At 45.3% G+C, this 141,381-nt stretch overlaps 2 protein-coding genes across 3 annotated transcripts; one reads left to right on the plus strand and one right to left on the minus strand.

Annotated features, from left to right (window-relative positions):
* The first annotated feature begins 11,538 nt into the window (after positions 1 to 11,538).
* Positions 11,539 to 22,955, plus strand: NIPAL4 (NIPA like domain containing 4). The gene is made up of 6 exons (XM_032403532.1): positions 11,539 to 11,620; positions 14,860 to 15,099; positions 17,927 to 17,983; positions 19,094 to 19,184; positions 21,336 to 21,496; positions 22,327 to 22,955. The coding sequence occupies exons 1-6, from the start codon at positions 11,584 to 11,586 to the stop codon at positions 22,953 to 22,955; spliced, it is 1,215 nt and encodes a 404-aa protein (XP_032259423.1). The 5' UTR covers positions 11,539 to 11,583.
* A 3,393-nt stretch (positions 22,956 to 26,348) lies between these two features.
* Positions 26,349 to 105,393, minus strand: ADAM19 (ADAM metallopeptidase domain 19). 2 transcript variants are annotated; one of them, XM_032403620.1, is made up of 23 exons: positions 105,195 to 105,393; positions 102,432 to 102,517; positions 98,093 to 98,163; positions 76,072 to 76,150; positions 70,311 to 70,387; positions 62,354 to 62,546; positions 61,628 to 61,693; positions 56,801 to 56,872; positions 53,077 to 53,243; positions 50,857 to 50,941; positions 49,790 to 49,929; positions 47,888 to 48,065; positions 45,194 to 45,283; positions 42,040 to 42,235; positions 40,617 to 40,725; positions 39,103 to 39,307; positions 38,286 to 38,363; positions 38,064 to 38,172; positions 36,862 to 37,006; positions 35,936 to 36,020; positions 35,392 to 35,616; positions 30,785 to 30,937; positions 26,349 to 30,049 (listed from the first exon to the last, which is right to left on the minus strand). In XM_032403620.1, exons 1-23 carry the CDS (start codon positions 105,259 to 105,261, stop codon positions 29,996 to 29,998), a joined length of 2,730 nt encoding a protein of 909 aa, XP_032259511.1. In that variant the 5' UTR covers positions 105,262 to 105,393; the 3' UTR covers positions 26,349 to 29,995. The 2 variants fall into 2 exon arrangements, with proteins under 2 accessions (XP_032259511.1, XP_032259510.1); XM_032403619.1 differs by lacking the exon at positions 26,349 to 30,049 and having other exon boundaries at positions 30,187 to 30,937.
* Positions 105,394 to 141,381: the final 35,988 nt, after the last annotated feature.

Raw genomic sequence — 141,381 nt, forward strand, 5'->3', positions numbered from 1 at the left:
AAAACTATTATGAGTTTTATAATTTAAAAACCATACATTTAAGGGTAGGGACGCCTGGCTGGCTCAGTGGGTAGAGCATGAAACTCTTGATCTCGGGGTTGTAAATTCAAGCCCCATGTTGGGTTTAGAGATAACTTTAAAAAGAAATCAAATCTTTCCCCCAAACCCTATACATTTCAACTGAAATTCAGCCCTTTGAGCAAAAAATGAGGTGGGAGCAGGGTCACAGCTCTGAGGGCATCCTTAGGAAGCTCTGAGCAGGAGGCATGAGGGAGAGCAAGAATCTCCTCTTCCGGGCACTTGGGTGGCTCAGTCAGTTAAGCATCTGCCTTGGGCTCAGGTCATGATCCCAGGGTCCTGGGATCGAATCCCGCATTTTCCCTCTCCCTTTGCATGCCGCTCTGCCTACTTGTGCTCTCTCTGTCAAATAAATAAATAAAATCTAAAAAAAAAAAAGCCTCCTCTTTCTTTAACTTCAGCTCCCAACCTCTTCCTGCCCCACCTCCTCGGGCTACTAGAGCCAAGAAAAGAGGACAGTTAGTATACAGTTGTGGGGACTTGGTGTCCCATAGGTCTGGGGTTGCATTCCAGTGTGACCACTAACCAGCTTTGTGGTCTTGGTCTTAACCTCAGTAAACCTCTGTGTGAAATGGTGATAATACCGCTTACCTTTGATGTGAGAGTTTAAGTTTTGTTAAGTGCAGCACAATGACTTGAAGTTGTGATTATTAGGAAGAGTGACTTAACCAGAGAAGGCAGCTTCAAGGCTTAACATGCTAAGTGTGAAGATAAATGGATTTGTACATGTGTATACATTGAAGCTGTCATCCAGATTCTATATAGAACACTCCCAGCCTTCACTATTTTTTATGAAATGTACATTCAAAAATTGAGGATTTTTTTCCCCTTTGGCCAAAAGCCAAGGGTTATTAACCTGAGTCCCCCTGAAATTCAGTGAGGAGTATGGACAGATAGGCAAGTGCGTCTTTCTGGGGCAAGTATTCACCATTCTTGTCAGAGTCTTAAAGGGATGTGGGGGCCCCTAAAAAAGGAAAAACCACCAGTCAGGCCCTTCCCTAAAATGAGGACCACTCACTCTTGGTTCAGCTGGGGTGTGACGGACTAAAGGTCCGACCACTCTGCACAGACCAGCCTTTCTGGGAAAGCAGGACGTGAGCTGGGGAGGCACAAACATATTTATTGGACTGGTCGCAAAACAAACATCTACGTTTTTCTTTGCAGAGCGAAACGCAGATAATTATCACCAGTTGATCTTTAGCTCAACTGAAAAAAAAAAAAAAAGGCGTGGCTTTTTATTGGCCAGGGGCCTTGGTCTGCAGCCAATCCGGAGGCTCGTGGCTCTGCCCACAGCCCCTCCCCCACAGCCCCATTCCTGTCCCCTTGAGGCAGAGGCCCTCTGGTGGAGGGGCGGCGGCTCAGTCCCCTTTCGCACCTGACAAGTCCTGGAGAAACCTTAACCCACGCTCTGGATTCCTTTGGGGCTCTTCATCCAGGCCCGGCTCACAAACCAGAATTTCCAGTGTGACTGTGTTGGCATTAAGTTAATGAGCAACAGAGGAGGAGGCTTGGGTGCCCACTGCAGTGGATCCACCCACGGGAGGCAGGCCAAGACTCTGGTCATTGGTCTTTCTCTTGGAATGAGACAGATGGGAGAGGTGCAGCTCAGAGAGTGGAGGCCAGCCTTGAGAATGAAGGCCCTGAGGGGCAGGAATCTGGAAACTGAAACCCCAACCCCTAAATACATTCATCACTTGCCTATATTGAGTGCATGTTGGACACCAGGCCTTGGGCTATACACAAGCTTTACGTCAGAGAATAGGGCTTGAATCAGAGGGCTAAAGTGTGAATCGCAGCTTGGCCACTTTGTAGCTGTGTGGTCCTGGGCCGGTTGTGTACTCTTGTGTGTGTGTGTGTGTGTTAGGATCCTCTTCTGTAATAATGGACTTAACAGTAGTATCCACCCTAAACGCCTAAGCATAGCTTCCAAGCTGGCCCCTGCCTAGAATTCCGATTTTTTTCAAACTTGAGATACAATCCACTTACCATAAAGTTCATCCTTTACAAGTATACAAGTTAGCAGTTTCTCATATATTCACAAAGTTGTGCAACAATCACCATCATCTAATTCTAGAACATTTTAATCACTCCCAAAAGAAACCCCATACCCATTAACAATCACTCCATATTTCTGCTCCCCATCTCTTCCCCGACCCTCACCCCAGTCCCTGGACATCATTAATCTACTCTTTGTTTCCATAGATTTACCTATTCTGGACCTTTCATATAATACATGACCTTCTATGTCTGACCTCTTCCACTGAGCATAACGTATTCAAAGTTCATGAATGTTGTAGCATGTATCGGGACCTCAGTCCTCCTTACGGCCAAGTAATACTCCATTGAATGAATGTCCCAAACTTTGTCCATTTATCAGTTGATGAACATTTGCAATGTTTCCACTTTTTGGACATTGTGAATAACCCTGATATGAACAGTTCTGTACAAGTTTTTGTGGGACAAGTTTTTGTGTTTTTATTTCTCTTAGGTCTACACTAGGAGTGGATGATTTTATTTTGTACCATTCTCCTCCACCTTGATCAAACGGGTTTTCCTTCTGCCCCTCAAACAAACCAAGTTTGCTTGCACCTCAGGGCCTTTGTACTAGCTGTTCCCTCTGTCTAGAAGGCTCTTCCCCCAGATTTTTTTAATGGTTCATTCCTTGTCAATCAGATCTCAGTTTAAATAACGCCACCTCAGTGAGGCCTTCCCAGACCGTTTCATCAGTCATTCTCTGCCCCTTACTCTATTTTATTTTCTCTATATTAAATATTATACTCTGATTTATTTTTTATTTATTTGTTGGCTTGTTTGTAGCATGTCTACCCCTTCTAGAATGTAAGCTCCTTGAGAGCAGGATCTTGTCTATTATGACATTAGCCATCCCAGGCTGCTAGAACTGACATGTAGCAAGCACCTATTAAACATTAATTATTATTACTTGGTACCTCACAGCAAAGTTAGAAAGTAGGTACCATTAGTATCTCCATATTACAAACAAACTGAGGCTGAGAGAAGTTAAGTGATTTGGCTAAAATCACAAAAGTAGAAAATGTCAGAGCCTGATGCAAAAGGACCGTCTGGCTCCAAAGCCAGTGTCTCTCGCACGAAGCTTACTGCTTTCCCTAGCTTTCCTTCCTGGACCCGTCTTAGCTTTGCAAAGTGACAATTCCAGCAAGGATTCCTCTGAGCTTAGACAAGAGACAGGGAGAGAAGGCAGACACGTGGACTATTCGGTCTGGCAACACGAAGAGGCCTGGCCCCAGGGGAAGGTGGGAACTTTGGCTGGAGCAGGGGCTCCTGAGAGCTGCCAGCAATCCCTGGCCTCCCCCAGCCTGGCCCTGGTGCGTCCTGGCTGCCAGCAGCCGACTCTCTAAACTAGCAATGGACCCCCCTCTGGGGCAACGGACACGGGTAAACTTCACTTTATGCAAACTCTAGTAGGAACAGTGATCATTAACTACGTTATGCCGGATGCTATTCTGACCACCTTTCTTGTATCTATTCGCTGCATCCCTCAGTTTGCCTGATGAAGTATATGCCATATTGTCCCCCATATAACTGATGAGGAAACTGAGGCCCAGGGAGGTGAAATAACCTGTTCAGGGACACTTGGCTAGGAGATGGTAGAGGCAGGATAGAAACCCAGTCTGTCCAACTCCAGGTTCCTGCTTTTAACCACTACTCTGCCCTGCATATGCCTCAGTAGTGAGTTTGAGGATAGAGCTTCTACCCTCATAGCTGTATGACTTTGGATAATCCACATAATAAGCTCTCTGGCCTCTAGTTACCTTATCTGCATAAATGGGAAAGAATCAGCTTCCCTCCCAAGAGTGTTCTTTAGAATAGGATGTGAATAGGTGCTATGTTAATAGGATATTAATAGGGGTGAGGCATGGGAATTCCATGGTCAAGGGGATATGGAACAGTCTGGGTTAAACGAAACTGAGCAGGATTCTTTACAGGCAGGACCTCTCAGTGCCTTTAATGTGCTAATAGACAATGAGCATCTCCAAGAGGAGGGTTGAGAAGGTAGCATTTCCCAAACTTTATTGAACATGGGACAATGTGGAATGGTGTTTCATGGATCATAGTTTGGGAAACACTCATTAAAGAAGCATTTTTTACAGGAGAAAGGTAATTTTTCTTGAGATCAGGTAGAATTATCTTCCCTTTCCCCACTTTGACTTGCTAGGAAGAGAGGGACTTGTAGATGGACATTCACCAACTCTTTCTGGCTTGCGGGAGACCTTCCGGGCATTTAGCAGGAGATGAGGAACCAGAACCCATTGACTGAGCACCTACTACATGCCTGTGATTATGACGTAGGGTGTCTTTTGTGATTCTCAAAGCAGCCTTCTGAGGCAGGCTTAATTTAAGACGGCAGTATAATGTGGCAGGTGAAAATGTTGGCTTTGGAGTCAGAAAAACAAGGTTTGCCTGCCGTGTGAGAGCTGTAGCTGTGTGCCTTGTGCAAGCCGTCTAACTTCTCGGTGCCTCACTTTCTACATCTGTAAAATGGATCCTGCAACACCCGCCTCATAAGGCTAACGTGAGGATTTGCTGTGTTGTAATAGATGGGACGCACTTACATAGAATCTGCACAGAGCAGGCATTCAGTAAGAGGTGACTGTATTATTATCATTATCATTGTCATTATCCTTGTTTTACAGATAAGACAACTGAAGCCCAGAAAAGGTAAGTGACTTGCCTCAGGCCACACAGCCATTGTGTGTGGTGGAGGTGAGACCCATACACACCCCAACCTTGCTCTTCCTCCCCAGAAGCCCTGAAGGAGGCTGAGCTATTCACAGGCTGGCAAATAAAACCCGTCTCCCACCCCACACCGCCTACAGCCCTCTCACATGGAATGCCACTCCAGAGTGTGTGGGAATCTCCCCCCAGGACTCAGACTATACCACCCACGCAGGGGGGTTCAGACCCACTTGGCAACAACGTGACTGTGTCTCAGGACCCTTACAAATGGGCTTGGAGAACGAAGGTCCTGAGCCCACAGGCATCACTTCAAGAGCCTCCCCATGCAGTAAAGTCTCTGGCCATTCTTCTGAACCCCAAACCAGCTCTGTGGGAGCATCCCATAAGATGCAAACACTGTGTGCTCAGGAGGCCACACAGGCCCCCCCACTATCAACATAGGACCTTCCGAGTCCTAGCATGGGTGGGGGATGTCTCAGTGGCCGCTGCAGGGGAAGGGGCAGTGGGGAGAAAACATGGAGACCTAGGTGACAAGTTTCCAGGCTCCCGCCCCGAGTCAGTGAAAGAAATGCCTCTTAAAGGACATGTGTATGTTGTCCTCCCCTTTAACTTTCTACTTGGGAAAAAGTTTGGTATCTACCCCCATCTCATTAAAAAAAAAAAAAAAAGCTTTAAAAACCGCTATCTAGGCCTTCATTTCCATTGCACATATTGGGGAGACTGAGACCCAGATGGGAAGGACCTGTCTCTGGTCCCAGTATATTAGTGGCGGAATGGGGACTAGAACTCACATCACCTGACCCTTTAATACCCACCTCTCAGATATCAAAGTCTAGGATGGGTTAATTTATTAAAACTCAAAAGGGAAAACAGAGCCTAAGTCTGTCCTTCCTTTTCAAGGTGACTCTTCCCACTTTAAAAGTAGGCCTCCCTCTGGCCACGGAGTGCACGATGCCCTTGCCCTCCCTGTTCCCACACAACAAATGTTCCCACAAACAAACAGGTGCAGGAGAGGAGCATCACTATGGTCCCCCAGACCCCCTGCCTTGAGTCGCCAGCCTGAGCAGTGACTCAGATGAGCAAAAGGCAGGGAAGGAGGAAGAGACTGAAGTAGAGCTTTGAGGACCTGCTCAAATCCCAGCTTAGCTACTTATTATCTGCGTGACCTTGAACAAGTCACCAGCCCTCCCAGACTCTCTTTGTCATCGGCTAGCTGTAAAACTAGGGTAACTCCATTGCCTCGTGGGACTGCCTTGAGGATCAGAGTTAATACATGTAGAGAACCTGCGCAGCAATAGTTCATTTTAGTAGTATGAGAAGGATAGCTCGTTTTTGATAAGATCTGAAGATCTTTTCCATGAATTAAGTGCATTAGGGTCTCTGCACATCCACACCAAGGCCAAGCAATGCTGCCCTTCCACATATATTCCTCCCAGTGAGCTCTGCCCTCCGTAGGAATTTGAAACGTCTTCCACCTGTGGTCAGATCCTCTGATGGGGGATCCCCTAAATGCAGTGTGATCAGCCTGAGGAATGCGGTCAAGAAATGGCTCTAGAATCAGTCTGCTGGGTTTCATCTTGGCTGCACTGTTTAATTGCAGACAAGTTCCTTAGCCTTTCCAAGTCTCAGTTTTCTCATCTCTAAAATGGCAATCATAGCAGCGCCTGACTCAGAGGCTTATTGTGAGGAGTAAATGAGACAATGTGTGTGAAATCCTTAGTGCACTGGCTCATCCTTAAAAAGTGGCCAAAAATAATAACTCTTATTATTTGCCCTAAGGTCAAACTTTTCTGCTCATAAAGAAAGCATGTGGGAGATAAAAGTGCTGGATCAGGGTTGGAGTGATTATCAGTAAAGTTCTGATTCTGCCACAAATTAGCAGTGATATTGGGCATGACCTTTCCCCTCTCCAGGCCTCAGTTTCCCCATCGGCAGACTAAAAGGGTTGATTAGTTCAGCTCTAACTCTGAAGGTTGTATGGCCGCCCGTGTGGCTTCTGGATGGCCCCAGTCTTCCCAGCTACCCATACAGAGCAGGGCCAGGAAGAGGTCTGGGAAGAAGCCTCTGACCTCCCTAAACCAGTGCTTTGGTTAAGAGAGCTGCTCTGGGGACACTCAAGCCCAGCTGGAGGTTTTGTCTTTACCATTGAGTGTGACCTTGGTACAGTCACTTCACCTCTCTCAGCCTTAGTTCCTTCATCTGTAAAATGGGACCTAAAATGGCATCCAGATTTGAGCCAATGCCTGCACAGCTCTTAGCACACGGAGGAAGAAGTCCGTAACGGCGTGTTGTTTTAATCATCGTTATTGATGCCAGCTTCATGTGGACTCATCCCTGGGCATGTGCTCAGAGCCAATCTGAGTGCACCTGTGACCGTTCCAAGTATTCTTTCTAGTGACAACAAAGCTTCTTATGAGAACAGTAGTCATCCTGGGGACCCACCCAAAGAAGAGGAGTTGGTCAACCTCTGCATGCCAACAGGCAGGATTCCCATGATTCCAGGGCAGTCTGAAGGAGGTGATAGCCATCTGTCCTTCCCCACCCTGCCCAGAAAACCAGCTCTGCAGGGCTGGAAAGGACCACAGCCTGCATCTTGTCCAGCCCTTCTACCTGGGCTAAGATGCCAGGAGGGGTATAACCTACCCAAGCCCCGTGGGATGTTACTAGACCTAGGACACTTAGCATGTGTAGTATTGAAAAATTTATCTGTGTTTGATTCTTGGCTTCTCGACTTCCAGGCTCAGTGACCTCCCTGGCCTTCATTCCTCATCTGGAAAATGGGGATAATAATAAAACCTGCTTCCCGGGATTGCTGCAAAGATTAAATGAGCATGCATATACATAGATACAGATAACTTCTATGCATGTAACATATAACAAGTCCTCTATAAATAGCAATGTCCAATAGAAATATAACGTGAGGCACTACATAATTTTATTTTTTTTAAAGATTTTATTTATTTATTTGACAGAGAGGGACACAGCGAGAGAGGGAACACAAGCAGGGGGAGCAGGAAGCCCGATGTGGGGCTCGATCCCAGGACCCCGGGATCATGACCTGAGCCAAAGGCAGATGCTTAATGACTGAGCCACCCAGGCGCCCCATATAATTTTAAATCGTTCCATAGCCACTTTACAAAAAGTAAAAAGAAGGAGAGAAAATTAGTTTGGGTAGTAAATGTCATTTAACCTACCGTATCCAAGATATTATCATTTCAACATGTGATCAATACTAAAAAGTTATTAATAGCTTACATTTTTTTTCTTATTAAGTCTTTGAAATCTGGATGGGTTGCAACCTGGGGAGATTTTGGCAATTGTCTGGGATGCTTTTGGTTGTCACAACCAGGGGAGCCTGGGAATGGGCAGCAGTGTGTGCTCCTGGTGTGAGACCAGGGACACTGCCAAAAATCCTACAGTGCATAGGGCAGCCCCCCACAGCAAACAATTATGTGGCCCCAAATGGTAACAGTGCCTGTTTTACACACCTAGCATAGTTCACATTAGCCACTTTCCACATCCTGAATAGCCACATGGAACTGGTGGCTACCATATTGGACAGTGCAGTTCTAGAACATAAAACATTCGGACATGCACTTAGAAGGGCCACACTTTTAGGAGTTTGGGTCTTGGTAAATTAGTTTTTCTGTTCATCAGGAATAACTGGCCACACGAGATGTGACTGGTTCACCAGAGTCTGGCTGGCTAAGGACAGAACCCATCTATCTCTGGCTGGTCAGACCCTTCCAAAGTCACCGCCCTCCCCTGGCAGATGAGCCTGGGACAGACACTGAACCCTGTTGTTCTTTTCTGGGGAGACAATGCTTCAGGCCCTGCTACCTGCCTGACAGTGCTATTGTGGCTTGGGCAGAAAAGGGCTTTGTCAGGACAGCAGGCCAGGAGCCTGCGGGTCAATGGGGCTCATTATATCTGTACTCCCGGGATGCTGATGCCAGCCCTGGGGAAGCCCCGCCTCCTCCTAGAACAAATGGGGAGCCTGAGGCCCAGAGAGGGTGTGCAAGGCCCTTCAGTAGATCCCAGCTCCTTCCCCCTCAGCCCACTCCCCTAAAACATGAAACTCCCCTAACTCTGAAAGGCCTTGTCCGAAGCACAGGGGGAAGGCAGTAGTGCCCTTAACCCAGGGCAAGGGAGCCCCTGCCCGGGACCCTGAAATGTAGCGGCCCCACCAATCACAAGCCCAGCCACAAACATATATATTAAAGAACACAGGTGTGTATCTGTCTCTCAAGATCTGGGCTCAGCTCTGGTACAATGTGACCATGATCTGAACATCCTCTCTTGTGATTAAAAAAACCCAGGCCAGAGAGAAAGACCACAGATCTCTTGTTCTGTGTCCTTGGAACAAACGCAATCCGAGTTTGAAGGCAGTGAGTGTTTGAGGGCGGCCCTTCTGCCAGCCTCAGAGATGGACGCTGTTTTGTAGCACGTGTTAGATCTGAGCAGCAGAAATTGCTCAGGTAAGAGAAAAGGCCAATTAAATTCTCGCGTCCGATCTTCCGTCTCAGGTAGCACAGCTGCTTCCATAATGAACTATCATTTCTGATCACCCAGTTTCCGGCTTCTCTGTGCTCCAATTCATACTGGACTTGGAGGTACTCACTTCCATGTGGACTCTGGTGCCACATCCCCCCAAAGTGAGGGGAAGGTCTGGGTGCATTAGGGCCCCTTGAACTTGGATGTGTAATGTTAGTAATACCTATGATTTTCCTTTTCCTTCTAAGCTCTATTGTACCCACCTTGCCCCCAAACCCATGGTCTCTCTCACACACACACACACACACACACACACACACAGAAAGAGAGAGAGAAAGAGAGAAAGGAGCTCTCTTATTTGACAGATGAGGAAACTGTTTCTCCTGGAGAGTATGTGACTTGTTTAAAGTCACCCAGAAAGTTAGGGGAAGCCACATGCTGGGAGAACCCATCCCTTGTATCCCAGCTAGAAGTGTATTATACTCTACGTGTAGAGGGTGGAGAGTGATGGGGGGAGGACAGGCTTGGGGGGGCAGAGTCTGACACTAGCTGTGGGACCTCCGGAGCAAGTTTCTCAGAGTATTTCAAATATGGGCTTTTTCTATTCCTATACGAGATGTCAACATTAAGGGAACCTGGTGACAGGTATATGGGAACTTTCTGTACTATGTCTGTGACTCTTCTGTAAATCTAAAGTTATTTTAAAACCAAAAGGTTTTTTTTAAGTACAGTTTTCTCTCATCTGTACCATGGAGATGGTAATGGTATCTACCAATGAGATAATGTCTGTACAGGGTTTAGAGATTTTATTTATTTGAGAGAGACAGAGAGCACAAGCAGGGGGAAGGGCAGAGGGGGAGGGAGAGGGAGAGAGAGAATCTCTCAAGTGGACTCTGAGCCAAGCACGAAGCCTGAAGAAGGGCTCAATCTCACAGCCCTGAGATCATGACCTGAGACAAAACCAAGAGTGGAAAGCTCAACCAACTGAGCCACCCAGGCGCCCCTCTGTAGGGTTTAGTACGGGGTCTGTCTCATAGTGAAGACGCCATAAGTAACTATTTTTAAAAGCTACCTCCTCCAGCAGGTCAGTGACCACCATTGCTGGAACAGGCCACTGCTTTCTTGGTGGTCCCATGTCTTCACTACCCAGGAGCAGGAGTGTATTTCAGTCTAAATGCCAGGCATTTAGTGTGGCCAGTGGGAGCATGCTCGTGATCTTCACTCTTCCACTTCCTAGCTGGGCAACCTGGCAAGTTACTTGATTGCTCTGTGCCTCAGTTTCCTTTCTGTAAATAATAAAAGTGTGTACTGCATGTGGTTGTCATGAGGGTTAAATGAACAGGGATTTTTCAGCACTAATAACAGTGCCTGGCCCATAGCAAGCACTGCACAAGTGTTTTTATGGTCCAAGATAGGGTTTCTCTAATTTATTTTTACTATTACCCGTAGTAGCCAATATACTTTCCATAACCACAGGTTTTTTTCATGGTGATTTGGAAGACACCAGTTTCTAGATAGTAAATCCCATTCTGTTTCTCTCATTAATATAGAAGGTTCTCCAGGGACAGAGAATAGTCTAACTCATTTTGGTCTCCGATCGCTTGGAAGAAGAAATACACTTCTCTCATTCATTACCAAGCGTCTCTCATCCGTTCATTCCACATAGACATAGTGGCCATTTGGGGGGCACCTAGTTACCGTGTGCCTGTGGTATACCAGTGCCCAGATCAGACCTATGTTGGCAGGGAGGCAGGGAGGCAGGCCAGAAGGGGAAAACCCAGGGTCTCAGACACCCCCCCCCCCCCCCCCAGAGGGCCCCGCCTGGCAGCAGTGCCTTTTCCAACCCCCACGATCCCACTTCCACCTCGGCCAAAAAATCTCCCCCCTCTCCCACCTCTCGGGACCCGTCAACTCTGTCCCTGCGGACGCAACTGGCTGCAGTCCGGTCGTTTCGCGGAGCGGCGGCGCGGGGGGGACCCGCCTCCTTGCCTCCGGCCGGGGGCGCGACGCGGCGACTCCCTCTCGGGGAGCCCGGCAGCCTCCGCACCCCGGGAGGGCGTGCGCCCTTCCGCGGGCAGCTCGGGCGCTGGGCCCCCGACCCAGGGAGTTGTCCGAGACGCCGGGTGACTCCTCCCCGGGGACCGTCCCCCTCTGGGGCGCGTCATTCTCTCCACCCCTGGGGCCGACCCCGGCAGCTTCTCGCCGGGACGAGTCTCGGCCACCTGCTCCGGAGCCGGGGAGCCCCGGGCGCCAGCCGCCCGCGCGTCGGTCCGTCGGTCGGTGCGCGCAGGGCCCATGGAGCTGCCCGCCAGCAACACCAGCTGCCAGAACGGTGCGTGCGGGCCCGAGGGGCCCCGGGTGCGCCGCGCGCTTCGCGCCTTCCCTTCCCCGCCGCTCCTTTCCCTCGCGTCCGCTCCTGCGGGGGCCCAAACCCGGGAGGGCAGGGTCAGCGCGGCTTGTGGTCAGGCCCGTCTTGGCGGGGGGGGGGGGGGTGGGGGGGAGCAGGCTTCTGGCTGACTTCCCCACCTTTGGGGCTGGGGAGCTGAGAGGGCGATTGGGAGGGAAGGGGAGCTAAGCGGGCGATTGGGAGGGAAGGGGACGCGTGGGGAGGGAGGGGGCAGAGGCGGGCATAATTAACTGGAGCTGGTCAGCCCGAGGTGGGGGTTTTCACGGTAGTTTCTTATGTATCGTTGCTTCAGATTCTCGCACCTGCCCAGGTCTGGTTGTCTCCCTGGGGCCCACCAAAGACAAGGGAGAGGGGCGCAGACACTCACCACCTCCAAACCCACCCGCACCTTGTAGGTGGGAAAGAACAACCCAGGGAGGGATAAGGAAAGACCCTGAGCTTAAGTTGAGTTCTTACCAGGAACCGGGTGGTAGACTAGGCCCTTTACCTGCGTTATCTCATTTAACCCTTAACCCTAGAGGGCAGATAGGTATTATTACCTTGCTGTCTCCTTTCTGAAGAGAAAGAAACGGAGGCTCTGAAAAGCCTGATAATTTGCTCAAGCTACTGCAGTGGGGGGAGTGGAATATAAAATTAGAGCTCTTGGATTCTCAAACCTGTACTCATACTACTATACTCCTTTCTTGGTATGTCTGCATGTTCCTACCTCCTCTTGCAATGGCAGCCTGTCGGATAGCCCTGTTTCTCTAACTTCTTTTTCCCAGTGAAGTGTTCAAAGCCAGCTCTGTGGGTGTTGGCTGGCTTTGGTCTCCTGGCCAACAATGCAGTCCATTTTCAGCCTCACCTTCCCCTGGGGAAGAATACGTTCCCCGGTCCTAGCATATTCTGGAAAAGAAGAGGGAATCACCGGGCCCAACACGCATTTGTCTAATGAGCATCCTCCTCAGAACTGGACTTTCTTTGGCCATCAGCCCTCTCTCTTTTTCTTTCTGTCCTCATGGGAAAACTTAATTCAGTGGAGGCTACTGCGCCCCTGGGTGCTTCAGGCCTCCCCAAAACAGGCAAGCTCACCCTTTGGCCCCACCTCCTGGAGATGTACCTTCGGGAGGGCAGGGGAAGGGGGTAGGAATAGGATTGGCCTTCTTCTTGGGAGTCACCTTCCTTGGCCCATGTCCTGGCTCTGGCTCATTTCCTGTGTTCAGGGAACTCCCCAGACTTGACGGTCTGAGCTGAGGAACAGGAGTGAGAGGTCAGACCAAATCTGAGTAGGGATGGAGATGGCTTCTTGTCTCACCTTCTCTTGATTGTGAGACAGGTGTCAGGAAGAGAGATCTCCCATGGCCAAAGACACATGGATGTCCCCTGGTGGGTTCCAGGCCCAGCTCTGCCACTAGGTTTTTGTGAGACTTAAGCAAGTCCTTCCCCTTCTCAGGGCGTCAGTTTTCCTGGCTGCGGGTAAGAGGGTTAGGCAGGCTGTCTTCCCGGGGCTCTCCCAGCACCATTCTGTGCTTCTGTGCCATGGAAGAAAGGTCAACGTTGCCCTTACTTTATCCCACCCAGATGCCACTCTCTGATCCAGATACACTGATGCCAGAGCTGCCCGACCGTTAGGGCCCACCCAGCACTGCCTGCAGTTCTCATTGCTCTGAGGAGAAGCGCCGCCGAGGCTTACAGCCTTGGCACAGTTTTGAAATTCCAGTTTGAAAAAGACCTTCTACCACCAGAGGTCACGAACTCAGATGCCTACAGGGGCAGAGCACATAACCAAAATGACTGAAGGGAAGCAGATAGGGACACTGGGGCATTGCAAAGGACATGTCCCTTTGTGGGGGCAGCCACTCTCATCTGCAGTCAGTGGTCAGCTCTGGGAAGGTGTGCTCGATGAGGTAAACAGAGGCAGCTCAAAAGCTGAATTTTCATGGGAAATCGGATTTTAAAATGTTGGTAATGAATTCATAGTTTAAAACAACCCTCAAGAGGCCAAATGGAACCCCAGCCTGCCCTTGCTGCCTGCCCTGTGGGGTGTAGGTGGCAGTTAAGTGCATGGCTTTGGCATCACACGGGCTTCGGGAACAATTTGGCTTCACTGTGTACCACCAGTGTCGTCTTCCTCAGCTTACCAAACTTATCAGGGCCCCAGTTTCTTCTGCTAAAACCGGGACATGATCACTGTGCCATTTCCATGATAGGAATGCTCATGGAAAGCCCCAGAGGGGAGGAGCATGCAGTCCTGGCGTTGGGGGATCACTGGCTGTGCTTTACGTGGTTTTACTGAACTTGGGCAGCTTAGCTCTTCTGACGGAGGGTCTGCCCCTCGGGCCCAAGTTTGTCCTTGGCGTTTGTGCCAGAGGGCAAGCAAGGGTTGGCGGGTTCTGGGGCATGAGGGCTGACTTGGGCTCTCAGGATCTCTAGGACTTGGAAGGCAAACTAAAGAGATGCTCCATGGGATGGCAGGGACAGCAATCTCTCTGAGGCCTGAAGGAGGCCCCAGCCACTGACCACGGGCATCAGAGGTCTTAGAATAAGGCCCGGGAATGGTCAGTTCTAACCAGTAGGCTGCTTATATTTAATTATCTTCAGGCCTAGAAGGGGCTGTGGGCTCTCTAGCCTCACTCCCTCATGTTAACTGTCAGGAGTCTCCATTGTGGCTAGAGGTGGGGATATGGAAGTAAAGAGGCCTCTTGGAGGGGAGAATCCCTGTGTGATCCTGAGCTGTTGGAGGTCCAGAAGCTGGGAGGGGATGCCTAGGAAGGGTGGGAGGTTGGATTCCGTGATGCTTGAGAGCCTGGAAGACCCTGCTTGGTGTGTGGGGCATTAGTACACCTTAGTGGTCATGTGCTGGGGTTCTGAAGTCAGATAGTCTGTGTTCTTAGGCAAGGTGCCTGACCTCTCATGGCCTCTCTTTCCCATCTATGAAATGGGAACTCAAGGCAGCGCTTATCTGACAGATGGTTATAAAAATTGGATGAGTTCATGCAAATAAAACCCCTAGCTGGGGGTAAGGACTCAGTGAATGTTATTTATTATTGTTAGGTTGAGGCCCATAGTGTGGATGGAGGCCCGCTGCAGCTGAACTATGGGGTCTGAACCAGTAGCCAATTCCAGTATTTGAAAGCATGAAGACGTCCCCAGCGTGACTCTCTTATGGTGGTCTTCCCGTCCAGGTTCCCTGATCAGCCTGTACTGCTCCTCCCACCAAGTGGTGTGCCAGATCGTCGGTGACCTCAGCCCCCAGGTGCCCAGCAATGTCACCTCTCACGACTGGAAGGAAAGGTTCAGGCAGAACTACAGCTTCTACATTGGTCTGGGCCTGGCCTTCTTGTCTAGTTTCCTCATCGGCAGCAGCGTCATCCTCAAGAAGAAAGGCCTTCAGCGACTGGTGGCCTCTGGGGCCACACGGGCTGGTAGGGTCCTGGCGGGGAGGGCGGGTGTGGGGTGCTAAGCAGCAGAGCCCCCAGCCAACCCCATGAACCTCCCTTCACAAGGGGGCCCCTGCAGTTGGCGAGCCTGGCCTACATGGTCACAAAAGGCTCATTGTCAACCCTGCTGGGAATCCAATCCACCCGCAGGAGACCTCCCTTTAAAATCCAACATTTCTGGAGAACTTCAAGATATGTTAATTGGGGTACAGCTAAGGAAAAGTCTCAGGGCCAAGAATGAGAAACCCCAGATCTAGTCCAGCTTTATTTCTTACCCGCTCTGTCATCCTGGGCAAGCTGAATGGGAATACAAATACCTCTGTCCAGAGCAGCGTCACACAGTACTGTGCCCTCCTGCACTCCCAGATAAGGCCCACTCAAGGCCACAAAAGAATTCCTGAGTCTCTGTCCACAAGGATTTGTTTGCTTGGAAAGAAGGTGTATTTCTATGAACCCACCCTGGAGAAAAGGAATCACGTGTAAAAAAATTCATTCCTTTAATTATCATTCACTGCATACCAGCTGTACCAGGTCCCACGCTGGGTGTGGGGACCCAGTGCCCCGTGGGGCATTGAGCAGCGTGGGGGACACAGGCAACTGTTCCACAGTGGTTGGCATGCTCTTCATCATGGAGAAAATCCAGGACACTTTGGGGATATTTTGGAGGGCCCAGGCTTGGAAGGTTAGGGGAGGTTTTCTGTAAGAGGCGATCTGGAAGCTGGGACTTGATGAGATGGCCAGGTGAAGGGGAAAAGAGGAGGATGTGGTGTTCCAGGCAGAAAGAACAGCATGTGCAGAGGCTCCGAGGTGAGAGAGCATGAGTGATGTTAGAAGCTGAAAGTAGCTCAGGATGGCTGGAGCATGGGGCTGGGGGTGGGGGTGGGGGGTAAGAGATGAGGGAAGGGCCAGATCGTGAAGGGCCTTATAAACTGGGCCACAGAGTTTGGGTGCAGTTGTAAGTGACAAAGGTTTTAGGCAGGAGAGAGACATAGTTCAATTGACGATTTGAAAAGATTCCTGGTTGCTGGGTGGACAATGGATTAGGGGACAAGCCTGGCACCTAGGAGACCAGTTAGGGGAGAGAGACAGCACAACTTGGACTGGGAGAATTGCGGTGGTAACGGAGACCGTGGTGGAGTCCAGAGATAGCTTTCAAAGTTAGAACTTACTGGGTTTGGTGTTGACTGGCTCCAAGGGGAGGGTAAAACAGAGTCGAGACTGACTCAGCTTTCTGACTTGAGCAACTGGGGAGATGAGGGTGTTGTCTTCTGAGATGAAGAATGCAGGATGAGCAGGTTTATGGGACTATGATGGTTCAAGTTTGGACATGTTCAATGTAGTGTTCTGTGGGACACTGCTTTGGAAGCAAACTCCTAGGGTTCCAATTCTAGCTCTTCCATTCCTGGTGATGTGATCCTGCGCAAGGGAAGTGTTTTTTCTGTGCCTCAGTCTCTTCATCTGTAAAATGGGATTCAGAACAGTTCCAACCACTAGGATTCTTGTGAAGATAAGTAGTGTGTTTACAAAGAGGCTTGGCCCAGCATCAACATGAGGATTGGCCTTACTGGGAGGGCCCGGCAGGCAGTTGGATGCCCAGGTCTAGAGCCAGGTGCCCTCTGAAATGGAGAGCTGTGAGGTGTGGGGAGGAAGTCAGGAGCAATGGTCTTGGCTGCTCTGTCCTGTACTTCTGGACAAGTGTCCGAAAGTCCACCATGTGAACCGAACAAACACAATTCTGGGCATCATAGCGTCTCCATTTTAGTGGGAGAAATGCCAGAAAAGAAATACATTAACTCAAATTATAAATAAGTACCACGAAGGAGAAGAGCTGGTGATGAAAGAGAATCCCAACAGGGCAAAAAACAGAGATAAAGGGGTCAGGGAGGGCATCTTAGGGGAAGCAACATTCAAGCAAAATCCTGAAGAGTGAGTGTAGATATAAGCAAATATCATCAAGAAGACTATCCCTGACACGGAAAAGCAAAGGTCTTAAGGCCAAAGGGAGCTCATCCATTTGGAGGAACTAGAAGAAAGCCTGAGTGGCAAGATAATGGTAAGAAGAGTGGCAAGAGATGCTTTTGGAGATGTGAACATGGTCAAAACTATGAACTGGCTTGTTTAGGATTTTGGTCTTTTATAGAGTATTTGGAAGCCATTGGCCTGTTACAAGCTGAGGAGTGACAGTCTGCTTTACAGTCTTAAAGACCATCAGCTACTGTGAAGGAATGGGTTATAAAGGGATGGTGAGAGTGGCACCAGATGAACCTGGGGAGGCTGTTGCCTCACCCCAGGCCAGAGGGGGTAGTCAGGTGGTGGCAGTGGGGCGGACACATGTGAGATGCTCTTTGGAGAGGGAAACAGCAGGATGGATGGAACACAGAAGGTGAAGGAGTGGGAGAGTCAAGGGTGATTTCCTGGGTTCTGGCTTAAGCAACTAGGTACATGGAGGTACCACTTACTGAATTTCCTTTGGTGGGTGGGTGGCATTTAAAATCAAGAGTTCTATTTAGGACAGTGTTTGGGATGCCTGTGAGAGATCCAAGAGATGTCAAGTAAGCAATTGGACATTCATCTAGGCTCAGAAGGAAGGCTCAGTGCACATATATGAAATAAGGACACCAGTGTAAAGATGGTATGTGAAACTTTGGGAATGGATAAAGTCGCCCAGGAGGGGACCCAGAGGCATGCCCAGAGGACCAACCACAGGGAACATATATTGAACCCTTCAAGACTGGGGAGTGAAGGTAGAGATGGGAAAGGTGCCTGAGAAAGCATGGCCAAGCTCTAACTTTTTGTCCATTCCTTTCTGCAGTGGATGGAGGGTATGGCTACCTGAAGGATGCCATGTGGTGGGCTGGATTTCTCACCAGTAAGTGGGCTCTTTCCTAACAACACTGACCCATTGATGGCAGAAGCAGAGATGAAAGGAGGGGTGAATGGGGCAATTTCTGTCTTCATTGTGCAAAGTGTGAATCTCAATGGGAAAACCTCGGCAATCTTTGCAGGAAGAACATCTTCCCTGTATTTCAGATCACATTCTCCACCCAAAGTCAGTCCTTCATCCATGAAACATGTATCCCCAGAGAGGCTTGTAGAGAGCTGCTAATGATAGAGGGGTCGTTTCTCAACTTCCCTTGAAACAGAGAGAGTTATCACTGCCGGTTGGAGTCTCTTGGGGCTCCTCAACCAGGTTTCCATTCCACAGGCAGTGTGTTGGCTCACTTAGAGCATGGCTGGTCTGCCACTTAAAGTTTGCCCAGATTTGCACATTCACACATTTCCCCTGCTTTCCATCACCCTCGCTGGCTTTCAAACCCTAATTCTTTCTAATGGAAAATTACCCAGCTTTCCATTTATAAATCAGCCAGGGCTACCACATTCATCCTCTCCTTTCAAAGGGCAGACCCAGGTCATTCTTTACCAGCAGAGACAGAAAATGCACTTGCAGGAGTCTGCAAACTAGAAACTCAAATGTGGAGAATTAGGCCCTGTGGGGACGTCAGACTTTCTAACCACCTGCCCACAGTTCCTCTGGGAGAGATGGCTCCATGACCAAGTGGTACCTGGAGAATCAGTAACTAAATGTTTCTTTTTTTGGAAATTAACACTTTCTAGAATGCATCTTAAGATACAGACCAAACAGGAGCAGTCCCTGAGGTACACTTACCGGTGGCCTGGACTAGAAGCCAAGACGCCGAAGGAACAGAAAGGCGTCCTTCCACAAACATGTCATGTGACCTTGGACTCTGGGCCTAGCTTGCCCATCTTTAAAATGGAAGGATTTGATCCGGAGAGTCTGGGCCTGACCGTCCAATCAGATTCGCTAGGGGGAAAGCGTAAGGACCAAGACTTTAGGGAATGTGGGCCCGAGATTCTGTGAATGGCTGATCACTAAATGAAGCTGTCTCTACCCAGGTTAGTGTGGCTGGAGATGGTGCGTCGGAGCCACACTAGCCTGTTTTCTCCCTTCGTTTCTTAGTGGCTGCTGGAGAAGTTGCCAACTTCGGGGCCTACGCATTTGCCCCTGCGACAGTCGTCACGCCTCTGGGAGCGCTGAGTGTCCTCATAAGGTTATTGTCACCTCTCTTGCTGTCTCTGCCTCCTTCCTATTTTCAGTTTGTTGATGTCTGGAACTGTGAGTGGGGTCACCTGCCACTTGCAGTCAGGGACCTGGTCTGTCCCAGCTCCCAGAAAGAGGCACTATACCGGCCGGAGCTCCCGAGCCGTGGATTGTTTGCTGCCTCTTGTCCTAGCATCCCCTCCAACGACTGGCCAGTAGAGGGGCAGGCCAAGCCCAGGCCAGTTGGAAGGGCTTCCAGGGCCACCAAGCTGAATGTCTCACGTCAACGTTTTGGCGTGTCAGTAGGCGCGGCGTACAAGTTGAAAAGCATGAGCTCTAACCTTAAGCTCTGCCGCTTAGTGACTACATTACCATGGACCAGGCACTTAACTACCCTAAGCCGCAGTTTCCCCATCTGCTCAATGGGATGCTAATAATCCCTACCTGAAGGCATTTCTTCAAGGACTATGTGGGCTTCCCATTGCCACATTCTTCTTGAACTATAAGCATAGTTCCTCCGTGGGGGTCTTGGAGCCCCATTTGAAGCTGGCTGTGATTATTGGCTTAACCTGGGAGTCTTGGTAAATCCCAGCGAACCACACCCAGCACCCACAGTTTCCTCTGTTTTGTTTTACCCTCTTGATGACAATTTTGTAACATTTACCCAATCGAAAATAAACAGAGGCATGCCTCACATTACACAGCGGGCTGATGTAGCTGAGATAGCACTATGGCATATCTGACGATGTGCAAATGCCCACTCCCAGGAAGTTAGGAGGGGTGGGGAATCCTCCACTGTGTGACCTCTGCCTATGCCAACGCCCCCAGACTCTCTTGAATGCAGATGTTTTTGGTGGTTTTAGAGGAGAGATGGAAGACATTCAAAGAAGCTCAGACATCAATCCCCTCTCTCTTGATACCTTAAACCAGAATTTTGGGGAGTAATTCAGTCCTAGATCAGCCAACTGCTTTTTACCCTAAGCTCAGGTTACCTTCATAAAGAAACGGAAACCTGCCCTGTGATCACACCTGTCTTGCCCAATTTCCTTCCTTTCTTCCCTCACCTCTGCCACCTCATCTGAGGAGGTGAGGGGAATGAAAATCATATCACCAAGGAATAGCAGGAAACTGGAGGTGTTTTGCCCAGGAAAGAGAAAACTCAGGGAAGTCACTGGGATTCTCTTTAATGAGGTGTAGAGGAAAACGCATAGGTTTTATAATTAGACAGAAATTCAGCTAAAATCCTGGCCCTGCTACTTACCAGTTGTATGACCTTGCCAAGTTATTTTAACTTCTATGAGATTGTTTTCTCATCTATAAAATGGAGATAGTATATTTTACTTCTCAAAGAGTTGTGACATGTTAATGAGGTAAAGTAAGTAGAAAGTTCCTAGCATAATACCTAGTCCATAATATAAGCCCAAAACATAGTGCCTGTAATTGTCATTGTGGTTGTTTATATTGGCATATACAAATGGAACAAGGAATAGCTCTGTATGACTCAAGGAATAGAAATAGGACAATGAGTAGAAATTACCATATTTTTGGTAATTAGAATGAACCTACGATAGGGGCGCCTGGGTGGCTCAGTTGGTTAAGCAACTGCCTTCGGCTCAGGTCATGATCCTGGAGTTCCGGGATCGAGTCCTGCATCGGGCTCCCTGCTGGGCAGGGAGTCTGCTTGTCCCTCTGACCCTCCTCCCTCTCATGCTCTCTGTCTCTCATTCTCTATCAAATAAATAAATAAAATCTTAAAAAAAAAAAAAAAAAAAGAATGAACCTACGATAGATTCATTTCCTTTGTGAAGCGGTCAGTTGCTTGCCAACAGAGGTAGACAAGCCAAGCCTGAAAGCAGTCTGTTGGTAATGTTAAGGGAAGATGGGCTTTTTGGGGAGGAAGTTAGACAAGAATGCCCTGAAGGGCTTTTCGGACTCTTCTGTTTGGGGATCCCTTTAGTCTTTGAAGTGAAAGAAATCCACAAGCATGTCGGTTCCTCCAGCACACACTGGAACCCTCCCATAAATTTCTATTTCAAACGTTTTGGGGGAAGAGTAGTGAGTCCTGATCTGTTCTCCACGAATGCTTGCTCAGCCCCCATTTTCCTTCAGAACGCTGGGACAGGCCTGGCTGCTAAACCGTCTCTCCCATGTCCTCGTGCAGTGCCATCCTGTCCTCATACTTCCTGGGAGAGAATCTGAATCTGCTGGGGAAGCTGGGCTGTGTGATCTGTGTGGCCGGCAGCACAGTGATGGTGATACACGCCCCCGAGGAAGAGAAGGTCTCCACCGTCGTTGAGATGGCTGCCAAAATGAAAGACACAGGTAGGCTCCCCCCACCCCATGAGCAGGAAGACACTGGGGAATGAACCCCAGGAAGGTCTAACTGGGGGCTGACCATGCCAGGTGCTGCCACCTGGAGGAGAAGGAAGCTAAAGAAGGAAAGTTGGGGAGCTGGTCCTAGGGTTAGCTCACGGGCTTCCCAGGCTGATGCGTGTTGATGTTATTTATCATGTGTTTATTATGTGCCAGGCACAGTTCTAAATATGTTCTATGCATTATCCTGGTCTGTTCAGGCTGCTATAACAGAATACCACAGACTGGGTGGCTTATAAACTGCAGAAATGTATTTCTTACAGTTCTGGAGACTGGGAAGTCCAAGATCAAGGCCCTGGTAGATTTGGTTCATAAACGGCCAACTTCTCTCTGTGTCCTCACATGGAGGAAGGGGTGAGGGAGCTCTCTGGGGTCTCTTCTACAGGAACGCTAATCCCATTCATGAGGGTGCCACCCTCATGACCTAATCACCTTCCAAAGGCCTCATGTCCAAATACCATCACATGGGGATTAACGGGGGTTGGGGGGACGACACAGCCTTGTAGCATGCATTATCTCATTTAATCCCACAAAAAAAAAGATCTATGAGGAAGGTCCTATTATTAGGCCTGTTTTACAAATAAGGAAATGGAGGTCTTGTGGTTAATTAATAACCTGCCCAAATTATTAAAAAGTTGTGACGTGAGCCTGGAACCCATGTCTGCCTGACTTTAGAGCCCAAGTCCTTACTGCTATATCCCATGACCATGGTTAGAGGGCTCTAAAAACTAACTGCATCCTCTGCAGCTCAGATTATCCATCTCCCACCCCTTCTGAAGGGTACATCGTGTTTGCTGTGCTTCTGCTGGTGTTCTGCCTCATCCTCATCTTCGTCATCGCCCCACGCTACGGACAAAGGAATATCCTCGTTTACATCGTCATCTGCTCTGTGATCGGGGCCTTCTCTGTGTCCGCCGTCAAGGGCCTGGGCATCACCATCAAGAACTTCTTCCAGGGGATGCCAGTTGTGCGGCACCCCCTCCCCTACATCCTGTCCCTCATCCTGGCACTTTCTCTCAGCACTCAGGTCAACTTCCTTAACAGGGCACTAGACATTTTTAATACCTCCCTGGTGTTCCCCATCTATTATGTGTTCTTCACCACGGTGGTGGTTACCTCCTCCATTATCCTCTTCAAGGAATGGTACAGCATGTCTGCAGTGGACATTGTGGGCACCCTCTCTGGCTTTGTCACCATCATTCTGGGTGTGTTCATGCTTCATGCTTTCAAAGACCTGGACATCAGCCAGACCAGCTTGCCCCACATGCACAAAAACCCAACCCCCTCTCCCACCCCTGAGCCCACTGTCATTAGACTAGAAGACAAGAATGTCCTTGTGGATAACATAGAACTCTCCAGCACCCCATCACCAGAAGAGAAGCCCAAAGTATTTATAATCCACTCTTAAAGCTTGGAATCCATGAGTGAGAAGATGAGCTCTATGGTACGGCCTGACCTCTCCATTTCAGAGGCACCTGGGTATTTTCACCAGCCCTGTTACCAATGGGCTCTCTTTTCTTGAGATGTTCATTTATACCTCATCACTGTTTCTAGAAGAAAAGTCCCTACCCAGTGAGTGGTGGTGGCAGAACTTCGTGGAAACAGCCTCAGTGACCAAATACATTGGTGCCAGCAGGTCCCCTGGACCTCCCTTCCCACTTGTTTCCTCAGTGCTATTGCTGTGTTGTTGGGAAGAAGAGAGAATTTGACCCGTTGAATGTAGCACAGGCCAAGACCTTCCCTGAGATGCTGGTTGTCGGGAAATCCTTAGCACTGGTTCTCCTGAGACTGAATCCCATTCCTCGGCCCAAGGATGAAGTGCAGCGGGTTCCTAGAGGCCCAGACAGCAATTCATCATGCCCCGCCCCGCCCCCCCCATCCAGAGCTGACAACTAATGTGACACGTCCTGCTGCTTTTGCCACTTGGTCTTTGGAGACAAAAGCATGACCTCAGCTGACCTTCTTACTGTGAAAACCATCTGATGTCTCAAGGAACATTTCCACCAACCCCATTCCCGGAGCACTCCAGCCTGGAGGTCAGCATCTTATTTTCCGTCCACTCTGCCCCAATCCCTGCCCCTTCCATCTCTCTTTCTGGCCAAAGGAGTTGTCACTGAGACATTCAGGCAATTACCTTAGAACTCAAAACAAAATGACAAGAACAACAACAAAAGATCCTCCACAGCCAAGCTCTGCTGGTGCAACCCAGTGTTTCATTTTGCCTCGCTCTGGAAAGAGAACAGCATTTGCACTGCTCTTAAAAGTAGTCTGGCTGTCAAGATAGAATTTGGCAGAACACACTTTCCTTTTCCTCAAGGAGTCAACCAAAATATGATTTGGGGAGATGGGGAGAAGGAGGAGCAATGTTGGGATTTGGCAGAAAGCAGCCATAGGCCCTCTAGAAACCTGGCGCTAACTTTTGTGTTTACTCTGGTGCCCAACCAAGAACCCAGGTGGAAGGGGCTCCAGGTAATTTCTGGGATGTAGCCTTAGAGGCCTGAGCAATGGGATCAGCTTTGAACTTTAGTGACCAATGGGGCGCAGGCTTGGCATGGGGTGCATTCTGGCTGTTGATCAGATCGCCCCCAAGCACCCAATCCCACTGATGAGCTCCCCGCCCTGGGAAGCAGCAGGTCATGACTGTCCCACCACCATCTGCTCTGGGGACTGCCTTTAGTCCCCTCACGTTTGACCAGAAGCTTTCAAAACACAAGAGCAGCTAGAGAGAGAGAATTTCCTTCTTGTCTTCTTTCTAGCTCCAAGAGCATGGGAGTTGGTTGAAGGACCATTGAAAGGGAAGTAAGAGAGCCAGTATATCTGTAAAGAGGGAAGGCTTGGTCCTCAGCCCCCAGGTGGGCACAGAGCCTCCCCTGTATAACCCTATACCTGTGTCCTGTGTTGACGTCCCATGCCCTAAGCACAGCCAAACCCGGGCCGGACTCTTGCTGGCCTTGAAGCTCCAAAGGCTTGGCTGACCCACAGACTGGCTTCCTGCACCTCCAGCCTCGAAACCCCGGTTTTTAATGAATGTGGATTTCTGTCTGTAACTAAAACCAATGCAACATGTTGGATCTTGAGAATGGCAGTCATCTAAGGGCCCTGAGAGTGTGGTCTACAGGGTCAAGAATAAAGACCTCTGAGTATGTTTACTTGATATTTGTGTCTTGGCCTTCTTTGAACACGGAACAATTAAACTGGTTTGTCTGGTGCTGAGGGGCTGGTGCCCAATCTCTGGAGGGTTGTGGCTGCCAAGTAAGTCCCTCCGGTAGCTTTCATAGCCGCACACCCTCACTGCAGTGGGAAAGGCCGTTTTGGGAATAGTCCGTTGAAGATATTCATCCCTTGTTAATGCCTGAGCCCTTACTGGGAACCAGGCACAGTACTAAGAGCTTCATGTGAATTCTTTAAGTCCTCACAAATCCCCAAGGTAGATATATTTTTTTATCCCCATTTTATATATGAGGAAAGGGTCTCAGGGAGGTTAAGTAATCGCCCAAGGTCAAACAGCCAGAAGAATCTAAGCCTAGAGTCTTAACCACCAGGCAGTGTGTCTCTCCAAAGGTTGCCAAACGAAGGTTGGCATTACTTTGTTCTTTTCTTTTCTTGTCATCTGCACTGTTTCCCCTGTCTGGACAGAAGGCCCATCGGAGTTGGTCTTAATTTGCTGCTTATTCTCAATGCATAACACATAGTCGGTACTCATAAAAACATTTACTGAATGAAGAAACAATACTGTTCCAATAGTCCTTCTTTGCCCAGACTCTCTTGGGGGCCAGCTCTGGATTCAGAGCAGATCTTAATGAACCCCTGGCATATCCAGCAGAGCAACTCTAAAACTGTCGCAGTCAGCCGTTTCTGAGCCCTTGGCCTGTGCCGGGCACAGGTGGGTGCTATCACGTGGAGCACTTCCCTGATGATCACAGCACTTTTAAGGGAGGTGTTATTCCCAAGGTATAGCGAAAAGAGCCTCAGGGTTCTGGAAGTCATCCACTCTCACGCATCTAGTAAGCAGCAGAGCTGGGACGTGGACCCAGGTCTGTCCATCCAGGCTTTATGCATTATGTTGCTGACTAATCTAGGACTAGCGGCTGGTTTAGATGATGGTGCTAAGCAGGGAGGGGTGTTGGGTAAGGGGCTAATTTCATGAGCAGGCATTGTAGTAAAGCATTTGTGTTTGATGCCTTTGAAATCCTTAGGCAATCTCAAAACCCTGAGAAGTTAGAAAAATAGAATCAGATACCAAAGACCTCCCAGGGCTTTTGTGAAGATTCAATGAGATCATTCACATAAAGAAAGTAGGCTACAAAGCCAGCATATGTTAAATAGTAAATGTTACCTCCTCTCATGGTTATTATGATTCTCTCTTAGAGAACCTTAGAATTGAGGTGGGAGTCAAATGAGACAATAAGGGTGAGGTCCTTTTGCAACTCAGAGGCACCAATGGATGTGAGCTGTTATCACGCAGGGCTCTGGAGTCCGAAAGCCTACCCAACCCCAGCCTTGGCTCGGCACCTGCCCACCCAGCCCAACAGACCTTGAGCAAGTCTCTCCCCACTTTGAAGTGCATCTTACCTAGCAATAGGATGAGGAGGCGAACACAGGATCGCGGTTGTCTCCTAAACACATTAGTGTAGCAGGAAAGAAACATAGCAGAGAATCCCAGGATCATTCCTGCCTTTAGTGACCCAAGACCTAACCAAACTAGACCAGCCTATGTCCAGGCACAAATTCAAACAGCCCCCGTGACTGGTCATGGGAAAACCCAGGCTTTTCTGTGGTTTCAGGTCTTCCATTATGGCCTGACAGGTGGACTGATGGTCTTTGTGGGAACTCTTATGAGGAGTCCTCACGGGTGGCTCCTATCCAGGCTGAGCAGTGGGAGATTAAAGCCAACAAATAAAGAATTGCCAAACCAGACAACATTTCAAATGACAATTTATTTTAATTAAATACAAACAAGGAAAAAAGGCACCATGGCCCATTCAAGTATTTTGCATAGATGTACAAATATTGTAAACAATTAATAGGTGGACAAGAGAGAAGAGGAACTGTTTTCCGTGAACGATCTCCAAATAAAAAGAAAATTCACATTGCCCTAGATCCCAGACACATACATACACACACAGTGGATGGTGTGAGAGGGTGCACAGAAGGGTGACTTTGGGGACACTGGCTTGGATTCTGCAGAACCCCTCTTAGCAAGCTTCCCTAGGGATGGGGCACCTTTCCAGTTGGCATTCCCTTGGGTGTCCAGCAGAGCTGTTATATGCATATTTAACACAATCATGACTTTTGAACTGGTCCCCAATGTAAAATATGCAAGTCTTCCATACCCTTTGCCAAATAAGAATAAATTTGGACATAGGCAAGGGGAGGTTTTATTCAAAAGGATTATTGCAAGAGACAGCAAGGGGCTACTGCAGTATGGAAAAGGGGCTTCCCCAATCCTGTAAGATCTGCAAGCATCTCAGAGCTGAGGCAGAAAAGGGCCTTTATAGGGAGAAGTCAACAAGGCTAAAAAGAACAGATGGCAAGCAGGTAGTTACAACTTGGAGCCAGGCACCTGGGATAAAACTCCCACTGAGACAGGGAGACAGAAATGTTAGCTCCCTTGAGGTTTACATTTCAGAGATGGCTCCCCGGTTCTTAAGAAAAACATTTCCAGGGTTGTCAAACTGGCAGATTTATATCCAGCTCCATCTGAACAAAGGGCTGGTTAACTCCTCCAAGCTTTAGTTGGGCTCCTCTCCTCCATCCGACTCTGAACTTGGACCCACACTCAGCCTGAGCCAGCATACAGCCCCCCTGCCCCCCACAGCAGCCCCCTCCCTGGGAGGCTGAGCACAAGGACGCCCCAACTGTGGTTCTCTCTAGCCAAGTCCCCTCCGTCGATGCTTCTTTCTGAGCTTTGAGATGCTCGCGGACCTTGCAGGAGTTCACCTGAGCATCCTCCCTACTGCTAGAGCCCCTGCCCGGACTACAAATTCCCTTTCCCCACCTTGCAGTAATCCTTTCCAATAAAGTCCCTCTTAAGGCCATATTTGCTTTTATTTGTCACCTCAAAGCAGCACTTGGGCACAGGAGGGAAAAGGGAGCACTCGGGCCACTCTTGCTCCCGGGCAGGCTTCCCAGCCTGCGAGAATGGCAACTCCTGGTCCCTGAACACAGCCAGAAGTGAAAGCGTAAATAGAACGGGCTGCCAAAAGTCTCCATCAAATTTTAAAAATTCGACCTTCTTCCAGTTCACAGTACAATTTTATGGGATGGAGGTGGTATTAAAATAACAGAAGACAAAAACAGAAAGACAAGAAAATACAGCCCTGGGCTCTTTCCGGTATGTGTGCACGGAGGGCAGATTTCAGGTTCGAAAGGCTCATGCAGCCCCAATGGCTGTGGCATTTTCACTTCAGAGCCTTCGATCTCCTCATGTCTGGGAGAAACACTGGACATACCACAGGACCGTCTGTGAGGCATGCAGGTGGGTATAAGAGTGATTTTTTTTTTTTTTTTGCCAGGGTGTTTTCACCTTTAGTTTTCTGGGACCCAACCTTGAGGCCTGGGGCAGTTTGGAGCAACACAACTACATGGAAGGCTGCCCCCTGACCTAATCAGGCAACAAGGAAGGTGGAAACTGGCTATGGGGATCAACCAGGGCCCATGTCTGGGAGACAGAGGCATGAATATCAGACTACCTGAGGGAAAAGGGCCTCATTTTCCTGAGATCTTTCTAAATCCACCCCATGTGTGCCCCCAGGTGCATATGCCAAATCTCCCACTTGTCTAAAACCCGAGAACATCTATTGAGCACCTGTTGTATGTAGAGAACTGTAAGGGGGCCCTGGGTTGGTGGTTGGGAGGGAAAGCTCAAGCTTCTTCCTTGCATTGAGGTTTTCAAGAGTGAACAACGGCTCACTGCAGGAGGTGGGGACAGCACAGCACCCTTCTGGGGGCGGGAGACCATCACCAGAGAACATCTCCAGTGACAAGTCGTCCACTTTAGCAGAGCACCACATAGCCTTCCTTCCCTGCTCCAGGGTGGGGGGGGGTAGTACCCATTGGAGTGGCATTTCCCCAGCTGCTCCAAGTTCTTCCTGTAAAGGTCAGATAAGGGCAGTGACCAGAAGAAAGAACACAAGGAAGTGGATGATAAAAAGCCTGGTGTTCCCAGCTCAGACTCTGTTCCATCAAGACCGTTGACCGTTGCTTCTCTACAGATCTCTAGAGACAGGTCAGCTCTCCGCTCAGAGGGCAATGATCGTGCCTCAAATCAGTGACCAGACCTAGGGACACGCTGGGGTGCTGCCCCCTTTGCTGCCATCCCTGAGGACCTACCTTAGATTTCCATCAGGGAGTAGAGGGTAAGACCCTCGCCCTGCCGAGGTCACAAAACACAATGGCAAATAAAGCTTCGATGCTCTTGGAAGCACTCTTGGGAACCACCTAGGAAATCCAGTGGCTGACCCTTGAAGCAGGATCCTCACTTGTAGGTCATAAGCACCAGGTTTCCAAGAGGCTGGAACTGCTGAAGACCCACTCACGCAGCACCACACATTAGGTAGGTCTGAGCGGGGAAGAAGAAATTTCTGAAGGAGAAATCAAAAGTGCCGAGCACTTGGAAAGAGAAGAAAATAAAAGGCAACCAAGAATGATTCCGAGTTGAGAGCCGCAACCTTTGGCATTGGCTCAGAGGAGGCCCAAGCCTGGTGCTCCCTCTGCTGTCTACACTGCCCACAAATAGTACCTGTCAGAGTCAGTGGGACCCGTGTGAATAAGGGGGGGGGGGGGCCTTGGGGGGGGGGGGGGGGACTTCTCTTGGTCACGTGTGGTCACAGGCCCAGGAGTGGCGACCTCAACCAAGCCCTGGGCAGGACCACAGTGGAGGCTGGTTTGACCCCTCTTAATCTCAGAGCTAAAAGGGATGAGTAAGCATCCGGCCTCTGTCTAGCTTAGGACCATCAAGGAAGACAGAAGCAATGGAAAGCTCTGATGCATACCCTCTACCATAGGACGTGGATGGATGGCTTCTCCAAGCTAAGTCCTGGGCTGAAGGGCTGAACAGGACCTTTCCCAGCTGGGCTTATCAGCTCAGACAGCCCAGATCATCCCCACTGGCACCTCTGAGGTGACGGGCCAGCTGAAGGGAGGTTGGAGAAGAAGCCGCCATTCATCCTCTTCCGTGCTCTCTCCTCCCTTCCCTGGGGCAGTATATTGCACAAAACAACACTTTGATGCCATTGGATAGTAGTCTCTCTGGGCCTCCCAGGAAGCCAAGGAGGCAATGAGTCAAGAAGGAGATTTTCAGAGATGCAGTGGTTCTAGGAGGAGGGAAAGAGGGGAGGAAGGAAGGACTTGGAGGTGGCCAGACATGCTTGTTCCAGACTCCATGGCCACAGATCCTCTGGGGGGGTTCAGAGTCTTCAAGGAAAGGCAGAAGCCCCTTTAGAGGGTCTAGGTCTTCGAGCCAATCATCCCCCCAGCCCTCTGTGATCTGTATTCAGGAAACTGTGGAAAGAAAGAGAAGAGAGCAAGAGAGAGATCAGCTAAATGCTGACCGGTGGAGTCAACGGGAGCTGTCTTCTTGCTTTTGACAGGTCAGAAGGATAAATAGACCGTTGGCTAAGAACGGTTTCCCACAGAAGTCTGTCACCACGTCAGTGCATCCAGACTATCAACCCTCCAGTGAGAGGCCAGGTGGGGCCCTCAACCCAAGCTGCAGTTCAGCCCACAGATTTCCCAGGCCTGGTGGGAACCGAGCCAGCTTCCTCACCTCCTCCCTTCTGCCTCGACTCCCGGACTGGCAGCTTGAGAACGTCAGCCCCAGGGAAGAGGTAAGAAGAGGGGCCATTTGTAAATAGCCTCCCGAAGGCCGGCAGTTTATAGAAACTAACTGCCTTGACCTTCACGGCAGCCTGATGGGGCAATCCAGAGGAAAGAAAGCGAGACTCGAGAGTGATCTGCTCAGAGTCACTGAGTGGGTGAGTTGTAGATCCAGGTTGGAAGCCACCATCGTTCAGGCTCCTAGCATCACCTTTCATAGGAAATGAAAAAACTCCAACTTTAACTTAAGGGATTCTCATGCAGGCACCAAGAAACACTAAGTTTTTGTCCTTGGCTTTTGTTCTGGAAATTCATACCCCTGCCAAAAGAAGCATGAATTGGTCTGTTTTCTCAACCACATTCTTGCCTCCTGGAGCCCTGTGGCCCCGGCTTATTTCTTGAGGGCTCCCAAGGACTCACCTTTGGGACAGGTGCTGCCAGAGGCCGGGGCTGAAGACGGGTAGCGGCAGTGGGCTGCAGGATGGAAGCGCCACCTGGCCTGGGGAGGCTCTTGCGGCCTGGCACTGGGTTAGCTGGGAGTGCCTTCTGTGGCGGCCGCGGCCTGGAGAAATCCTGGGGAGAAAGCCACAAGCTTCACTCAAAGGCCGGAGGGGCCTGTTTGAAAGAAAATGCTCCCAACATATTACCGATCCAAATCAGAGGACAAAGGGGATGTACTGTATGGTCCTATCTAAAAACAAATTGTGTGCATATGTGTCTACATGCTCAGGAAAGAGCCTTTTTGGAGAGCAAGTTGGCAGTATCTGTTAAAATGAGAAATGGTCATTCTCCAATCTGATCATTCCGCTTCCTACCATTTGCATAGGTGCACAAAAACAAAATTGCAAGCACGTTGCTTGCAACACTATTTGTGATAGCAAAGGCAATTACAAACAGCCAAAATGTCCATCAATAGACAAGTTAGTAAAGTTATATAGTGACAAATGAAGTGGTAGTTAAAAAGAATCAAGTAGGGCATACAAGCTGAAGTGGAATGATGATCAAGAGTCATTGCAAGCTGACATACAGGTTTATGTAAAATAAGTCACCACCTTCCTCCCCTATTGTCCCCACCAATGTAAATGTAAATATACAGAAGAAAGTCAGAAAGGATACAGACCAAACTGATAACAGAGGTTAGGGATGGGGTGCGAGTGGGGAGGGGGCTATCCAGGGGAACATTCAATTATTTTTAACATGAGCATATATGTGTATTACTTGAGTAAATAAAAAAAATTTTTTTTAAAAGAAGAAACCACATTTGCCATGTTGGTTTTCTGTGGGTGGTGCAATTAATGGGATTCTTCACTTTGTGCTTTTATATTTGTCTTGTTACCTTCTCAATAAGATCTTCCCTGACCACCTTACTTAAAATTACAACACCCCCCACTCTGGCATTCAGCATTCCCAGACCCTTTTATCCCAATCTACTTTTTTTTTGAGGGGGGTTTTATATCACGTTCCCTCCTCCAAAATACCATACAACTTACTTATTTCTTCTTTTCTGCCTCTCCACCCCCAATGAGACCAGAAGCAGGGGCAGAGGTCCTTGTCTGTTTGGTTCACTGATAGAGCTCAAGCTTCCAAGACAGTACCTAGTACACAGTAAGCACTCAACACATTTAGTTGAGTAAGTAAATCTCTGAGGGGTACCTGGGTGGCACGGTTAGTTAAACATCTGCCTTCGGCTCAGGTCATGATCCCCGGGGTCCTGGGATGGAGCCCTGCATCGGGCTCCCTCTCTCTCTGCCCCTCCCCCCAGCTTGTGCACGCTCTCTCTTCTCTCTCTCTCATGAATAAATAAAAAATCTTAAAAAAATAAATTTCTGAGCTAGGATTCAAAATCCTTCAAATATGTATTTCTTTTGTGATCAAAAAAAAAATTTTTTTTTTCTTTACAGGGCAAAGAATGGGCCATGGCACCACCACTCACAGATCCCCAAGACTGTGAGGCATGAGCCAGAAGCCAATTCCAGGCACTGGGAGTCCCAGTGCCCGAAGACCTTGATATTCCCCTTCCTGAGGTCACTAGCAGGCCTAACAATGGCCAAAAGGCAAAGCACAGGGAGAGGGCAGGAGCTAATCAGAGAAGCGGGATTTGGGGAAAGAAGCTTCTCACCCATCAGAAAACTGAGAGCAGAAACTAAAGCTCAAAGAACAGAAGAATAGCAGATTCTTGTGCCCAAAAAGCCATGCTTTCCACTTCCATGCCTTCCCCCAAGGACAGTGCAATCGCCCACCCTCGCAGCCCAGACAGCGGCCACATGGCGGTGGCTGCTGGAGGCCAGGACAGAGACCTTCTGGGGGGAGGCAACAGCTGGGAGCAGACGTCAGGGAGCTGTGGGGAAGTGCTGTGCTCCCGAGCTGCTTGCTGTGCAAAACGAGCAACCGGGGGGCAGGGCGGGTATCTGGGCAGGAGCCTTATGGGCATGGCAACACCAGGCCTCCCACAGGAGCATCCTGCCACGGGCCACGTTGCAGGGGCCTCAGCCAGCACAGTTTTCCAGAGGCAGCAACAGTCCCGAGGCGCTCCGGCCCACTCGGGGGGCGGCACCGCCATCAGCCGAGCTGCACGGACCAGACACAAGGGGCATTGGCAATTACTCCCCAAGTCCCATCCGTTTTCTCTCCTACGCATCTCCCATCAGCTTCAATCCAGCACTCCTGCTACCCCTGCTCCAGGCTCCCATCGTCTGTCCTCTGGGAAGCACGTCAGCCTTCTGACTAGGACGTCCACGCACCCAGTCTCAGCCCCTGGGAGGCTGGAGTGGAGGCTGGAGTGACCCTTCCATTTTTTTAAACCAGTGTTTTAAAGTTGAGGTATCATATGCATATAGAAGTGTGAATCATGAATATACAACTAGATGAATAATCACGAAGTGAACACACCTATGTAATCCCTACCCAGGGCACGAAAGAAGATGAACGGCCCCAGAAGCATCTGGGGGTCCCTCCCAGCCACTACACCCCGCTCCCGCCTAAAAGGTAGCCCAAAGAGCAATCCTCATAAATGGCAAAGTGGATCATGTCACCATGCCCCACCACTACCCCCTTCCCAAGGAATTCTCCAGCCTCATCTCATAGCTCCTCGGGCCCCAGGGAGCTCCCTATCAGCAGGTCCTTGGACCAGTTAAATTCTCTCCTCTCCCGCCCCTCACAGCCAGCTAACTCCTACTCATCCCTCAGCTCTCAGCTTAAATGCTACCTCCTCAGGGAAGCCTTCCTAGATTTCCCAGAGTAGCTCAAGTCCCCCTGTAACTCTCTTTCTGAGAACCCTGAACGTCTCCTTCACAGCACTGATCCCTGGGGTAACTACACATATTGGGGTCTCTTGCCCAGCGGAATGTGAGCCTGTGATGCAGAGCCAGGGTCTGCTTTGCTCACCACTGCCCAGTAGGGAGTAGAAGCTCCTACATGTCTGTAGAGAATAGAATAGGGAGGTTACAAAACTGCGCCACCACCTCCCCAGGGTGGTCCCATCACCAAGCTAGCAAGCGGTGGAGCTGAGATCTGGACCGTGAATGCCCCCAAGACGGGGTGGTGTCTCATTCAGCTCGGGAGACCCCAGGAGTTGGCACACAGGGTGGTAAAGAGTTTGGAGTCAGACCTGGGTTGAAATCCTAGCTCTTCCAACTCCTATGTTGCAGCCCTAAGTCCCCAGACCTCAGAATGTGACTGTATTTGGAGACAGGGACTTTAATGAGGCAATTATGTTAAAATGAAGCCATGAAGGCGGGCCTTCATCCAGCCCGACTGGTGTCATGAGAAGAGGAAATCTGGACACAGGGACATCGAGGCACAAAGGAAGGACTGACAGAAGACACGGGAGAAAGTGGCCACCTGTGAGCCAGAAGAAACCAACCCTACCGACAGCCCGATCTTGGCTTTCTAGCCTCCAGAACTGTGGGAAGATAGCTTTCTGCTGTTTAAGCTTCTGGTCAGGGGGTCGGTGGGACTCAATTAGGGCCTCCTGAACTGACTGGTGCACTCTCTGCCTCCTCTCCTCAGTTCTGCCCTCTTGCTCTTCTCCCTTCCCCCTCTCCTCTCTCGCTACCAGCCCTTCCCTCCCTTTTCTGCATGGCCAGTTTCCATCCCACCCCTGCCTCAGATGAGAAAAATGGGAGCGCGGCAGCTTCACATCACTGGAGAACCAAACCTGATGCTCTCGGCTCTGCCCAACCATGACACTGCCCCATGTCCCAGGGACCCTCCCAGACCTGGGGCCAACCTTATGGGGTCAGCCAGGACCCCAGAGGAGCCCCTGACCATGCCTAAGGAAAGCAATCCTAGGAGGAAAATAAGCAAGTCGTCTGCCCCACTTGAGGGGTCACCCCCAGAACACATAGGAGGGCTCTGGAAGGCATCAGGCCTGACCCCTGCGAAGGAAACGTGTGTGTCTCTGCTGTGGGAAATTCTGCAAGAAGAGTGGGAGCCATCCGAGCACAGACAGGCCAGATGAAGAGGCTGCAGGGAGGTGACACACTTCCCACACCTCCCTTGACCTGCCTTCGAATTAGCATCCCCCATTTGACTTCCCGATTAGTGGAAGGTACAATTCGGTGGGACAAGTACTATGATGAGAGAAGTACAGGGGCACCGGACTCAGGCTTGGGGGGTCAGAGAGGTCTTCTTGGGGGAAGTGGCCTCTAGGAGGAGATCTGAGGATGAATAGGAGCCGGCCATGCAAAAGGAGAAAAGAGGGTACCAGGCAGAAGACAAAGCATTTGCCAAGACTAAGAGAAGCACAGGGACCTGACAGAGGTTCACTGGGGCCAGAAGGGAGGTAGTGGTCTGGCATAAAATAGGCCAACCCTGAAGGAAATCCTCTGTAGTTTCGGGGCCACCTGGGGAGTCAATTTCTCCATGCTCACCGGTCTCACGCTCTGTGTGCTCCCTGCATTTACCAGAATGCAGGCAAGGCGGTCCGCTCCGGCCTCAGAGTCCCATCTTCACAGCCTCTGTCACTCCCTATTGCCGGTGGCCTTGAAAGCACGGCCCTAGTCTAGGGTTGCCGAGAACCCACTTACCTGGGAGAGGATGCAGTTTGGGGCTGGGGGAACTGGCCGGCTTGGAGGAGGCCTCCTGGATGACTCCTTCCTCTCTACTTGGGACCCGGGCCCTGGGGAGCTCCTAGCAGCCCTGCTGAGGTGCATCGGCAATGGCGCAGGTGGGGAGCCGCCGTGCAGATAGTCTGGAGGGGGCCGAGGAGGAGGCTGGGAGGGCTTCCGCAGGGTTTCAGGGGTGTTGGTCACCTGTATGCATAAGACCAGGAATACCTGAGAAACAGGAATCCCCAATATGCTGCAAAACTCAGGGGTGCCCTTGCGTGTCCCACTGAGATGGCCAGAGGCCAAAGGGAGGACGTGCTGACCTGCCAAAGCCCCAGGTGCCCAGAGGTCAGGTATAATCTTTAGAGTCATGAGGGGATGTCAGACCAACAGAATCTCTCTCAAGCCAAGAAAGTGCCTTTTATTACTAATCCCACAGGCCCACAGAAGCTCTTAGGAAAACCCAGCAGGGTCCTGGGGGATAAAGGAAAAGCAGCAAAGTTCAATGGTGCAAAGCCCTTACCTTTCGCTTGCCCTGGGGCGTCTGCAACTTAAACGTTGGGTTGGCGTGGCCAGTTCCACTGTTCTGAGACACCCTGAAGGGACAACTAGTAACAAGAATGGGGGAGAAGGATGAGGGGGTATGTTCATCAAGGGTCAGAGCCTGAGTTCCCTCTGGCCCAGCATGGCCAGCAAGCAGCTAAATCCCCCCCACCCAAGTCTCTGGACAAAGTGGGATTAGTTGCCCTGAACCCCGGCTCCCTACGTGTGGAGACACTGTACGGCCAGTGGAGAGCTCTCAAGGAAAGAGAGCGGCCCTTACAAAACAGAGTTTTCCCTAGCACCTTCCCTTTACCCCTTTGAGAACCTTCTCCCTCAAGGAGACACAAAGATGGCACCAGCTATCCACCAAGTCCCTGGTAGATCCAGGTAGGCTTGGGATTTAAAATGCTCTTCAGAACAAGCACAATTTAATAGGGGACTCAGAAATCACACACCCCCAGGATCCAAAGGAATGAATCGCTGCGGAGGGGGGGGGGGGAGAATTTGTCTTGAGGGGATGTCCAGGCAACCCTATGACTGACTTAAGCTGGTTAGTCCATCTGGGTTGCCTCAGTTTCCTGCTCTTTGAAATGGAAATCCAGACAACTACAAAGAGGACAGCAAATAGATTTCATTTTGTATTCCAACTTGAATTGGTTAGAGGCATTCTGCTGAGGATTCTGAAGTGACCACCAGTAGAGAGTACTTACAGTAAGACCAGCTAGTAACGTGGGCCATGGTGGTGAAGCAAGGCAGAAGGGAAGATGGTGGCATGCATGGCTCACTTGCCTTCTCTGATTAGACCACCACCACCAGGTTTTTGTTTTTGTTTTTTACCATGCTCTGCTTGCAGAAAGCTTTATGACCCATAAATGGACCCAAGCCCTTCATGGCACCCCATCATACCTGAACTGTTGCCTCAGTTTGGAAGGGAGGACTAAGGGCTTGAGTTGGCCTAGTTTGTTGTTCTGTTTGCAGCAGTAGCAGATCAGCATAAGGACCACCAACACAAACACGGCCGTAAACACTCCGGCTATCATAGGACCAACACCTTCCAGAAGCAGAACCCAGGTGAGAAAGTCAGAGCTGTTGGGGCTGCAGCAGTGGAGTTCAAACACTCTATTCCTGATTCTTCTTCAGATATTTGATTTACGTTTAATTTGTGTTATTTATTTTAACTTAAGAAGTATAATGAAACCCACACATTAGGAAACCACTGGGAAACCACTAATATTAGCTTAAACAGTCAGGTCAATTTGCTTTGTGCAGACCTCACAATGAAGCTTCTCCAGCCACTTCTGTTTAATTGAAGAGTCCCTTTTGAGACAAGGAGCTCAAGTTTTATTATTACTTACCACTAGTTTTCAGCCCAATTATGATTTTTCTGGACACAAAGCAACCAACCTAAAATGCTGGGAGGCTGAGACTGATCTAAGACTAGAAGTCTCACAAATAATCCACAGTTTCGTATTTGGTTTCATCAAAGCTGCCTCAGTGTTCTCACAAATTACAAATTTAAATGTACAAAATATATATATACCAGTGACACACTACTTTTATCTGTTTTATATATTGGGGTTTCTTCTCTAAAAGATTTCATTCAAATAAAAGTACTTTGCTCTTAAAAAAAGAAAAGAAAAAAAGCTTGGAAACCAAAGGGCTAGAATCTCCATGATTTACACTAAAAACTGTAAATTTTTCCACATGTCTGTTTCTCCATCTTAAGCTTTAGCTCATCTAAGGGATCTGAACCACTATAATGTGCCCCAGGTTCATGATTCTTTTTATGTGGCTGAGAAGGACTGGTCACCACCCCACTGCCCAAAACTAGATGAGATTATTCAATAACCCATGATTTCTCTTAATCTCTCCCTCACCCAAGGAGTGTCACCCTCCTCAGTAGAAATGATAAGAGAAAGAGCAACTGAGATAAGCCCCACACCAGCCAGGCAGCCTCAGCGGCTCTCCCGCTTAGATCCCCCTCCTCCCCTTTTTTCCCCTCATCTACAAAATCAGGATAATGGAGCGGACTCACTCTTTGTCTACACCATGTCATCCAGCCCTCCTCACAAAAGTGGGCAGAGCCCCTGCGCAGGCCAGACACTCACCGTCAGGGGGCATGGGCCCACTGTCGATGCTGCCCCCCTGGCCGGGTGTGTTGCAAAAGGGCGGGGCCCAGCCCCGGAAGCAGTGACAGTTCTGGTTGTTGTTGCAGACCTGGAGCAAGGGAAGGGCATGAGGGTCAGCAGCCCAGAGGGCTGCGGTCCCCCACGGGGCCTGTCCCCGCGGATATCAGTGCAGAGGAGCCCCAGAACCCCAGGCACACGCACCCCGTGGCCATTGCACTTCTTCCCGCAGCCTTCCGTTTCAAAGAAGGAGGTGTTCCTGCACTGCCCCTCGAAGCAAATCTGTAGTGAGGAAACCAAACTGTCAGTCCAACGGAAGGGACACTGGGTAGCCATCAGGAGGCTGGGTTTTACACTTAGAACATACAGGACTCAGAAATGCAACTCCGTTTAGGTATTTATTACAGTGAAAAACTAAAAATGGCCTAAAAAGCCAGGACAGGATGATAGTTAACTAAATTCTGCTATTCCTTTTGTCCCCGGGGAGAAAATAACAAACACTATATTATTAAAACATTATATTAATATAATAAATATGTTATTACATTCTATATTAATGTGTTGGTTATATGTTTGTTACTTCGCTATATATTAACATGCACTAATTTTAATATTATCCTTAAAAATAATGATGGTGACAGCAGTCAACTCTGCACCAGGTCCTATACCAAGCGCTTCACATGTTTTTTATAATTTTGTTTTCAGTTAACTCTGAGATAGGTGCCCTTAGTTTCCCCAGGCTTCTGGACTAGAGTCTAGTCCATTTCATAAATCATATAATAATTTATGATGAGGACAAAAGTGATAACAGCTAGTCCCTCTAAGTGGTTTACAGGGATCCTCTCATGCAATCCTTATGACAATTCTATGGGGTGGGTCATGCTATTGCTAACATGCTTTATAAAGGAAGCCACTGAGGCTTGGGGAGGCTGCAAAGGTGGGATTGGAGCCCGGACACCTTGCCTCCAGAGCTCACATTTGTCAGTCACTCCCCTCTCCCCTGAGTGAGGCAGGGACTCACATGGTTGTAGCCACACTTGGTCCCGGTCATCACCAGGCCTGGGTCCAGCATGTCCCCCTCCTCCTCAGGACCACGGTAGACATGGGTGCCCCGGCACCGGATCTGCCGCCCATTCAAGATGATGGTGGTGTCGATGGGTACTGCGTTGGACTCCAGCGGCCGGGCCTCAGAACTCTGACACTGGATCTTCCCACACTTGGCATCTCTGAGCCAGAGAGAGAGAGAGAAAAGGAGGTGGAATCAGAGGCAGGGGAAGAGTTGGGGCACAGAAGAGCCTCAGTCTTTCTCGACCAGGAGAGCAGGTTCAGAAGGGAGAGGGGCCAGGGAGCCGTGAGTGTGCTCTAGGGATCCAGCAGGAGAGATCTCATGTGAAACTGGACTTGGGACAGGAAATACGATCCTTGTCCCCAGGTAGATCTAGGCCAGAGAACAAGCTTGAGGAAGTCCTCTTTACTGCAAGGACAACTGCCTGACCTGAGCAACTGCCCCCTTATGCTCCAGCCGCCCCCCCCATGCACCCAGGGGCTGCAGCCAGAAGCCTGGGGTCAGCCCCAACGCCCCATTCGCCCTCGCTCCTGGGTTCAAGTGATTTTTGAGCTCTGTCAATCTTCCCTCGTATACATTAACCCTAAACCATATCACCACCCTTCTTTACTTGGACACCAAGAGTCGGATCTCCCTGCTTCCTGTCTTGCCCCCACTGGAGTCTGATTTCCAAACTCCTCTCAGCCAAAGTCCAACTGGCCTAGTCGTGCCTTCATGGCTTTTCATGATCTGGTCCCTGCTCAGCTGTCCAGGCTCATTTCTCAGCAGCTCCCCCTCGACTGTACCCCAACATCATACTTTAACTAAATCAAACTGTTTTCAACTCCTCCTGCCACCAGTTTTTCTCTACTCATCTATCTACTCTCCCGTGTACCCACAACATTCCCCGTTCTGCTCAACTAGATAATTTCTCCAGATCTCAGTCTAGACTTAACTTCCCTTGGGACATCACCTTGACCCACTAAGACCAGGTTGGGTGGCTCTCGCCTCAGTTCTGGTATCACATGGTATTGTTAACTAAAAGTCCTGTGTACTCACCATCATATCTGGCATATGGCAAACGCTCAACAGATAGTAGATAGGTGGGTGGGTGGATGGGTGGATGAATAGATGGATGGATGGGTGGATGGCTGGTTGAAATGAATGAATGAATGAATGAGTGAATGACAGGCTATTCAGGTGAGGGTATAATTAGCATCCCACAGAAATGACCCAAGAGAACTGATTCTCTGCCCAACTGTAAGGTCCCAAAAGGAAGTGTGGCAGCTTTCTGGGAAGCATTGCCATCCACACCCACCCTCTGACTTCCCGAGACTGAATGGTACATTGTCTAACAATGGGCCTGGAATAGGTGACTGACTCTGACAATTTATTTAAAGGCCCAGGCTGCTGAGCTGGGCGGGAGTAAGGACAGAGCAGAAACTGCCCTGTCACACTTCATCTTATGGGGTTAGCCCTATGGTCATCACCTCATGTTGCACTTCTTGTGTTCCCCATTCATGTCCTTCCCACAGTTTCCAAAGGTGTCCCCTGCCACATTCACCTTCTCGAAGCAGAGATCAGGAGCAGGCCGGGCTCCTGGGTGGGCAAGAAACATTTATCAGCACACTAGCCAACTTTAGGAAAGGTCAGAAGCTCCCGAAGTGCAAAGCTAGCCCTTGGTAAAGTCATGAGGTTAAGAACGTTTTTGGGGGAGGGAATGGTCAGCTTTTTCTTTCTGTACCCCCATCAGGTTATTCCACCCCCAACTTCTCATCAAGACCTACTCACAGAAAAAGCTTTTATATCAGTTCTTTATACCTTATTGAGGTATTATATCTATGGGTGGTTTGTTTGCTCAGCCTTCACTGTAATGAAAAAGTCGTGTCCCATTTCAGATTTTAAAATAGGTAATACATGCACAAAATTTTAAGGAAATAAAGTATGTCTTTATTTTTCTAAGTAGCCATTCCAGTTCCTACTTCCTCACAACCTGGAGAAGCAGTCACAACTAACAATGTATCTTCAAAAGGTAACTGTATCTCTCTATCTTCTAGATACAATTCTTGTGTATCTTCTAGAGATAATCTAATAAAGAATGGCAGCAATCCTATTCACTGTTCTGCATCTTGCATTATTCACTTAATTTATTGTAGGAGATAGTTTTATTCAGTACATACAGAGTTTCCTCCTTTTTTTACTCGGCTGCAGAGGGGTCCACGACATGGGTGTACCAGGATTAATTTAATCAGTCCCTACTGAAGGCTATCTAGGTTGCTATTGCTATCACTAACACTGCTACAGTATCCTTATAAATCTGTCTTCACATACATGTGTAAATAGAAGAGTAGGGTACACTCCTAACTAGTGGAATGGATGGGTCCAGTGAGAAGCTCCCATGAATTTTGATATCTTCAAATCGCTTTCCATAGGGGTTGTACCTATATGGTTCCCCACATTCTCCACACTACATTATTACCACTCTTACTGTTACAGTTATGGTATTATAATTGTTATTACATTAACTTTGCAGTCTTTGCCAGTCTGATACATGAGAAATCCCATCTCATAGTAGTTCTAATTTGCTTCCACTTAATGAGTGAGGTTAAAGATCTTTTCACAGCTAAGGGTCATCTGTATTTCCTTTTCCGTCTCCATGCTCTACCCATTTTTCTGTTGGATTACTCTTATCCGTTTACCCACTGTGAGGATTTAAAGCATCAAGGAACTGGTAAGAATACTGCTCACTGTGTCTCTCTGAAGGTCTACCCTGAGTCAAGGGGAAGTAGAAAGGTAGTATCTAGAGATGCCATTTGGAAGCCAAGGATCTAAGCTATGCCAAGGGCCTGCAGGGGGAGGTTGGCTTGGAAATGGTGGGGCAGGAGGAGGGCCATTCTGTAGGAGAGTACTTACCAGGCCCCCACAGCTGCTGGCACTGCTCCTGGTAGGTGAGGCACATGCCATTGTAGCAGTAGGCCTGGCCACCCTCACAGGGGGTGCCGTCCATCTGGTAGAAGTTGGTGGGGCAATGGGGAGACTTGCCCGTGCAGAATTCTGGGAGGTCGCACTGCCGTGCCTGCTCACGGCACAGGGTCCCAGGGGCCAGCAGCTGAACCGAGAGAACAAGAGGGAAAAAACAGTCAATCTCCCGCATGCCCTCGACCCTACCAGCAAAGGTCTCGTGGGCATCCCTCTTGTGGAACAGAGTTTCCCATTTCCAGTATTCCGGGGACCGCTATTTTGCATGGCCTCATTAGCTTAAACCATCATTAGCCTTCTAATATGAATAATGACTTAGAGGTTTTCAAGGTGTTTTCACAAATGCTAACTCATTTCCTCTTCTTAGCCGTTTTAAGAAGTAGGTAAGAATAATATTTATGCAACAATTTATAGTTTACTAAGTGCTTTAGTAATAATGGCTACTTTTACGGAGCTCCCACTTAATGCCTGGTACAAATATTACCTCATTTACTTTTCAAGAGAGTTCTAAGTAATATATAATTATCCCTATTTTACAGATGATGAAACCTGAGGCAGAAGAGGTTAAGCAAGGTATCGGAAGTCTGCTGGCCAGTAAGTGGCTAAAGAGCCAGGCCCACTAATATATATACACACAAATGTGCGTGCACATACACACATACACACTATTCACACAACACCCCTGAATTTACAAAGCACTTGAGCAATAATATATCCCCATTACTGAGCCAAGCACTGGGCTAAGCTACACATACTGATCCCATGTGAGCCTCACAATATCCACGAGGCAGATGCTGTTATTTGCCTCTTTCTGGAGATAAAAATAACCTGATCAATAGCACAACAGTGGGGAATGGTAAAGACTAAGTTTCCCGTTTGAGTCTTCCAGTCTCTCTGGGTGGTCAGTGTTATTAACACTCTTCCCATTTTACAGATAAGGAACCTAGACTCAGATGGTTAGTAGGCTGCCCCAAATCACACTACCAGGGCTTGAACTGAAGGTTTCAGACTCCAAGCCTCATGTCTCTGCACACACTTCTCTCCAGAGGATCCTTTCTGAGACCCAAACTGAATGGACATTGTCCATGCTTATTCTCAGGCCACGGTCGAAGCCTAAAAGGACCCCACCGGGCACAACCTCCACGGGGAGATGCCAAGTCTACCCTAGAGTGAAACCAGATGGTGAGTTTCCCCAGGCCTGTAAGGAAAGCTACATCTGAGAATAGTGCTGTCCCTACTCCCAGGTGACCCCATACCACCTACAAGGCCTTCCCAGGAGAGAAGGCAGAGAATGGGCCCATCTGAGCAGCTTGCTAAAAGCATGGAGCCTCAGTTGCAAGGGTGGGCACTGGCCATGTGTGGAGGAGGAAGACGCAGGATGCATCTCTACCACCAAAGGACACACCTGGAGCCAGTCTGCCTGGGTTCAAATCCCAGCTCCTTAACCAGCAGTGGGGCCTGGAGCAGCTACTTAACCTCTCTGGGTTAGCACAGAGTAATAACCTTCTCATGGGATTGTTACAAGGACTGCGTTCAAACAGAGCACTTGAACAGTATCTAGCACATAATGAGCACTTAGCAAGTGGCAGATGGAAGCATAGGTCCACAATTCCTACCAAAACTTTGCGGCCAGATGGGCTTCAGACTTTTCAGATTTCAGAAAGTAGACATTACATATATGTACATACATGTGTATGTATATACATTCATACATTACATATGTATATTATATGACCCCCCCAGCGAGGCCTGGGGTTATACTTTATAATCAAACACATTAATTTTTCTGCAACAAAACAGAAATATTCACTTTAAGTGTGTATTTTATTTTATTTATTTATTATTATTATTTTTTAATCTTAGAGTTTGTTTAGATTAATTCATGAGACAAAGAAATAGAGGCATAGAGATCAAATTGATCAGCCAAGGTCATGTAGCAAAGATCAATCTCAGGTTTGTTCATTGATTTATTTGTGCAACAAATATTTATCTCACCAGTATGGAACAAAAGTTCCATTAATTTGGCCAAGTCTACATAGAATGGTTAGAGCCAGAGTGAGAACTAGGCAAACAAACGGCAATAACAACAAACACAACCACAAAACAAAGCCCTGGCTCCCACCTGTTAAGTGTATCTTTTTAAAAAAAGAATATCATTATGTCAATTCCGGTAAGATTTGCCACCAAATAAGAATTTTTTTTCCAGTTTTTAGAATTTTCTGAATTTCAGAATTATAGATAAGAGGTTGTGAAGCTATAGTAAGATTAGTAGCAATATCTTCCACCTCAATACTAGGACTGTAGGCTCCAGAGGCAGGCAAACGTGGTTCAGCCCCCTCCCGGCTGTGTGGTCCTATCCCCGCCGAGCCCCAGTTTACTCCTCTTAAAGTGAGGATGTTAATATACATCTCATGGGACTGTTGCGAGGATTGAATGAGCTAATATATATAAAATTCTCTGCATAGTGCCTGGCATCTAATAAGAAGAAGTCCATTAATATTAGTCAAAATTATGACGATTATTATTATGAACTCCAAATAAAATCAAGCCTACTCTCTCTGGACACTTCTTAAAAAAAAAAAAAAAAAATCAGAGAGGGAGACAAACCATAAGGGACTCTGTGAAACAAACCGAGGGTTGCTGGAGGGAAGGTGGGTGGGGAGGTGGGGTAAATGGATGATGGGCATTAAGGAGGGCAAGTGATGTAATAAGCACTGGGTGTTTTTTTTTTTTATGCAACTGATGAATCACTGAACTCTACCTCTGAAACTAATAACACACTGTATGTTAATTAATTGAATTTAAATGAAATAAAATAAAATTTTAATAAATAAATAAATAAAGTCAGTCTTCCATCTTCCAGGTGGCACAGCCCTCTAGGATGATTTGAAGCCAGTGAGGCATAATATAGGAAATAGTAAACTCTGTCTGAGGGGCCGGCCCAGCTGCATGTTTCTGAAACTTTGCCGCCATCACTTCCCAGAGGGATGGAGGCTGAATCTCAGCCATCAGCCCCCAGCAGAGCACTGGGCTGTCAGGTCAGAACCCTGGGGTTCTGGGGGGGTGGGGTGGGAAAAGGGCCTCTTACCTTACACCGGTGACAGCAGGCGCCATGGGCACACTCAGCCCCTTCCTTCAGGGTGCAATTCGAGGCATTACAGCATGGGTTCTCACATTCCTGCAGAGGCAGAGGGTATGGTCATAGGCTCCTGGGGCAGCAGAGCAGGGAGACAGGACTCGGGGCGGGGGGAAGCCCTTCACCCGCCTCCCACACTTCCCCACCCCTGCCCCACAGGCCCCTGGGGCCCAAGCTCCCCAGAAAATCTTTACCAAAAAATTCGCTTTGTAGGTTTATCATGAAGGTCATGTATATTTATCACAGAAAACATATAAAAGCACAATCACCAGTCACATCACAACATAAACACAACTACATGTTGAGTGTGACTATTTACCCAGGCGTTTTCCCTTTCACATATATAGACACATACTTATTTTACAAAATCATAGTATCCACACTGCTTTTTAATTTAATCTAATATGTATGTTTCTCCCTGCAATCCCATATTCTTCAAAAACATGATGTTTAGCATAATATTACACTATAGAAGAGTTCTGGGATTTGTTTTTCTCAGCCCTATCAATAGAACGTCCAGAGACCATGTCTTCTACACTCTGGGCCTTTTATCCCATAAGAAAAGGCCATCAAAAGCAAAGTCCAGGCTGGAATAACTTCTGAGTTCAGAAGTTCTGCTCTCACCATCTGCTGCTCTTCCTCACCCTTCACTGGCCTGGACCTTTTTGGAACAGAAGGTCTTTAGGGGTTCCATGCTCCCCTCTCTTCTTCTTGCCTTATGGGTCCTGACTTGCTGATGTACAGCATGAGATTTCAAAAGATGATGAGAGACGCCCCCCCCCCATGACTCTGAGTGTCCTTATCACACTCCTACTATATTCATAGGCCTATCCTAAACCATGTCTTGACAATGTGCCAGGCCCCATGCATAGGTCCATCACAGCCTTGTGAGGCACAATTATTCCCATTTCACAGATAGGGAAATGGAGCTCAGACAAGTCCTATGCTGGTCAAGGCACACACGCAGCAAGTGCTGAAGCTGAATTCAAGCCATGTCTGCCTGCGGCCTGCCCAAGCTTATGAACCATATCCTAACCTTAACTGCCCAGATCTGGTCTGTTGGAGAGACACATTGCATGCCCGACTACGATGCCCATCCACTTGTTTCCCCTAAGAGAAGGAAAAGGACACTTTCCTTCCATTAATCTCCCACTGTCCTAGGCTCCAGGCAGACCATGTTTCCTCCCACTTCAGGGTGTGGCTTCTCCTCTAGCTGAAATGTGCTTTCTCTCCTTGTGCTCCTCAGTAACTCACAATTTCGCCTGCAGATATGGGGTCGGAAGTCACACTCCCACCTCACACTGCAAATGTTCATAGCACGTATCATTGGCCCTCCTAAGCCTTTACCACAGATTGTGCTCATACACTTCTGCAATTATTTGGCTACTGTGTGTTTCCCCCAGGAGATAATATGCTCCACAAGGACAGGAACCATGTCTATTTTTGCTATCCATCCTATCCCTAGCACCCAACATAGTGCCCCACACTCACTAAATATTTGCTGAACATAAGCCAACTGGCTGAGCCCACTCATGGACTGCTCCTCAACTCCACTAGACCCTCCATGGTAAGAGGGGACAACTCTCTCCTTTCTCTTGAGTCTGGACTGATCTCTCTGAATTCATGGTGGTGGGGGAGGCAGAACCTTTCACTAGTTTTTGTTTTATTATGAAAGTTAGGTGCTGACATTAAAGACAAAGATCAGGGGTGCCTGGGTGGCTCAGTCAGTTGAGCAGCCCACTCTTGATTTTGGCTCAGGTCACGACCTCAGGGTCGTGAGATCAAGCTCTGCGTCGGGCTCTGCACTGAGCATGGAGCCTGCTTAAGACTCTCTCTCTCCCTTTCCCCCTGCTCCTCCCCTGCTCTCTCTCTCTCTCAAAAACAAAACAAAACAAAAACAAAAAACAAAAATCAAACCATATAGAAGGTTTTAAAATCAAATAGTCTTATACATACCCTCAGTCTCCCCTTCACACAGTTGACTGTTTTGCATATGTTAACGTACATATTTCATCCTTCAGAAAATAGACATGAAACTATCCAGTTCTGCTTTTTGCAGAACAACACACATCTGCCAAAGATGACAGCGCTATGTTGCATGCCCACCACTCATTTTGAAGATCAGAAGGAAGGAAAGCAGCTTGAACACAAACAGTTCTGTTCATTCTTCCTGTAGGTGCCCTTTCCAGACCTAACAGTACTTCCTACATCCTCTTTCAATCATCTCTTCTCCAGCCTAAATAGCCCAAGCTTGTTATTTTAAGCCTCCTCAAGGCCCAGGTTCAAGTTCATATATCCAGCTGTGTGGCCTCCGGAATAAACTCCGTGCAGCTGGAGGACCAAGGAAGCCATCTGTAACTCCACTGGGGAAGAGATGATGGGTTTTGGTTAGACGAGAAACTCCCAAAGAGAACTCCACCCTGACCTGGACACCAACAGTGCCAACCTCAAACTGAAAGAGTCTGCAAAAATGGTCCATATTGAAGGCTTACTCTCCACATCTGATTTGTGATGGGGTCTTTGATAGCCATGTGTATGTGGGAAATGCCTAAGACTAAGAAGTATTCAGTTGCATTCTCTTTGACTCTAAGATTTGAAACCAGTGCCCATTCTTCCCTTCCCACTAGCACTACCATGACACCTTACCTCTTCCTCCCCACAGTCACATTCTTCCCCATCTTCCAGGTACCCATTCCCACATCTCCGGCCTCCATAGAGCGTCCTGGTGTCTGGCATATTGGAGAGACACATCCCACCGCCTGACTGCAGATACCTGTCCAGCTCCTTCCTGTTGCATCCATTGAACACTCTTGGAAAGGGATGCCTGGCAGGGAGTAAGGTTAGAGTTAGTTGGTAATCTGAGCATCAAGCAGCCAGAACAGTCTCAATCCTGCCGAGGCTGATTCCACCTGGACTCAGACCCCCACAGTCCCATGCACACACTTTCTGTCCCACTAGAACATCATTGATACATTATCTTACAATTCTTTCTAAGCACCCCATTATGTTCTTTTCTCCCTCACTGTGCATGGAGGAGGTATTTGAGAATCAGAAGCAGCAATTCTTGCCCTTTGTAGGAAAGGGTGCAATAAATAAAGGGTAATTGAATATGTTAAAATAGGTTTCCTGAGTTTTAGAGCTGAATAAAATACTAGCCAACCCAAACTTTTCCTGAAGCTGATATTAGATGGAGATTTTCTTGGAACAGAAGAACAGGCCAAAAAAAAAAAGGAAGCCAAGATCATGGGTTTAATTTCTTCATTGGGCCAGGAATCTTATGACCTCTATTCTAAGGATACAGGCAGCACTCCAAACTCAACCAGCAATTCACAGATGCATAGTTTTATCATAAGATTATGAAAGGTCCTGAGTTTTACTATTGGAAAAAAAGAATCAGAAGTCATACATTCTCTAACAGCAGGTCAGTACCACAATTTGGGTCTATAAAGGAAGAGTTATCCTCTTCCCAATGCTCTAAACCAACTAAAGTTAAACACTGGAGGGTCCCTTACAGTTGTTAGGTCTGTCACAAGGAATTTGTGGCCAACAATTTTTAAGCTACTTTAGTAGTTTATATTTGCTTATAGTTTAAAAACAAAATGGAGTATTACTTAATATAACTCTCAACCATATGACTATAAATATGCTTTTCAGATTGAGAGAGAAAAGGATGGACTTAACTGTGAGCTCTTAGGGATTTGAGCATGACCCATGGAGTTGTATCCTGCATGTCAACATCATCCTATCTATGCCACAGCCAAGAAGCGATGAACAAACACTGGACACTGGAACCCCAAGAAAGTTGCATTTCCTCTTAGAGACACTGAAACAGCATTCCCTGAGAAGCATAAGCAGGCTCTAATGGTTTGGAGTAGAGGGAACACAAATTCCTACCATGATTCCTTCCAAAGAGTGACTCAAGTCTTGGAAGAACCCAATGCTCTCTGCTATATGAGTTCAGATACTAAATATTAAGAGTTGTGACTAAGAGTTGTGGCTGTTACCAGAATTTCTTTCAAAGGCTCTGGTTAAAAAACCCGTCACAGATACAGTAAGACGTAGCTGGCTTTTCTTGTTCCTCACGGTAAATGCAACCTGTAAATTCCCTGAGGAGTCACTATGTGGGCATCGTTGCTCCCTGTCCTTTTCCTTGTTGTGTAGGCTACATCAGAACTTTGAATCAGCACTGACCAAGTTCCCTTGGGACAAAAGGGAACTTAAGGATTGGGGCTGTTCAAAATGGGTCCTCTTCAAAAATTCGTGAAGTGAAAAAGACACATGTGGTCAGGCCAATTTTACAGCTGAAGACCTTAAGACAGAATTAAGTATACCTAGGGTTCCACCAGCACCAAATTGCCTGCTACAAACCTAGAGCTCCTTGCACACATTTGCTTTCTTGGTTCTCTTCCAATTTCTTTGTTGTCAACCGCATTTCTCTCCAAGGCCCCCAAGAGAGGGTAACAGAGGCTCCTAGGGCCAACAGGGAGGAACACTTGGGTTGTACTGTCCTCACACACTCTGCTCTCCTCACCTTGCTGCTTGACTCACCCGGTGGCAGCTGCCATGATGCACCCGCCGTCAGCCGCGCTGGCCGAGCAGCAATCCGCAGAATCATGGCTCATGCCGAAGTTGTGGCCCATCTCGTGGGCCATGGTGGCAGCCACGCCAATGGCATTCTCAGAGTGGTCCTGCCCAAGGAGAGAGCTCAGGTCAAGAACACAGCTCTCCCTACTCCCTGTTCCTGTCTTTTCTTAGCCAGGCCTCACAGCTGCCCACTGGTTCCACCATCAGTGCGCCCACAGACTCAGTGACGAAAGCCTGTGCTTTTAACTGTCATGCTACGTCTGTGGATAAATACGGGATAAAGAGGTGGACAGACAAATGGAGAGCAGGCCTCCTTGACATCTACTTCACAGGTTAGAGATGAATAATCAAAACAGTCCCACAAAGCTAGAGAGAATTTCAAAAGAAGACAATAATTTCCTAACCATGACTTTGAGACAAGCTCTTGTTTCATAATGATATGCATAATAACATAAAACCGAGGATAAAAAATATTTTTTTATTTCTATTATCTTACTATTCTCCAGCCCTTGGTTTGAGAGATGAGAGATGAGAGAGATCTAGTGACATCACTAGATGTAATGTAATCACTTCCAGGGTTCTCCTGAGCTTGAAAATTGGGGATAAACTATAATAAATGAAAATTTATCCCTAGGTACCTCCATCTCTTAGAACTTAATGACTACATTTTATTTATTTATTTATTTTTAAAGATTTTATTTATTTATTTGACACAGAGAGATACAGCGAGAGAAGGAACACAAGCAGGGGGAGCGGGAGAGGGAAAAGCAGGCTTCCTGCTGAGCAGAGCCCAATGCGGGGCTTGATCCCAGGACCGTGGGATCATGACCTGAGCTGAAGGCAGATGCTTAACGACTGAGCCATCCAGGCGCCCCTTAATGACTTCATTTTAAACAACTGCCTGACTTGATGTCAAGGTTTTTTTCCCTGCAATAATAAGTATAATTTTTTTTTTTCCCCACAAAATGACCTCCTGTCCCATGAGGCAGTTTTCTGCCTTCTACAGCATCAACATACTGGTTGAGACGCACCATATTGACTCCTCCAGACTGGTACACAGAGCACATGGCCATGAGGGGGGCCAGCCCGATGGTGGTGCCGTGGAAAGACATGCCCCTGCAGGAAGGAACAAGAGAAGGTCATTCAGATGGCAGTTGGGAGGGCTGTTCCACTGTGCCTGGGAACAGGTGGCCATCATGGAGTTCCTTGGCCCCGCTGACATTCCTAGATCCTTCCCAAGGAGAGAGACCCTGGTGTTCTAGGCCAACTGGACAACTTCCAGGTCACCACACCTCTCACTTCCTCTCACCTACTCTTTCACTGCTCCAGAGAAATAGAAAGGGCAAAAGGTTACTTTTTCCCACAGTATGCCCAGAGCCCCATTCCCTGGAAGGAAATGGGCAGGGCTCATAAAGCAGCATCCCATTCCTGCTGCAGAGGAAAAGGTCAGAGAGGGAGGGGCCGAGGGGAGAGTGGCCCAGGTTCTGATGCTGAAGTGATTCATGACCACTTCCGTCAGCTGCCAGGGGCCTGTGCCATATCCCCGGCTGTGTGGTATGCGTATCGGGGCGGGGTGGGGGCATCGGGCAGCAGCTGTGGGGGCTGATGCTTCATTTCCACATCACTCTGGGGCCAAGGAAACAGATGTGTCCCATCAGGAGCCTCACAAAGTGCAGCTGGGTGCAAAGATGAGCTGTTTCTGCTTTTGTTTTGCAATTGTGATGCAAACCTGCCAACAGCCAGCTACATTCCCCCAGTTCAATCCACCCCTCTCTCAGCTGTATCCATCCAGGGCAGAGGAGAGGGGATGACTAAAACATCAGTATTCTCCTGCATGCCACAAACATGGGATTTATTGAAAGGATCTACATGGAAATGCATTTTGCGGTGCTTTCAGAGCTCCCTGTTTGTCTTCTCACCTAGACCACAAGACCTTTGAGAGCCAAGATGGCCTTATTTCTCTGGGGGTCACCAGAACTTAGCATAGTATCTGACACATAGAGGGCACTTAATAAGTGTTTGCTGAATTGAAGGCAGATTCTTCTTCAGAGAAACAATGTGCAAGAAAACACATAAAATATATGCAAATCTCTAGGAAGCCACACAGGTCATTTTATAAACTTAGACATGGCCCTAGGGAAGTCTTACTGGACACCTGGATTCCAAGCAGGACAGCAGGCTTCCAAAGTTCAGGCAAAACCCAAAAATTTCCTAGGTGAACGTACCATTGTGAAATAACCATAGCCCAGATTTTTGGTACAGTTATTTCCCCACTTCTATTAAAGATTTTTTTTTTTTTTTTTTGACAGAGACAGAGAGAGAGAGTGCACAAGCAGGGGGAGCGGCAGGCAGAGGGACAGGGAGAAGCAGACTCCCCACTGAGCAGGAAGCCCGATGTGGGGCTCGATCCCAGCACCCTGGGATCAGGGCCTGAGCCGAAGGCAGATGCTTAACCAGCTGAGCCACCCAGGCGCCCCTCCCCATTTCTTTTAAAGAGTGAACAAATGTTTAACTGATCGTTGATTCAGAGAGATTTTTTAGGGAACAAAAGCAAAATGGTTTTACTATGTATGGGCCTTTGGTTATAACTGTCTCAGAATACTTTTGGAAGTCAACACTAAAAACACCAGATATTCACCCTCCACCTCCGGGGGACTTCAGGTACCACCCTGACCCCCAACACTATCTATTCTTTTCTCTCCGGGATTGAAGAAATTCCGGCACAACTCCCCCGACCCCCAATGTCTCCCTCCCAGCCAACCCACGGTTCCTGCACTATCTGCCACTCAAACCAGTTCAGGCACTCAGCGCTGAGTCCCTGGGGACAAAGTGAAGGGCAAGCTAAGTAAGCTACTGCTTTGGGAGATGAGCATGCGTACTACAACGTAGCACCATGAAGACCAGAATGAGCCCCTTAGAAAGTCTGAAGTGACGATCAGTCACTTCCCACATACACACCCAACTGTTTCAGATGTACAACGGAATATGTATAAGTCTAAGTTTCTCATCTAGATTGTCAGCACTGCTTGGGGTTGACTGAGAGTCTATGATCTCAGGGTTTTAATACTTTCCTGGGTGTCTTGGGGGCAGAGCACATGCCTGAGAAATAAGGGATTATCTGGACCAGAGAGGCAGGATGGCTGGTACCACCAACACTGAGCCCCGGGGGAAAAAGGCAGGGAGTGCACACACTGCAGGCGGGGGCTGTGCAGCCAGGCCCGGGGAAACACACATGCACACAGGCCACGTACGTGATTAACTGTGCGTTGTCATGGTTCTTCTGGGTGAGCAGCTTGCGCCTCCAACTGAGAAATGACCAGAGAGTAGAGTAGGGGTTCTCCGAGACTTCACACATATTCCCGTGCGTCCAGACTTCCAAGCCCACGAGGGCAATCCGGATGTTCAAGGATCGGTAAAACTGAAAGCGCACACAGGAGAGCCACTGCATCGTCTGTCAACACCGCCCGACGTTTACGTGCCCCTTCCTAACCTCAGCACTCGGAGCAGATACCAGATTGCTCTGCGGCACATGCCTCCCAGGGCAGGGAGGCAACAGGGGCTGCAGGTCACATTTTTCAGGAGGGAGCAGTGAGATCCTAAGATGCGCAACGTTCTGGAGGCAGAGCTGGGGTCACTCAGTTTAGAGGAAAGAAGACTGAGACAGGACAGGACACAGACTTGCTTCCGCACGTGGACAGGGCTCTCATGTGCAGACAGCATCAGTGCTGCTTCTAAACTGCTCCCAAAGTGGGGCGTGACCACTAGGTACGACAGACAGGAAGACCCGTTTCATTTTAAAATAGGAAAAAAAAAAAACACCCTTGTAACTAAAGTTAGTTAGAAGTAAGCTCAGAGCTAAGCTTTGCTGCTGCCTGTGATAAGTACCCTGGGCCCAGCTGTCCAGCACAGTCCTCTCTCCCAATTCCTTACACGGTACTTACCTTTTTTATACATGTCTAAAAAGTTCTCTTATACAAAATTCCTCTTGTATGTTGAGGTATAATTTACATACCATAAAATCCACCCATTTGGGGTGTACAGCTCAATATCTTTAGTAAATTTACCAAGATGTAAAACGATCACCCCAATCCAATTAGAGAGTATTTTCATCATACCAAGAAGGTCCCTCATGTCCATTTACAGTCTTTTCCCATTTTCACCCCCAGACCCAGGCGATCACTAATCTACTTTCTGCCTCTACAGATTTACCTTTTCTAGACGTTTCCTCTAACCAGAATTACATAATATGTGGTCTTTGTGTCTGGCTTCTTCCACTTAGCATGTTTTTGAGATTCATCCATCTCATGGCCTATACATCAGTTTGTCGTTCTTTTTATTGCTAAATAGTATTCTGCAGTATGGATATGCCAAATTATAAATGGATGCGTTATTGTGTGCGGTCTCCCACTCATTTTGGAAGTACATGGGTATACATGATATACAAGTAGACAGACATGCTTATTCTCCAAAGTTGCCTTTCCCACCACTGGAGGTGTTCAGGCTTTGTCACGAATGTCCCAGACAGGTGGCCAGCATGAGGCTGCAAAGGTCCCAGATCCCCTCTAGAGTTTTGTCCAGAGATCCTGAAATTCTATAAATAAGACCTGACTCTCGGGTTCCTTCGGACTAGAGCTACACCTGACCTTTGTGACGTGGTATCTTTCATCTCATACACACATAAACAGGAAGAGGGTTTTCTTTAGAGCTAAGTACCACTGGAAGGCATAGGTTGAAGGGATTCTTTGACTGGCCTACCCTAGAGATTACTGAGGCAGTGACTCTGAAAACAAAATTGCACGTAAACCCAGGCCACATGAGCGGAAGATACCATCTTAATCCAAAATTGGCAGGTACTGCAGCAGCTAAAAACAACAATCGTAACATCAATGTTTATCGAGCACATTCTATGTCCCAAGCACGGAAGCTTAGAAAAGTTCAGTAACTTGCCTAAAGTCTCAGCAGGAAGACGGTGGAGCCAGGATGAAGGCCCAGGTGATCAGATCAGATCTCAGAGCCACTCAAGACTCTCACTGCTTCAGTGCTGGTGTATTTACACATCCAGAGAATCATCTTGCCCCCAAGAAGCTGCGGTCTCAGATGGGCTCCAGATTCCGTGAAATAACAGTTGATTGCAAAGGAAATTTTGATTTTCCCATTTTGTGCCAGGTCAATCATTACAGAAAATAAAGGGTTTGGATTCCAATTTAACTTGCTTCATGAGGGAGCTTTTAAGGACTTAAACTTGGCTTTTTCACAGTTAAGGAAAAACATTTTTGGATTGGATTCATGATTCAGCAAATTAGTGCAGTTCATTCCAGTTTTAGTTCAACAGTTCAGTTCAAGTAGCTGGGTCAGCAAGCCTCAGAAAAGTGCCTTCCTTCACCCCAGCCACAGCGACTAAAATCAGCTGCTCAGAAGAAAACCAAGACCACTCGCCAGAAGGGACCAGCTAAGCAAGGCCAGGGGCTTCACATAAGGGCTGAGGCATAATGTCGCCTCTCTTCCACTTTTCGTCAGCACCCTTGGTTCCACCACACAGACCAGCTGGAGAGTTCACAAAGGGGAGACCCAGCCAAGCTTCCCACCTGCTGGGTCTCCAGAACAATAGACGTCATGTGGGTGAGAACAAGGTCTGCCTCCTGTGTACCCCCCAGGAAATGAGCTTGTCTTGTTTTCCCAGATGTTGAGTGTTTGGGATGTAGGATCATTTAAATGTTATTGTTGAGTGAACTGAGAGCTAGAGAGAGGACTGAGCTGTGTCCCTGGAGGCCTTCCTTCCAGGAAATGCTCATGACTTTCACCTGTTACCGGTGTTTCCAGAGCCATCTAGGGCAAAACAAAAACATAGACTACAGACTCTCCCGCCTGATGACTTCAGAACACTACCAAATTTGCTTGTAAATCCATAAAAAAAATATTTGATGTCTCTTCTTTATCTTCTAATGTTTAGAAAAAAATAATTTCCCCTTTAGACCTGGGATCCATGAATCCCTAACAGGCCCAGAGGTAAGCTGCGGAAGTGCTGTGAGTGCCCTGAAATTGTACGATACATATTTTCAGATTCTCAAAGAGACCTGTGACCTTAAACATATTAAAATCTGTTTTTAAAAACTATTTACTACTAGGCTATCAAGAGAGTACTGTAACTTAAGGTTATCCATTCTACTGCATTTTGCAGTGTAACAAATACTCTGTTTCATATAAACAGAGTTATTTCCGAGTCCCAGACCAGCCTGTTCTAGTAAAATTCAAGAATTTGGGTATTTCCTAAGGGCGTGTTTTAAAAGGGCCTGATCTAGGAGAGTTAACCATTCACATGGTCTTTGTAAGAGATAAATAATTTTAGAACCATTTTATAGACGAAGGCTATACAGATCGGCCCAAAACAAACCACTCAACTTCTAAGGTTCTCTACCTTTCCCATGCTGACCTACCTCAATTCTCCCCCAAGGCAGGAAACTTCTGGGCTTTATACCTGGAGAGAACCTTAGAGAACCTTAAAGCATTCTTAAACTGGGCTCTTTTCACGTCCTAGGTTCCCTGGCGGCCATTTGCAGGGGTGAGGGGAAGGAGCAAGAGGACAGCCCTCTGGATCCTCACCCCTGCTTTGGTTTAAAGAGTCTGTTTTTATCTGACTTAATATTAGACATTGGCATAAGATTTCATTTAAAACAAGGGTTCCACCAGAAAAATGAAAATATTGAAAGCCATTGATTTAAGCCAGCCCCTCTACTTTGTAAATTAAAAACATAACAAAACAAAACTGCAACCCAAACAAGGTAAGTTCCCTGGCTAAGGTCACATAGTTGAGGGCTTTGTCATGACCACCCTGAGCCTCTATGGCATTGCTATTGCCTCTCCGAAACTGGCTGGGGTGACCAATCCCTGAGGAAGCTCAGGTGCCATGCCATGTCCTGTCCTGTGGCCCCTCTAAGGTGCTGGCACCTTTCCCACAAAGTACACACCTGGTCTCACCTTATCAACGTAATTGGCGATCTCCATGAGCTTGTGTTTGGTGGCGTCCTGGTCGTGCCGATTCTTCCGAAACTAAGTGGAGCAAGCAGAGCAAGGTGAGGCCCCAGAACCCCTTCCTGGACCCCTCCTGTGCCCCATTTCTTGTCTTTCAATTAGCTTTTATTTTCTCCAGACTCCTACGAGCAATTATTTTTATACAATTTCCTCTTCCCCGACCCCCTCCCCATGGTGCCAGCTCAGGGAGGGCAGAACCTGGGTCACATTTATCTTGGTATCCCCAGCTGCCAGTTCAATGCCAGCACACAGTAGACGTGTCATAGATGTACAGTAAATTGAATTCTCTTCCTCCAGCCCTTGAAGTCAAACCTGCTCTCCTGTCCTCCAAATTACCAGGTCTCCTGCAAACTCTCACCGTGGCTTAGAAGTGGGACCAATCTGATCCTTGCATTGGTCATCACTCCAACATGAAGCCATCATCACAGGGATCTCACGAGGCCTCCCTACATGTGATCAATCAACATTGATCAAATTGCTGCTAAAAGTCTACCATGTGCAAAGCATTATGCTTGGCACTAGGTAGGACACAGTGTGTGAGATCCTGGTACTGGCCCAGAGGACCTTGCATTAAAACAGAAAGAGAGGGGCTCCTGGGTGGCTCAGTCGGTTGAGCATCTGCCTCTTGGTTTCCACTCAGGTCATGATCTCAGGGTCATGAGATCAAGCCCTGCATCAGGCTCTGCACTCAGCAGGGAGTCTGCTGGGAATTCTCTCCCTCTCCCTCCCCCCTCCCCCTGCTCGCTTGCACTCTCTCTCTCTAAAATAATCTTAAAAAGAAAACAAACAAAACAGAAAGAGAGCCAGAAATAATAACAATGGCAGATTCTGTATTTAAGGAATACACAATTAAAATGGCCACATAAATAACTGCAATGGGAGGCCACATGAATGACACACTTGGGTGCTGGCAACCAGGACCGTAAGACCTTGGCAAACAGGCTTTGTCTGGCATGCCACTCGGATCGATTGGCAGTGCCTTCTACAGTGAGAAGAATTCTGAGACTGCATGGGGTTCAGCAGGAAAGAGTGCTGTGCTCGATTATAAATGTCTGCCATGGGTGCTGGTAGGGAGACATTTCAGTATGTAGCCTCGTATTGATCATTCCTGCCTGAAAGGGAATACATCTCTTTCAGCTGCAACGATGAAGGGAAGCTTCACAGTGTAAAGATAAAATCTGCTACAACTGCAACCTAAATTTGCAAATGATGGGCATGTCCTGGATGCTGCCATCGTTACAGAGAATCTGGGTACCCATCTGATTTACCTTGTACACACTCTATACGGTTCTTCAATTCCAACCCTTCACATCCTTCCTCCATCCCAACCCACAAAAATATTCAAGCAAGAATCACAAAGAACAGCCAGATAAAACACCCTGGGATATCTGTTGGGATGAGAGTGTGGCTGGCCATGATACAGGGAAGAAAACCGCTGTGTCTATTCTCCCACTGCTTTTGGACTTCTTGGGCTTCTTCGGAACCATCAATCATCTCACTTTCCCATTGCTTTCTAGAGCCCAATTTGATGCAAAGCCTTATGACTTGGACCTATGACTTGTGAATCCTGAAGTTTCTCTTTATAGAGTCGTCCCATTTCTAAATTGGTCTCACTGCAGAGAAAGGGCTGCAACATTTACTGAATATTTATTAGAACATCAGAGTCAGAGGTCACTGTTTTTCAAATATATTAATCCTGTCTTTAAACAATTGCTTGACAATACCACCATACTTGAAGTAATGTACCATGTTGTCCAGAGCAGCCTCAAGCAGGAGTAGCAAACTTTCTATAAATGGTCAGACTGTAAATACTTGAGGCTTTGCAGACATACTGTGTCCTCTCTATTCCACTCGGACCACTGCAGCTCAAAAGCAGCCATGGACAACACATACAGCGGGAAGAATTTGTGCCAATAGAACTCTATTTACAAAAACATGTGGTGGGCTGGCTTTGGCCATAGGCTAGAGTTTGCAGATCCCTGATCGAAAGAAAGAAATATTTCAACCTTATACTTTCTAGGGTGACACAGGAAGTAAAATGTGGTATATCATCTGGCCTTTGCCAACTACCCCACTTTCTGTCTGGAGCATGACAGCACTCTGCAGGCCTGTTTTTACAACTATCCCATATCCTCCTACAACATCCTGTCTTGCTCTTTCCTTGCCTATATTTCCCATTTCACCTGTGGAATGAATAAACGGAGAGCTGCCCCAGGCCCTCCCACCTAGGCCCAGGGAGTGAGCAGCTGCTTGGTCATTTTTACCACAATAACTCACTCTCCGGGCGGCTCTGCTCCCTGCAGGACGGAGTTCAGAGCCCAGAGAAGGAGCCTGGCCTGTCTCAGCACCAGGTTGTAAATCACAGATAAGGCAGCCCTCCCCTTCCCTATCTTCCCAGCCTCCCAGATTAATTAATTGTCAGGAATACATTTCTGCCTGCAGAGGATGAGAGGCCACTTGAAGAGGGAGTCAGGGAGAGATGGTGTGGGGAGGAGGGGATTTGTCAGCCTGTGCACCCAGCCTGGCTGATTACATCACCCTCCAGTGACTCATTCAAAGCCCAGGACCCTGAGAAATGAGCACATTCCTGATGCACAGGCTGCACGAATCACAGCCTGTTGGCAGTGCCTATGGGACTGGTGCTGGAGGCTCTCTCTGCAGGAACAGGAAGATGGTCCCAGACCACACCACCATCTTTGAGGCACCTGGGGGGCCACTTTTCCTCTTGGGGGTCTGGTGTGACCCTGAAGGTCACGAGACTGAAGATGCCCAATCCCTAACCCACCCCCACTACTTCAGCTTCCAGAGTTTCACACCCAGTAGGTTTTAGAACCCTCCAGCAAGATGCCACTGGGGAGAGTGCAGGGCCAAAGGGGAGGATCACCCACCTTTACACTAGAGCAGGAGCTTTGGGGGTCCTAGGAACTTTATCTGAACAAATGATTCTGTGGCTTATATATATATATATATATATATATACACACACACACATATATATATATATATATATATAAAAGAAAGTCCAAGACCAATGTATGAGATGATCTTAGATCATCTAACAAAAGCTTAAATGGAAAAATGTCCTAGAGTCAGAAGAACTCAGCTTTTTTCCAGTGGCCCTCTCACCACAAGGCAGTCCTGCCAGGCAGAGGCCAGCGTCGTTACCTCCCCCCATGACCATGGAGCCTCGGCTTTTAAATCAGCTTTAGATTTTGCTCCCCACACCGCTCCCCCATCCTACACACACACCAGTCTTTCGAAAGGAAAACAAAAGAGAAAGAGAGAGAGAGAAAAAGAAAAGCTGCTGGAAAAACCAATACCTACATCAATTACAAAGCTAAATTCTTCTCAAAGCAGAACATGATGTTCCCTCTGCCTGAAATGCCCTTCACCTCCACTTTTCTGCCCAGTTAGCAACTCCTTGTCTCTGAAGGCAGCTCAAGGCCGCCTGCCCCTGCCACTAACACTCTCGAAGGCAGCTCTTCCGGCCCGAAGCCTAGTGTTCTTTCCACGACCCGCACTGCTCCAGGATGCGTGCTTTGGGACTGTGGGCTAGGTAAAGCCGCCTTGGGATGAGGTCTTTTCGGGGAGCTGGTAACTGCAGCATCTGGATGGGGCATGAGACAGATGGAGCCCTGACGAGTTCTGTCCTAGGGGAGCCCCAGGCGCGGCGGCGGCATTAGAACGCGGTGAGTGCTCAGCCCATCGTGACTGCCCCTGCCCAGACGCGTTCTGTTGTGGTTGAGTCACTACATGAAGTGAGAACTAGAGGTGAAATATGGCTAGTTTAAGCTCTGGGACCTGAACCCACTCTTCAGGTGTCAGCTTCAACATCATCCCCTTGGAGCTTTCCCCAATTCCCAAAACCATGCCAGACCTTTCAGGATCTTTGCTCTAATCCTCTAGGAAGATCAATCTTGGCAGTCACCACACTTGACTTTGTGTGCTGCTACTGTAAACTTTGATGTCAGGGATAGGTCTGTCTTAATCTCCTGGGGCCAAGCACTGTGCTTGACACATACAAGAAAATCAAGATATTGTTGATGAACAAATGAAAGAGTGAGAGAGATGAGTGTTCATCAGATCTTAAAAACCAAGGCCCATGAGAATCTGGCTGATTTGAGAAATATAGAATTAAAGGGCAAACAGCTATTCCTTAGTCAGTAGTTCTCAAACTTGCCTGTGTCCAGAATCACCCAGAGGGCTTGTTAAAACAGGGATTCCTGGACCCCAGCCCCACAGATTGGGACTCAGCAGGTCTGGGGTGGGGCCTAAGAATTTGTACTTCGGAAGTTCCCAGGTGCTGCTGATGCTTTGGGAACCATGGTTCTCATTTGGCACCAAGGGGATTATAAAAATGGACCCATACATGGGCAGGAAATTTGTATTCAATCAGATGACTGAGAATATACTTATTATCTTTGCAAAAAAATTTTTTTTGAAATTTCTATGGAGAATTTATGGGCTCCCTAAGAATAAGCGCCAAAACCGAAAGGTCTTCAGACTCAGTTTAAGAAATGTTAATCCAAATAACGCTAGTTGCCGATTTTCTATCTGATTAATGTATTGAGCCAGAAGTGACTTTTTCCTTGTTTTTTTTCCCAACTATGTTTAAAATAGCAAAAAGAGCCATTGGTCAGATTTAAGGCCAAAATCACATGACAAACTGGAGAAAGATGAATGTTTCAGCATTTCCCTAAAGTGGTTAGAAGCCTGGAGCGGAAGCTATTGAGAATGTCACTTTTCCACTAAAACCCATTGCCTCCCCCTTACCTCTGCATAATCAGCCACGAGGTAAAGCTCCACATACTTCATGGAATGTAAATCTTCCCTTTTCATCTAAGAAAGAGATATAAGCAGATCAGAGCTGTAGAAATGGTAGGTGTGGCCTCATTAAAAAAAAAAAAACTGCTAAGAAATGGTGCTAGTTAATAAGCAGCCGACCTCCTTACTGATTTTACACTTGATGCTGGTTACAGTCCCCATTATCCACACTACACCTTCTTCCCGCCATCTTGGTTATCGCTGGGGCTGCTCTGGGACTATGAGTCCAGTCCTTTATACTCAAAAAATAATGAGCTGAGTGGGCAAGTACAGGGGCCACCATACTGTGAGGGAACATGCTGACAATCAAGTTCCCAAAAAGCAATGAAACCACATACCTCTATTTTCAGTATACATAAATATAAGCATTTTGTGCATATGGTTAAGTGGTTATCCCAAAAGGGGAAGCATATTTTTTTTTCTCGCATTTTAAAGTTTCTGAAATCAGCATCTCAGGGTATTTTAAATGTCATAGTGTTTTTCCCAAAAGCAGTTATTCCGTCCAATACAAGGGTATCTCACACAGCAGTGAACAAGATAGTAACTTAGAACAAAAGAGAAACATTATTTCCTCCTTCCTGGCCATCTCCTTTAATTTGGAAATACTCCTGGATCCAAAGCAAGGATCCTCAGAGCATCCTCAAGATCCTCAAGGACTCCTGCACTGAGACTCACCCTGCGAGGTCGTTTCTTGGTCTGGTTCGTAAAATGAAGGACCCAGTCCCTGGTGGTGGACTTGGAGTACTCGACCCCACAGTTCCCCAGGGGCAGCTTGAGATGTTCAGATCTGTAAATAAGGTGGTGGCCCTCGCTGTCAGGCAGGGGCTCGATGATGTAGCTGAGGTTACTGCTCACCATAATCAGTCCTCTGTCAATGGGAGAAACAGAATCTCTGGTCAAAGATTATAGTCTTGGAAAAGTCTCTTGCTCAGGCCTCAGTTTCTCCATATGCAAAATGACATGGTTGGTTTTGATCATTGGTTCTTAACTTTATTATGCGGTCATGCACCTTTTGGTTAAGAATCTGATGCAAACTCAGACTTCCTCTCCAGAGAAATCTGCACATGTATATGAAAGGTGGTACACAATTTCAGGTACTAAAAGCTTATTAAAAGAAGCTCAAAGGTTCTAAAAAGGCCCACCAGGGACAGTTAATAATATAAAGGATGGTAAGACCAGGATTCCAAAAAGCTTCCCAAACTCAAACATGGCATATGACAAATCGAAAGTTGAAACTTAGAGACTCAGAAAATGATGGTCTGGTGACTGGAAAGGAAACAGTGGCCTGGGGGTGAGGAGACCCAAGTTCTGGTCTTCGCTCCAACGTTAAGCTGTCAAATGATCTTCAATGAATCTCTAAAAAAAAAAAAAAAAATCACTCCAAGCCTCAGTTTCCCCATGTGTAAATTCAAATGATAATTTACTAATTTAACAGGACTCCAGATGATTAAATAGAAAGATTTTTGTATACAGAAGAAACCAAAGCTAGAGGCATCACCGATGGCATTCCTCCTAGCCCCAGTGAGGCCACTCTTTAGTGAAGTGATGTCCACAACCAAGGATGCGTGACTAGTCTTGGCTCTTGGTTATAGATACAAGCACTGAACTCAGAATAAGGACATGTGTTCATTATTATATTCTTTCACACACTGAACTCTTAATTTGTACTAGATGTGATCTAGACATCATCCCTGTCCTCGAGTAATTCACAGCTTCATTGGGGGACAGTCATTCATTCCACAAGTATTTCCTGAGCTCCTGGTATGTGCCAGGCATCGAACTAGTTGATGAGGATGGAGAAGTGAACAAGACAGACAAAGAGCCTCTCCCCATGGAGCTTAGACTCTGAACCTGGGAATAAATCACTAAAGTATATAACAGAGCAAAAAGATTTCATCGCCCCTAACTGATGGATAGGACACAGTTGCCTGGGGGCACCCCATCAATGAGGCTTCCGAAAGAAAGAGTGCCAGGACCTATTATTGATCACTGTCACAAATAATCCATGGAAGGGTGAGTACAGGCCCATGGAGCAGGCATCTGTCATCCTTGATGTGGTGAGATGAATATTGTAGCAAAGGAATGCACTCAGGGCTCTGGGGGAGGAAGAAGCCCAGGAGTAAACCCCAGGGCACCAGCAGCATCTCATGGGCTCCAAAACCGCAGGCCTTCATCTGTCCAGAAAGTTCAAAAGCTAAAGTATCTCCAAGTCAGTCTTTGTCACTCTAAACTGGCAGGACCCCTCCCTGGCTGCCCCAGCTTCCACCTCCTCCCCTACCCCCTGAAATCCCCACCCAGGTTTTGCCCTTTGGGAAGAGCCTGTGATGCCTGTGGGAGGGATAGCGCCAAGCTCTGATCAGCAGCAGCCTTCCTGGCATCCATCCCTGGCTGACCTCATTCCGGTGCCAGGGAGCCGGACGACTTCCTGGCTGCCTCACCCAGGCTGACACAGCAATCCCGGACCAGCCCCTCAGCAGGACACCAAAGGTGCTCCCTGAACAGCTGGGGGTGGGAATGGGGTGAAGAGCAAAGGTCACATCCGCTCTCGAGTCCAGACAGGAAAGGGCAGAGGGCAGAGCCACCATGGGCATCCTGTTCCCAAGCTTTCTTCTCATCTCGGCAGACCAAGGCCCCTCCCAGGACCTCAGTTTCCCCCAGTGGCTCCAAACATTGGAAACAGAGGGCTTGACAGCGAGTCAGATGACGGTTTTGTGCCCATCAGGTTGTGGCTGCAAAGATAACACCCAGTGAGTGGAAAGTTCCACACAGGAACCAGTGAAGGTTCCAGTGTAGTTGACCAGGCATCCCTTGAACAAGCCTCTGGGTCAAATAGAGCAGAGATCAGGCCAAAGTTTGGTCCATGGTGAATAAGAGTGATCATGGTGGCTATTGAGAGGCTTTGCTGTGGCCCAGGCACTGTGCTGAGTATTTCCTTCTTCACGCTAACATTTCCGATCCCCATGGTACAAATAAGAACACTAAGGCTAGGTGAGGTTAATAAACTGACCCAAAGTCACACAGGTAGTAAGAACTCAAGCAGTCTGGTTCCAGGCCCCACAACCTTAACCATGTTCTCACACCGCCTGTCACAGCAGCTCTGCAGAGTGGGCCAGAAAGATGTCCCCGGTTTACAGATGGCTGCAACTGACAGGCACTAGTAACTCTCCACGGAGGTGTGATCAGCCTGTCGGAAGTAAGATACCAGTCTGCTGGGGGATAAGAAGACGAAGGAGGCATTTAGCCTACTTTTCATTGTTAGAGGCCATTTTCTGAGAGTTAACCATATGCCAAGCACTGTGCTTAAAATCGTCATTCTTTTTTTTCTTTTTTCAGTGTTATAAGGCACCATCATGAGTCCCATTTCATAGATGAGGAAACTGAGCTCCAGAGAGGTTACATAACAAGGTCTGATGGGTATCTGGAGCCAAAGATTTAAGATCTGGCAGCCTCTGGGCCATCTGCCTCCATCAGTGAGCTCCAAACTTAGGGGTCAGAGATCTCCAGGATCAGAGCTCCCAGAGCTACCTATTAGACTATTCTGCAGTGTATGTTAACACTACAGATGTAGGAGACTCAGATTCTGTGGGCTGGAGCATCTGCATTGTAAACAAGTCCCATGGTAATTCCCTGCATGGGCACACTCAGGAAGTCTGGCTTGGAGCCCAGGCTCGGTGTCAGGAGCCTGTCTTTTCACAAAGGCCCAGACGATTCTGTTTCAGAGAATGGGCAGATATTAGGGCTCAGCAGGACACAGAACTCGTGGCCTCTCCCCTCCCCTCCCCCTACTGTGGTCCCTGGTAACTCGCCCATGGCACGGCTGCAATCCTCCCCAACTGCCTGGTTTAGAGAAGCTACCATAAGCCCCAGCACTTTACAGTGAGGACCAGCTTTGACAATGGTCCAGGGTGGGAGAGGATTTCTTAGACTCTAGTTCCCGCGGCCCTGCCCTATCACCACCCCCGAATCCTGCTAGCTGCTCTCCCCTGAGCACCCACGGGTCATTCATCTTTCCAGGAGCCTCAATTGATCTAATTTGCTAAATGTAAGCACTGGTGGAGCTCAGCCATGGGGCAGGGGAGGGGGGCCCAGGAGGCTGGGTGGCTGGGACCTCACACGCTATTCTCCATTCCACTCTCCACCCTATTGCTCATTGTTGAGAGCTTGATATAAATGAAATTATACAGAGGAGCCCTGGGAGGGCAGGACAGGCAGGCAGCAGCAAGTGATTCGTGCTTAACCCCTGAATGACCACAGGACTCACCCAAACGCACCCTTGAAGGACCTAGGCAAGAAGCGCTTCCTAGGAATGTGTCCATTCAGCGCTAAACCTCAGGAGACACATCCCACGTCCCTACACCCAGAGCTGCGCTAAGAGGTAACCACCCTGTTCCCCTTCTTTCCAGCCCCTCCCTCCCACCCCAATCTGCATCCAATGAGAAAGAGGTACTGGGAGCATCCAAGGCAGCACAGAAGGAAGAAGGCACATAGGTGAAGTGCTCCCTCAGGGATGGGGCGGCAAGGCACAAGTGGAGAGCGTAAGCTCAGAAGGGAGACATACCTGGGTTCGAATCCTGGCTCTGCTGTCTACCAGCATTGTGCTAAGTCAATAATGCTGGCCAGCTCACACCGTGGCTGTGATAATTGAAGTAACAGGGAACCATTCAGTAGCCATTCAGCACACATAGATGGAACCTACCATGTGCCAGGAACTGTTTTAGGCACTGGGGAGGCAATATGACCTAAAAGAGTCCCTACTCTCAACAGACTGCACTCATGCCCTAATGTAAATCCACCAATGATGTCATGACTGTTCCCATTTTACAGGTGAGAAAACCGATGCTAGGGAGCTAGGTTTTAGACCAAGACTGGTTTGACTTCAGAATCTACACCCGTCATGACTTAGCGGTATGGCCCTGCATGGGCTCACTCTGTGCCGGAACACAGAGGCAGAGCCTTTATTATGTGTTCTTCAGAAGGAAGACCAGGTATTCAAAGGCAGAAGGCCATGGCCCTCCCTGGCAGAGGGGCAGATGGTGATGGCCTGCTGTGGGTGGATGAGCCACCTCCTTCTGCCCCAGGCGCCCACCTCCCTGGGACCATACACTCTCCGCAGCGCAGAACTTCCAACACTCAATAGTCCTTCCCGTGATGTGATCTATTTTCTTTTTCAGATGAGAGGAACCAAAGCCCAGAGAAAAGGAACCTGCAAGGTCATCCAGTGAGTTAATGTTAGAGCTGGCGGCAGATCCCAGTCCTCTGGTGAACAGGTTCCTCATTCCCCAGTGAGGCCCTGACCCCAGCCCCACCCCCACAGCCCACTCACAGCCCCTGCACCATGAGCACCGTCTGCAAAACAGACGAAGGCCCACGGGAGATGCCAGTCCAGCCAAGGCAAAGACAAGGAGAAAATGATTCGGGGAAGGCAAAGCTCAGAGATCACATTGCCAGGAGGTGTGGAGTCTCAAACGCAGGTCCTTTGACTCTAAATTCTGAGCTCCTTCCAGGCCATCATGCACACATTCTTAAACATTCTCTAGCATTCATTTTCAATCTCATGTTCTCTCTCCTGCCCTCTCTCATAGAGTCCCAGGGCGAGGAATCAGGTATAACCACAGTGAGCGTGGGCCCCAGAGTCTGGAGGACAGAGCTGCTATCAGATGATTTATTGTATATCCTTGAAAGACCTTCTATGTAATTAAATTTGTTGGACATTTGTAGATAAGACACTATGCAGCCATTTGAAGAATGAAATAGATCTATGTGTGCCTAAGACATAATGTTAAGTGAGAAAAAAATTACAGAATGTTATGTATCGGGTAATCATATTTGGATTAAGAAACACCATGCATACACACAGTTATGTCTTTCAGTTTTGTATATCCCCAACAGTGATTAGAGATGGGGAATGCAATTGGTTGGAACGGTGGGAGGGGATAAGGAACTTTCACTTCTTTTAACTTGACACTTGAAGATTATTTGGATGTTTAACACATTAGTTATGCAATAATAATTTTTAATAAGCATTTTTAAAAAAAATAAATGACTTACCGGTGAGGTAAAAAAAAAAATGTTTTACTGCAATCAATACCTCTCTTGCTGACAGAGAGGGAGCTAGGGACATATACACACATATACACACACACCATGTCTCCTGGAACCCACAGGTTCCCTCACGTTCACTTCATCCCAGTACTGTCTAGATTTCCTCACAAATAACCATCCCTCCTTACACTGATACCTGCAAAGCATTTGTGCATGCAAGAAGTCAGGTAGACATTTAGATGGTGAGTTGTTGATCAGAGACAGGCTTGGGGGGGGGGCTGGACCCCCACCATCTCTAGTGAAATGGTATGCCACATCTTTTTACTGGCGTATTTTATAAGTATCCATAGCTGCCACGCCATTCTCAAAGGTGTCAGTGGCCCAAATAGGATTATAAAACACGATATTACCTACCGATGTTCTTTTTTCACAAGAAATATTTCTTTTTTTCTTTTTTTTTTTAAAGATTTTATTTATTTATTTGACAGAGAGACACAGCGAGAGAGAGAGCACAAGCAGGGGGAGTGGGAGAGGGAGAAGCAGGCTTCCCGCGGAGCAGGGAGCCCGATGCGGGGCTTGATCCCAGGACCCTGGGATCATGACCTGAGCTGAAGGCAGACGCTTAACGACTGAGCCACCCAGGCGCCCCTCACAAGAAATATTTCTAAGAGGATAAACAAGAAACCAGTAACAATGGCTGCCTCTGGTGGGTGGGGGGAGACCTGGAAATCCTGGGTGAGAAAAAGAACCCTATCTCTCATTGTACCCTCTCTTTTGTACTATTTGAATTTGTTTTTACTATGATCATGTATTACTGCTTCAATTAAAGTCACCCAAACACTGCTTTGGAGAGAAGAGGGGGCCCCTCAGCAATCTGGAAACTCTGGAAACTCAGGGGAACTCCTCTGTATTTGTATTATCAGCCTGAAGATTCCATTCGGTATAAATCCTACGTATTTTCCCTAATCAAAGGAGCACGTTCCCAGGAGAGAAGCACCATTGCTACAGAGATTCTTCCACTGAGGCATGGCTTTATGAGCCTTGGGGAGGGACTTGAGGGTTACATGGGTTTCAAGTCTGTTGCAGCTGCTTCTTCTCTAGGGTCTGAATGAGACATCTGGTATACGTCTCCGGCTCTTACGCCAGCCAGGCCCACAGATGCCCTTTAGTTCTTAAGGTGTGTAGTGAGAAGGCTGGGAAAGTAAGACAGGCGGACCTGCACCAGAAGGAAGCATGCAAAACACAAACACATGGCGGCTCACCCAGTTTCCCCCTGTCAGCACGGCTGCGGGAATAGTTTGCAAGAGGCCAAGCCAAGTTCCCACTGCTCCAGGCCATGGACACAGAGGAAGAGGCAGAGAGAAACAAGTCACACCTGCATGTCCCCTTTCTTCCTTCTTGGGACAGACATTGTTTACTTGCAGACTGCAGGTGGTGGTGGCTGGGCCTGTAAACACCACTGGGAGACCAGTTGGCTTGGCTCAACCAGGTCATCCGAGCAGGGGATTTGGAGCCACGGTTATGGTCTCCCGGCCAAAGCTTGTTTCCTGCCTAATTCTCTCCGGCAGACGCACCACGAAGCCTTACAGAGGAGACGCAGCCCAATTTGTAAACAAACATATGGGATCTGCAGCACAAGGAGCGTTGTCCTTGCACATGAGCCTGGGTGAAGTCTTAGCATGGCTTCACTGTTACAAGATGATAATAATCCTGTACGTCTGTAGAGTGCTGTAGCTAACATAGTACTTAACATTCTCTACCATGCCTATCATCCTGAGAACTACCTTGCTTCTCCCTTCTCTTCCTCCCTCCTCTTCTCACTAAATGCCCATTTCCTTTTTTACCGCCTACTAGTTCTTCTACCAGAGGAGAGCAAAGAAGTGGGAATAAGGGCTCACGCTCATTTCAAGTGTCTGAACCATGACTTTTATTTTCTATATTCCGATGCTTTGACAGCTGGGGCCTTGCCCTTCTCAGGATTAGCCAATTCCTAGGGATGGTAAACAACTTTCAAATGCAAGCTCTCACCCTCTCGGCCAGTCCCCCTGCCCTGATCACTCCAGGGTCAGGTGCCAGACAACTAGGAACGGCCCCTGTGCCCCAGATCCCACTTCAAACTGGCCAATCCGAAGCCAGCTTACCCTGCCTTGCCTGTTTCTTCCTGTAGAAACCACAGCAAAGACTCTTGCCCACATCCCCTCACCCCCCACAACCTGGCCCCTGACTGACCCCTATGCTTCCCTATGTGGTGTGCCCCCTCTTCTTGGGATCTTGAGTACAACAAACTATTTTTTCAATGGCAGTCATCTCCTGATCTGCTGGCTTCCCCATACCTAAATAATAATGAAACCTCAAGTTCCTCAAGAAAGAGAAAGCTCAATGCCAGTGAATTTACAGATTATCTGGTATTTCCCTTGCCTCTCCCAAGCTCAGGCCTTCTTAGAACTGGTTTGCATACACTCTCAATGGATAGCTTCTCAAGGTCCCTGCCCAAGGCCAGCCCCCTTGTCCTAAAAGCTCCATGCCTGGGGAGAGTGCCAGGTGCCCCCCCCCCCCCCGCCCTGCCCCCTGTGCTGACAGGGCCTCTTACCTCATTCCCCGGCAGGTGCTGAGTGTCACACTGGACTGCTCTGCCTTCCTCACCGTCCCGTGGTAAAAGCAGTGGTCCTAGCAAGGAGAAAAGGGGGGTGGTCAGGCGAAAGGACACTGATAAGCATGGCACAGCTCATGTCTCGTGAAGGCCAGGGATGATTATATACGTCCTAACTTACAGTCTGCAAAGAGCTTCCTAAGCCACCCTTCTATTTGATCCTCATAATAGTGCTGGGAGGTGGGACAGAGCAGATGTCACCATCCCCAGTGAACAGATGAAGCAGCCGAGATTCCGCAAAGCAGAAAGATTTGTTGAAGGTCTCCCTGCTAGTCAGGGAAGCCAGGACTTCAGGTCTAGTTCAGGGCTCTTGCCGTGACATGTGGCCACAGGCAATGCTGGCTTCTGAAGAGCCTGCCTCCCACTAGAGTCACCCCCGTGTCCCGCTGCAGAGTTGAGATGCATGTCCTCCCAGAACCTCAGAATGTGATCTTATTTGGCATAGGGTCTTTACAGATGGCATTAAGTTAAGAGGAAGTCATACTGGACCAGTGTCCTTAGAAAAAGAGGGGAGGACACAGAGAGCCCGAGAGCGAGAAAGGGGCCATTTGAAGATGGAGGCAGAGATTAGGGTGGTACAACTACAAGCCAAGGAGTACCACAGACTGCCAGGAGCCACCAGAAGCTGGAAGAGGCAAGGAAACAACCTTCCCTAGAGACCACAGAGGAAGCTTGGCCCTGCTGACACCTTGATTTTGGACTCCAGCCTCCGGAACTGTGTTTTACACCCTCAAGTTCATGAAACAGCGGCCCTGGGAAATGGAGAACTCCCCCACTTCCCCACTTCCCCTGAATCCCCGTGTGTCTGGATCAGACCCGATTTGGCACCTGCATCCACAGACGCATGGAGTTCTGATGCTGTTCTCACATCGGCGCGTCTCACAGCCATCTGGTCTCCCCAACCTGGCTGGACTCCTCGTGACTACAAGCAGATGCTGAGCGCCGCTCCGGGCCAGGGCCCCGGCTGGGCCCGGGAGACACGACAAGGAGCGAACAGGCACAGTTCCAGCCTTCCTGGGACTTAGCGTCTTTCAAGAGCCAATCTTAATTAAAAAGCCATACAGAGCTTTAATTACAAACTCTGAGGAGAGGCTTGAAATAAAAGTTGGAGGGGCCAGCAGGGTGTATTACAAGTAGGGGAACCAGAGCATCTAAGAGGCCACCCGGGACACAGCTGGGAGCACTGAAGCACCAACCAGACAGATGGGCACAGCCCAGGACTGTCCCCAACACACACAAGGGCACACTCCTACAAACTTCTCCCCAAATGGTTCAAGGGAGCTCAGCTGCTTTTAGAACAGAGAGAAGGAAAAATCCCCAGGGCAGAGCCAGGTTCTGCAGAGGTGTTAGGAAGGGTCTGAGCTCTGCAGCTACAGACGCGGGAGCTTTTTCTCTCCCTCCCAAAGCCCGGGCAGGACCACTCAGAAATCTCGGGCATCTGCCTACAGAACAGTCCCAGTGATCCATTACTAGGACCACGCTTGCTTGCGGTTATTCCTCAATCCCCAGCCAGCAGGGACGTGACCCAGGAGACAGCAAACCTATTTGTCCATATTCTCGGGCCCTGTCTCCCGCCCAGCTCTAGGCAGGGGTATGGCCTGATAATTAAATTCAGGGATTTTGGCGTGGCCAGCCCAGATTTACATGCAAGCTCCCACACCTGCCAGCAATAGAAACAGTTCCACAGCCTCTCTCAGACCTCCATCGTCTTCGGTCTCTACCTCACGAGGCATTGTGAGAATACTCTACATCAAGGACCTGGCACAGGGTACTTGGCCCAGAGTGGCCGGCAATAAACCTTAGTGATCATGATACAGGCATTAAAGTCTCCTTGTCAAAGGCAGAATGTGGCCTCAAGGGAGCTGGAAGCCCCCCAAGGGCCTGAATCCTCAGTCGTCCCACACCAGGTCTGCGTCCTATGTAGCTGAGCCCGCAGCCAGATCACAGGCTACGGGCCAGGCCGGCTCTCAGCTCAGGGTCAGTGTCCAGACCACTGGTGCCCTTTCTCTGGCGACAACCCGCTGGCCAGCCGTGTGGCTCGCCTCCTCCACCCATTCAAGCTCAGACAGTCAGGAGGAGCGCAGGCAGCGGCCGCCCTCTTTGCATCAAACTCTCCTGGACTTCAAACAAGCCAGATCCCAACCTTCAGAGGAGCACAGAGGAAAGCCGCTGAGCCGGCACCTATGAAGGAACGTGAGGCAGGCACAACCCTCCTTCCAGCCAGGATTCCATCTGCTTACTGATGCTAGCCTGTCACATGGTTTGCCCCCTCCCTCCAGATTCCAAACCTGGAGACGCATCATCAAACGCCCAGCTCAGAACCCAGCCACGGCGCCATCAGCTCCACAACCCGGGATCATTCACAGGTGGAAGAGGGGGCCAGGCCCGTATGGGATAAATGCGACTCGCAGATGTTGGAATGACGGAGAGTCAAAAAGCTCAGAAAGGAGCGTCAGCTGCCGTTTCAAAAATCTGGGTACCTCTACAAATCAAGAGAATTCAAATCCAGGGATGGGCGTGAAGAATCCCTGGACCTCTTCCCATCTTTGGGCTGATGCTAACAGTGTTCACTGAGTGCTCTCTGAAATAGCATAACAACGGACTTTTGTAACATGCTTTAAATTGACCAAGGGCTTTCACAACATCATCGCCTGTGCTAATGATACCCGCCATTTACTGTTGTAAACAATGAGGGCTAACATCCATCCAGCCCTGACTACTGGATAAAAAACTAATGGAGATTTTTTTTCCTTTAATTCTGACAGCCTTATGAGGTAGGTATTTTAACTCCAATTTTTTTTTTTTTTTTTTAAAGGAAATTAAAGGTGGGAGAGGTTTCCAGTCACAGGGTCACACAGCCAGATGGAGACTGGAACCAGGGCAGCCTGACCTGAGACTTGACAACCTCTCTGAGCAAAAGCAGCCCCAGGAAAGTGTGCAGGACTGAACTGACCATAGCCCTAGTCTCTTCTGGCACCACCAGGGACTTAATTCTAGTCTAAGCCTTGCCACTCACTGGTTATCTGAACGTAAACATGTTACTTTGTCTCTTCTCCTCTCAATTTCCCCATGAGTAAAATGTGGCGCTGGGAGAGATGTTTATAAATTCCCACAAAATCGGTGATTCATCTTACCCTTCTATAGCTCAGAGAAATCTCTGAGCTCTCAGATTTTAATATATCCAATTTTCTGATGAAGAAACTCAACACCAGTGGGGTCAAAAGGGTTGGTTAAGGTCACATAGCTAGTTAAAGCCAAGTCTACAAGCCTGGCCTCAGACCCCAAATCTATGACTCCTACATGCCTGGCGGACGAGTTTGATGGTTCCCCGAGTTCCCAGGACCCCCAGCCAAGGCTGATAGTAGGGTGTGGCCCTCCACGTTTGGGTCAGGCACAGCTAAATGGTGTATTCTATTCTGGGTTCTCTTTGAAGTCCTCAGCTCCCAGATAAGAAAGCTGAGTAGGAGCTCCATGAGGCTGGGTGGGGGCTTTGCAAGAGTCCAATAGGAGGGGATGTATGACAAGAATGGGTTGTCCCATGCTGCAGCTAGGATGTGCTTTGGTCAGTAAGACCTTCAGGAAGGAGGGGTGTTCTGGGGGTGAGGGGAAGTTCTCTTCCACTCCTTTGTTTCTGAAAGGCCCTCACAGCATCTCTGCCTAATGCTGAGAGCACAAAGAACAAGTAAATGAACAGTCATGAAGTCATCGCATTCCTTCTCAGCTTCTCGGCCTGAGGGGGCCACCCAAGGGGGCTTTCACAGCAGGAAGTATGAGCTCATGGCAAACTTGTGCACTGAGACCCTTTCTTGAGCTTCGGGTGGAGAAGTGCAAGAGCCAAACTCAGAAGACTGTGCTTTGTGAGGTCCTGGGGCTTTCAAGGCATGCCTGCCCCTCTCCCTGGAGGTCTCGATGATGGAGGAAGTTTCGACCAAGAGGCACTGATGAAGGTACGGAGCCACGGCTGGATAGCCTCCCCAGTGATAAGAAGACACGGCCACCTTGCCTGCTGTGGGTACTGGCCACACTGCCTGCTCCTCCCCCCTCCAGAAAGGCCTTGGTGAAGAAGCCAGCATTGATGGAACACAGCTCCTCAGCTACCGGATTACTATGCTCCAGACCTCTCAGATCTATCAAAACTTAGCGGTCCTGGGTCCCTTTCCTCATTCAAGGTGAATCTGATGAATGAACCTGAGCTTTTACTGCCAGAGAGTGGCTGTCATTGTCTTTTGGCCATCTGCACTCTAGCAGGGATATTTTAAAGATGGGCCATGGAGGAATCTCCAATCCCACGCAAAGCTGCCAGAGGAGCACTGAGGCAGAGGGACCTATCCTGTGGCCCCGTACACCACACTGCCCCATCTGCATGCCACCAACATCCATGATGTCCTGCCCCAACGGCAGAAGACCACTGCTGCTTCTGCTGGAGTCCATCTTCCCCCCCTCACCCCATCCATCCGCGCAGTCTGAGAAGGATCACTCTCATCCAGATTTTCTCGTCTTGGGCACTGCTGACATTTGGGGCCAGATAATTCCCCATTGTGGAGGGGCTGCCTTATGCACTGTAGGACAATTAGCAGCGTCCCTCTCTTCTACCCACTAGATGCCAGTAGCATCCACCTCCCAGTTGTGACAGTCAAAACTGTCTCCAGACACTGTCAAGTGTCCCCTCCTTTGCTGGCTGAAATGGTCAAACAAATAGAATATTTTAGGGTAACTGCAGCTGATTAAAATTGATGTATCATGAAACATATTTTCTTTGCATTATAGTAGTTACCCACACGTGAACAAAAGTTTAAGTAGAAGAAATGACTTAAGCAAAATCACTCCTAGCTGAGGACCAATGTTCTGGTCCCACCAAAGCTAACAGGTCCCCCAGTAGGAAAAGTCCGCAAACCATGAAATGGGTACAATTCACTACCTTAAATGCCCACCAGTGGGGGGGTGTGGTGAAGCATACTAAAATGCATCCATCTGACAAACCATCTGAAAGACCGTTTTTGGTTTTTTTTTAAGATTTTATTTATTTGAGAGAGAGAGTGTGTTCGCAAGCAGGAGGAGGGGCAGGGACAAGCAGACTCCAAGCTGAGTACAGAGCCAGATGCAGGGCTTGATCTCACGACCCTGAGATCACGACCTGAGCTGAAATCAAGAGTTGGAGGCTTAACCAGCTGAGCCACCCAGGGGCCCCTGAAAGACCATTTTTTAAATGACAAGTCTTTGTGCCAATATCCAAAATCAAAAACACCTTTGAGGGAAAAAATATCCAATATGAAGACGGCTGCAAAACAAGAAAATCTGTATAACCATTAAAAAGGCAGACTACAAAACCTTATACATCTATATGGAAAAGGATCAATTAAACATCTTAATTAAGCGAAATGGCAGGATTACCAGTAATTCATTTCTTTCACTTAAACTTTTAATAATACGTGGGTGATTAATATTCAACAAAGAAAATGTATGCTTCGTAATGACTTATGCCAATTTTAATCAGCTGCAATCACCTAAAATATTGTTTGTCTGACCATTTTAGCCAGCAGAGGAGAGGGTACCCTTATGAAACAACAAATTCATGCCCTTGGTCTTGGGTCAGGGCAAACAATCCCTTCAGAGGGGGGACTATCTCCACCATATATCTCCTCACTCCCCAGAGGTGGGACCAGGATAGGCCAACTGTAGATCTCTGTTGACCTGAACTTACCTCAGATTTCAGCGTGGTGGTTTGAGGGTTGCCACTTGGAGTATAATGGGTTTCCGTGTAGGCTGGAGCAAAAAGCTGCCTGCAAAGAATAAACAGGCATTTGTCTCTTTAGGTGATGGCCTCCACCCTCCTGGAAACAGTAGCCAGTCATTCTAAATGACCCAGGAAGAACCACCCAAGCATCTCCACACAGAAGAAAATAAGCCGCCATAAGGGCCTAAGGAACAAAAAGAAAACTGGGAGGAAGTTGATTAATTCTGTATTCAGTGGGTTCATCACTTTGTTTGGACACAACCAGGTGAAGTAGACAAAACTAAAGCAGTGGTTGCAACTTTTTCTGGGTCCTAGGAATATACACATGCAAACACATACTCAGAATTTCCCAAGGTCTATGGACTCTATTTCATACCTACATTGATAATGTTAGCACTGCATCCACCAACTTTCAGTATCAGCATGCCAGTTTTTCTTTAAGGGAAACCCTCTTTCCTGTTGCACGTTTTGGTGAGATTGTCAATCAAGGTGTCCCACCTGGCCCTGGCCAAGGGTGGCCCATGATCCAAGCTAAGCCAATGGAGTGATGTTGCAAAAACGGAACAGATGGGAGCAATTCATCTCTTCCTTTGTTCTTGCTGCGTGGATTCCTGGCATGGCCTTTGCCTTCCTTTTCTGAGACCTAGTAGGTTCAGATTTCCTGAGACCTGGTAGTTCTATGTGTTACCCTTATAATAAATTCTTTTTTTCTTTTCTTTTCTAAAATTGGACATTGGTTTCTCTCTTGCCACAGACCCCTTGAGGCTGAGGCTAAGAATCCCTCACCAAAGGCAAGGCAACACCAAACAAGGTTCCTAGAATTTCTCTAAAAGTTAAAAGAAAAATAAAAGAGCCAAATGGATGTTTCAACTAGCTCAACCACATTAAAAGCAAAATGCATCTATAGAAAGTTGAAGTCCTGGGGCAAAAAGATGTCTAAGGTCCCTAAGAGAAGAGAAATTGGGAATCTAACAAAAAAAAGAATTAAGTGGAAATGCATGAAAAGGGCTTAACACCAGGCCTGGCATCACAGAGTGAACTCAGTAAAGGTCAGCAATCATCATCATTGCTTTCCTCAGGGATTATGATGGAAGAATCCAGAAAAACAGATGGAATCTACCTATTTTCCCCTAACTCTCCCCAGCCATTAATGCTCCAGTTGATCACTTGAGAGAGGTGAAAAAGCAATTAGCTCATCCCTGCAGCCCCATTTCCTGGGTCTGCTTTCACAGACAACATTATGGACAGCTAGTCATGGGTTCAGAGTTCAATGGTCTATCCCAGTGCCAGTGGGAGATCTGAATTTTCCCACAGGAAATGCACTCCTGGCAAATACATTCTTAACCTCTTTTTGAGTCTTGGGGTGGGGGGAATCATTCATTCAGTGACATTAAGATGCTCCAAAGAGAACATTCCAGATTGAACCTCAGAGGTGTCCACATTCTTGTCAGTCCCTGGCCATGTCTTCAAAAGGGTAAGCATCTTCCTGTAGCTTCTTATTCTAAGGATCTCATCATAGGACTCTCAGAGCCTCAGGGTTAAAAGGGACTTTTGTAATCAATTAGCCAAACTCACTAGACTGTGGGCTCCCTAAGAACAAGGGCACAGGTGCTCTGTTCAAGACTTCTCCTTTCCTCCCAGCACCTCCCAGGCAGGCAATACATGTTTATTCTGTGAATAAGTGGATGGGTGAATGGGTGAACCTTCTACCTTGTGTAGGAATCTGCCAGATGGCCATTCAGTATAGGACATCTCCAGTGACACAGAGCTCATGAGACCACCCACTCCATTTCGGAACACATTTAGTGGTTAGAAAAAGTTCTTACATTGAACCTCTCTGTAACTGGCACCCACTGGCCTCATTCTGTCTTTTGAATCCACATGGAACAATCTGCTTCCTTTTCTACCTAACTGCCATTTCAGGAGCAGCAGCAGCACCTAGGAATTAGTTAAAGATGAGATCGTTGGGCCCCACCCAGAAGTACTGGGGCAGACAGAAACTCCACCATCCATTGTAATGACTCTCTAAGTGATTTTAATGCAGCACCACCACCCTAAACCACAAGTTAGTGAGTTACTTAAGATAGGGAGCACACCTCAGAGATATCAAGGTGTCTCACTCCCCATCACCTTCCTGCCTCTACCACATCCTGGATCATTCTCAACTTGAAAAACCCAGAAAAGTTACATCAAAACAGTGCACACATATTTATGTGTTAACCCATTTAACACACCTATGTACAACACACCTCTGAGGTAGGTCCTAATCCTTTCCCCATTGTGTAACTGAGGACAATGGGAACTCAGACATTTAACTTGTCCAAGTTCTCCTGGCACAATGTCAGGGCCAGGTTTCAGACCCCAGTCTGTTGGCCCTGACCATATTTCTTAAGCACTCTGCTGTTCTGTTTTCTTAAAAAATGGAAGCTTCACTTCCAGGAACCAGTAGTCCAAACCACAATTTGTTGGTAATGATAGTAGCCTTGAGGACATACAGGATGTCTCAAAAATGTCATGAGCTATTAGATGTGCATATATGCAGAGAAAAATATGGGTAAGCAAAGCACGTGGCAGGAGAAAGAGGATGAATACATAAGAACTTCAGGGCGAGTTTTTTGAAACAACAACCCTTTCCCCAAATGGGGTTGCAGATGTTGGCCAGGAAGGTCCTTCTTTCCAGAAGCAAAAGGAAGGGTCGTGTTTCATCACCACCACCTGTGCAATTTTACCGAGAGACAAAACACCACTTTCAAATCCTCCCCACTGCCCAAGCCAGGCCCACCCATGCCTATGTGTCCATGTGGTACCCTGGCAGTGCTGTCGGGACTTAGAGAGGGGGCCACTGAGCAGCCCAGCTTGGCCCATCCACCCCTTCTTCAGCCACATCTTGTTCTCATCTTCTCCCTGACAAGGGGCTGGCTCAGCAGATCAGCAGGAAGCCATCTCTCACCACTGGAGTGTATTAGGATTTTCAGGAAACAAGTTGTGAGTGATGTGCCTCCAGGAAGGGAGAAGGACTGTCCAAGATTTCCCACCCCACCCCCTCCTTTTTCTGGCTTTGATGGAAAAGCAGTTTCTATGAAATGCTCCCCCGCCTCCATGCACACACCCTCCAGGCTCACAAGCCCATAAGGCAGACAGAGACGGTATCCCAATGTTAATAGCAGCCAGCATGGAAATGCTCACTTTGGGCAAAACCGAGGTTGCTCAGACCCCAACGTCCTCCAGCAAAACCTGCATCTTCCGAATCCCACCTGGGAAAAGAAGCTGCCCCCCAAATACTAGACATAAGGTTGCCCTCCAGGGAAAGACAACACAGTTGCCTCGTGGCGGCCCGGGCCCTGGGTGTAGGTGCAGCCGGACCCCAAAAGCACACTGCAGTCTGAAACAGCCCTGACCCCTCTCCCCTAACGTTCAGCACCTTCGAAACCAGAACAATCCCTTTAAGGACTATTTGCTATAGGACACATTTCAAACGCCTCTCTAAACTTCAATCTCGAAAACTCCCTCTGTGGGGAGAAGCAGCAGGGCTCAAACAAACATCTTCTCTGAGCTCAACCCTCCTTCCTCTGCTAGAGATAAGCACCCGGTGAAGACAAAGTGATAACAATTTCTAAACCACCTTGAAAAACAACCCAAGCAGCCATGCTCAGCACAGGTCAACATTACTTAGCTCATCCCCCAGTGGCTATTTTTACGGACACCTCCTTCCTCCAGAGCTTGCTCCATCTAGGTCTTTCAAGAGTATCCTGGCACTTAAACACTGGTGATGCTGGGGGAGGTACAGCCTTGCTGGCCCCTCTCATTTTTCCTGGAGGATCTTCACCCTGCCCACCCGTGCTGATGATAATGCAAAGCCTCTGTCATTTCTTGCTCATACTCTTAATGCCGTCGTCATGGGACTTAGCCCAGTAACCGCACAACACCCGGAAACACTGTGAAAAAATATAAAATCCCAGGCCCCATCCCAGCCCCACTGAGAATTATATTCTCTAGAGAAGGACTAAGAAATCTGTATTTTTAATAGTTTTTCCAGGTGATACATTTTCAGGCCCTGAGAATTCTCCTACTCCACTGGATCAATGTTAACATTTTAAATTCTTTTTCTCACTTCCAGGCTCTTAATCACCCTTCCAAACCTGAAGATGATACCAGCACAGCACAGAGGGAAAGTCTAGGCTCAGAAAGCTTTGGTTTGAGTACCAGCTGCACTACTCTCTAGATGACTGTCCTTTGAAACCCTAGAAATGAGGCAAAAGATGACCATGGTTGCTTTCAATTTCATGGAGCTGGTAGGCTTGAGAGATCAGGCTAAGGGTCTTTGGACTCTGGGGGGGCGGGGGGAGGTGTAGCTTTGAGAGACTACAATGAATTAAGGCAGCTCTCCGTACAGCCCTGTAAAAGAGATGTTAACCTGTAAAACGCTAATGAGGTACGAGAGATGCAAATGATTTCTACCCAGTAGAAAAGATAACTCCAAAGGTTATGGTTTCATTTCCCCTAAAATGATATTAACCAGTTTTATATCGAACTTAGTGATCTTATCTCAACATTCATTTTTTCATTATTTAAAAAATACATGCATATGTTTTCCTTAGCCAACTTTTAAACCAGTTTTATCATCTTTCTGGCTCCATGAAATGAGATAAATCAAATTTTGACAAGTGCTCACTAGTATTTTAACTGCCAGTAACTATTTCTTTTCACTTGGGCCACCTAAACCACCTCCATGTCCTTGACCAAAAATAGCAGAGTAATGATTACTATCTCACAGCATCATTTAAAAAAGGATCAAATGAGAAAATGACATTCGAACACTAGCTCTGACACTTTCAGTTCTGGGGAGCTTGGGCAAGTCAGTTAACGTCTCTGTGCCTGTTTTCTCATCTATAAAATGGGAAGAATTTTAGAATCTACTACACAGGGTTGCTGTCAAAAGCCCATGAAATTTTGTCAAGTAAAATCAACAAATATGAAAGAACTCTTTGTAAAGTATAAAGTATTTGTGCTCTACAAATCATTGTTATCATTTTCTGCCGGAATAGCTAGGTGCACATGTGGTAAAATCTTGATAATTGGTAAATCCAGAAAATGGGTATCTGAGGGTTCATAATACTAGTCTCTCTCTTTATGGGTCTTAATTTTTTTTTTTTTTTTAAGTAGGCTCCACATCAACACAGGGCTTGAACTCATGATCCTGAGATCAAGTCCTGAACTGAGATCAAGAGTCAGATGCTCAACCAACTGAGCCACCAAGGTGCCCCTGGGTATTAATATTTTTTAACTAGCTAGGGGACATTATGCCAATCACAAGCTATTTGACTTTAGTCCCCCTTTCTATCAAGTGAAAATAGTCCAGGACAGGGAGGCACTGGAAGGGTTTTTGAAAAGCCGGGAGTGCTGTTCTAATGTAGTGGCCGATGTTTGCCCATATTTGGGACAAAATAACAAATTCAGTAAGTATTGTTTTGTTTTCTTTTGTTTTCGAAGAAGGAGAAAGTAAAGGGGAGAAGGGACAGCTGTTTCAGAACCAAGATTTCCAAACCACTGCTCATTCCACCTTTGACTCCAGAGGAATGGAAAGAAACCAACATGCCAAAGGCATGGCCCTAAAGCCAAATAAGGATTGACGAGTTCAGGGGCCCACAGACAGAGGCATTCCCTTTTGAGGGAACAGAAAGGCCAAGGAAAGAGGAACTTTAAGTGTCGGTCCTAATCTAAAGAGTGGGGATCTCCTCCTATCCCAAGGACTTCCTTGAACAAGTCTCATTCCTACCTGAGGACCAGCCCCAGAAGCAACACTTTGAGGCAAGATGGTATCACCCATAATCCTGGCAAAAGGCCGAAGCTACATGGCATGTCTTCTTTAACCTTTTATTAAGGAAGTTTCCAAATAATGCCTTAAATCAACACTCCTTTTCACCAACTGCTTCCCATTACATCTTCTCCCAGTCCGCACAAGACCTGGCATCCTTCCGACCAGCTCCTGGTCCTATGTTTTGCTTTTATATACCAGAGGATGTTTAGACGAGTACTGTTTACTCCTTTGGCCAGCAGGGTCTTTATTTAATCCTCTTCATGCCTCCCTCCTGGCTAACTCCACAAAAATGAGTAACCTCTCTGTGCAAACAGGGCTGATTTCTTGGGATCAGGGAGCTTAACTGTCAGGAACCTGAGGTAAGGGACCTCAAAATGGCTCACCCAAGAGTTTACAGATTTGTTCTGCAGTGTCCTGAAAAGCCCATTATGAGTATTTATTGGACAGTTAAAAGAAGAAAAAGAAGGAGGAGGAGGAGGAGAAGAAGAAGAACAACAACAACCACCGCCATTAAAGGAAATGGGGTACTATCTCTATTTCTTAGAAAAATTTAAAAAATGAAAACATTGATAGCAGCCTCTCTGACAACCAAATTTTTTCAAAGATTTTATTTATTTATTTGCCAGAGAGAGAGAGAGAGCAAGCACAAGTAGGGGAAGCAGCAGACAGAGGGAGAAGCAGGCTCCCAGGAAGCCTGATGTGGAACTCGATCCCAGGACCCAGGGATCATGACCTGAGCTTAACCCACTGAGCCACCCAGGCATCCCTAACAACCAAATTTTGATAAATAACCATCGTGCCTGTTTAACAGATCAACCTGAAGGAAGGGCCAAATCAAGAGGTAACAGGCATGTTGTAGGGATATACCCTGTGAAGAAGACAAAGAGGGAAGTGAAGAAGAGGAACCTCCAAGATCACCAGGCCTCTGAGAATACGCTAGGAGAGAGGGCAATAGGTGGACCAACCTATGAAAAAAAGCAAACAAACAAAAGCCGGTGGGCGAAGACCACAAACCAACCTGCCCTAAATGTGAGTGCTTGGTCCCTTTTAGAGCCTGATTAAATATCTCAGTAACTTTGATAAATCTTACCCCATGTTTCCTAGCCTCCTAATGCCCAAATCACAGCTCTGGCCCCGTCTAGAAGGTCAGATGTGGGAAAGCCCTCCTCGATCGTAGTGGAGAACTATCATCCCAGCCTCCAGCATCCCTGCCACCTTCTTGGCAGAAGATTGCCCCAATTTGCCTTGAGACCAGTGTTCTCCTCACACTGAGTACTGCTGCAGGCGCCTGGAGTCAGTAGTGACAAGCCAAGACAATCTTATTTCACTGCATTCCACGTAGGTGACATCTGGTAAAAATGGCTGGAGCAGAGTCACCCCAGCGGTGGCACCTGAAGAGGCTGCCTATGAATTCCTAGACCCTGTCCTTTTTGAGCCCTAGTTCTTCAGCTTTTTTTCCAACATTCTATTTGTTGTCCCATATCGTTTCCATAAAGTATTTTTTTTGGGGGGGGGGCAAAATCAGTATATAAATTGCAGAGTTGACTGCAACAGAAGCATCTTTACATGCCACCCTCTCTTTCCAATACTTCCCCTCAATCCACTTTTATAGAAGAATTTGAAAAAGAGCAAAAGCAACTTACCCAACATCACACAGTTATATTTTGCTTCTAAACCCATCAGTCTAAATAAACAAAAGTAAGCTAAATGTCAGTGGTAGATAATCCAAGAGTTAGGCCGTCCAGACACCCCCAGAAGGCAGAGAGGAAGGATGTTTGTGTAATCTAGGCAATAATTGCTTATTAAGCAGCAGCCTCAGTACAAACTGTGGGGCATATGGCCTCAGGAAGACCAAATTCCTCCTGGCTTGAATTCATCGCGTATTTGCTCTGGGTCATCGGCCAAGCTGCGGTACCTCTTCTGAGCCTCAGGCTCTGCATCTGTAAACCCATTTACTCATTCCACGAATATTGCCTGAGGCCAGTGGTGTGCCAGGCCCTGTGCTAAGATGCTAGGGGATGTGAGTGAAGCAAGCGTGGTTTTTCTGCCCTCCACCCGGCACCTGCATCTCTCTCCCGTCATGAAGATCAGAGGAGGCTGAAGGATGGCAGAATATGCCACCCCCAAATACGCGCCACTTTAGCCTAAGGATTATTTTGCACCGAAAGCAACTGAGAAGAAGCAGATACAGAACAAAACAAAACAAAAACAAAAAACAAACAAAACAAACAAAAACAAAACCTCTCTGCCCTCCCCCTATTTGCCTAAAAGTAGGACAAAACTTTCAAAGGCTTCCCTCCTCCCCTCTCTACCAGGAAGGACAAAAGTTAACCACTGGAGACAACTTCAGGCCCTATCCGCCCGGAGAAGGCACCAGAAGAATCTACGCAACTTTTACTGACTAGCGTTTGTCTCGCATTAGTTTCCCATATGTTTACCTCTCCACAGTTTACCATCTTTGGAAGCCTAACTGCTTTCCTCTGTCCTGTCATTTCTCTACAGATGTATTGTTCTTTGGGAAAGACACTACATAAGCCTGAATTCTAACTCTTTGAGTTACTACTAACTTTTCCCTGGGTATCTCTTATGTACACATGCTAATAAACTTCTGTTTGTTTTTCTCTTGTGAATCTGTCTTTTGTTACAGGGTTCCCAGCCAAGAACTTAGAAAGGTAGAGGGAAAATGATGTTTCCTTTCCTACAAGGTCAGCTGTGCAAGCACTTGGCAAACACAAACAGGCCACACAGAAGGTGTGTATGACCATCTGGTCCCTGGAGGCCAAGTCACTGTTAAACAGCCCATCTTCCTTCCTTCCTGGAATTGCTGCAAACCAGTTAGGTAACCAACTTCCAAGTACCCCTAACATGCTGCCGACACAGCTATAGAGGAAGGGTGCTTGTGCATCAGTGTTTATGTGTGTGTGTGTCCATGTGCTTGAGTGTATGTGTGTGCTGAGGACAGAGAGGAAGAGTGGAGTAAAGGAATAGGAACTAAGGGTCCTTACTCAACATTTCTGATTTCCTTTCCCAGCCGTATTCCCACCACCACATAACTGAAAGGCTAGTTCAATCTTTGCACTCTTACCCAAGCCCCAAATTTAGCATCAAGAGGTCAAGAGATAAAGTGCTTCTAGAATACAAGGAGCCTGCTATCTTTCCCAACACTTAGATCACCTCTTTCCCTAGCGTTCCAGTCTCCCTACCAAAGGAATCCCTTTCCATGACTTGCCTTTCCTTTCAGGGGAGGAGGGGGGCTTGGAAAAAGGAACCATGCCTGATATAATGCAGCCATTATACCCCTTGGCCCATCTGGACCTCTCTCCAGGGAGACTGATGCAAGAGGACAAAATGTGGAGGCTGCCAGTTTTCCTCAAATCTGTAACCTCGGGGGAGAAAGAAGGAAAGGGGGCAGTGGGGTACATGGGAGCTATGGAAGGGACTGGAAAAGAGCCATAAGTACAGAAGTCATAAAGACCCCATTTCTCCTTAAAGTGGCTGAGGAAAGCCTGGCCCAGCTCCACCCACTCAATGATATCATTGTTTTCAACAAAAGCGGGTTTGAGAACGCCCAGAGAGGCCCCCAGTGAGGCCTCAGCTGCTAGAACAGGCAGAGGTCTCACCAATTCCTGGGAGATTAAGTGCTTAGAATTGCAGATAAGGAGGGAAAACTATGTAAAAGCCCAAATTACAGAGATAACCAGGGTAAGGACAGATATTGCTTCTGCCCGGCCTTCTAGGGTCACGGAAAGAGAACAGGACACTACTTTACACATAGTTTTTATGCGTGGATCCCCACCATGATCCTGCAAAGTTGGTGACTGGGGATTATATCTTCATCTAATGAGAAAACTAAAGATCTGAAAAAAGAAGTGGCTTGTCTGAGGTCCCAGCACAAGCTAAGGACAAACCCAGGGACTGGCAGCCCTGTTCTGCTGCCTACTCACGCAGGAAACTCAGATTGGCCCTTGAATCCATCCCCCCCACAGCCCAGAGTCAACCCATCTCCCAGTCTCCATGATTCTACCCTGTAAACACCTCTGTAAGGCATCTCCTTCTCTCCATATCAGCTACCTCTTCCCTAAATTCGATCACCATAATTTCTCTCTCAGATTATAATAAAACTTTTGAATGGGTCTTCATTAGGTTAGCCCCCTCCAATCTATCCTATGCTTCAGTTGAAGTAATCCTTCTCAAATGCATTTTGGATGCTATTCTATCTGACCTTCAAAATATTCTTCAGTTCCCCACTGCCCTCAAGATAAACAGCTAAACCATTTAAGGAGCCTTTGAGGCCCTTCAAGGATTCACCCATGTCTACCTGGCCAACCTCTTCTCTCACCATTTCCTCCAGCACCCCCTCCCTCTCTGCTCTAACCACAAAGAACCTCTTTACATCTCCACATGTTACTCTTGCCCTTGGGGCTTTGTTTCTGCTACTTGTGCAGCTTGAATATCTTAACTCTTATCACCCTCCTCCCCCCACCCACCTACTTCTTCCTTACTTCACTTCCTCCCAGAAGCTGTCCCTTCTCCCCAGTCCAGGGTAGGTTCCCCTTCCCCAGGGCCCACAGTGCCCTCTACTTCCTTCACTACAGCCCTACCTCATTCTGTAATAGTTTAATTCCCTATCTCCTCCACTAAACTCTAAGCCCCGTGACAGCAGAGACTGTGTTTTGCTTGCCACTGCTTTCCTGGGAACACCCACGACCTAGCTTAACACCTGCCACATGGTTGGCACTCACAGTATTTGTTAAATGAAGGAAGAGAAGGAAGGAAAGACAAGAAGTTAAGAGTTCCCAATGAGTAGTCCAGAGCTCAAGCCCAGTACAATAGAGACTCTCATCAGAAAAGCCAATGATTTGGGGTGCCTGGTTGGCTCAGTCGGTAGAGCATGTGATTCTTGATCTCAGGATCATGAGTTCAAGCTCCATGTTGAGTATAGAGCCTACTTTAAAAAATAAATAAATAAAGAGCCAGGGATTCTCTGACCCAATGTCTGCCCCCAGCTGAGCTTGAGCAAGACCTACAACTTGCCCCAGGGTGCCTGCCCAAGGGCCTATTTATTTAGTATTCAAGGTATCAGCTAAAGGTCTGTGTATGGCACTAAGTTCTACACAGAGAAAGAGTAAGCTCATTCTCTTAAAATCAAAATATTTCCTGGGTGAAGTGTAAATGTAGTTTCATTCTCAGGACAGAACCAGTACAGAAGCTCCAGTATTGACCTCCTCCTCCCTTAGATTTTTCTTGGGATCATCATGTTCCATTGCCCAAACACAAAGTTTGGGGAGTGGAAATATCCTCCAACTTCTAGGGAGTCTAGGTGAAGAGCCTAGATGCATCCTGGAAGCTAGGGAGAAAACAGAGGTCTTGAAGGTGGGATTTCCACACTTCTCCCAAGTCCAAAAGTATATCCATATATCCATCTGCATCCCACCTACCAAGCTACCAAAACTTCTCAAGAGGCTTTCCCCCAACCCTAAGTTGTGAAAAAGCCGCTTCTGTCTTATGCTCAGCCCCCTGCAGTCCATGGCTCCATGGCTCCATCCACTAGGTATACCTGTATCTACCGGACTCAACCTGAATTTCCTTCAGTGGGGAGGCCTGGGGGAAGAGCTTCTTCCCATCCCATGTGTAAAAAAATACACCTTGGCTTGTGGCAGCATGACCTCAGTCTTCACACAGCGTTCTCCCTGTGCACATCTGTGGCCAAATTTCCCCTTTTTATAAGGACACCAGTCATGCTGGATTAGGTGCCCACCTTACTCCATTATGATTTCTCTTAACTGATTAAATCTACAAGGATTCTATTTTCAAATAAGGTCATTCTGAGGTCCTCAGGGTTAGGGCTTCAACATATGAGTTTGGAGGACACATTCAACCCATAAAACTGTTAATAGCTTCTTTTTTAGAGTCATGAAATGTTCAAAAACTAGAGCATGTGGGGTTACACAACTCTATAAAACATTCAATTGTATACTTTAAGTGGATAATCTATATGGTATATGCGTTATAGATCAATAAAGCTGTTTTTAAAAATGGCAGGAGAGTTGTGCTTAAAGAGTGTGCCCAAGCTCAAAAATCAACCCATTGGTGAGACTGTGTGAAAACAAGTTCTCTCCACAAGGACTATAGGATGTAACTTAGAGAGAAGCCAAAGTAAATGTGCCTTTATCCATGTGTTCCATGTAAAGTCCCCTGATCCAGTGATTGAAACCTAGAAGGTGATCCTCTAGAAGTACCTTCCAAAGAATACAAGGGTGTTCACTTCAACACTGTTTGTTAAAAATGAAAAAAAAAAAAAAAGAAGAAGAAGAAATGAAGCAGCTTTGAATGCCCATCAATATGGGGTAATTACATTAATCGTGACATCTTTATTATTACTGAATCTGGATGATGGGTATATGGAGATTCATTATTTTATTCTACTTCTGTGTGCATTTGATGATTTTTCATTATAAGAAATTTTCAAAGTTAATTACGGCATACACATACAAGGTAATATCATACAGCCATTAAAAATTGTCACATAAAAAATCATCTGATAAATTTACATGGAAATGTGTCTATATATGCTCTCACATTCTGCTGTCTAACTGCAAAATGGTACAGCTTTCAGGGGTAGAAGCTGTGGAGTGAGAGGTACAACTGATGAAAATTTAAACCATTTTAAACATATATGCTAAATGATCTTGCAACTCAATCTGTAGGTAACAATCCTACAGAGATGTTTGCAAATGTTCTTAAAGACAATATGTCAGCTGATTACTGCAGCATTATTTGTCATAGCAAGAAATTGGAAACCTAACTGTCCATTAATAGGGAAATTAATAAATTCTGATCCATCCATTTAGTGGAATCCTATGGCACCATTAAAAAGAATGAGACAGACCTATAGGTATGCTAATATGGAAAGATAGTGAAGATAAATAATAAAAAAGCCAATTACAGAATAGCATATAAAGCATAATCTTGTTTATTTTGAAACTCTATTACTTGTGTAATTTTTTTTCTAGAATTTTATTATCAAACTTTTCACACACTCCAAGAATTTCTTGTCTAAAATTTTTTACATGATTTGATGATTGTCCGTGCTCTATTTCCAAGTGAAAAAAATGCACATAAAACTGAGGATATAGTATAACCCCCTTTGAGTAAGCTTACACGGAAATTTACAAAGGGTTAAAAAAAAAACTTACATCAAATAGTAAGTTCGGGGTAAATGCTCCCACACTGGATGCCGACGATCGATCCGCGATCGTTGTTATCTTAAGGTAAACAACCTGATGGCAAAGGGATCCTCAAACTCAAGAAATCAACTCCTGACTTCCTGACTTCCTCCAAGGGCACGGCTTCCCTTTGCTTGGACAAGGGTCCATCTAAGGCCAGCTGACAGCTTCCTCCCATTCATTCTACCCCGTGCTCCCGCTGAAGGGCCGCCAGGAGAAATAAGCTTGAGACAAAAGAAAACCAGGGACATCCTTCCTGGCTACACAGGCAGCCCCGGCTGCAGGTCCCTGGAAGGAGAGAGAGCCGGAACCGGCAAACACATCCTGACCTCCTTATCGGACAGTTCAGGGCTTTGCCAAGGGAGCGGTTGGGCACTGACTCCCAGGCACAGAGAAGACGTACAGTTTGGCTGGCTGGAGAGCCCTGCGAAGCTGTATTCATGAGATACAGTGAGGTCAAACTGGCCGTAGCTGGAGAGCAGGAGTGACTTTCCTCTCACGGGCCGTGGGCTTTAAGGTCAACCCTCCCAAATTATATTTGGAAACCAACTCAGGGAAATTCTCTATTACTTCATTCCTTTTTTTTTTTTTTTTTAAGATTTTTTTTTTTAAATTTATTTATTTGACAGATAGAGACACAGCAAGAGAGGGAACACAAGCAGGGGGAGCCGGAAAGGGAGAAGCAGGCTTCCCGCCAAGCAGGGAGCCCGATGCGGGGCTCGATCCCAGGACCCCAGGATCATGACCTGAGCCGAAGGCAGACGCTTAACGACTGAGCCCCCCAGGTGCCCCTCTCTTACTTCATTCTTAACTGTTTTTCCAACCCTGCAAAATACAAATAATAGCGACTCTTTATTGCAATTTCGTAGTGCACCAGGCACTGTGTACGTCCTTTGGGAGCATGACGTTATTGAATCCACACAGCATCCAGCGAGGTGGCCACTATTATTAGCCCCACCGAGTGGATGAGGAAACAGATTCACAAAGATGAAGTGACTTGCCAAAGCTTACATCGCCAGTGGGGGCAAGGAGCCAGGCTCTGAAGCCATACGCACCTGGACGACACTACTACCATACACTTTAGTCCAGATCCTAATCAGGGCCTAGGACGGTTAGAAGGAAAGGGACGAGGGAGGGTAGGACGGGGAAGTAATACCAGTTCTAACAAGACAGAGCATACTAAGCAAGGACAAGGCTCTGAGAAGCACATCTAGCCACAGCTAAGAGCCTGGGCTTCAGAGTCAAACAGATCTAGCTTCACATCCTGGCTCTGCCCTTCCCTCCCAGAGGCCCTGGAGCAAATCACCCTGCTCCATTCCTCAGGGTCCCCATCTGCCAAATAAGGCCAATACAAGTCCCTCCACCTCAGAGCTGTTGTGAGAATTCACTTAGATGAACCACCTAGAGACCTCAGAACAGTGCCTGCTCTGTAGGCATCTTCTACATGGTAACAGCTACAATTACCATGATTATTGACATCATTATTAATATGTGACCATCATTCCTCAGCCAGAAGTTACCTGAAGGCAGACTGAGCATCTGAGAATATGACCGGAACTTAGGAAATGCTGATAAGTGATAACCACACACACACTATTTCTCAATATGTTTTTCTCTGTCACTTCATACTTGAAGACAGTCACAGGGGCCACATGCAATGCTATGCATTACCAAGACATTTCAGAAAACATTTGTTCTTGCTTTTGCATTAGTAGAAGTTAGTGTGTATTGAAACCCGCTTGTTATGTGCTGGGCATTGTACTGAGCACATCCTAATACATTACCGCTAAACCTCAGGAGATGTATTTGTTTCCTGTGGTTGCTGTCTATTAACATAAGCTTAGTGGCTTTAAACAACAGGAAATTAGTCCCTCCTGGTTCTGGAGGCCAGAAGAATGACAATAGTCCTACCAAGCCAAAATCACTGCGTCAGCAGGACTGCACTCCCTTTGGGAGATGCCATCCCTTGCCTCGTCGGGCTCCCAGTGGCTACCTGAACTCCGTGGCTTGTGGCCACATCATTCCAGTCTCTGCCTCTATGGTCACACTGCCTCCTCCTGTCTATGATCAAGTCTCCCCCTGCCTCCCTTTTATAAATATAATTGTGATTTCACTGAAGACCCACCTAGATAATTCAGGATAATCTCCCCTTCTCAAGATCCTTAACTTAATCACACTTACAAAGACTCTTTTTTGCCATATAAAGTAACATATTCTCCTGTCCCAGTCATTAGAACGTGAATATCTTGGGGAGGGGCCCCTTTTTCAACCTAGCCTACCCTGAAATGAAGGTATTAATATCTACTCTCTATGCATGTGGTAGAAGATAGTAAGAGACAGGTAGATCTGAGTTTGAGTCCGGGCTCTGGCTGACATTGGGTAAATTATTAAACTCCTTACACTTGAGTTTCCTCATTTATAAAATGTGAATAACAGTAATACCTCCCTGGAAGGGTTGCCATGAGGATTATATAGAGCAGTATTGAAGTGCCTCTGCACAGTGACTGGCTCTCAGTACATGCTCACTAAGGAGTGAATATTATTATGAATATAGATGAAGAAATATTCAGAAGGCAGGTGACTTGCCAAAGGCCACCTAACCAGGAAGTGTCAGTGCCTAGAACTAAATCTGGGTCTCTCTGGCACCAAAGCCTGAGCCTGTTCTACTCTATGGGTTATAGTGTTTCAGGTTTAGGTGCTCACGGCCTTCAGAATCAACACATCTAGGTTATTTCAATTCCAGACACTCCCTGATACTCTCTTCTGGCAAATGTACAGCTGCATCCCTTCAGATCAGCACTCTTAATTACTGAAACTGAATTTATGCAATGGACCCTAAGATAGCAATATCATGTCTCCTCCAGTGATTTGGAAATAAATAAAGACCCTGCTTATGTGATAATTTGGCTTGCAAAAAGATCACATTAGATAGGCTGGCAGTCCATTTGGTCTGCAACTCCAGGGGTTCTGGACAACATGGGAAGTGTAGATGAAATCAATCTCAGTCTGCAAAGCTACAATTGGAAACTACAGGACCACGAGGTGTCTTTGGGGCAAGGTGCCTAGTACAGTGCTTGGAATTTGTATCCGCTTATGCATTCACTGCCTCAGAGTCAACATGGCAGGGTTAACTTCAGTTCCTGATGCTTGAGAAAACATTTGAAGTAAATTTCAGACACTCACAGGCAGCTCTCATCAAATTCTGGTGTCCCCACCCATCCACTCAACCATTTCCTCGGCACCAGGTTCCCTGGGATACACGATCTCCACTGCAGGGAATGGGGAGCCCAGCTGCGTGCCGAGTTTGGAAAAACATTTTGAACGCTTTAGATCTGCCAAATACTTGGTTAAGGAATGATATCCTCTAATTTCTTAAGCCATGTGTATTTTAAGTGAAATGTAATCCATATGTCTGTTGACTCATTTCAATGCGACTCAGTGAAGCATGGTTTACCAAGAGCACTGGGATAGCGTCTAAGCCTTTCTTAAGCTTCTCTTTGATCCAGGAAATTGAATTTTGCCAACAACAAATGAAGCTCCTGACAAGAGAGGGTCAAACAGAGCTGTCCTTTATCCTAGATAAGATGTTAAAGTCTACTCCCAACTCAAGAGGAAACTAGGAAGGTGGAGGCAGCAGAGAGTGCCATGGCCTGGGTGTATTCAGGATTTTGCTCTGGATCAGTTACACATTTCTACCAGGCTTCCTTGGAAGAGAAGTAGAGCACTAGGAGGTGGTAACTAATCCAGCCTGTCTCTTGCTAAAAAACTCCTTTACTGCCTGCTCACTCTCCCCTTCTCCAGTCCTCCTGTATTATACAATTCAAATAGAGTTGAGGGAAAAAGGAGAAAATTAGGGTACTAGATCACTCCATTAGCAGTGAATGACTGTTGATTTTCCAGGTTTTCTCTTGATTTCCAGGACAACAAAAGCAGTCTCCTTCCCAGTGGCATCTCTGAAGGACTAATAAGAAATTAGAGAGATGAGGAGAGATTAACGTCAGAAGTAATGGTGGACGCTACAAACACTGAGCCTCTAAAAGTCCAAATTCTGCCTTGACAGTTACTGTTCTCCATGAAGTCTGGAGGTAGACATACACACAAAAGAAAACAAATGTCCACTCTTATTAGCTAGACTCGTGCAAACAGGATCTCCCTTTAGCTAGCTGGCTGGAGCACAACGAATGGAGTGAGACCAAAAGATATTTCTCTCTTTCCCAAGCCAAAATCTGAATCTTAATCATCCTTTGTACTCAAGGGAAGGACAGTATACCAAGGAAATTAAGAGTTCCAGAATGTGCTCAAGAGACCAGCAGAGAGAAGTGCATGGCCAAAGGTCCTCTGGGCAGAGTGCCCACTAGTTGAGCTGCTCGTGTGCTTTTGAAGGTGACCTTGTAACCTAGTGATCCTGCCCTCGAGTAATGCAGCCCAATGAGCATCCTGCAAGCTGATTTAACAGTTCATTGGGCCCTCCCTGGGAAAAAGTACAGAAGGGAGAAGGGAGTGAGCCAGAGCCTACACTTCCTGGAGGTGTTCATCTCCCTAGATGCTTACAGCTAAGGAAGATTCCATTTGATTTCAGCAAACAAATTTTTGTCTAGTAGAGCTTCTGGGTTGATGAGGCAGTCCTCAGGGCATGGGGGAAATTATATGCAGAAAGAATATTATGGATTTATGCCTCAAATCTGTGGCTTGTGGAAATAGCAGCCTATAATTTCTTCCCTGTCATTTCCCTTCTCGTGTTTGTGTTGCCTAAGTGGTGAGTCCTGAGCTAGCAGTTTGTCCTCAACTTCAAGGTCCGTGGTTTTGGGGCATTTGCCTTTATCCCAGTGCCCTATTTTCAAGGATGTCTCTATAACTGGAGAGCAAACTCCCTAAGGTCGGAAGTTCTTTTCCATTTTTCTACTTAACACCATGTCCTTTAAATAGGTAGTGCAAAAAAAAGCTCTTAGAGCCCAACGGGGACTAAATCCCCATTTTACAGATGAGAACGTTAAGACCCAGGAGAGCCAGCTGGCTTGTCGATCACTTCTACATCATCTGTCTCTGAGCTCAGTACTCTCTCACGTACCACACTGCCTCAATCACAAGTAAGGCTCTCCTAATAACAGCTGTGCACCAACCTTGGCAGATTATATGTATGCATGTGAGTAAATGTAAAGCAACATTATACATACCTTTATTAGAGTAGAATATTACCTTCAGATATACAGTTGAGTCTAAAAAAACAAGTATGGAACAAGATATATAGTATAATCTCATTCTTGTGCCTCCCTCTCCAACAAAAATAGCAGCCGGTACGTGAGTTTCTGTGCAGTTGTGTTTATGAGTATCTGTGCACGCGTTCTCACACACACGGAAAAGGTCCAGGGTATGCCCACCAAACTGCTAACAATGGATTCTCCTTGAGGGTGGGAGACTTTCACTCTTTTACTTACATATTTTGGTATTGCTACATGTTTTACAATGAGCGTGTATTACTTTTGCAGTTAAAAAATCGTGAGCAAGAAATAATAGTAGCTGCCATTTACAGAGTATGGACTAGAAGCCAGGCAGCATGCTGGCTTTCCCCACACCATCTCATTTCATCCTCCCCATGGCTCATGGCATGGGCTATCTTTATATCCCAGATAGGGAAACTGAGACTTAAAGAGAACATACAGCTCCATAAGGGGCAGTCAGGATCTGAACCTAGGACTGTCCGACATGAAAGCCATATTGAGATTAGCCCTACAAGGCCAGTCCTTTTCGCCTGCACTCAATAAAGGGTGTGCGTCTCCCATGGGAATGCCAACCATTTATCCTGAGCTGCTTCACAGCAGGAAAAGGCTGCCGCTTGTCATGTTATTGAATTAAGACAACTTGGGGTGTCTGCTTCCTGAGCTGAAGGCCCGTTTGCTACGTGCCCGCTCTCCCGGCCCATCCCCCTGCTCCTCCATCCTCACCATTCTTGGCAATCTCTCCATGTGTGAATTCCATTAAAGGTCTGCTCACTGCTATTTTGGGCCATGCATTAGCACTCGGGCTTTGACTTGATGGGAGAAGGCCAGACACCTCAGGATGATGAAAAATAAATTAGAAATGTCCTCTCCCTTCCCTTACAAATCCCAGAAGCCCTTGCCCACAGCCCTTGCCCTGAGAGGCCTGAGAATCCAATATATGGGGAAATGTATGGGGGGTGGGGAGCTACGGAGAAAGGGAAACTTCATAACCTATCAGGGGCTTTGAACTTGGCTGTTGCTTCTCCTTGGAATTGTCATCTCTTAGCTGTCCACAAGGCTCACTTCCTCACCTCCTTCAGGTCTTGACTCCAATATCAATTCACCACCAAGGCCTTTCCTGGCCACCGTTCTGGAAAGCCCCTCCCTCCTGACCCCTCCCTCGACCCCCACTTTGGTTCCACCATAGCGCGCATCTTTGGGTATACCACAGTTCACTTGTTCATTTGTTTACTGTTCCTGCCACTGGAATATAAGCTCCATAAGGGCAGAACTGTTCTACTCACAGCCAGGTTCCCAGTACTGACACTGGGGCTAGCAATGCTACGGATGCATAACAGATGAATAACAATGAATAAATCCATTGAGGAAATTAAGAACCAGAGCTTGAGAAGTCACCTGGCACAGAGCCTAGCTTCCCCTCAAGTACCATGGGATTACAAAAACTTTAACGCAGCAATTTGAAAAAATCAGAAAAGCCTCACTCTCCCACCCCCCACCCCCGAGCTGTTCTGAATCCGGACTCACAAGCACCATGAATGAGAAGGCTTGGGGAAATAAACACACTAGAAAGTCGTGTGCAGTTAGAGTTCCGCTTGCTAACACATGTTCAAAAACAAAAAGCCCAATTTAGACGAAAATAGCAGGAAGCCGTCCCCCAGGGATACCTGGTGAGGTCATACAGCTTGGCTCTGCTGCTTCCATTTTTGTCAAGTCTCCTGCCTTCTGCCAGCTCAAGGAGGCCAGGAAGCACATCCAGCCCTCCGCTGCTCACTGGGAAACCAAAGGGCTGCCTGGAGCAGCCGACAATAGAACTACATGAGGGCCCTGCTCTGAAGCTCTCATGTGGGACCATAAAACTCACCACCGTGCTTGATCACTCACCGTGTGCTCTATAAGCACCTTGTGCGCACTGCCTATTCACAACCACCCTATGGAGTTAGCATTACTATCCTCATTTTATAGATGAGGACATTGAACTTACACAAGTTGCAGCAATTTGCCCCAGATTACATAGCTAGGAACTAAACCTCGGTTTCTCCAGACCCAAGCCAAAAACTCAAATGATCCTAGTCTCACGTCTCTCAATTACTTGTTGGGCAACCTTTGGCAAGTGCCTGCCTATCGCTCTCTGATTCAAAGTTTCTACAACCATGCATAAGACCATCGTGCCCAGGGTTTTCTAAGACATCTTCCTCCTCGAACTTCCTATGGCTTCTTGCACAGGTTCCAAAACACAAGGGAAGGATGAGTCCCGGGATCCCATTTACCCATGACATCCCCCCCATCACTTGGACTGCCCAGAGGAAGCTGGAGGGTCAAATGGTCCACTTGAGGCCGAATAGGATGGATTAGGCTCAGGTGGCCTGGAGCTGGAGGGCTGGAGCCACGAGAAACGGAAGCAGGTTCCTGAGAGACCGACAAGAAGAGACCCTCCAAAGGCATTTCCTGCAGGACCAGAGGAAGACAACACAAGGAGAAATCCCAAACAGGCAGAGTCGACACCTTCTGGGGCCATAGTCAGCCAATTCTGTTCCAGGCAAATGGGACAAAAGGAAGCCATTCTTGGGGTGGTTTCACTGTTAGGAGGAAAGTAGCAAAAATGATTGAGATGCCCAACTTCCCAGCTTCCTGGAGGCCACCATAGACTGGAGGCCGAGGAAAGATGTGGATGAAGCCCATTGCTGTACACGCTGCTTAAGGCATGCTTTTGCCACACTTCCAACACTACTCACCCTCCTTTGCAAGTATCCAAAAGCCCAAATTTGGAATAATTTATGTTCTTGCTTTCTACCCGAGCTTAGCAGCCATTCCCATCCTTCTGGATATGGGAAGGTCTCTATCCATCCCTTTCTTGGCAGTGATGCATCTGATTACTCATCTGCTTCCAGGGGACTCCAGAGGCTGCCAAGAGGAGGCAGGCAGTTCTCTGAGCCATGCAGCCTTATCTGCGAGGTCTGTGAGGCAGAACTAGTTAGTGGGAAAATACCAGAGGCCTCAGCATCCCCCAGCCAAGTAAGGAGAACGCTCGGGCAGCCAAGCAGATTGGGAATGGCCGACGAGCAGCCATGCTTATGTCTATTCACCTGCTCAATAAAATGAATCAAGATACAAATGCGCTTAATGGCAAATCAATGTGGAAATATTCCTGAGCCAGGCAGCCACCCGAGATGAATGAGATTAGGAAGATGGAGGAATCAGCCTGATGAAGCCAGGAGACTGCTGACCATGCCCTTACTGGCAGAATCTCAGACTTAGCTAACCCAGAACACATGGAGCAGCCTGCGTTTGAGGCACCAAATCCCACAACACTCCGCCCTGCCTCTCTCTCTGCTTTCTGCTGTTTTCCTCTAATCTCCTTCACTTCCTGCCATGCGCTGTGCTGGAGCTAGTAAGTCAGCTGCCGAAGTCCTCCATTCCATCCCGCCCTTCGTCACATACACACACACACACACACACACACACACACCCCTGTGTGCCTGCAGTGAACTCTAGGAGGCCCCGGAAATACAGCCAGAGGAAATTCAAGGAAGACATTAAACGGTCCAGTAATTTCACAGCAAGTCAAGAGATTGGGGATATGCTGTCTTTGCAAGACACTCCCCACAAAGGAACCAGATTGAGCGCTTGGTGATTTCACAAACTGCCTTCCAAAACAGTGGCACCTGCATCCGGCGTTGACATGGAAGTGAATTGTTTCATTATGGATAAATGAGGAGTCCACTTACTCATTCTTCTCCAGGTCCAAGATGAATTCTTGCCCCTCGGCCGTTACCCTGAGCTCAGCTTTGAGTGGATGCTAGAAGCAACAACAAAAGAATGTCAGTTCCTAAAAGCAGGGGACAAGGCTCCCAGGAACAGGCACAGTGCTCTGACATTGATCCACAGGAAGTGAACGAGAAAGGGTCAATTGCATTTCCAGCCCAAACATGAAATGACTTCAGCCCCCAAAGGACCCTGTTCCCCTCCCCCACCTGCCTCCTCCTCACACACAAAGGAAAGAAACTCCAAGCTGAAATGTGATGTAAGTGCTTCCATGCAGCTCTGGTCAAGGCAAACACTCGACAACACGATCTTCGACAGTAAATTTTCTGTGCAGTCAGATCTGGATTCAAGGGCTAGCTCTCACACTGCAGTTGTGTGAACCTGGGCACGTTACTGAAGCTCCCTACAACTCAGTTTCCTTATTTGTAAAACAGATAGTAACAGTCAGCCTTATGGGAATCTTGTAGCAATTAAGCGACATAGTATATGTAAATAATGTCACAGAGCCTGGCACAGAGAAAACCGCTGATACTTGCTGTCTATTATCGGAAATACCAGGAGAACCCTCTTCCGAGTGAGTTCGTATTTTATTTCATTTTGTCTCTCAGTTTGGATACCCCCCCAACCATTTCAGAGGAGACAACTAGGAGAAACTCCAACTGAAGTTTTGTAGGTCCAAAAGAAGGTACATTTTAAAAACACGAGAGAAAAACTTACAGATGGCCAAATGAGCAGCATACCCAGAAGAGATCATTTAAGTTATCATACAAATGGCCAATAAGCATGAAAAACATGTTCAGCATCACTGGTAACTGCTCTCCACCAAAAAGCAAAATTTTTTAGATACCTTTAAAAAAAAATCACAGTGACAGAGATTTTTTAAAACCCATAAATCACAATGAGCATACTGAAAAATAGGCACTCTCAGACCCTACCAGTAAGAATTTAAATAGATACCAACTCAGTGGAAAATAATTTGACAGATGGACCAAGAGTTTTTAAATGTTTAGACCGTCTGACTCTAACACAAAACTCTACCTGAAGAGAACAAAGAGAAACACAGGCAAAGGTTTATACACAGGGATGCTCATTACTTATAATAATGACTAATGAAATATAACTTGAATGTCTAAAAATAGAAGAATAAATAAATGATGATCAATCATATGACAAAACACTCAATAGTCATTAAAAATGATGACTTTAAATAATTTTTAAACTATCAAGAAAGTATACATGATAATTATTAAGCACACGAAGGCTCAAAACAACACTGTATATTTTATTTAAATATACTTTTGTAGAAAGAAAGAAATCAAAAAGTCACCATAGTGACCTCTCAGCAGTAGGACCATGGTTGATTTTATTTTCTTTGTGCATCTTTCCATGTTTTTAGAATTGCTTTTATATTTTAAAATAGAAAGGGATTTCCATCTCTTTTTACCTTATTATTGTGGAAAATTATGCAACTAATGAATCGTTGAACACTACAACAAAAACCTGATCAAGGTCAGAGCACTGTGCTAGAAGAGTGAGTAAGTGGACTCCTCATGTACCATATGCTGGCTAACTGAATATAATAAAAAAAATAAAAATTAAAAAAAATTTTTTTAATTTTAAAAAAAGAAGGAAAAAAAAATTCAAGTCATAATAAACTTCCATGCTTCAACAATTCAACTTAAGGTGGTTGAACTTATTTCGAAGGGAAAAGTTATTTATTTGAAATGAGATATTTACATATTTAAGCATATTAAAAACAGGATCTCTAAATACATGTTCTCTAACTTGGGACCAAGGAACTGATAAACTCCTGAAGTTGACCCCAAAGCTTAGTTTCAGCATCAGAGAAAGTGGGCCCACTGCTTTGCCACGTCTGGTTGTAGGGGCCTTCCTCTTCTAAGCACACTCCGCTTTTTATCTGCCCCAAACTGCACTTCCCTTTAGGGTCCTAGGCACTGGGCATCCCTGAGCTATTCAGGCCACCAAGGGCTCCGATGAGCTCAGTATTGCATTCTGATCCAGGAAGCTTGGGCAACCCTGTCCTTTGCTATTTTTGTACTAATTCATCCTATTGACTTCTCTTAAAAAGGGACATTTCAAAACCATGGGGAGAGGAAGTTAGGTGGTTGTTTGCCCAATAACTTTCACTAAGGGATCCACATCTCTGTTTCTGATGCCCTGATTCAGCTCTGATAACACCTATTCTGGTTGCTGATCCTTTGCCACTTTACCCTGGGATATTCCAGAACAAGGACCCTGTCCAGTGACATTAAGCATCAGGGACATAGTCCCAAGTGGGCATCTGAGGAAAAGTACACAGCAACAGAGCTGTAGCAATTCCCTTATTCAAGGAGTAGATGTCCACGTGACAGTCCACACAAAAAGGGAAAGTTGACACAAATCAAAGCACTGTCACCTCTCCTCCAAAGAGACACAAGCTGCAACCTGAGTACAAATATTTACAAGTGGGTAATCCAAAAATATTTCTTTCTGGTGTGGAAGACGCTCAGACACTGATATTTAAAATATGTTGTCACTTGTTTCCAAGGGACACTTCAAGCAAAACAATGAAATGGCTCTATCAGGATCTATGCATCTTCCCTGTTGACTTCTCCCTTGCAACCCCACTCTGTGCTAGGAAGGGGCAACATCACCTCTCCTAGGAGGTGGAGGGAGTCGACCTACTGGTTATCCTTCCCACAGGGAAAGGTTAAAATTCCTTTCCCTTTAAGGGTAGATTAAATAGATCTTCAGCTTCACAGGGTATCAGAAATCTGTCCTATATATGTGCACTGCCCCCCTTAAGATCTAGTACAATACTTATTATTCAGTGACTGTTCAATTAATCTTTGATGAATGAATTAATTACATAAATGAGAATAAGAGGCCTGACTGAAACCTACCTTCTACTCTGTCTCTGACATTCATTCATTCGTTCATTCAACAAATACTTATGGCACCAGGCACTGTGCTGACTCTTCCTACAAAATACAATGACCCAGATTCTGGGCAGACAATGGCTAGGAATAGAGACAGGATCTGGAGCTCCACTTTGCTTCTCAGGGCCTTCCTGAGGATGCCGGGCATCCCACATCTGTAAGGAACAAAGAACCTCTACAGAAAGTATCGGAGCCATTCCTCGAGCAATAATAGATATGTTGGACTATCCAAGATCCTAATTTTTAAAAATAACCTTCTCTAGGAAGGCATCCATCAATCTGTCTAGATTTTTCCTGAAGCTATTTTCAGCCTTTCCTACTTTTTGATGAAATGAGGTTCATGCATTTATTGTCTTTAGGATAAAATGTTACTTACTTTCATTTCTCCCAAATTTGTTACTGGAAGTTCCCTTAATAAATTCAAATTGAAGCATTTTGGACATGTGTGTATTACCCTAGCCATAACTTCAAGGATTCCAGGCATTTCTCCTCTCCATTTACCTTTCCACAAAGTCTGAAATCTTCCCTGACAAAGCTCTCTCTCCATTCTCTTCTACTATAATCTTGCTTTTTTATATGCTGCCCAATAAATCATAGACCCTTTGAGCCCCAAAGGACCTTATTAACTATCGCTTCTCCCCAGCCCTCTCTATTCCTATCCCTTCGAAGCCCTATTTTATAAATGAGGAATCTGAAGTTCAGAAAGTAGAAGGTCCCATAGCTGGTTACTGGCACACAGCAACTGTCTTCCTTTCTAGCTCTTTCATGTCTCACTTGAACTGTAAAGACCAGAACCACAAAGAATACCCTGGATGTCCAGGTCCTCTTTGCAGAACAGGATAATGTTTTCTGTCTTGTTCCCAATCCCCTTGATAAAGCCTGTGCATTTTGCTGGTGTCATGGCCCAAAGAGCCTATTGCATTTTAAGATATATCCCCGAGTAGTAGATTCCTCCCTTGTCTCTTAAAAATAGCTTGAATTATTATTTTTCTCTCCAAGTACATTATCTCGTCAATAAAGTAAAGCATGTATTATATAGAGCAAAAATAACAGTGACAATATTTAATCAATTCCATTTGAGAGCTGGTGATTTTTGTGACACATATTTGCACTTAGCTTGTGTCAGCATTAATAATTTTCATTTCCTCAACTAATAGCATTTGGAAGTGTTCTAAAAGTTTGTCACACAATGAAGGAAAGTCCCGTCTGGGATTTTCAAAACCAATGCACAGAGAGGATAGAGTAGGCCAGAAACAGAACTAATAGCAATGACGCTTCCAGGAAAGTTGAGAAGGTGGCCCCACATCTCACAGAATGGACTTGTCAGCTCCTGGCTCTGAAAATGAACTATTTTGTGTCTTACCTTTTCTTTCGTGGGGCTTTCTGCAGTCTTCCACTGAGGTATTATTCGTTCATGCTGTAGCTGGGCGCTGCCTTCCCCATTTCCTCCTGCCAATACAGGATACACAACCATTGGAATTCCAGAACTCTGCACCCTAGCTAAGCTAGGCATGCACCGCCAATGGGAAAAAACCCCTTATTGGGTCATTAGAAGAACACCTGCTGGGAGGCCAGGCTCTTGGCACTTACTATAGGTCAGGCACTCTGCTAGTTTTTGGCCATATAGTGGTAAACAGGGATAACAAGGTCTCTGTAGTCCTCACAGTTTACCTTCTAGAGGTGGGAGATGCACAATACACAAATATTCTCAAATGGTCTAATAGGGTCATAGAATAAAGAGACACTGAAGAGGAGGTGTCTATTTTAGACAGGATGTTTAGCAAAGATGGCATTTGAGACCTGAGAGACCGGAAGAAGGCAGCCATTAAAGGATCTGGGGGGAAGAGTGCCCCAGGGAGAAAGACCAGCAAATGCAGTGATCCTGCCTGAGCAGAAGGTGACTTGGCCCATTTAAGGAATAAGCAGAAGGTAGACGTAGCTAGAATCTAGTAAATGAGCAGGGAAGGTGGTAGGAGACATGGGTCTGAGATCACAGAGGCCATGGCAAGTGTCTGGATTTTATTATAAATAGACTTGGAAGGCACTGGAGGGTTTAGACACAGAGCAATATGGTCTGTAGTTGGTTTTTAAAAGATTATTCTGCCTGCTGGGTGGAGATGGGGGGTATAACGGGGGAGGGGGTGGGCATAAGAATAGAAGCAAGAAGGCAAGGCTGGAGACCTGGTGAGAGATGATGGTGGCTCAGACTAAAATGAGCTCAGTAGAGAGGAATGAAGTGGTCAGATTCTGGGTATGTTCTGGAAGTCAGGCCCATGGGTTTTTCCCCCTGAGCTTCAGTTTGCTCATCTGTAATATGAAGACAATGATACCGGCCTGCCTATCTCACAGCAGTACTGGGGAGAGTCACCATGAAACTGCTCCTACATCCACAAAGCATCATCACATTACCCTGAGCTTCCTAATGGCAAGTTTACGTTTGTAGATCACTTCCTACTTTCCAAATCACTATCACCCCTCGGTTCCCCTTCATCCTCAAGACAAGATACGCAGCAGGATTTCTATTTTCCAAGAAAGGTGAGCTGCAACAAGTCTTTTCTTGTTCTAGGCACCACCGACCTCAAACACTTTTTGCAGATAACCTTAATAAAGTGGTATTTCCCCAAGACCTAGATAAATTGGTCTCCACAGGAAGGGGCCAAATCCACAGGACTCCTGGGGTGGGGGTGAGGACTCCAGAATCTATTCTTTGTAAACCAACCACATCGATCACATAGAATACAATGAGTGGTATGAAAGCTGGCTAGAGTTGTGCTGGTAGAGTGGCAGGATTATGAGTGATTGATGTTCCTTTCAGATTACTGATATAATGTATTCTCAATCAAAATATATCTGAAAAATAATCTCACCAGACAAGCATTAGTTTCATAGTACTGGTAAAAATCAGAAGCAATGCATTCATTTATTCATAATGTGTTTTCTGAATGCTTAACTATCTACCAAGTACTATGCTAGGTACTTGATATTCCTGGGGGGACCAGAGAGGCATATCCCTGCTCTGGTGGCTCTGATAAGTCTAGATTCTTTGCAACAAACAGGAATTATATGATATTTAATGGAATGTTTAAAGGAATGAAATTATCTTTATGATTGCAAAAAAAAAAAAAAATACTGAAAGCAAGGCTAAATAAGAGAGAAACAGAGTACATCTTAAGAAAAATTGTTCAAAACTTGCAAATGAGGCAAAAAGCAAGCAGGATGCCCCTTCAATGTCACACTGGAGCGTTGTTTAACAGGCCCTCCCATAGATCACCACATTTTTCTAGGGGAATGCACCTTGGTTTGACTTTTTTAATTTACAACAAATTAAAAAAAACATACTGTGTGAAGTTACATGTTAACTGTAGATTTTTGTCTGGTAGAGATGCAAACGACTTCGCTTTGGTAGAGAGAGAACTAAGAATTAAGGTTGGTTGACCCTATGGGGGCATTGACCACTTTTGTATCTGTCCCAGTGCACGACTTCAACATTTTCTCTGATGCTTGTACCATCCGTTCCTCTCATGCTTTGAACCAGCTTTACCATTCTACTCACCGCCTCATTAATGAATTGAAGGAATCTCTGCTACCCATTCATCCTATATTTGTATGAGTCATGTTTTTAACTTTTTGCAAATTACACTTCTGCGATTTCTTGATGTAATCTACAGCCATTAAAAGCATGTTTTTGGAGAATGTAACGATGTGGGCTCATAATGTGAAGTGGAGAATGCAAGGCACAAAACTGTACATATGGTATGGTTCCAATTTTATCAATATATATTTATAGGAACACACACACAAAGACTGGAGAGAAGAGGAGAGACTAGGAAAGCAGCGGGAAGAGAAGCCAAAAGCAGAAAAACAGTGGAAAAAGAGAACGAGGGCGAGGGAGGCAAGCCAGGGAGGGGACCGGCTGTTTTCCGCCTGCTCTGGGTCTCCCGGACCCCCACCACCTCCCGGGGCGCACAACGTGGGAACAAAGCCCGGGCTCCCAGGCTGGGGGACCTCGGGGAAGCAGCCCCGCGGAGTTGCAGGGGGCGACTCCCAGGTCCTCGGGCCACCCAGCCCACCCGCCTCCATCCTCCCCCAGCCTCCCCCCACCCCCCCCACGCGCCCAGCCACTTACTTCTGGTCCACCCCGGCAGGGCGAGCGCCAGCAGGCAGAGCCGGACGGCGCCCACGCCCCCGGGCATGGTGGCAGCCGCCCCTCGCGCGCTCCGCGTTCACAAGCACGCGGCCATGCCAGCCCCCCGGCCAGGCGGCGGCGCGTCTGGAACCCACTGCTCGCCCAGCGCCTCCCAACCCCGCTCCCAGCCATCGGCAGCGACGCTCCGCCCTCAGCTCCGCAGGGCTCCGCCGCGGGGTGGAGGAGGGGCCGCGCCCGCCCGGAGGGGAGGCGGGGCGGGAGGGACCGCCGGGAAGGAGCCCGGGGGGACCCCTGGGAGCCGGGTCGGCTCAGGTGATGGGGAGCAGCGGAGGGAGAGTCCGAGCCCACGGAGGGGCCGGCTTCACGGTGGGCGCGGCCTGGGGAGGGTCGGGGGCTCGGGCTTCTAGGAGTTAAACTGGACCCCTCTCTGCACAGGGGCCCGTTTCCTCTGTCCCGCACTATGCTAGACGTCTTGGGTGACACCCAGAGGCTACTCACCCAGCACCGTGCCCCCGAGGCCGCTACGTGTGGAAGCAGGCTCTGAAAGAGTTAACCGAACCACCAGGCACAAAAAACTAAGTGCTATATGGAGTTGTTTTCTTAGCAGGACACAAATCAAGGAGCCATTCCTCTGACTGGGAGGAGGAGGGTAGTGGAGAGAGGGTTCCCAGGGGAGAAGACATCTGAGCTCTGAGAGAGGAAGAGAAATGGAGCACCAGACAGAGAAAACGGAGTAGACAAATACACTAGGGCAGGAAAGCCCACGGGCTGTATTGGGGGAAAAACAGAATTAGGTATAGTTAGGATTTAGGGCTTTGGAGGGAAATGAAGGGATATGAGGCCTGAAAATAATCATAAGGACCTTACTTACTGAGGACTTACTATCTGCTAGAATAAAAAAAAAAAAAAAAGGTAACTAAGACAGATACAGCCCTTTCTAAGTGCCAGAAACTGTGCTCGGCGCTTTGCATAAATTAAGTTAATTAATTAATTAATTAATCTAGGAAAAGAACCACCTTTATTGTCCTTTAAAATGTGCCGGGGACTCTGGATACATCATCTATTAATTAGCCCAGTAATCCCTGGGGTTATCCTGTTTTGGAGATGAGAAAACCAAACCTGAGGGGCTAAGTAATTTGTGCAAGGTCACGCAACTAATGTCAGAGTCTGGACTCAAGCCCACATCTGTCTAACTCCAGAGTCTGATGCAGCACACTTTTATTTTACAGGCGGATAATGATAATCATCAGAGAGAAGTGGCTTGCCTAAGATCCCTTAGCAAGTTTTGGCAAAGCCTGGTTCTAGAAACCAAGCCTCAGACCTCTTGTTATCTGTTCCTTTCGCTGAGCCTCTTTCTTCAAACCCAGGTTTGCACAACTCAACAAAATACTGTGTATTGGGAAGGACAAGACACTCCTGAAAATGATGAGTAGGTAGGTGGGTCTGTCAAAACCACTGGGCACCCATGGGATAAATAAAAGATATGGTCTTGCCATTGGTGTATTTAGAGGCTGTATTAGTCTGCTTGAGCTGCCATAACAAAATACTGCAGACTGGGTGGCTTAAACAATGAAACTTGTTTTTTCACAGTTCTGGAGGCCAGAAGTGCAAGATCAAGGTGTTAGCCTGGTGGTTTTCTGGTAAGCCCTCTCTTCCTGGCATGCAGTCATCCACCTTCCCACTGAGTCCTCATGTGGCATCTTCTGTGCTTGTATGGAGATAGCAAGCTCTTCTCTCTTCCCCTTCTTATAAGGACACTAATTCCATCAGGTCAGAGCCCCACGCTTATGATGTCATTTAATCTTTATTACCTTTGTATAGGCCCCATCTCCAAAGACAGCCACCCTGGGGGTTAGGGCTCCAACATGTGAATTTGAGGGAGACACAGTCCATAACATTTTCCTTTGACCCCCACCCCCCCAAAATTCATGTGCTCATTGTACAGAAAATACATTCACACTATCCCAACACCCCCAAAAGTCTTAACCCATTTTAGCATCAATTCCAAGTCCAAAGTCCCATCTAAATATCACCTAAATCAGATATGGATGAAACTCCAAGTATGATTTATCCTGAGACAGAATTCCTCTCCACCTGGACACCAGACAACTTATGTGCTTTCAAAATACCGTATAGGATAGACATTCCCATTCCAAGAGGGAGAAATCAGAAAGAGGAAAGGGGTGACAGGTCCCAGACAAATCCAAAACCTAGCAAGGCAAACTCCACCAAATCTTAAAGCTCTAGAATAATCCTGTAGCTGAATGTTATGCTGTCCGGGCCCACTTGTGCAGTGGAGTCATCCCCACTGTCCTAGGCAGTGGCCCTACCTCCTCGACTCTGGGTAGCAGTCCCACACCTGTGGCTTTTTGCTGCAGCCCTGCATCTGAAGCACAAGGCAGGGATGGCCCAACTCTCTACCCTCTGAACCTGAGAAGGAAATAGCCTTGCCCTCTGGGCTGAGTGCCCTAGGCATATAGTGGGAATGGCAGTTCTGATGATCTCTGAATCACCTTCAGGGTCATCCTTCCCTTCTCTTGAAAGATAAAGCATATTCACAGCCAAATAGCTCAGCTGTCCTGTCCTGTAGAATCCCAGAACTCCAATAGCCTTCCTTATTTTGTCCCTTCTCTGTTCCCTTTGGTCCAAACTGGTTGTGTCTCTTGCTGGTATAAATCCCATCTCTATTCCTGGTTTCTGCTGAGATGTCTGATGAACTGCATGGGTGACCTCCTTATAGAGTGCTTGGCCAGGCACACCCTTGGTGTTCTCCCTAAAACATGCATTCTTGGTTTTTTTGCCACATGGGTGAGCTGAGAATTTTCCAAATCTTCAAACTCTGGTTCCTTTTTGCTTAGCAGTCCCTTCCATTTATCTCTCTCCTCTCATGTTTTATTATAAACCACAAGGAAAAACCAGGCCACACCTTCAAAACTTTGCTTAGAAATCTCTTTAGCTAAATATCAAAGTTCATCACTTGCAACTAGAAGGGGCCGGCTTCACGTGACTACAACAAAACACTACAACACGATTCAGCCAAGTTCTTTGCCACTTCACGATTAGGATCACCTTTCTGCCAATTTCCATTTCCATCTTCTGCATTTCCATGTTCTGAGGCCTCACCAGAATCACCTTTAACGTTCACAGTTCTACCAACATTCTGTCCATGATGATATGAGTCTTCTCTAAAATAATAGGTGCTTTCTTTAACAGTTCTTCTCTTTTCTTCCTCAGCCCTCACTAGAACTATCTTTAACATTCAATTTCTACCAACAGTCCCTTTAAGGCAACCTAGGTGTTTTTTCTAGCATGCACCCCAAAGCTTATCCAGCCTCTGCCTATTACCCAGTTCCAAAGACACCTCCACATTTTTAGGCATTTGTTACAGCAACAACACCCCCCGCCCCACAACCACCCCACCAACTTCTTGGTGCCAAAATCTGTATTAGTCTTCTAGGGCTGCCATTAACGGAATACCACAGACTGGGTGCTTAAACAACAGAAATTTATTTTCTCACAGTTCTGGAGGCTGGAAGTCCAAGATCAAGGTGTTGGCAGGGTTGATTTCTGGTGAGACCTCTCTTCCTGGCTTGTAGACAGCCACCTTCTGCTGTGTCCTCCTGTGGCCTTTTCTCTGTGTGTGTGCAGAGAGAGAGAAAGAGCTCCGGTCTTCCTCTTCTTATAAGGACACTAATCCTGCCAGATCAGGGCCCCATCCTATGACTTCATTTAATCTTTTTTACCTCCTTATAGGCCCTGTCTCTCAATATAGTCACATTGCAGGTTAGGGCTTCAACATATGGATGGGGGGTACAGGTTGGGGGAAGACATAATTCACTCCATAACAGGGGCTTTTGCCTTAGAACCACGAGACTAGAATTCTAGTCCCAGCTCTCTCCAACTAGCTCTGTGACTTTGGGTAATTCACTTCTTTCTGGGCCTGAGTTTCTAACCAATGACCTACCAATGGTAATGGCTATCCCAACCCATTTCACCCAGGAGCTATGAGAAGCTGTTGAGATAATGGCAGTGAAAATGCTCTGCCTGGTGAAAAACACAGGTGCCAAGCCTCACCGATTCTATGGACAATATACTTGCAAAAGGCATACAAACTCCATACATGAAATTTGCTTCCATTTGGTGGCACTCAGTGATCAATATTTAATCAGCATGTGCTCCTAAAAATTGGGAAGTAGCTCACAAGAGAAAAAGTCACGTGGTTACTGCACTGACCAAGTACTGAGAAAGTTCCCAGATCTGTCTCTCATCCACCCCCCTCCATACTTATACACAGAAACAAACATACAACTTTTGACCCCATAGAAGCCTTTCCATTTGTTTGTAAAGAATGTGTTTGTTGTTTTTAAAGAATACTACATCTCACTGTAATCTTTAAAATATTCTTGACATTTAACCTAGTAATTACATTTCTGGGAAACTATCCTAAAAAAATAACCTACAAGATTTATGGACCAGAATGTTAAGAGTGGTGTTATTTATAATATTGGAAACAACCTAAATATCCAACTGTGAAGGAACAGTTAATAAATTGTAGAATATCTATATGATGGATTATTATATATCCATTTAAAATAATGTTTATGAAGAGTTCATGCTCTGATGTTAAGTGAAAAAAAGCAGGGTCCAAAATTACATTTAAGTATGATCTCAGCTATATAAATAAAAGATATTTTTTTTAAATACTAGAAGGAAATGTGCCAAAATGCTAGCAATATTTACTTCTGGGTTGTGAGACTATGGATGGATGAAGATTTTTTTGTTTAATTTGGTTTCTTGGGTTTTGTTTGTTTGTTTGTTTTGCTTCTTCCATATTTTATAATAATTACCTATTACTTTTGTAATAGGGGTGGGTGGGTAAATAGCAAGCACAGGAAAGGATCACAAGAGGAATAATGGTTTGCCCTGGTGTCTTACACAGAGAGTTTTGCATGCTTGAGTCTCTCCTCTGATATTAAGGAAACTGAGGTAGAGTTAGAACAACCAGTTCCAAATTTGGGGAGTTTAGGTAACCCAGGTCAGTGTTCCTCTCTAGCTACAGTATACTGTCATGGTTAGGAGGTGACCATCATAACAGGGTTTAAATCTCTTTGTGATCCTTTACAGTTGAGTGACCATGGGTAAATAAACTTTTCTATGATGGCTCCTAGCTCATAGGGTTTTTGTGAGGCTTAAATGGGTGCTTAGAATAACACCTCTCACAAAGTAAGCAGTAAATAAATGCTAGCTTTTATTATCCTCATTCTACTGCTATTAAGTGCAGGGGTAAGGAGTGTATTCCTAATGCTTAGTTTGTCCTTTTAATTGTGTAATGTGTGAAGAGTCTAATTATATACTGGTTCTTTAATTATTATCAAAGATAATGATCATGTTATACTGTAATTTTGTTTTCCTTACCCCACTCCCACTACATTGTGAGCCCTTTGTGAATAGGAGGTGCACCTGATTCTTCTCTCATCCCCCCAGTATTTGGAAGGCACAATAAATGTTTAATTAAATAAATCATAAATTAAATAATTAATGATTATTATTTCATTCTGGCTCAGCACACTTCCAAGTTGCTCTTAGGAGAATTGTCTCCATTGGCCCTTACTATGGTAATAATGTTAACCCAGTGATAATTTTGCTTTGTAAACCATTTTCCCAGAAACTAGCTCTTTTTTAAAAGTCTGGTTTATTTGAGTCTAATTTACATACGTTAACATTCTCTATTTTTTTAGTGTACACAACTATGAGTTTTGACAAATACATACAATCAAATCACCACTTCCACAATAAGGATCACTCCAAAAACTTCCCTCCAGTTTCCTGTCACTCACAATCACTAGCAATTACTGATTTGTTTTATGTCCCTATAGCATTGCCTTTTCCAGAATATCATATAAATGAAACTATTCAGAATTTAGCTTGAGTCTGGCTTCTTTCATTCAGTAAAATGTATTTAAGATTCATCCATGTTGTTGCATGTATCAGGAGTTCCCATCTTTTTATTATTCAGTAGTATTCCATTGTGTGAATGTACCAGTTATTTTATCCATTCACCAGTTTAAGGACATTGGGTGTTTCCAGTTTTTGACAATTATGAATAAAGTCACTATAAATATTCAAGTTTGATGTGAACATAAGTTTTCATTTTCTAGGGTAAATAATTAGGAGTTAACCTGCTAGGTCTTGTCATTAAATATATGTTTCACTTCACAAGAAACTACAAAAAGTATATTTTTCAAAGTGGTTGTACAGTTTTGCATTTCCACCAGCAACATATGAGAGTCCCAGATGTTCTGCATCCTCGTCAGAACTTGGTATCATCAGTTCTTTCAATTTTAGCCATTCTAATAGATGTGTATTTTCCCAGCAACATTCTTGCAATTCAAATACTCTATGATGGAGCAAGGTTAGGATTATTGGATCCATTCTGACAGAAGGAATTAAAGCCTAAAGAGGTCTTTTACTCGAGTCCCTTGGTTATGTTCCAGATTTTAGTCTTTAGTTCCTTTTTTAGCCCCAGTAATCCACAAGAGAAGCAAATCCCCCCAACCCCTGGGGAAACCCATAAAACTCTTGGAATCACTCATTCGACAGCATTTCTTGAGCACTTATTATGTGCCTAGCATTTTTTAGAATCTACAAATACAAAGATCTTATTATGTGCCTAGCATTTTTTAGAATCTACAAATACAAAGATTTCTAAGACAAGGTCTCCACTATAATAATTAGGGTAGGGGAAGGTGAGGGAAAAGAGAGATGGGAGTAGGAACTGACAAGTAAATGAAATGACAGTTACAGAGCATGATCAAGTTTCTTGATGTATGTCTTGGGTTCTTTGATTTCTCAACAACAGGTACCGTCCCTGGGATTGTGGATAAAAATAATAATAATCATGATCATGTATTGAGCACCTCAAATGGTAGCAAGCCCAGTGCCTATATTTTCTCATTTAGTGCCCATAATAGTCCCATAAAAGATATAAGGTCAAGCCATATGGAATTGTTGATTTTGTAGGTCAGAAAGGGTCAAACTTTGGCAATGTAATATGTCCACCTAATAATAATAGTTATAATTGATTGCACAATGCTTACAATGTGCCATGTGCCGAGTGCATCATCACATTTTATCCTAGGACAACCCTCCACCACAGGTACTACTGATATTCCTACTTTGAAGCTAGAGGTGGGTGGCAATGGAAGCATGCTCATGCACTTGCTAGGTTGGAGACAAAGCCCAAATTCAAACTGAAATATGAGGAGCTTCAGAGCCACTGAACCCATTAGGGTCTGTAACCACTATGTTACTCTGGTATTATTAAAGCACACTGAGGCTTGAAGAGGTGAAGTTGCCTGAGGTGGCTGTGGGATCTACCATGCCCCAGTTCACAGGGCACCCCAGCTTCAAAATTTTTTCTCATCTCCTCCTTGTCACTCTGGAAATTGGGCTGAATTCAGGCCATTCTCAGAAGCACAGTGGGGTGGTATCTCCACAGCTGGCAGAATAGCCAGGAGAGGGGTTTTGATATTTGTTTGCTACCACAGGACCCTAAAGGAAATATATTTTTCAAATTAACAAACTTTATTTTTTAGAGAAGTCTTAGGTTCACAACAAAATTGAACACAAAGTATAAAGAATTCACTATACTCCCCTTCCCCACATTGGCACAACCTATGTCACTATTGACATCCCCCACCAGAGTAGTACATTTTTATGATTGATGTAATGAGCCTACACTGACACATCATTATCCACCCAAAGTACATAGTCTACATTAGGGTTCACTCTTGGTGTTTTATACTTTACGGGTTTTGGCAAATGTGTAATGACATGTATCCACCATTATAAATATCACAGAGTAGTTTTGTGCCTTAAAAATCCTTTGTGATCTGCCTATTCATCTCTCTCCCCAAACCCCAAACTGCCCATCACTGATCTTTTTACTGTCTCTCTAGTTTTGCCTTTTTTGGAGTGTCAAATAGTTGGAATCAAATGATATGTGGCCTTTTTAGATTAGCTTCTTTCACTTGGCACTATCCAGTTAAGGTTCCTCCATGTCTTTTCATAGCTTGATAGCTCCTTTCTTTTTATCACTGAATAATATTCCATTGTTTTGATGTACCAGAGTTTATTTATCTGAAGGACATCTTGGTTGCTTCCCAGTTTGGGCAATTATGAATAAATCTGCTATATATACCATGGGCAGATTTTTGTGTGGACATAGTTTGCAATTCATTTCCAGGAGCATGATTGTTAGATAGTTAGCATAGATTGTTAAAACTATGTTTAGTTTTAAAAATAAAAATTAATAAAAAATAGAAGAGTATGTTTAGTTTTGTAAGAAACTGTCAAACTGTCTTTCAAAGTGGCGGTACCATTTTGTATTCTTATTAGTAATGAATGAGAGTTCCTGTTGCTCCACACCATTGTCAACATTTGGTGTTGTCAGTGTTTTGGATTTTAGCTATTCTAATATGTGTGTAGTGGTATCTCATTTTAATTTGTAATTTCCTAACAAAATATGATGTCAAAAGTATTTTCATGTATTTATGTATGTATGTATGTATTTCATGTATTTATTTATTTTTCATGTATATATCTTCTTTGGTGAGGTATCTGTTAAAAATTTGGCCCATTTTTTAATAAAGCTGTTTGTTTTCTTATTGTTGATTTTAAGTGTTCTTTGTATACTTTGTTTTTTAAAAAAGATTTTATTTATCTGAGAGAGAGAGCACATGAGCAGGGGGAGAAGCAGAGGGAGAGGCAGGGGGAGATGGAGAAGCAAACTCCCCACTGAGCAGGGAGCCTGACATGAGGCTCGATCCCAGGATTCCGAGATCATGACCTGAGCGGAAGGCAGACGCTTAACCGACTGAGCCACTCAGGCACCCCTGTTTTGGATAATAGTCCTTTACCAAATGTCTTTTGCAAATATTGTCTGTGGCTTATCTTTCCATTCTAATGACATTGTCTTTCACAGAACAGAAGTTTTTCATTTTAATGAGGTGCAGCTTACCAATTATCTTTTTTCATGGATTGTGACTTTGGTCTTATACCTAAAAAGTCACTGCATACCCAAGGTCATCTAGGTTTTCTCCTATATTTCCCTCCAGGAGTTTTATAGTTTTGCATTTACATAGTCTGCGATCCATTTTTAGCTAATTTTTGTGAAGAATGTAAGGCTTTTGTCTAAATTCCCTTTTTTTTTTTTTTGTATGCGGTTGTCCAGTTGTTCCAGTGTCACTTGTGGAAAGGAAAAATCTTTGCTCCTTTGTCAAAAATCAGTCAATTACATTTATGTGGGTCTATTTCTGGGAACTTTATTCTGTTCCATTGGTCTACTTGTCTATTCTTTTGCCAATACCACACTGTCTTGATTAGTGTAGCTTTATAGTAAGTCTTGAAGTTGAGAAGTGTCCAACTTTGTTCTCCTTCAATATTGCTGAGATTTTGATAAGGATTGCTTTGAATCTATAGATTAAGTTGGGAGAACTGATATCTTGACAATAATGAATTTTCTATCCATGAGCATGGAATATCTCTCCATTTATTTAGTTCTTTGATTGCATTCATCAAAATTTATAGTTTTCCTTATATAGATCTTGTACATATTTTGTTAAATTTATGCCTAAGTATTTCATTTTAGGGGGTGCTAATATAAATGATGTTGCATTTTAAATTTCAAATTCCACTTGGTCATTGCTAGTATATAGGAAAGTGATTGACTTTTGTATATTAACCTTGTATATTTTGCAACCTTGCAAAAACTACCTATTAGTTCCAGGAGCTTTTTTTTTTTTTTTTTTTTGGTCTACCTTTCAGATTTTTTACATAGATGGTTATATTCTCTGCAAATGAAAATAACTTCATTTTTTCTTCCCCAATCTGTACATCTTTTATTTTATTTTCTTATTGCATTAGCTAAAACTTCCAGTATGATATTGCATCCTTGCCTTGTACCTCATCTTATTGGAAAAGGTTCAAGTTTCTCACCATTAAATATGTTAGCTGTAGGTTTTTTGTAGATAGTCTTTATCAAGTTAAGGAAATTCCCTTCTACTCCTAGTTTACTGAGGGTTTTTATCATGAATGGATGTTGGATTTTGTCAAATGCTTTTTCTGTATCTATTGATATGATCATGTGATTTTTCTTTTTTAGCCTGTTGATGTGACAGATTATAATAATAGATTTTTGAGTGTTGAACCAGTCTTGAATACTTGAGACAAACCCTACTTGATCGTTGTATATAATTCTCTTTGTACGTTGTTGGGTTCAATCTGCTAATATTTTTTTGAGAATTTTTACATCAATGTTCACGAGAGATTTTAATTTGTAGTTTTCTTTTCTTGTAATGTCTTTACCTGGTTTTGGCATAAGGGTAATGCTGGCCTCATATAATGAGTTAGGAAGTGTTCCTTCTGCTTCTATCTTCTGAAACAGATTGTAGAGAATTGGTATAATTTCATCCTTTAATGTTTAGTAGAATTTACCAGTGAATCCACGAGTCTGGTGCTTTCTGTTTTGGAAGGTTATTAATTATTGATTCAATTTCTTTAATGGATATAGGCCTATTCATTTTGTCTATTTGTTCTTGTGTCAATTTTGGCAAATTTGGTCTTTCAAGGAACTAGCCCATTTCATCTAGGTTATCAAATGCGTGGGTATAGAGTTGTTCATAGTATTCCTTTATTATCTTTTTAATGTCCATAGGATCTGTACTGATGTCCCCTCTTTCATTTCTGATATTAGTAATCTGTGTCTCCTGTCTTCTTTTCATAGTTAACCTGGCTAGAGGCTTATTGATTTATTGATCTTTTCAAAGAACCAGCTTTTGGTTTAATTGACTTTCTATATCGATTTCTTGTTTTCAATTTCATTGATTTCTGCTCTAATTTTTATTATTTATTTTCTTCAGCTTACTCTGGATTTAATTTACTCTTCTTTTTCTAGTTTCATAAGATGGAAGCTTAAATTATTAACTTTTGATTTTTCTTCCCTCTAATATACACATTCAATAAATTTCCCTTTAATCACTATATTCACTGTATCTCACAAATTTGATGAGCTGTTTTTCATTTTCATTTAACCCAAAATAGTTTTAAATTTTTCTTGAGATTTCTTCTTTGACCCATCTGTTATTTAGAAGTGTACTGTTTAATCTTCATGTATTTTGAAATTTTCCATTTATCCTTTTGTTATTGCTTTCTAGTTTAATTTCACTGTGGTCTGAGCATTGACATAGTACGATCTCTATTCTTTGTAATTTGTTAAGGTGTGGTTTATGGCTCTGAATGTGGTCTGTAGTGAAGAATGTTCTATGTGATCTTGAGGAAAATATGTATTCTGCTATTGTTGGATAAACTAGTCTATGGACGTCAATTATATCTAGTTGATTGATGGTGTTGTTGAGTCCAACTATGTCCTTACTGATTTTCTGCCTGCTCACTCTGTCCATTTGTGATAGAGGGGTGTTGAAGTCTCCAACTATGATAGTGGTTCGTCTATTTCTCTTTGAAATTCTATTAATTTTTTCCTCACATACTTTGATGCTCTATTGTTAGGCACAAATACATTAAGGATTGTTATGTCTTCTTGGAATATTGACCCCTTTATCATTATGTAATGCTCTACTTTATCCCTAATAACTTTCCTTGCTTTGATATCCTCTCCCTCTGAACTTAACATAGATGCTCTTATTTTCATTTGAATAGTGTTGGCATGGTGTATTTTTTTGCATCCATTAACTTTTAATGAGTACATGTCTTTATATTTAAAGTGGGTTTCTTGTATACAACATATAATTGAGTCTTTTTTTATTCACTCTGACAATCTCTCTTTTTTTAATTGGTTCATTTGGACTATTGATATTCCAAGAGCATATTGATATAGTTGGATTAATATCTATCATATTTATTACTGTTTTCTATTTGTTGTCCTTGTTCTTTGTTCTTATTTTTGTCTTCCACTCTTTTTCTGCTTTTTGTGGGGTTTTTGAACATCTTATATGACTCCATTTTCTCTCAGCATATTGATTATACTTCCTTTTTTAAAACCTTTTTTAGTGGTTGTTCTAGAGTTTGCAATATACATTTACAGCTAATACAAGTCCACTTTCAAATAACACTATATCACATCAAGGGTATTGTGAGTACCTTATAACAACAAAATAATCTCAATTCCTCCCTTCTGTCCCTTGTATCATTGCTTTTGTTCATATCACTTATATATAAGCATATATATGCTAATGATTTGTTCTCAGGTGATGCTGATGCTTTCGATTGGAAAGCACATTTTGAGAACCACTACTCTTGGATGCCGTTAAAAGGAATTGCAATTATCCTTTTGCCTCATTGCCAAATGTTAGATAATTTTTCTCATTAAAAAAAACTCAAGAGTTGTTTTTGTTTTGTTTTGTTTTGTTTTTTTAATCCTGATCCTGGTTTCTTTTGAAACATTAAAAGATTGGACAATAGTAAGCCTAAATTCTCCCATGGTGAAAATTGGCAGACCATATTAGCTGCTTCTTTTAGGGAGAACATTTGTTCTCCATTTTGTCACAGTCACCACCACCCCCAGCCCACATCACTCATTTACTTTATAGATATTTGATTTTGCTATCGCTGCAAAAGACAGTGTAGATATAATGCAGAATTTTGGGGAGGGGCATCAGCATAGCTGGTTAATCCTATCTAATTAATTCAGGCATCCGTGCCTGGCTTCACAGAAGAGCAACCCAGGCAGTTGCACAGGACCCAACTCTCAGAAGGGCCCCATACTTGGCTTAATGCTTTGCTATTGCTGTCTTGAAATTCTTAATAATTTTTGGGCATTTTGTATGGGAATCCACAAATCATGTGGCTGGTCCCACAGCCACCTCACACTTAATGGTAACCTTCTCATCACCAGATTGCTAAGGAGGGGAGAAAGGTAATTCTGGGATCAGAGATCTGAGGGAACACTTTAGAAACCATCTTATTCAGCAGATGGGGTAATTATTTAATTTTATAGCTAGGGTTACCAAGGTCCAGAAAGAGGGAATTGACTTCCTCAAGGTCATGGACAAACCCTGAAAAAGGAGCCAAATTGGTAGTCTAAAGTGATGAGTCTGCAAGGCAATGAATACTAAGGTTGCCAGTGAGTTTATGTATCTGATGTACCTCTGCATACCAATGAGGAGATTCCTATTTGTCACTTAGCTCAGTCAACTTTAGGTTGATCTGATTGAAGCAGGTGAAGGAGGTGAATAAAACAGAAGGGTGGGGGCATGAGATTTAAACAGATCAAGAGAACTGTATAAACAGACTTAGTTTAGGATAAGGACTGGGAAGGAGGAAAATGTTACATATGAACTCTATCCCTATATTTGTTACAAAGGGCAGACCGCCGCCACCTAAATCCCAAATAAATTGCAAAGGGTGAAGGCATTCAGGGAATGCCAATATACTGCCTGAATAAAAATGGCAATCAAGGTTCAGGGAAGCACTTAATTTTAGCTGGCCCCACATAGCTGGAAAATAGTTCAATTACTTGTAGGTCTCAGCTGCCTGGTTTAGGTTAATGGCTGCATATGCCCAGTGAGAGAGCTGAGTCCCTGCAGCTCAAGCGGTAAGTTGGACTGGGAGTTAGGCAAGTAATCAGCTCCAGGTGGTCTTGCACCTGTGCACATCTGCGCTTATGGTTTGGATGGGGTAAAGCCTCCTCTCCCACCCATCCACCCACTCAGAGACAATCAAGGAACCAAGACCTGGCTGTAGAACTCCATCCCCATACCCACTGTGCTGGGCTCAGTAATGGGTATATGGCCCTGAGCTGGCACAATGAGCATCCTTCCTAAGACTCTTGGCAGCCCTATCAGAAAGTTGCTTCCTTTTCTTCTGAGATGGTTAGCAATGTAAGCTAGGGGCTGTGTGGGTAGTTCTTTTGCTACTTTGTCAGGAAAGAACCTGTCTAAAAATGAAGTCAAATAGTGGCAAGAAATAGAAAGAGACAAGGGCCTAATAATATTATTTGAACCTGTGGATCCAGTCATGTCTGAAGTAAACCTATCCCTTGAATTTCTCAATTACATGAGCCAAAAAAATTTTTTTTTGTTTAAGTCTATCTGAGTCCATCTGAGCCACCCTTGTGGCTGAAAATGTCTCATTAACATAAAGGCTTTCTCCTTCCTAGGCACTGTGCTGGGTAGGTGCTGGGGTTAAAATAGTGGACAAGACATGGGGCACCTGGGTGGCTCAGTCGTTAAGTGCCTGCCTTCGGCTCAGGTCATGATCCCAGGGTCCTGGAATCGAGCCCCGCATTGGGCTCCCTGCTCGGCGGGAAGGCTGCTTCTCCCTCTCCAACTCCCCCTGCTTGTGTTCCCTCCCTCACTGTGTCTCTCTCTGTCAAATAAATAAATAAAATCTTTAAAAAAAAAAAATAGTGGACAAGACATATGTCATTCCTACCTTTGTGGTACTTAGAGTCCAGTGGGAGGATAGTAATAAGCAAACAACTACACAAATAAATCAAATATAATAATTTTGCATTGGGATTTGTAAACAAGAGAAGCTAAGACAGAGACTAAGAGGAGGAGTACTTTAGACAGCATGGTTGGGGAAGGCTCTCAGTTGAGTATTTTTAAAGGTGGGAGTCAGCAGTGTGAAGAACAGGGGGATGAGATTTCTGGGCAAAGCAAACAGGACCTGCTCTTAGGCTTGAAAAAACCTGATTTGTTCAAGGAATTGACAGAAGGCCCTCATTTATTCATCTGATGACCTATTCAAATGTCAACTAGTCAGTGGCATGATGCTAGGCACAGGGAGACAGAGATAAATAAAAGCAGTCCCTGACAAGTTGGCAAGATATATTGTAAGTTGTAAAAATGTTCAAACCATTTGGATTTAGGAATCCCACTTCTAGGAATTTAGTCAAAGAGAAGAAAAAAGAAACAGGTATATCTGCAAAAATGCAGCTATAAGGATGTTCGTTGCAGCATTTTTTCAATTTTGTATTGATGTACGACATACATGCATGTATTGAGTGAACGTATAGTAAGTATACTGCTCAACTGCTTTCACAACCTAAACACAGCCATGTGACTGCTACCCAGATCAAGAAAGAAGACATGCCCCGCACTCCTGAAGCCCTCTTTTGCCTCTTTCTACTCACAGATGCCCTTCCCACCAAGGAGAACTATTAGCTTAACTTCTAACAGTATAGATTAATTTTACTCTTTTTGTACTTTATATAAATGAAATCACACAGTATGTGGTTTACATTGTGGGGAGTGGGGGGAGGAGGAAGGTTGGGATGTCCTGACTTCTTTTACTTAACACTATGTTTGTGAGATTCCACTATACTGTTTATGTAGTTATAAGTTGCTTATTCTGTATAGTAGTCCATTATTGGAATATACCACAAGTTATTTATCTATTCTGCTATTTTTGGACATTTGGGTGGTTTCCAGACTAAGACTGTTACAAACAGTGCTGTTGTCAACATATTTTGGTTAAGATATATCTGCATTTCTTTAGGGTATATATCTGGGACTGACCATGCTCGGTCATCATATATGATCCACTTTAGCAGATAGATAGTGCTACATAGTTTAACAAAATGATTGCACCTGTTCACACCCCCACCAACTTTGTAAGAGTTCTGATTTCTTCATATCCTTGATGAGACTTTTAAAAATTTTTAGCCATCTGGTGGGTGTGTTGGTATCGAGGTGTGGTTTCAATTTTCATTTCCTGATGATTACTGAGGTTGAAAACTTCTTCATACAATTATTGGTCATTGGCTATCCTCTTTTCTGAAAAGTCTGTTCAAGTCTATTTCCCATTTTTCTACTGAGTAGTCTTTTTCTTTTTTCTTAAAGATTTTATTTATTTATTTGACAGAGAGAGACACAGCGAGAGAGGGAACACAAGCAGGGGGAGTGGGAGAGGGAGAAGCAGGCTTCCCGCGGAGCAGGGAGCCTGATGTGGGACTCGATCCCAGGACTCTGGGATCATGACCTGAGCCGAAGGCAGACGCCCAACAACTGAGCCACCCAAGCGCCCCCTGAGTAGTCTTTTTCTTATTGGTTTCTTTAAACATCCTGGCTACAAGCCATTGGTCATATACATGTATGCAAATACCTTCTTTCACTTTATAAGGTGCCTTTTTACTCACTTTTGATGAAAAGAAATTCTTAATATTGTTGAATTTATCACTTTTTAACGTCTAGTACTTTTTGAATCCTATTCAAGAGATTGTGCACTACTCCAGGATCAGAAAAATGTTTTTCCTCTAAAAGCTTTACAGTTTTCATTTTACCTTTAGATCTGCAATCTATTGGAAATTGATTTTGTTTAGGGTATAAAGTAAAGGTCAAGGAAATTTTTCCATATGGCTGTGGTTCCCAAACTATGTACCAAGTCACCCTTGGAAGCCATAGTGAATTCACAGGGTGCTGTGAGATATTTTACATTTTTGAGAGAAGCACAGTGACATCTGTTGGATATCACACAAACTATTAACTTGGAGTAGTTCACAGTTTCAATATTAAATCGTACTACATTCTCCTCAGTGACATCATATTTTGGCAAAGCTGGGTTTTTTGAAGTTGCTGTGATAAAAGTAAATACCCCTTGAAATCAGGAGGTGTGAAATGGTGTTCAGTATGATTCAAGGCCCGATAAGCCCTACAGTGCCCAACAGGAGTATAAATCCATTATCAAATATTGTGATTGCTTAAAAATAAAATATTATTTTTTTCTTTCAAATGATTACTAAATTGTTAGGATATAAATATTTACTAAATTGTTTGGATCTAACTGCTTAATTAAAAAAAAAATGTTAGGTATATTTTCTGGGCTAGAGGTACCATGAAAAAAAGTTACTGAGACATTATAGGTGCCATGTATCAAGAAAGTTTGGGAAACTCACTGAGGCAGAGTCTAGGGCAGCCCCTATGATTCCCACACTGGTGCTTCGGTTCTTGTGTGATCCCTTCCTCATGAGTGTGGGTGGGACCTGTGAGTTGCCTCTAACTCATAAAATATAGCAAAGGTGACAGGATGTATGTGATTACATATACATGATTATGTTACTTAAAATTGTAACACCCAACTAGAGAGGAGTCTCTCTCTGAGCTACTCCATGAAAAATGGCATGTGGCAAGGAGGTTGAGGTTGGCCTCAAGCCAACAGTCAGCAGAAAACTGAGGCTCTCAGGCAGCCTGGGTGGTTCAGTTGGTTAAGCATCCAACTCTTGATTTTGGCTCAGGTCATGATCTCAGGGTTGTGGGATGGAGCCCTGCTTCAGGCTTCATACTCAGTGGGGAGTCTGCTTGAGATTCTCCCTCCCTCTCCCCTTCCCCTCACCCCACTCTCTCTCTGTCTAAAATAAATAAATAAATCTTAAAAAACAAACAACTGAGGCTCTCATTTTGGCAGCCTGCAAAGAATTGAATTCTGCCAATAACCACATGAATTTGATTGCAGATCCTTCCCCAGTTGAACCTCCAACAAGACTGCAACTCTGGCCAACACCTTGATTGCAGCTTTGTGAGACCCTGAAGCAGAGGGACTGGTTAAGTCATGCCTAAATTCTTGTCTACAGAAACTTTGAGATAACATGTTACATTTCATTAAAGTGCAAGTTTGGGGTAATATTGTGACACAGCAAGAGACAACTAATACACCTGCCAAATGGATATCTCATCGATCAGCATCATTCAATGAAAAGACCATTCTTTGCAGTGTCATCTTTGGCATAAATCAGACACTGAATTTTTTATAATAATGAGAAGTAAAAACCACCTAAATTTCCAATAGAGTTTTGATGAATAGCCCATGATACATTTTCCACCTGACTAAGAATAATCGATGGCCAAGAAAAATCATGAGGAAAAACAGCTAATTACATGGGAAAGTTTTCACAGTATATTATTTAAGTGAAAAAAAGGAGTTATAAAGTCATATGTTCAATTATATTCTACTTGCACAAAACGTGAGTTTTGCATGTATCTGCATTATGAAAAGACTGTTAAAATGTCTTTGGGAGGGGGTCCTGGGTGGCTCAGTCAGTTAAGCATCTGACTCTTGGTTTCGGCTCAGTCATGATCTCAGGGTCGTGGATCAGTTGGGCTCCACACTCAGTGCAGAGTCTGCTTCAGATTCTTTCTTCTTCTCCCTCCCCCTCTGTCCCTTCTCTCTCTCTCTCTCTCCAATAGATAAATAATCTTAAAAAAAAAGTCTTTGGGAGAGGGAGAATTACAAGTGTTTAACAACACTTTTTTAAGTGTAAATTTTAAAAATTTTCTACAGCAAATTGTCCACCACTTCCCTACAAAAAAAAAAAATCACTTTTATACACACACAAAGTCATACACACACATATTTTTTAAGTCAAAGAACAGTCCCTGCCTTGAGGGAATTTACAGTATGGTAGGAGATACGCTATAGACAAATAAGGGTGCTATAAAGTTAGACATTGTATATTCATGACCATGTGGAGACCCAACTTGAACTATCTTAACACAAAAGCCTCACAGACTGTGACTGGCCTTGCTTGGATTATATACCATCTTTGAACGGATTGCATGGGGTTCTAGGTCTGGATCAGGAGCGCCCCCTATGAGCCCTGCCTATCATCAGCACCTCATCGAGTGTGGTGGTGGTGGGGTGGAAGGGACTTCCTAATGAAAAGAGGGTGCCATAACCAGAAGAAAAAGGGAGATGTGACATTGAAAGACCAAACAAGGAGCAAAGGCACAGAGGAAGTGACACCTAACCTGAGTGTTCAAAGGTGAGGAGGTATTTCCAGGCAGTGAGGAGGGCATTTGAGGAGGATGGAGGGAAGACGGAGAGATAGAAACCAGATCCTCCAAGCTAAGATGTTGAGCCTTCATCCTGAGGGTAATGGGGAACCCCAAAATGATTGAAGGCAAGGATAGATGTGTTTGATAACCTTTGTTTTCCCTGCAAGGTACAATGCCTGATGAATACTATTACCAGCAAAAATAGTAATAATATTTTCTGTCTCCTGCATGAGACTCCATGAACCCTCCAGTGACTGTGAGGAGGATAGTTAGAGGAACCTTTGACAATAGCCTCCACTAAACCAGTGTGTTTCCATGTTTTTGACCATGACCCTCAGTAAGAAATACCTTTTATATCACAATTCAACTGAATTTCACTGAATTGTTTAAACAAACAAAAAAACACTGCCCTGGACTACCAACTCTATGATGGCAGTGACCATGACTGTATGACTCTTTGATTATCACTATACCTTCTATGTCTGGCATAATGCTTGTCCCATGGTGGGCCCGTAATATTACTATTATTACCAAGTACGTTTTCACTGAATGAATGGATGGGTGGATTGATAAATGATTCAAAATGCCTTGCTAACTACAAAGAGTTATATGGATGCAAACAATTAGCAACCAACTCAGAGCTATGTTTATGAGACTGTGTGTTAGACAAATCACCAGAGCAGGCAGTGGAAGGGGACGCTGAGGGCAGGGCAGAGTTGGAATTTAATGCCAACTGTGGGTGTTGCCCCATGTACCACATTGGAGTGATTCATACTACTTCCTGGGCCAGGGTCCTTCCCCACAGCCCTGCTTCTTCTCTTACAGACTGTGAGTAATTTCCGTGGTATATGGGGACCATGATTCAGAGAATGGAGATGAGAGGGTTTCCTTTGCTGGCCTAAGGATTCTATCTCAAAGAGAGCGCAACAAATGCACAAGTTAATATTTTTCTCTGAATAGGGACCTGGGTTTAAAAAGCCACTGTTGTAGATATCTTGAAAGTGCATTTGGCTCAGGCGGGTCACCAGGGGCCACTCAAGCCTGTCATTTCCTCCCTGCCTCTTGAAGCTTATTGATCAGTATCAGTTGCAAAGGCCTTCCCATGCGTTCTCTGTAACCAAGTTCTCTCCATAGAAAACCAAGCCAAGGAAATGACTTTAAAAGAAGCAGTCTGGCCAAAGATTAGCAGTGATAACTGGGGCTGAGCAATGACTTCCTCCCAATGTCAATATTCCCGCAGGTTTGAGGATTAAGATCCCATTTGAAGAAGGGCTTGTCAGAAGAAATAATGATTTTCTGTCTTTTTCAAAGAGCCAGAAATCTTCATGATGGACAAAGTCATCATTAAAGATCTTTAGTTCAGGACTGCACTAACAGCTTAATAGTTATAGACGACTGGGAAGGGGTGGGGGGAGGATTTCCAATACCAATCACAGGGAGCCTTTTTCATTCAACAAGCCAGTCAAGAGTTGAAACCACGTTCTTGAGAGGCCTTAAGCTTCAAGATTAAGGGACTTTGGGAACCGGCAGACCTGTGTTGGATTTGTCTTTCCCCTGTCTGTGTCTTTTAAGTAATCACTTTGGTTAAGTTAAAGAACACACCTTCCCTGATCCTCAGATTCCTCAGCTATAAAATTTCAAAGCCATTTGAGGATTAGGAAAAAAATATGGAAAAGCATCTAGCACTGTACCTAGCACGTAAGTGTTAAATAAATAGTTCTCATGGTGGTGGTGATGATGATGGTGGTGATGATGGTAATCTTTGTTATTATTATTATTTTGTTTTAAAGTAATGTGAAGAAATAGAATATCAAGTTCATATTCAGAATTCAGTTGGGAAGATGAGTTGTATTCCCAAATAAACACAGTGCCAAGCAGTATTTGAGAATAACTAGCTAGCACATTTCTATCTTCCTGCATTTATGCAAGCTGTTTCATCTACTAGAAAAGACTTCTCACACCATGTTCACCTTTTCAAACACCATTTCAAATGCTTCTATATAGAATGAAATAGAGGGGCTTTCCTTGGCCACTCAAGTCAAGCAAGCTGTCCTCCAAGCTCCCCTGTCTCCCCTACCCTTCACTTGTGTGATTGTCCCCCTGTAGCCTTTCAATAAATACTGCTTTCTACTTGAACTAACTTGAGTGAATTTCTGCATCTGCAACCAAAAGAGCTTCAATTAGGATACCACCAATGAATGTGGTTTTAAACTTTTTAGGGTGAGGGTGCTGGAAACAAGAGGACTGAAGCAAGCCAAGCAGAAGGTAGGATATGGAAGTCATGGGTTGATCATCAAAGGTGGTTCAGAACCCCTGAGATCTCTGTGGAGGGAAAGAGAGATGATAGAAAAGACTGGAAACACGACTGATTTCAAGAAGAACTTAGATAAATTCTTGTCCCACTAAATGAAATCACACTACCATTGAGTCCCTAGTGTGTGTAGCCAGCACAATCTAGGTACTGGGGAGAATGTGAAGAAGAGTAAACACAACCTCTGCCCTTCAGGAAATCACAGTTCCACCTACAACTTCTACTGAGTACAGATGAAGTGTAAGGATGACTCTCCAGCAGTTTTTTTCTCTCAGGGGTCTTAAAGCCTGACATGGAAGAATAGGGTGCTTTATAAATGGAAAATGTAAATATAATTGATGTTTGTATTCAGACCAGGAATAACAGTTCACAGTTATGACCTCCTGTGCCAAGCACAATGACAAATCTTTTATACATGTTCTTTGAAGGAAAATAAAGTGCCCTAGAAGTAGGTACTATTATCCCATTTTACAGATAAAGGGAGACTCAGAGAGGTTAAGTCTTTGTCCAAGATCATGAAGCTAGTGAGTAGCAGGACCAGAAGTCAACTCACATTTATATAACAACTGGATATCTATATGGAAAAAAAAAAAGGAATTTTGGCTTTTACCTCTCATTATATACAGATATTACTTTGAAATAAATCATAGAGCTAAAAGCAAAAGCTAAAACTACAAACTTCTAGGAGAAATCATAGGAGAAAATATTCACAACCTTGAGGTAGGCAAAGATTTCATGGACAGGACACAAAAGTTTAAACCATAAAAGGAAAAACTGATAAATTAGACTTCACCAAACAAAACAAAACAAAACACTACTGCACTTTGAAAGACACTACTAAGAAACTGAAGTGGCAAGCCACAGTATGAGAGAAAATATTTGCAAAGCAAATATCAGATAAAGGACTTGTAACTAGAATATAAAAAGAACTCTGAAAAGTCCATAAAGAGAGGTAATTCAATTAAAGAAAAATGGAGGATTTGGACAGATCCTTCAAAAAAGGTGATATATGAATGGCCAACAAGCACATAAAAAGATATTCAACATGATTAGTTAGAAGGGAAATGCAAATTAAAAGCACCATGAGATGCTACTTGATACAACTGAGAATGACTAAACTTAAAAGTACTGACAATACCAAACACTGGTGAGGGTGTGAAGCAACTGGAACTTTCAGATATTCCACTTTGGAAAACAGTTTGGCAGGTTTTTATTAAGTTAAACACACACTTATTCTATGACCCAGCAATTCCACTCTAAGATATTTGCCCAAGAGAAATGAATGCATATACCCACAAAAAGATTTTTACATGGATGTGTATAACAACTTCATTCATGATAATCAAAAGAAGAAACTCAAATGGCTAGACAGATTGTGATACATCCTCGCAATAGTATATTACTCAGCAGTGCAGAACTGTTGACATATGCAGTAACACTGATGAATCTCAAAAATTTTATGCCCAGTGAAGGAAGTCATGACCAAGATAGTACATACTCTATGATCCGATTTATGTGAAATTCTGGAAATGGCAAAACTAAGCTGCAGTGATAGAAAGTAGATCAGTGGTGGTCTAGAGTGGGGGTGGGGGAGGGGATTGGCTGGAAGGAGCAGATAAGAATTTTTTTGAGGTGATGGGGGTGTTTTACATCTCAATTGTGGTGGTGGTTGTATGGGTGCCCACATTCGTCAAAATTTATCAAGTTGTATGTGCCCTTAAAATGAGTACATTTTATTATATATAAATTATATCTCCAAAAATAATTTTTTCAAAAGGAGAGAGCCTTGAAACATTGTGAATTGTTCCACAGGTGCTGTGGCAGGGAGAGGGCCTCCACCAGTAGACATGCTGTGGAAGACGTTGAAGTAGACAAGGGCCGGAAACCTTCAGAGAACATTTTGGTTTATAAAATCACTCTCTGCTTTGCCAAGACCTTTCATGCTCTCAGAGGTTGCAGTCCCTTCTCAGGTCCTATCAGACACCAAGTGCTGGCCTGATAGGAACAGGACTGTCCAGAGGACAACAATAGGGAGAAAGGGGCCCATTTTTCCTACTTGGCTCCCTGGAACCTAAGACAGATAATCCGACTTGTTCTGAGTTCTCCCTAGAACCCTCATGCCTCTCTCCTCCTCTTACCTCACATCCCCGTCTCGCTTCCTTAGGAGCCTCTCTCTCTGGCTCTCACTCACCAGGTCCATGTGGCAGCACAGAGACTGTGCATAGCCACCAACTCCCAAGCCCTTTGCTTTCTCCAGAGGAACCACAGGACACACTGGATGGAATAAATCCCGCCAGTCACAAGTATTCAGACATTCTTGTAAGTACTGTTCTTTTAAAAAGCTGGAAAGTTGGGTTGAGGAGTTTGGGGCTATTATTAGCACCAAACACTATAAAAAGGAAATGCCACTGATAATCTTGGGTGGCTATATTTTTATATGGGATAATTCAAGTTTCCTTCTTTGAGTTCCCAGTCATAAGAAATCCTTAATAAAAATATTACCTCAGGTCATACCCTCAAACCCAGCTTAAACATTGTTGAAATCCATTGGGGCTATTCCAGTCAGGACTGACTAGGGGAACTAGGATTTCGTTTTTAGCCTAGTTTTATGGTTGCTCCCTTCTGTGCTGCTCAGGCCTGTTCTACCAGAGGAAAATAATCCATCAGCCCACATACAAATATTTACCTGTAGTGACTCTGTGGAGGCAGCATGGCAAAGGGGTTGGTATGCAGGTCAGACTTAACCAAGCTTGGTCCCATGGAGCATCAGGCAAGTTACTCAACCCTTCTGAACTTCCCCTAAAGATGGGTTGTTGTCAACCCTATAAGTTAATGCCTGACGCCCGGCACTTGGTGAATTTTCAGCAAATGTTAATTCATTATTCTGTGTTCAGTCATGTCTCTTATGCTGAGAACTGCAGAAGTGTGGTTTTGCCTTTGGAAAGTCTACACTCTTTCTTGATACACAAAGCAGACTGATGGGAGAATAAAAGAACAACAGAAATAATGAGATCTTGTGTCGGTAAAGTTGCTAAAAAAACACGTACTTCAGAGACACTGTGGGCCTCCCGCTTCCAGCTTTATTGGAGAGCAGTTTGTCAATGTGTGTCAAGAGCCTTTAAAATGTGTTTGCCCTTAAGAAAACAATTAAGCTTGTGAGCAAAGATTTAGAGTGGATATTAGAGTAGCAAAAAACTGGTAATAATCTAAATGTGTAACAACGGAAGTTCCATGAATATTTAGACATTACAATTGATGAACATTTACTCAAACCAGGTCACAAAACAATATGTACAATATGGGTCCAATCAAGAGTATGACCTGAAACATTGCTTTCGTTAAGAATTTCTTGTGACCAGGAGCTCTAAAAAGGAAACTTGATTTACTGCCATATAAAAATATAGATATATGGGTAAATGTATACATACGTGTAGAAAAGATCTATAGGCCATAGCTTAACACAATAGTTTTATGTGTGGGTGCTGCTTTTGAGTGGGTTTTTTGTTTGTTGTTTGTTTATTTGTATTTCTATAGAGATATATTGCTTTTATATTAGAAAGAAAAAGCTCTCAAAATTTAGAGAAACAGTTTGATGAATCTAGGAAAACAGAACAAATACAGCACAATAGGTAAGTAAGCAGTGACCTATATTTTGTTGACATTTCTAAGAATTCTAGGCCCTTTAGTTAGCTTTCCACAAATAACGCTGTTTCACTGTGTGACTTTGGGCAGGTTCTTCCCTTCTCTGGCCCTCAGTTTTCCACGCATAAAATGCATGAGTTGGGCTAGATCAGGGATGGCAAATGACTTTTATCTTGAGTGTCAGATTTGTATCATTGCTAGAGACTGCGTGGACCACCCCTGGGATGAGAGTGAATGTTTGAAAGCAGGCTAGAGCTCTGTGACTAACAATGTCTGTCATGGACATAAGCATGAGGAATGACACAGGAGGACCATGCAGCTCCTATACATAGACTAGATAACTTCAAGGTTTCTTAGAACTCTATGAGCCTGGGGCATCTTCCAGCAAAAATATTAATCTGAATTTGGGAAGTCACAGGGATTGGAGGTACACCATGTATTCGCTTTCCATCTTATTTTATGGGACCCAAGACATAATTTGGGGTTTATTGAGGAAGAAAATAGTCACGGCCTTTGTGTCTCCATTGTATTTGCATCCATCACTCCCATCCCAAGAACAAGGAATAAATCTGCAGCTGTTGTTTCAACCTCTTCAATCTGAAACAATGTGAAAACTACAGCTGTTAGAGGCATAAACCTGACTCTGGCTTTGTCCTTGGTCCATGTCTCATGTTTCATGGAATTCTCTAAAAGCCATACCTCTGGGAGTTGAGTCAGAGAAGGCCACTCTGTCAATCATCACCCTCCCAGGATCAGAAGCGTTGAGTGCTCATTCCCAAGGGGACTTTCTAGTATGAAGTAGAGCCCACTCCCGTCCTGATTCCGTGGAACCAAGCTCCTGAGAGGGGTGCTGATGTTCCTAAAGTCAAACGATGAGTTCAACTACCACCCAGCTTTTCCCACTAGCAAGCAGCCATGGATAATTTGGCAAACATCAGCATCTGGCTGCCAGGAGGTTGGCTATTTGGAGGAGGGGGCAGGCTGGAGGGCTTTCCTGCATCTCAAGTTAACCACACTAATCTACCCTAGCTTCCACAGAGAACAGCAGGCTATATTCAGGGATCTCAGCAACAGCTGTGCTTTCCAAACCAAGATGCTGTTCAGAAAGATGATACGAATGTAGGCTATGTGTTTCAGCAGGAGTTGGTGGGACTTTCCTACTCAAATGGCCCTTTGTGTGCTTCTAGAAGATGGGGCATTAACCTCACACGTGGCTAACCCATGATGGATGACTTGGCATTCTCAATTTACATTTGGCTGGTGGTCAGAACTGAACTGTCAAAACGCCTGGGTATCTGATGGACAGTGCCTGGCTTGTTCAGACTTGTTTCTGATGAAGTGGGTGGATCCTGGGGCTTTTGCTCCAGCCAGATTTGATAAGCTAAACAAGGTTGGAGTGTTACAAAGGCTGACTTCAGTGTTCCCCTCAGGGCAGCAGCATTCAGTGTCCTGAATCAGTGGCCTCTATCATCGACTTCATTTATATTCAGTGTCTTTACCTACTTCTGGGTCTTCTCTGACATTTACCCACTTGTTGCAAGTGTGGTTCTGCCCAAGACGGAGGCATCAGGAGCACAGGGCCTGTGCTCAAGTTGCTTCTACTCAGCTCCATAAAGTCATCTGCTGGGTCTTATTGCCTTTGTAATAAGACATTTTGCAAGTACACAGTGCTTCTGGGTTCATCAGTGCTCTGGACTGTCTTCTCAGGGCAAGGGGAGTCCGAAGTTGCCCTGCTGTACCCCTACTTGTCATGGGCCTGCACCATGCTATGAGAAAGTTCAACACTCCCAGGCTGGAGCGTCACCCCCTCCCTTCTCCTTCAAACTAGAGTGGAGAAGGAGCTACTAAAAATTTCAGAATGATTCAAACATCTTGGCTCCCAACCAAAGTTGTGAAGGGAACTCGGGCCAGCCTGGTACACCGGCTCCTTGAGTATGACAAGGATAGCACACGGGAAGAGCTCAGCTAAGTACAAGTCTCACAAGAAGTTATGAACCCAGAATCCAGGCATTATAATCCTAACAAAGGATCCAAGGAAATGATCCTAGACAGTCTCCTCTGGCCTGGCAGCCCTTTACTCCATGTGGGTGCTGAGACTGGTGTGTGGGCAGCTCCCCCATGAGGAATGGGTGCCTGGGGTGAGGGTGGAGGGTGGCTGCATCTGCCATCATGGACCCCGGATTCTATAGGAGGCCTTTGCACTGGTCACTGGCTTAGGCCACAGTAAAGCAAAGAGCAACCTCACTAGAGTGAGATATACTTTCACTTACCCTTAAGCCCAGGCAGCCTTTATGACGTGGCCTAGTTCAGAGTTATCAAGAGAGCCTCTTAGAAAGTTTAACTCCTTGGAACCTTCTCAAAGGTCATATATTTTGAGGTCTGGCTCTGCATTTACTTATAAGAATGGAGTCTAAAGAAAGGAACTTGTTTTGGCTAAAAGGCTGTTGTCTCAGTGCTGGTAATTACAATACATGTAAGAAACAATTTAAATTCCAATAGTAAGTGATTGGTTAAAGAAATTATAGTCTATCTATATGAGTATACCATTAAAAGTTGTATTCTAGATTGGTACCTCCTGGTGTAAGTCCAACCCACCACCTAGGAAATATTCTGATCAAAACTCTAGATCTACCTACTAATTGATAGAAAATTTACGGGACAAAGGAACATGTTAAATGACATCAAGAGGATACAATCTGCAAAATTCGGAATGTAAGCACTCTACAAAACAAACCTAGCTTCTTCTTTAACAAAAAACAAAACAAAACAAAGTGACACTAGGAATACATAAAGAAAGGGAGACTTAGTATATATCTGAAACAAATGCAGTAAGTAGACCTTGCTTAAATCCTGTTTGAAACATGTAATTATAAAAAAAAAAAAAAAAGTCATTTACGAGACAATTGGGAAAGTTGAACACTGGATATTTGATGCTACTAATGAATGATTGCAATTAGTTAAAAGAGTCCTAATCTTGGGGCACCGGTGTGGCACAGTTGGTTGAGCATCTGACTCTTGGTTTTTGGCTCAGGTCGTGATCTCAGGGTTCTGAGATAGAGCCCTACATCGGGCTCTGAGCTCAGCATGGAGTCTGCTTCGGATTCTCTCTCCCTCTGCCCCTCCCACTTGTGCTCTCTTTCTCAAATAAATAAATCCTTTTTTTAAAAAAAAGAGTCTTTTAGAGAGATATACTGAAATATTTATGGACAAAATAATATAATATTTGCAATTTGCTTTTAAAAAATCCATTGAGTAAAGGGAGTAGGGGGTATACAATTGGTAATTGTTGAATGTGGGTAATAGGTACAGGAAGTTTATTATAATGTTAATACTATTTTTGTATAGTTTAAAATTATCATAATAAAAATTTTTAGAAAGCATGGTGTAGAGGAAAATCTAGTGTCACAGAAAAGTGTTTATGACATATTACATAAAAAAAAAAAAGAGAGTCTACAAGGGGATTGTATCTTAAGTTCCATGATGATCTCGTTTTTGTAACTGTGTGGGTATACATATGAAAGAATCTGCAGAAATACATGAACCAAAATGATAAATGAACTATGATCAATTTTGAATGACCGGCATACAGTAATTCATACTTTTTTATGGTGTTTACTACTGTGAGTTTTTTTCCAATAATCATTGTTACTCTTATAAGCAGAAAACAACAATAAATCTATTTACAATTAGAAAAAAATATATGCATAAATATATTTGCACAGAAGTTACAGGAGGATAGTACTTATGAATGAATTTGGGGCTTTTCTGTGTTTTCCTAATTCATGCAAGGAGTACAGTTTGTTGTAAAAAGAAATTTAGAACAAGTAAACTTCAGCTTCATATTAAGGCATTTTAAGAAAATGTCTCAATACTTCATAACTAGCAGTTTATGATTCTATGTCTGTACAAAGTTGAACTTCTCCCTGGCAGACCTGAGTTCTGCTCTTCCAACAAGGAAGAACGCTTGATGTGACACAAGTCAATGGCCATTCTCTGGGTCTCAGTTTCTTCACCTTGTGTTTTTCATGAAACTCAAAGGAGAAAGCAAAGTGTTCTGATTGGCTTTATACAAATGCCAGAAGGTGGTAGTGGCTAGTACCCTCCCAATAATTATACCATCACATCTTAAGGAGCGAAAGAAGCCAACACTTGGGCAGGTGGACACCTGAGTAAGACAAATTTATTTCCCTCCCCATCATGTTCTCAGGATTAGCCTTGTTCTAGCAACTTGGAGGTGTCCCAGAGACATTATAAAATAGAGTGGGGAGGGGGGTGCTGTGTGCTGTTGCTAAAAGGGAAGAGGGACATGACTACTGCTCATAATACGCCCCCAACATTGTGTACCATCATTAATCCTCCAAAAAATCCTATGAGGTATGTATATTAGTCTTTTTGTTCAGATAACAGGTTCAGAGAGGTAAAGTTACTTGCCTAATGTCACACAGTTCCAGGGTGACAGAGCAGGACTCTTTTCTAGTTATGTCTGTTCCCAAAACTGTCAGAAATTCTTAAACACTATTCCATACAGCATCACCAGAGGTAAAAAAAAAAAAAAAAAAATGTACATTGTGAAGAGTATCCACTGAGTTTCAAGATGTTGACTGGCTCCTTGCACCACGTGAAGGGGCCTTTTTATATGTCCCTGTGTTTGTCCCGACCAATATGCAAGAAATAAAAACCTACCACCATGGTAAAAAATGCTGGAACTAGCTAACTGGCTCAAGGACCAGTGTAGGTAGTTATGAAGCTAAGCTCTGTGGTGAATGGAACCAAAGACTCAATGTCTGGATTCTCTCTCTGTCTTCCTGCCTCTTCTTCTGTGTTGGTGTCATTTGCTCCTACCAGAGATGAGCCTTACCCCAGAGAGAGGAAATATGGCCATGGGCAGCTCCAAAGTCATTTCTTAGAGAATCATTTTCGATGAGGGAAGCAAAGTTGTCCCACCATGTCCACTTGGAAAAATCCTTGTGAAGGCTCTGACTGGCCTGTTGAATAGCACAACCAAGCCTGGACCCAACACTGCATCCAACGCACTACTGTGATTGCCTGCACCAGAGAGCCACTTGGCTTCAAAGGATCCCCAAAAGAACAGGTGGGGAGTGATATTCCCAAGAGGGAAAATGTGGAAGTCCCTCATTGTGCTCTGGAAGGTGGGTGACAAAATTAGGGATGAGTCGATGGCCCTTTTAATCTTACAGCTTCCTTTCATGTTTTCTTTTACCTTAAGCTAGCTCAGCCTTCCATATGTGGTGGAAGAAAGTTCCATCAATCTGTGAGTTGCAGTTGAGGTAGATTTTATTCCAGAATTGTTTGGCAGCAAGGGAAATACGGTGAAGCAGGAGGAGTGTTGAGTTTGGTCGTAGAGAGACTTGAGTTCAACTGTCAACTCTTTTGCTCACTTGCTGGGTTGCCTTTGATAAGTCACTTCTCTTCTTTAAGTCTCCAGATTTTTCACTGGTTAAATAAAGATGCTAACACCTGTTTACAAGCTTCTTGTGATGATTAAGTGAGATAATCACATAAAATAGCAGATAGAGTGGCACACAGCAGATGCTCAACAAAGTGTAGCTTATTTTTAATTAATTCAACAAATACTTACTGAGCATGTAATACATTGCAAGGCACAGTGCTGGGCATCAGGGATCATGAATCAAGAAAGAAAGACAATGTTTCTATTCTCCTGGAGCTTCTCCCAGCAGGGGTTGGTGAGGAGAAAATAAACAAGGAAACAAATAAGATAGTTACAGATGGTGATAACTACTTTGAAAAAAAAAAAAGAAATTGTTTCCATGCTTGTATTTATTATTGGTATTAAAACCCTCCTGTTCAATCTCTCTCCACCGCTTTATCTATGTGTTGGGAGCATTCTCAAGAGTTCAGCATTTACAGTGAGCTTGAGCTTGGAAAGGCATTAAGCTATTGGCTCCTAAGTGACATGAAGAGGAAAGGAAAATGGACTGATGATGGGAGGAAAATTCTGACGCTCTCCTACAGGATATCCAAGTGCCATTTTGTCAACCATTGCCTGGTGGGCTTCAGAATCACCTGGGGGAGCCTTTAAAAGATACAGTTCCCAGTTCCCATCCTCAAATGTTCAAATTCTGGCAATCTAGGGTGTTTTTTAAACTCCTTTTCTTTTCTTTTTTTAGTTTTTTTATAGGCAATCAGATGAGAAGCACTCTTGCCAGCCAGTCTATGAATTCCATTAGTCACTGAGGCTGAGAATACAGAGCTGTGTCTATTGCTCTCTGGCTACCATATATTTATGTTTCTAGTTTCTAGGATATTTGTCCCCATTGGCCCTCAAGGAGTTTAGAATCTAGAAGGATATATGAACAAAGGTGTTGTGGGAATATAAAGCAGGAACAACTTAGTCTGTGAGGGTTAGACAAAACTTTATGGAAGGGAAGAATCCTGGATAAGTTAGAATTAGCTGCACATGACAGAAAACACAAAATTATAGTGGATTAAACTGGATAGAAATTTGTTTTTCTGTCATATAAAGGTCTTGAGGAAAGTAATCCTGTGCTGGTATGGTGTTTTAGATTCCTCTCTTGTTTTTTCATCATTCTCAGCATGAGGCCTATACGGTGCAAGATGATTGCTCAGATTCCAGCCCTTACTTCTGTATTCCCCCCAGCAAGAAGGACAAAGGAGCAAAGAAGGGCATAACCTCTCCATTCAAGGGTACATTCTGGAAGTTTCTCATGAAAATTCCTTTGACATCTTATAGTCCAGTACTTAGGTACATTCAAGAAATGAAGCATAGCTAAAAATAGAGAGTTCTATTACCAAAAAAGAAAAGGAAAGAATTGGGAGACAATTGGAAGATCTCTAAGCTGAGATATGAAGAATGATTAGCCATTAGGGAGGGTAAGTCATAGAGTCGACTCAAGAAGAGCGGACTAGTGTGTCTCCTTCAGCAGGATGGGACACCATGCCACACTTTTCTTTCCACATGCTCTGTTTATCATCTTTCATACTGGGACCCGAAGTCCACCTAGAATAAGCCTACCTACCGTGGCCATTCAGTGTTCAGTTCTAAAACGACCTCTAAAATGATATCAAAACCCCTCATGTCACTGGAATAATGGCTGCTCAAAGGCCCCCCCCCCCCCCCACTCCTTCTGGTCTGTAAGAGAGCTCACTTTGAAATCACATCATTGAAATTACCAGGACAGATTACTGAAACCAATTTGGAAAAACTACAATCCTAACTCTTTCATGTGGTTAATTATGGCACATCTGCCTGAAGCAATATTGTGCAAACATGAAAGGTAATCAATTATAAAGTCAAAGAGCATGAGAAATAGCTCATGATAAAACACTGAGGAAGTACACAATAGTGTGTGCATGTGTCATGATTATAATTATATGAAAGAATGTGTATGTGGACAAATATTAGAAAACACATCATAAAACAAAAGAAATTATTGGGTGGATGAAAGGTTTTTCTTTTCTGAAAACCAGTGTGGTTACATTACCTTTATAGCAGATACAGTTTGAAATAAGTCTCACAAACTTTACTTGCTGTCAAAGGTAGGTGTGCTTAAGAATTACCCAAGGAGCTTATTAAAAGTGCAGATTTCTGGGTTCTAGCCAGAGAGACTGTGATTCTATAGGTCTGGGAATGACTGCATTCTTAACAAGCATCCCAGATCATTTTGTGGGAAGTGGTGCACTGTCCACATTTGAAAAACTCTGTCCTAGCTAGTGTTTCAGAGACACCTAAAAAAGTATAGAGTTGAGACATTATCTGTGCCAAAGTAGCTCAGCTTTGTGTTGGGCTAAAGACTATGCCCAATAGGTATGCCTGGGTGACTCAGTCAGTTAAGTGTCTGCCTTCAGCTCAGGTCATGATCCCAGGGTCCTGGGATGAGCCCCGCATCAGGCTCCCTGCTGAGTGGAGCCTGCTTCTCCCTCTCCCTCTGCCTGCTGCTCCCCCTGCTTGTGCTCTGACAAATAAATAAAATCTTAAAAAAAAAAAAAAAAAAGACTATGGCCAATATTCCTCTACCTTTGTTGGGGAAAACAGTGAGAAAATTTAAAACAAAGACTCTGTATTAACAAAAATTCTTTCTCTATCTGGATTATAAAATGAAATATTGCTAAAAGGTACAGCTTTGATTATTTTTCTTTTAGTCTTCCAAGTAAACGTGGAGCTGTCTGATTAAAGCACCACAGGTATTAATAGTTACATATCTCCAGTTCTCTCACAGACCCTACACATCCTGTAACTTACCCCCACCTCACGCCTTTCTATTAAACCTGACACAAGTTCGACTGTACTCTGCTTTTGTGAGAGAAGCGATATGATTTCAAACTCTACATTTGGATAGTACGGTCTGCATAAGCCAGCCCTCTGGATGATTCTATATTCATTTTAGTCAATTGGGTGACTAGCTTATCTCAGTTTGCCAAGGACTTTCCCGGTTTTAGCATCGGAAGTCCTGTGTTCCGGGACTCCCTACCGCACAGTACTGGGCAAACTGGGATTGTTGGCCACTTTACACCTTTCCATTGTCTATGACCTACATACTTAGCAATAGCTGAAAAGACATTTTCCAGGAGGGGTTTGTCAGTCTCCACAGACAGTGTCTCAGGGAACACAGGCAAATGCTTAGCTTTTTGAAAATATTCCCTTGAAAAAGAATACATGTAAGACGCTGTTCATTATTTTTAGAAATCAAACATTTCCCTGGTTTCAGAAAAGGAGCCAGAGATATAAGGGTCTAGCAAGCAGAACCTCCAACTTCTCTACAAGCATTCATCACTTACTGAAAAGATTTGTTTATGTCAAAATCATCAGAAAGGAGACAGGTAAGGTTGCGTCAAGTAGTTAGAATGCAGAATGTAGAGACAAAGGGTACATATCTGTCTAGAGGATGTGGAATTTTTTATCAAGAAGAATTAGAATGTAACTCCTTATACACTTGTTTTTAGAAAGCTGATTTTATTATGAAGCCTTTGGAATTTCTCTAAAATTCAAAAAGTTTAAATGATTCAGAAAGCTAAAAATATGATGTGCTTCAGCAGTCTGTTCCAAAATGTAGGCCAGAAGTTTTTCAGAATTACCCTGCCCACATCAAAATTATACTACTTTAAAATATTGTAAGTAGTTCATAGAATCCCCAGAATTTCAACTTCTAACCTAACTACAACTTTCAAATGTAGCTTAGACTTTTGGCTCAGGAATAATCCTACTGACAGCTGGTTTACACTGTGGAAAATATACTTGTGTGGGAATTTAGCACATTTGCCCACTTGAATTCTTGGACGCAATATCAACTTCCATTAAAGAGCCAGTTTAGTAGAAAAAGGCAACTTACAACTATAAGTTTCAGTTCTTCACCCTTTTAAGATCATCAAATACTTAGCGCAAAAAAAAAACAAAACAAAACCCAGTTTATTTAGCCACTGCCTTCTTTCAATAAAGGATTTAAGGTGATCAATGCAGGAAACCATATGTGAAGTCAACAACTGAAAACCAAAGCCACCAGCTATAAATGTATTAACATTTTCCAAAGTGGATTCTCTGAGATGTTAGCAGACATTGTTAAAACAAAAAAGGGAGTCTCAAGCCAGTAAGTTTGGGTAGCATTGAGATAAACTGTTAAACATGATTCTTCACTGCAAGACTTTTGAGAATCTTTACAATGATAATGGGCATTCACACTCCCCAAGGTGGGGAATAGCATGTGTTTCCCAAACTTAAATATTGTCAGAATCTCTAAAAGGCTTGGGTTCCAACTAACATATTTAGAGAAACACTGCTCTAAATTGGGATTATATTTATTTTTGTTTTATTTTCACTGAGAGCAGTTTTCTTAATTTGCAACTAGCCAGAGCAGCTTTGTCCAAAGCATAGAAAAGTTTGACATTTTAAACCTATTGACATTTCAACACACTTTAAAGAAGGCTATTCTTGGGGCGCCTGGGTGGCTCAGTTGTTAAGCACCTGCCTTCGGCTCAGGTCATGGTCCCAGGGTCCTGGGATCGAGCCCCTCATCGGATTCCCTGCTCCGCGGGAAGCCTGCTTCTCCCTCTCCCACTCCCCCCTGCTTGTGTCCCCTCTCTTGCTGTGTCTCCCTCTGTCAAATAAATAAATCAAATCTTAAAAAAAAATAAAATAAAATAAAATAAGATAAAGAAGGCTATTCTTATTACAAATATTACCTCTGATTTGTAATAAGGACAAACAAGGCAATGAAACCTATTAGAAAGTGCTTGTGGCTCTAAGCTTAGAGAATTTCACTCTGATGACTTGGAGAGGCAGATGAATTAGTGCCAATAGGGCAGGGCTTTGTTTAGTCTGTAGATCTCTAGTCAGAGCCAACTGTGATTTAAAGAGGTAGAAATGAGCAGATATGGGCATTTGTAGCTAGGCATGCTTATTTGCAATTGGGTTGCTTTTCTACATAAAAGCTACCCATATTTTTCAGCTCAAATTATATTGTGGATCTTTATGGAATCTAAACTCCTGACTTCTGATTCCAGCACTGTTGCCCATCCTCAACAGTCATTAAGGAGAAGAAAGGAAGGAATTGGTGGTGCAGGGCTAGCCCGAGGACAGATAGTTAGGAAACACTAAACTATGCCCTATAACATTCAATTTGTCTATAAGAATAAGGTCTGTCATCAAAACCCAGTTTAGTCACTACGGTGTTATTAAAATGAGATGTGATAAAATGGGTCAAACTGTCACACACATTTTTCCTTCATGTGTATAAACATCAATTGTAAAGACAATCATGTGTTGCTTTAGTTCCAACATGAGGTTACACGTTTGCTCTCTCCATCAAGATATTCAAGTTTTGCTCTTTAACCACATTGAAGTGACATTGCACAGAGTAATAAAGAATATAAAATATGAAAATGAAATTTTTATTGGGAAGAGAAAATCTTACATACAATTAAGTATAGGGCTGATGAAATGTATTAACAACCTTTCCTTAAGGAACAAATACAGACTTAGTACAGGAAGAAGTTGGAAGCTTAGAACAGGTTTCCATACAAAATTTCCAAGTAGTTTTAAGTAACAAAAATCTCAATTTGCATAAATTATACAGATCATTGAGGGAAAAGTGTATTGGTTTGTGGTTATTTCCGATCCTCAGTTCAGGTGCCTTGTAGATTTCTTCTACCATGATCCCAATTCTGTTGGTCCTGATCCTGTTCTAAATAGGTTCTCTCCATCCATAGTGGACACATGGACACATCACAAGGACACATCATAAGAATGATTTTTATTGCTCACTGTGAATTAAACAAATTCCATGTGCTCTTACATGAACTCCATGGTTTTAGAGACAGCTGCTTGCACCAAATCTGGAGGAGCTCTTCCATTTGGGGGGGGGTGCTTAAGTCACATGTACAACATGTGTAAAAAGTTTGAAAATGGCATCAGAGTATGTGCACAACATCT

The sequence above is a fragment of the Phoca vitulina genome, unplaced genomic scaffold (genome assembly GCF_004348235.1).
Source record: "Phoca vitulina isolate PV1807 unplaced genomic scaffold, GSC_HSeal_1.0 scaffold6, whole genome shotgun sequence".
Classification (NCBI taxonomy): domain Eukaryota; kingdom Metazoa; phylum Chordata; class Mammalia; order Carnivora; family Phocidae; genus Phoca; species Phoca vitulina.

Coding starts and splice junctions, on each gene's coding strand:
- NIPAL4 (XM_032403532.1), top strand. CDS start 11,584: ATGGAGCTGCCCGCCAGCAACACCAGCTGCCAGAACG. Junction 17,984..19,093: donor GTGGGCTGGATTTCTCACCA/GTAAGTGGGCTC, acceptor TTCGTTTCTTAG/TGGCTGCTGGAGAAGTTGCC. Junction 19,185..21,335: donor GCGCTGAGTGTCCTCATAAG/GTTATTGTCACC, acceptor GTCCTCGTGCAG/TGCCATCCTGTCCTCATACT.
- ADAM19 (XM_032403619.1), bottom strand. CDS start 105,261: ATGCCCGGGGGCGTGGGCGCCGTCCGGCTCTGCCTGCTGGCGCTCGCC. Junction 62,547..70,310: donor AGCACCTGCCGGGGAATGAG/GTAAGAGGCCCT, acceptor TCCCATTGACAG/AGGACTGATTATGGTGAGCA. Junction 53,244..56,800: donor TCGCCAATTACGTTGATAAG/GTGAGACCAGGT, acceptor GTGCGCTTTCAG/TTTTACCGATCCTTGAACAT.